This window comes from Cyrtonyx montezumae, unplaced genomic scaffold (assembly GCF_038088225.1).
Source record: "Cyrtonyx montezumae isolate F1298 unplaced genomic scaffold, pur_monq_1.0 scaffold_3, whole genome shotgun sequence".
Taxonomy (NCBI): Eukaryota; Metazoa; Chordata; class Aves; order Galliformes; family Odontophoridae; genus Cyrtonyx; species Cyrtonyx montezumae.
The window spans coordinates 95,253,241-95,397,419 of NW_027072034.1; the positions used below are offsets into that span (position 1 = coordinate 95,253,241).

At 40.9% G+C, this 144,179-nt stretch overlaps 1 protein-coding gene across 1 annotated transcript; it reads right to left on the reverse strand.

Moving 5' to 3' along the window:
* Positions 1–1,346: 1,346 nt before the first annotated feature.
* On the reverse strand, positions 1,347–75,605 carry RASSF8 (Ras association domain family member 8). Its single transcript, XM_065742479.1, has 6 exons — positions 75,337–75,605; positions 34,552–34,650; positions 14,422–14,617; positions 4,555–5,444; positions 3,450–3,594; positions 1,347–2,720 (listed from the first exon to the last, which is right to left on the reverse strand). The coding sequence occupies exons 3-6, from the start codon at positions 14,522–14,524 to the stop codon at positions 2,599–2,601; spliced, it is 1,260 nt and encodes a 419-aa protein (XP_065598551.1). The 5' UTR covers positions 14,525–14,617; positions 34,552–34,650; positions 75,337–75,605; the 3' UTR covers positions 1,347–2,598.
* Positions 75,606–144,179: the final 68,574 nt, after the last annotated feature.

Genomic DNA, 144,179 nt, shown 5'->3' on the forward strand with positions numbered 1-144,179 from the left:
AACTTGTTTTAGGATCCAAGGGCCCAGTTCAGCTCCAGCTGATATGTGTGGGAGATGGACCAGTCACTTGAAGTCTGACAAAATCATTAAGTGGTACGTATGCTCATCGGCCTTAAACTGCTTCATCTCAGTACAAGGCTAAGATTGCAACACCTTTTCCTTGTGTTTCCCCCTGTCTCCGTGCAGCATAATTTGGGCCAGACTTTACAAGGTGCTGAGTGCCTCAGTTCTCTGGTGTCAAGAGGAGGTGCCAAAGATGCAAGATATTCACTGGAGAGGGCCATTTTTTTCTGTAAATTGAACCCAGAATGTAAGGCATATACGCTCAAGTACCTTGGACAGATATTGTCCAGAAACTATGTATATTTTACATTTTTTTTAATATATATATATATACACATATTCTCTTTTTTAATACAAATGAAGTTATGGGCACAGTAAACATGAGCACAGAATTGTGATAAACTAGCAGTAAAATTGTGAGCACTGTGAAGGTTCCTTGGATAGGAACATCTCATTTTCCAGTTTACTCACAAGGAAAAAAGAAGACCTGATAATTTAAACAGTAAAAATTCAGAGTCTGTTTGGAAAGATCCTTTATATATTCACAGCCTTATCTGTTGCTGTTAGTCTAAGTACAGCAGCATTTTTAGAATATATGATGCCATTAATAAGTGGAAAATAAAAATGCATTGAACACTCAAGAGTCCTTCATCTTCTCCTATGTCTTATAAAGCTTCTGTTTGCCTGTATGACTAGGAAGCTCTTATTAAAAAAAAAAAAAAAAGAAACTGAAATGAACATTTATCTGCACATCAGTAAATCAACACAAGAGGACGCTAGGAATTAAAAATTTTCTATGGCTAAAAAGCTTGGAGTTTCCTAGCAGTGGTAAAATCCTGGCCCTACCAAAGACAATGGGAGTCATTCTGTCACTGACTGAACTCTATGGTTTCTCTTCGTTTCTGTGCTCTGGGGACTCTTAACTTAAATCTTAAATTCTGCTGTGACAGCACTGTGACACCCTCTAACGTCACGGTAACCTCAAAGCAGTTTGAGCTGCTGTTAGAACAGGAAATCCAAATGCAACTAGGTAAGGTCCTTCCATTCTCTGCCTCATCCACGAGGCTGTAGCCCACTATCGTATATCAGGTGTCCCACTGATGCCAGTAACTTACTCTGCAAACTTGGTGTGCACGCTGCCAATCCAATTTCAAGCCCCATACCCGACATGCTACCTGGCACTATCTTTCTGAGCAAAAGCCATTTTGTCTAAACCCAGCTTTGACTGCGTTAGAGTAACATTAAGATAAAACGTTATCTCTCTGTTGGTTTGTTAAAAAAAAAAAAAACAGCTAGCTACGAGATCTTTCAATTTTCTGTCTGTATACTTCACGTTCTGAAAGTGACTGAGCAACAGTACATTTTCAAAGGGGTTCAAGTCTGCCATTTTACACTGGGGACCTGGAATGAAATTGGCCTAGCTCCGCTCAGGTCAGTAGCTCTGCTATCGACTTCATGGGACTCTGCCAGGTTTCTTCCCTCCATAAAACTTGGGTAAACTCTGGAAGGCTGGGAGAGGAGGCTCATTGGTGTTGTTTTGTTTTTTCTCCTCCAACGGCATGATTTACTGCAAAACAAGGACACTGTAATGACTACTGGCAGAAACAAAGTACAAAGTCACACACAGTGAAAGCGTCTTACTCTCTTTTGGTAAGATATATGAAGACAGCTTCTTACATTGTTCTTTTCTCAAAAGGCATATACAATGTGGCAAAATATTTCAAATATACATTCTATATAATAAAATATTATCTAACTAGTGCATCCTCAATCATATGCTGGAAATATTCTTACCAAGCTAAGGTTTCAATTCCATAAGTCTTTTGAACACTAGGTGCTTCGCTCAAGGCAGACTCAACAGCAAGTAAATCCCACAAACTCACTTTTCAAGCCTTGAAAGGTAGCAACGGAGGGAGCGTGACATGCGGCCCACAACAGAAATGAACACAGTCAGTGGTGAGAAACCATTGAAGAGGTTCAGCACACAACACAACTCTCTGCACTGCAAGGTGCTGCACTTGATCGAACGGTGGATGTTTGTGCATGCAAATTAAAGTCACCTTGTCAGACTGATGTACAACCATACACGATTATTCACAAGTTAAAAAATAAAACATATAAAAGGTCAACATTCACACGTCCATTGATTAAAAGGAATAAATTAAACCTCAGATCAGTTGCATACATGGTTTCCTTCCCCATCAGTCTGTTATTTATGCCTATACATGGAATAATACTTTCCCAAATGCTTCTGAAGTCGCAAAAACCTTCATTTGGTTTTGCGCTCGAGGTGTGTGACAGCAACTTCACCATTGCCAATTATGAATCGAGACAGTTCCTCCGTCTCTTCAGCATCAGTGCACAAGCTATGGCTCCAAGTAGTGTGTTCAAGGAAGACGACACAAAAAATAGGGTGGCTTAACTGAAAAAAAAAAAGAAGAAAAAAAGCTTCTTCCGTTGATCATTGGCAGAATAAAAGAAAAGTGTGTCTTGTCCAGGGTACCTTGCTAGGTCCTCTCCTAGAGGTATATACTGTCATACATAAATGCCCTCCGGGTTAAAACCAGACGACAGGGGATTCTGCAGAATCCGAAGGTTACTGGGGAGCTGCCTCGATGATCCAGGGCGCTTCAATGACCCCGACTGAAATGTCAGCTCTGCACAGGAAAGAGGACAGTTAGAAAAGTCATCATCAAAGGTAATGTTGCAGAACACCTCCCTTCTTCCTGCCAGTCAGTGTGGCTTAGAAAATAAACCAGTACTACATACAACAAACAATTCAAATGCCTGAATTGGAAGTGATGAGATCTGAGGTGCACGCTTCCTACTCGTTTCAAAATAGAGAGCTGTATCTGCTCAGTGTAATTACTCCCCCACGAGGAACACACACATAGATACACGCAGTGCATTTATGCAGTAGTGTGCAGAAGGAGCTTGTACCTATATATAACTCAAAGCCTCCTGCCCACTTAAATGACAAACTTCATACTCTTCAAATAGCGATGTTTAAGGCCTGGTTACCCGATCTTCTCTTCCCACCTCCCTACCCTATGACTTTTGGTTTGAAAGTTTATGGCTGAAAAGAATGCTGTAACAAATGTGTCCTGCAAGCAGACCAAGAGGTAAAATATAACACAGCAGATGCTGAGCCACAGCAGCTAAGTTTCTGCCTGTGCCACACTGAGAGATAAGTTACCAGTGCACTGTTTAATTTATAGCTTGCTAACCTGTTGGGATTAAGAGACATATTTGACACCATGCTCTCAATATTTTGCTAGCTTCTTTGCAAGCACAGCATTCACTTGACGTGCAAATGCTGGTATTAACGCAGTGGGTACACGATGCTATCCCCTTCTCCCACCCACCCAAACCACTGAGTGCTGCACCTCTCTCAAGCTCCACAGGTGGGGCCTCCACCTCAACAGGGTCTGCTGGCAGCACTGTGACCTTCGTTCCTGTTTGCTGGATAAACTGTTGGAGGTTGACCTGCCGCAGCTCCTTAGTCAGTTGCTCTAGTTCTTGTTCCCTGTCCTGCAAAGAAAGAGAAAACATATGCTGAGCAGAAGCAAGCACAAAGCAGCACTTCAGGACCCTATTTGCAGCTGGGCAAAATGCTGCTCCTCATTTCAATGAGGGAGTGTCTTATTTTTAAAAGCAAATGCAAATGAAAGAGTTGAAAGGTATTTTAACTCTTGTAATTTAGAAAGCAGGTCATCACTCACTATCACTTATTAAGGGTTACTGGTGGTCTACTTTTATAGCTTTTTGAACAAGCAGTTTTCCTGCCTCTGCCAGAAGTGTCCAGCACCACTTGGACAGCTCATTTAGTTCTTCTGTTCCTAAAAAGAGTATTTCCTTCCTCTTCCTGTTCTTTGGATTTTCTACATAGAGCCTAAATTCTTGTGGAAAGAACTGTCCAATCTGCAAGTGTTTTGTATGCTGAGGTCTAATCCAGCTCATTCACCAACTTCACAAGTACAGAAGATTACCATTCAGGCTCTTGCTGCATGCTCTGTGACTCTGACATGATATGCAGTACCTACAGCTCCAATAGATGACAGAATGACAGCCTCAGAATATCATTTTTCTTTCCCTTCCTGTGGTACTCGACAGACAGGAGGGGCTTTGCCTATTTGGCCACACAAGCAATGGGCAAGCTACCCAGGCAGCATGACCACAGGTAGCTCCTTTTAGTGAGTGTCCCTACATTTTTATTTTGGTGAGACATGGAGGGTGAGTCAACCTTCCTCTCCTTAATTAAGAAATAGAGCCTGCATACAAATAGGGAGAGGTTGTGTGTGACAGGTGCAATTCTAATCACCTGTTCTTCAAGAGAAGTCTGAAGAGCAATCTGAAAGTGGGAGCAACGTTTTCTTTCCTTTGTTCAAGTTCACCACTGCAAGCTTCTTACGCTTTTTTGATCACCTCAAAAATTCGTGACAATTACATCTTTGGCTGCTCTTTAACTACGGATAAGAAGGTTGCTCTTACCTGTAACCGCTTGGTAGCTTGGCCCAAAGATCTTTCTACTGCTTTGATGCCATTTTCCAGCCTGAGACTCTGCTGGCCCTGAATATCGATTTCACCTTTCACCTTCTCGATCTTTTCTTTCACCTCTTCCTCATTGACTTTGGATTCCTGCACCTCCCGCTGCAACTTCTCCGCCTCGAGGCCGCTCTCCATGTTGTGGATCTGGGACATGTAGTCCTTCAGCTTGCCCTCGCACTCCAGGATGCGCTGCCTCATCTCCTGCAACTGCTCCTTCAGCTGTTTCTCATTTTCCTGCTCGATCTGCAGCTCATTTTCCCAGAACTCCTCCTCTTCGATCTCGACTTCGTTTCTCTTGATCTTCTGCTCCAGCTTGAGGATCTCCTCCTCCAGGCTGGCATTGTACTTCTGCTCCCAGTAGCGGATCTCAGCCTCGTTGGACTCCAGCTGCTTCTCAATGCACTGCAGCTTCTCCGTCTGGAGGTGAATCAGTTTCTTCAGCTCATCCGCCGTCGTTTTGCAGTTGTTGAGCACCTTCTGCTTGAACTCGGACTCCTTGCTTTTCCCGAAGATGTCCATCAGCCCTTTCGCCCCGCCGGTGAAGGTCAGGGACTTCCTCTTGGGCTCCCTCCTCTTCATGGCTTTGTCATTCTGGGGCCGCAGCTTGGCCAGCGGCGGCAGGCTCTGCCGGTACAACGTCCTCTCAGGGATGCGAGCCACGCTGTCCGAGGTGGGCCGCTCGCTCAGGGAGGGCCCGGTGCGGCGCAGGATGAGCTGCACGTCGCTGGCGTACTGTCCCCACTTGTTGAGCGACACGATGGGGTTCTCGTGCGGTGCCAGGTGCCGCTCGGTGTCCCGCCACTTCTCGATGAGCGTGTAGCGCCCGGTGCGCCCTGCGGGACAAAGCACAGAGCCGTCACCGAGCGCCAGGGGGCGCCGCCGGATAAGGGCGCCGGCCTCAAAGCTCCCGTCCTCAAGGGGAATCCACCTGACCCACCGCATCGCTCAGGAGATGTGGGAAAGTCAACTGCTTTCAAAGGGTGCGTTGTCCCAGTAGATTTCTCAGCAGTTCCGCAATTACTATTAACCTCAAAAACACCGTTATCTGTTTTAATGCTATACCTACGTCCGCTTCTGCGCCAGATCGCTATTTCAGCGGCAATTTACATCAGCAAAGAAACCCTTAAACTGACAGTCGTTTGTGAGGTGGGGGGACGGGCTGCTGGGCACCCGGGGACCAAAGCACCTGCACTCACTTCTCGCTTAGGAGTGAGGGCTTCGACTTTGCACAAAAATCTCACTGAGAGAAGTCAGCAAAACACAGCAAGCAGCATGGGAACTTCATCCAACCGCATAATGCCTTACAAACACACGATCCCAGGTAAGTACTGGGGAAAATGCAAGTCTTCCAGCCTAGTAAGGCATTCGACCAATGCTCAAAAACAGATTTAAAAGTTGACTATAATGGAGTACTTCAAAAACAAATTCACTATGCCAGGATACAAACTCAGAGATTTCTGCTGACCCACAGTACTGTTCATTGATCCGTGAAGATTTATAGTCTGCAGTAGGCATCGGTGTTGTTAGAGGAAGAATAAAGCCAGTGCTGCTCACCACAGCACGCTAACAATAAAATCAGGAGAAGAAAAACAAAGTAAAAGTGCACTACAGAAGCCAGGACAAAGGTTGTATTTTACCACTCTATTTTGTTAAGCTTAAAAGCTTTCAGCTTTCATCCTGTAATGATGGTAATGCTACTAACGCTGTTGTGTCAGAAGCAGCCAGGTTCAAAGAAGTCTTAAAATTGTAAACAGGAGTACCACTCATGGAGTGATCAGCATGCAAGCTCTATTCACTATGCTATTAAATGCACTACTTAAAAGAAACGTAACAGGAGGCAAAAAAGAAAAGGGGGAGGGGAATAAAACTAACAATCTCAACCAAAAATGAAATAAGGAATTAAGCAAAGCGCTTGCCAAGAACTTTCCAATTTAGATTAGGGCTCCAAATCAACATGCAGTCCTCAAATAATGAACTCAGTGCTCAAAGCCACATAAAGGAAAGCATTTTGTAGAAGTAATATTTACACAGTTCAGCAGCCACACCTGGAGCGCAGCACCAGTCTAAAACAAAGCTGTCCTCGGCCGAGATCATTACCTAGGATTACTGCATCCAGGCTATTTATGACACAGTTCAACAATACCTGGACACCCACAACTGTGATGTTAGCTCGCATTAGAGGGGATTCATTCACAAATTAAAGGGCAAGCGTGCTGATTCAAAACTAATGACAGAACATTTAAGAACACAGACACCCGTATAACAAACTGCTGTTTGAGATGTGCTACCATTAGCATGGAGAGAGCAGGCTGCCCTGATGGCTGGCAAGGAACAGCTCAGTGCCTGCACGCTGCTGCTCCTCATTTGTGGTCCAAAAGCCTTCTGAAATAACTTGTGTTTATCCAGCACCTTGCAGAACTCAGTCCTCATTCATACAGATCTTGTTTAAAAGCTGAACTTGTTTGTTTTATGTATGCGCCCCATATGAGCAATCTGTGACGTTCATTAAGCCATATGGTGTTTTTCCAAGCTGTGTATTTAATACATTTCATTTCATGCAGTTTACAAAATATTTTCAGGTACAGCTAGATGAGCAGTGGAACAGTCAATTCAATGAGCTGCCAAAGCAATAAGCATATGCCTTGCTAGTGGAACCTTTACTTCAGAAAACACTTTTTTCCCCCTTTTTTTTTTGAAGAACACACACCATTAAAATGTACCAGATTATTTAAAATCATTGTACCAAAGAGAATGGTACAGGAAATAATCCAGTCAGCTCAGTGCTGTATTCTGTGCTTTCCTCCATTTGCTGGCCAGCTTCTCACAAATGCTCTGAGCTGTTCCACTGAACCTGACATGCACCATATAGCATTAACACCCAAAAAAATAATCAAGAATTCATATCTGCTTTGCAAAATTCATGTCTTACAAGCTGTAACTTCAGTATGTCTATATTTACATACATACAGCAGCCTGCATCTGCACACAGGTTTAGTATCATGGATAACAGGTTGGGGTTTACACCTAAAGTGACTCAATCACACACTCTCATCACAGGTTAATACAGAAACGTCTTCAAAACAACCTTTTCATTTTGAAAGGGAGAAAGAGGTCAAAAGAGGAAACGCTGACTCCAGAACTCTGACAGCCTGCAGTGACCCTGTGCACAACGGCTTGAATGCATCTTCCCAACACTACTGGGCATCACTTGCTCAGTGAGACATCCAAGAGCTTCCTGCAGCCAGGATCCTGGCTCAGCCACTGCTCCTTTGCCATCAAACACCGAGGATCTGAATGCTCAACACATGCACTGCAGAAGTAGTCTTAAGTTTGGGATTGAGCTAATTTGGTAATTTAAACACAGATTCCATTAAAATGAACTGTGATTAAAGTACTGAAATACAGGAACTATGTAATTGAGCTTTATTTTTTTTTAGACTCTCAAGGGGTAGACATTTTAATTATGCTCCATAAAGATAGTAGAACATGTAACTATTATTCACCTAGGGCATCTCTATAGACATTGGTATTTTGCAGCTGAAAGAGTAAACGAGTGATCCTTCTGCAGCCAAAAATCAAAATGAAATGAAAAGGGAAGCAGCAGGAGCAATGTACCTCATGTGCCACTTCTGGCAGGACACTATCTTGAGTGGCCATCTATACTGCTTTTCTGGACAGAAATGATTCACCCCTTCTCTTTGTGACACAGAGCACGATGCTCCGCACGCAAAGCATTTCAGGGACAGGCACTATGCTGTTTCATACAGTCACAGAACCATTAGGCTTGGAAAATACCACTAAGATCGTGAAGTCCAGTCATCAGCACATAACCACCACACCCACTAAGCCATGTCCCACAGTGCCACATTTACACGCTTCTCAAACACCTTCACAGACAGTTACTTTACTACTTCCCTGGGCAGCCTGTTCCAAAGCATCACTGCTCTTTCTGAGAAGAAATTCTTCCCAATGTCCAACCCAGTTGTCTGCCAGCACAACTTCACACCATTATCTCTCATCCTATTACGAGTTACCAGGGAGAAGAGACTAGCCCCAACCTCACCACAGCCTCCTTTCAGGGAGGACAATTTTAATAAACCCAATATGATTTCAGCTCAGTATCTCTGAAATACGAAACTGACATTTCATTCATCACTGTACTTAACATCCATAGCAACTTTTTAGAAAAACTGTTCTTGCTGCCTCAGAACTCATACCCAAGAATGATTAAAATTGAGGTTACAGAGTTTGTGTTACTCACATTTCTTAACTCGTCCCCCGTTTTGCATTTATGGGTATCCATACCTTAGAAGTCATTTAAAATCAAAGCAGTAATCCAGTGCCAGAAAAACAAACTCACAGGAAGAGATAGGCTCAAATCTAATGGCTGCAAGGGCGGTCTGCCTGGTTCACTCAGGCCAGCTGTGTTGGCAATGTGTTTACATGTCCTTATCAGGCCTGACGCCACTGTTTTTTTTACTATTAACCTTCCTCTTCAAAGAGATACACCAGCTTTGATTGCAATCTGACAAAACAAAGCACTTGCAGTCAGTGCATCTTTTCAGCTGCCTTTCATCCAAGCACTCTGCAGTAATGCCCCCACGTTAGACCCATTGCCTAAATAGGTAAAGCAACACGGGCCAAGCTGGGGAAGCAGCCCAGCAGCAAGACCAGCAAGGCAGATAAAGCAGTGCAGGTCTCAGCCAGGCATGCCACTGCCACAGACAGACCCTGTCAGCAGAGGTGACAAAAAATCATCCCACTGAGCCACTCTGCCTTCAGGCACTGTTATTTTAACTAGAAAACCCTAACGTTCCTATGATTGAACCACAGGATCCCCACTGTACACAGCTACTTCCTATTACCCCTGTTGATGTTGCTACTTGAAACAATAGAGAATTAAATGCTGGGGTCAAAAATAACTCATGTTTATCCTCATGATTAGTTTGATATTTGAAAACTTCAGCTTCTACACAATAAATATTGTTCCCTTCTTCAAATCCTCCTCAGGCTCACTGTACAATTCAGCTCAGCCTCAGATTCTTTTCTCTCGCAGTGTACGACAGCCAGCACTGGCACTTGCTTTAGCAGAAGTTCTCTGCAGCTCTCACTGACAGTGCATCCCAATACTAAGCCAATCTTCCACATCCTTTTTGTTCCTCACACTCTCTCAGACTAAAACCCTGGGTGTTTTCTTGCCTTGAAGGGATGAATGTGGAAACATTATTTGGAAGAAGGGATGAATGTGAAAACAGACGACGCTGCGGCAGCGTGACTTTTCCAGACACAACTCTGGCTGAGCCCTACAATGCTATACCACACGGTTAAAACAGTATGAACTAATCTTCACTCTATTTTCAAAAACTCATGCCATTCATCTTTGAGGGAAAATACTCAATTGCACCAAAACCCAAAAAGTTGACAATGGCATTTGTTTGGTTTTGAGGAGACAGCTGTACTTCTTGTTCAGCACTGCTCTTATTCTCCTGATATTGTGCTACAGACAGAAAACCAAGACCCACAGAGCTACTTAAAGCAGTTCTACTATTTATTTTTTTAATTATTTTCCAAAAAGAAAAAATTATGAGGAGGACAGAAAACAAACTGCATTTCAGTTAGAAATCCAAGCTTCACCCCTCCCATCTTTCTAGGGACCAAATGTCATCTGGGCTACAGAAGACATACTTCATTCTCCCAAGGAGAAAGAAATCATAAGACACACAGCAAAAAAGCCTCACGGGTCTGGAACTGGAAGACCACTACTTCTGAAGAAAAAGAGCAAGTGTATTTGTGACTGCACTATTCATCATCTCACCACTTTGAGGCATTTTTTATTACTAAGATCTGAATGGAAAACAACTAGCAAAAGTTGCTGCTGTTAAACTGTATTTCTTTACATGACCAGCCAACACAGCTAGCTCACAATTTCAAAGAACGTACAGGAAAAACAGGCAGAGCTTGCTATCAAATGCACTTTTTAAAAATAGATGGCCATGGATACAACAAAAAAAGTACCTAGTTCATTTCTTCTGGCTAAAGTATGTTTTTAAACAAAAATCACAGCTCTCCATTTTGTGTGCTGTGGAACATATACTTCTATACTTTGGTGAGGGCTTTGTTTCTCATGAGGAAACGACCTTTTCTCCTGTTTTATAAGGTCAAATTTTCATCTCACTTCATAATGTGAAAGCAATTTAACGTTAAAAAAAAATACAGCGGTCCTGGATAGAAGTCATAAAAGGTAATATCAAGTGCTCTTCAAGATAGCAGTGGGAGGTGATCTCACTCTCTGGAAACCTGAAACTTTACAGTCCTACGTCTTGAACAGATTCCAGAGCTCCTCCCTTCAGCCACTTCTAGCTTTGAGACACAATCCATTATAAGTATCAAAAATTATATCTGATTGTTGTTACTCTCTTCCTCATTAAAATACATACAAAATATATACAACGTGCTTTTTTTGTTTGTTTTAAACCAGCTTTGCTGAGATCACCAAAAGAGACAATTTTCTATGATTTCTCTGTAAATTAAAACGAGATTTAACCTTTAGCTACAAGCAAAATGGAAACTGAAAAACTAATCTGATAAAAACAGGAGTTAGAATCATCACTGGAGTAGAATCATCTGCTGTTCTTCAAGGATAAAGAGAAGGGCAAAAGGGGAAGGAATAGTAACGTGAGAAGCAACAACGTGAGTGATGTCCATCAGCCTCAAAGAAGAGACATATAGGCACTTCCACCAAAAAAGTAAGTGATACACACCAATCTGTAAGGAGTAGGTCAAGGAGCATTACACAGGCAAGTTAAGTGACAGAACTCCTATCTGCTGCCAAAGGATCAGGCTACAGACTGGCTACGGGACAGGATCTCGTACAAGGGGGCACAGCCCAGCATGATTTGCTGTATTTGTTCTGCTAAAACATCCCATCTTTGCAGCACCTACCCACACCACCAAATTTTCTAAAAAGAGAGAGAAAGGTAAAGAGTTGGAAACCTTCATCACAGTAGGAGACCAGGAGAAATGGATCAGCATACGATCAGGTTGGTAGGTAGATCAAAAAAAGGAGATTCCTTAAAATACAAGGAACTCCACATAAGCATAAGAAAAAAAGCAATCAAACAAACAAAAACTCTCCTACTATGAGGGCAACCAAATCCTGGGACAGGCTGCCCAGAGAAGTTGTGGAGTTGTCATTTGCCATCCTTGGCAAAAAACAAAACCCAACTGTATAGGATCCTGGACTACTCGCTCTGGGTGACCTTGCTTTGGGTAGTGGGTAGGATCAGATCATCTACAGAGGTATCTTTCAAACACAAATCATTCTATGATAGATGTTTTTTTCAATTTCCCTCTTTTAAAAATACACTGTAAAGCTTTATTTTTCTTATTTCTAGAATGGAGGCAGATTTAGTTTGTCCACGAGAAGCAGATGTTTTCAAAGAGTACTGACAAGTTCCCCCGCCTTTTGCTTTATTCAGTGGATACAGTTGTAAAATAAACTAATTTGCAGATATTCCCAATCTGCGCTTCAACACAAATAATATATCTACTACAGTTCATATTCCAGGTTCAAGGAAGAAGGCTGTCCTGTTAGAGGGATGGGGGTTGTATTGTTTAATTAAGAACTCAGGAAAATATTTTAAGAAAATAAAACACAAGGAGCATCTGAAAAACTTTGCAGACAGACCAACAGACAGACAAAATAACACTGAGTCCTACTAAACTATGCGACTGATGAAGGAGCCAGACTGCAAAGTGGAAAATAAGATCAGAGCCAACCAAGGAGGAAGCCAACTGAGGCTGGCTACTTTCCACCATCGAACGTCAGGTGGGAGCTAACAGGATACATTTTAATAGCTTGCCATCTAAATCTGAGTGACAATTATTCCTGGTAAGCTGGTACATAAAGCCAAATCAAAGGAGCAGACATATGGTTGCTTTTCTGATGAATGGCCTGACAGGAGGGTTGGGAAAACCCTATCTGCCAAAGACACGGAGGTGTAATATATTGGTGTTTAATGTCCAAGCAGCCCTACTGAGAAGCTGGAGCACAGACATTCTAGGTGTTTTCTAGAGAGGATATTTGCCTCAGAAAAGAGTTTCCAAGTTGTATGACCTTGGATTATCTTAATTTGGCTCAGGCTGAAACTGAATTTCATCTGCACATGGGAACAGAGTTGCATGCCCCAAGTGACACGTTACAGAAAAGGAAGTTTGCTGAATTGACAAAAACTGTTTCCGAAACTGATGGAGTCTTTTCAGAACTCAGGCCAATAACTTAGGATAGAGAAGTAAAACAAAGAAATTACACAGGGAAAGCACGAGAGAGCCATCTAGAATTGGAGACTTGACATTTTTCATTCTGGACGAGGAAAAAAAAAGAAATGGGACGAAAGAGGTACCAAAAGCAAGGTAAAGAACAGAAAAGTCTGCCCCAAGTACTGTTTTCTTTTTTAAAAATAAATCATACTTCTTAATCATCAGTACAAAAGAATTATGCTAAAGTAACATCCTTAAAAAAAAAAAAAGCAGAAATGAAGACATGGAAAGAAGCGATTTGTAAACCTATTAGCATTAAATGAAAATTTGCAATACTAACAGTAAGCACTCTTAAAGCTAACATTGGATATATGATTTTAGAGACACACCACCTTTTAACACATCTTAACCTTTTAAAAGTATCTGATACACTCAGATATACATACGCTAGTATTGTGTTCAATTGCAGCAAGACGAAATACACAAATCTGAGTCTTCTACTGCATCAGATCAAAATATACAAAAACGATGATTAGAAGTACCCATCTGGGTAAGTAAACATCACAAATTCAGACAAATTGCCTTCGTGCTTATAGGTAGAATATCTAGTTGATATTCATAGCTCTAAGTTCTTATTCTTAGGTTATTATTTTGCAATTGAGTCAGACTGGTAATGCCATCTTGCAAAGATCTATGGAATACTAAAAAATGTGAAAGCTAGCCCTTAAATTACTGGTTTAATTTTAGGTAACATGTACATTTTAGTGAGTAACTTTAAATAGTACGTAAAGCTGATTATAAAATTTTAGCAAAGCACAAGATTGAGCGCAGGAAATATGGAAGGGATGAGGCTGAGGCTTATTCAACATGCTCTCAGCCACCAAGAAAGATCTGAGAAGACTGAAGACAGAACTAACAAAACTGTTCTTCCTTGCACTAGAGCTTGAAAGATGATTGTTTCGGTTTTGTATAAATGTTCAGTAAATAGCTAACACTGAACAGACTTCACCTTACCCTTTCATTACTAAGGAGTCACATGGAATGTAGGACAAAGAAGATGGAGCTGTTTGAAGGACCTATTTTACTGATCTATGCTATGCCTGATATAGCTACAGATCCCCTACAAAATGTGCAATTTCAATTAACATCACTAGCTTGCGAAAACCAACTAATTGTTCTGTACTGCTTTTTCTGCTTTGGTATTCAAAACAGACAGTTCAGCACTTTCCTTAGTCCAGGCTATAATTACAATGACAAACAGCAGCATATAGTAATTCACAGAACAAATCTGTGCTGTAATAAAGCGTATGGCTTTCAAGGCGTTTTTCTTGTTTTCTAACCTCTCTAGTGGGTTAAATATTATTATTAATAATTATGATAAAAACAAAATGCTGCCAGTTTACATTGCCTTCTAAGACACTATGAAATTATCCCATTGTGCTTTGCAATTTCATGCTCTCTTTGGACACAGTGCAACCCCACCACCCTCAGTTCAGCTTCATAAAAAGGCTTCACTCAAGCCTGAGACATCCAGATGACAGAGGTACTTACCAATAGCCTGGGCAAGGGCTATTACAACTTCCTGACATGTTGTGACTTCGGTGACTCCACAGACAATTCTCTGAACTCCATCCACCCATACTTTGAGCTCCATGGTTCACCAGATCATCCAAGAGCCATGAATGCAACTCAGTCAAGTCATGCTTGCAGCTACAGCAGTGATAAAGCAGTGGTCTTTTCTCAGGAGCTAGGAGAAAGAAAAAAGTGATGTTTATAGGGAGGCAATACCAATTTAAGAAGTGAATAAGTACAGGTTAGTATCTATTGGGTAAAAGAGGTACACAGTCTCTAGTCTCCTGTCTTTAACCTACTAACGGAGAACCAGCATCTTGTGCTTTGGTGATCTCTACCCACGATGTTCTTTGAGGCTTACCAGAAATTTAATTACAGTTTATTTCCTAATACTTTATTACAAAAAGAACACTAGGAGAATGAGCATCAAATGAACTACTCCAAAGTAAATCCATTACTGTTTCCAGTAAGCAATGCCCCCTTCCTTTCTATATTGCCTGGATGCCTCACAGGACCAGTTAGAGATGTTATCAGTGTCAGGGTGCAATTCTTAGCAGGTGGTGGCATAACAAAACACAGAGGAAACCTTTATAATTACAGCTGTCCTTGACAGTCCAACCTTGGTCTCCATACAGAAGTAGCTGAAGGCTCCTGGCACCAACACGGAGCACCAATACAGAAAAATCCAGGAAGAAAAGCAAGCAGAAAAGGACTGCTACTTTCTCTCTCCAGAGCAAGCAAGTACAGTGGGAAAAATACTGCCTAGGTGCTTCTGCTCCCACCAACCCTGTGCTGGTTCTGTTAAGATATGCCGTGGCTTAAATTTATCCTAGGTTTTCTTTTTGCATTTCTCCTGCATAACACGATCCACTAAACCATGGCTCACAAGACAGTTTCTGGCTAAATCCAAGGAGTTTCATAACTTTCAGAGTAACAACTCCAAGTACAATGGTCTACTAAAAATAAACAAAATCCTTCCAAATGAAAAATAAAAATTAAAAAGAAAACATCAGCACCAGCAACCCTATATTTATTTCTTTATTTAATAAGAAAACTAAAGAGAAAGCTGGGTTATTTAAGCAGGTCTAGAAAAAAATAAACCATGACAATGTAGTAAAGGATGCTCATGCAATCAGTTCATTCCATATGGATAAAATGAAATGACTAACAATAATACTTTTGAAGAGTTAGGTACCAGAGGAATGGACGACATAGAAATAGAAAACAAGAAATTGGAAAGTTGTTTGGAGGCCATTAATAAAGATGAGCACGCTTGGGTTACACAATGAAAATGGAATCTCATGATGCTGATGGATTGAACAGAGTTGCACTTGGAGGCAAACACTTAACCCAGGTCATTTTACAGTCTAATCAGAACTGCTTTCTCCCAGTGAAGTCAGCATCCCTTTCTGCATGAAAAAGATGCTCTGGTGCAGCCCCCCAGGCTATAACAGAAAGCTTATTTCCCTTCAGAAATAACAGAAAGCTTATTTTCCCTTCCTACAGCTGCCGGCTGTATTGATGTGCTGTCCAGAAGCCTTCCTGATCATCCTCTGACAAGCAGTGACATTCAGCAGCCACGCACCTCAAAGCATGACAAGTTTTAGTGCAGAAGCACTAAACTGTGCTGAAAAGTGGGTCCAGCAGCACACCAAAATCCCTGTCCAGAATTACTCATTCACAACAAAAGAAACAAACGTCCAAGTGTTTGGGACAGATTTCAAATGTGCTTGTACAATTCCTCAATGAAAATGTGATCACTTTCAAGAATAGCAGTGCATACAGAAGTTTATTCTGTTATCTTACTAAGCACCTGAAAAAATCCTAACGGGTCAAGAGTTTAAATAAACATTTTCCCATACAGAGTGGCATACTTCAAAGAAAACTACAATCCCCACAAGTGCTACCAGAGTCCACAGAAACACAGGAACTCTTCAGGCAGGTAAAGCCAATTAAATGCCCCAATAAATGTGTGGGAGAGAGTCTTTTATCTGCCTGCAATACAGCAGTGAATGAGAAAACACCTAGGAGGCCCCACCAGGAACCTCTGTTGTTTATTCCTGGTTAAGCTGTATTCACAAATAAACAGACCTCACATTCCAAGCCCAACTGTAAGGAACTTTATTAATTAACTTCGTATCTTGCTGAGAGTTGACCAGTTCAGATTTACTGGCACCAAACAAGCCATCTCCCCATGTGACAATGCACACGTCAGCAAAGAATCTGACAGCTCTAATTGTTTTTCTTACCGTCACCATGCAGAGCATTATCTCAATTTAGCAAGCCAGCAAGTGCATTCCCCCCCAGTCAGCACACAGAGTACAGCCTGGCATTCAGCGCAGATCAGTTCCACTCATCTGTTTTCCTAACATCCACCTTTACAAAAAAAATAAAAAAAAAAACCCGTTGTTTAATAATGAAATATTTGCTGATGCTTCCGATTTTGAAAACAATGTTCACCAAAGCAGCAAGTGGTCTGAACAAAGCATCTCTGAAACACTCCAAGCTTAGGGGAAACATTCCTGTTATTTTCCTAAAGGGCAAACTGTTTAAATGGACTAAATGGCAACGCTGAAACATTGAAAGCTGCCTGACGTGTCAGCTTCTGTTGGAAAGACAACTGGTGTGTAGGACTAAAGGGCTACATGCCCCACAGGTACTACTGGGATTCTCTCCCAGATCTCCCAGTCACTAAAACAGGAAACGTGCAGGCTTCAGAAACTTTAGGTTTGGATGCTAGAATCACACTGTCTCCTTCAAGTTTCTAAACAAAGCTCATTGACAGTACAGCAACAAACAAGCTAGGGTTAGTCTGGTTACCAGGACCATGCAGTAGAAGCTTATATAAGTCCAAAAAACAAAAGCTTTGGCTGTACATCCCTTTCTGGTTCCCCATTGTAACCCCATAAATCCTCTCTACTAACATCTGTTTTTCTATCATCCATATCTTGTTCTTTATTTGCGGACAGTTAACTCATGTACCATTAAAAGCTTCTTTGCTTTTCTGCTGAAGTCTCTTCTGACAGACCCAAAGAGATCGTCCTGAAGCTGATGTCCAAAATGTGTGTCATACTTCTGCAATAGAGAAGGCAAAATAATCTTCACCTCCAATAGCATACAAGCTTCTTGCTAAAGCCAAAGGAAAGGGTGGGGAAAAGAAACTCACTTGAGGTTTCACAATCCCCTAAGTTCAAAACAAGTTCATCTTACACATAATATCTTATTTTAGCAGTGATGGGGAATAGGAATGGAAAGCTAACTTACTGAGGAGGGGCACACAGCCAAAGCCTGTCCCTTGAGCACAGCTTTTGCCTCTCCCTCTGCCTTCTAGTCACCAGCATCACACTGACAGGTATTTTTGACTGGAACCAAGCATCTGAAACCAGACAGCTCCCAGTTGCAGCCCCCAGCCCTCTTCCCCACACTTTTTATTCTGTCACCTTGCCTGCAACCCCTTGACTATGTTGTTTGCTGTGCATTTAGCAAAGTTTCCTACATTCTTTCCCTTGCCCTATTTGGCTCAGATCTCGCTATTTCAGACGTTTGTCCGGTTTTTGAAGGGAAACAAAACTCCAGCATATACAAATACATACACCACACACACACACAACCTGGCTATGCCTTCACTCCTAGCTCACAAATGACAGAAGGCTGCTCCTTCAACTGAAGACAGACAAAACTGACAAACTGCAATCAGCTTTTTCTTCTCAAAAGGAGGTAGACCAAGCTTGCGAAATCTATCTGTCCTTGATGTAAGCGTCAAGTCATGAAGAACCCTGAGAGCGAAAATTAAGATGCTTTTTTCACCCCATTTCTGATCTTTATGAGGCTCACAACATCTGAAAGCAGTACACTCCTCAAAACAAAGCTAAAATTCTGCTTCAACTGGAATGAACTGCAGAATTTTGACCAAAGCACTTCAATAACATTCTGGTTCCCCCAGCAAACCATCAACACGCTATTCAGCATACCTTCATTCACAATTATCTACCATCAAAATTGTTTAGAGTTTGCTGCTTTTGCCTATGCTTCTTGTTCTGTGCATTATGGTCAAGTTGTGCTCCTTGCCTTCTCCTATTACGATCTCACCTGGGGCTCTGGTCAGACAGAGAGCTTGTTAGTTGGAAGCTGTTCATAGCAACAGTTAGTGCAAGCAAGGTTCAACCAAGAGGGAAAAAAATCAATTAAGTACAAGCAAGTCAGTTCAGATACTCCCACAAAAAGGTTTATTAACATCTATAAGAGCACAGCCTTATCCTGGGGTGACAGGGAGACATTTGGCAGATCTTCCCTCCCATACAAATTCGGGTATAGAACAACAAAGTACCATCTTCCAGCTGAATATGACTGCAAATAGAGTTGGCTACAGGAAACAAGCTAACTAGCATTTACTGAATAGTCTCTTCCCTGGGACTGACGAACAAGACTCATTGCTTCCCATCAATAAATTGGCAACCCCCCTCCCCCATGGCAGGTTCAGAACAAAATGCCAAGTGGACACAGCCAAGTTTTATTAGAAGGAACACGTTGTGGTTTTGAAATCAATGCACGACTTTCTTGAAAATGTTTATAGAGAAGCAGTATTCAATTCTTTCAGTAGGACTGAGCTATTCCCTCTTGCGGAGTGCTATTCTCTGGATACACCAGAAGAATGCTGAGAGATAATAAGCACTGTTCAAAACAAACAAACCAAAGGTCCCACAACCATGAAGATGACAACACTCAGCACAAGTTGAAGAGAGAGCATAAGCAGCAAGGAATGTGCCTCACACTATACTGTCAGAAAGATGGCTTAATACACAACTGTGCAGAACAGACCAGCCCTGAGATGCCCTAAGTGTAAACCAAGACACTGTACCTACATACGTACACAGTTTGTGACAGGACTAGACAGCACCAATATGTAACTTCATATAGACTTTGAACTACAAGAGACTGTTTCCAGCAACAGCAGCCACTGGAAATCTTGCCTCCAGATAACTTAGAACTACAAAAATCAGCTTCTCTGACAATTAGTTGACCAAAACTAGTTGACCAGCATCCAAGAACCCTCAACTGCCTGGACCAGCAGTTGTTGGTTGCTTTGCAGGTTCTCCTTGTGCACCACAGCTAACAGTACAATAAAACAACACAGAAAATGTGTTTTGAAGCAGAGGAAGTTACAGTTGATATTTTCCTTAATTACAGACCAACCCTCATGTCTCCCTCACAGCACAAGCACACACACATGAAACAAAACTGGAAGAGCCTCTTCTCTTTGTATTCTTGAGAACCAGCCAGAAAGAATTAAGATGTTCTAAAATAAAAAATAAAAAGGAGGGTGAGGGAATAGAAGTGGACAGTGATAAGTGGAAGTAAAGAATTCATCCACACATTTTGTCATCTCTTTCAAAGATAAAATTTTTAAGTGTCTAAATCATCAAAGGAATGAAATGGAATGTTGAAATGAAATAATTCCTTCACATTGAGAAATTTCAATTTACTTTCCAGTTTCAATCAACTTCAAGAAACACTCATTTTTAGGTTATCTTCTTCCCTTGCACTAGGAAATCCCAGATTACATGTCCCACATGTAATTTTTGTTTCCTTTTCAGCTACACACAAACATCTGCCTCACTATCTCAAAGGCCTCAGCACAGCTCCTCTTTCTTGTTTCTCCCTCCAGTCAATGAAAGAGAACGGAGCCTGAATCCAAGTTTTTACTCCCTACTGATTTTTAATGACTAAAGGCCACACCACTATAGCAAGATCGTTCTCAAATTCATTAACAGGCTTTCAATGTTCTTCTTCCAATATCCTCAGCTAGCTTCCTTAAACTGCCTCAAGACTACAAATAATGAACTGAAGAAGCCTGAGATACCATTTAGCAATGATTTAACTGCAGCACAAATCAAGACCCGCCAGTCTGGAAGCTATGGTACAGGAGATGAGGTAGCTTGAAAGCTTCATACACACAGATTGCATCTATAAATCATGTACACAGTTAACGCAGTTCTAGCCCAAGCAAGGAGTTTGACCCAACTGCATTTCTGGACATTTTCAGACCATCACAAAATGTCTGAAACAATATAAACCAGCAGGTGAGTTAATTAAACAGACAGCTTATTAAAGGTGGGTTTTTTTTGTTTTTTTTTTTTTTTGTTTTTTAGTTTGGCTACCATTAAGAACAAAACACTGAATTTTTAACAGCAAGTTTCACACACTCACACTTGAATTAATTCCACAGGAACAACACTGAAATTAATGCTGTCCTTTCTCTAACATTAGAGACAAAAAGAATCTGCACTCCACATAGACATGAGGTACAAGAACACACAGGCCCGATTTTGTTTGCAATTTCAAAGCAGAAGTCTAGAATCTGAGTTAAAAGTGTTATAGTTAGTCCATGAGCCAGCAAATCAAAATAATATCTGATGCAGTGCTTGCAGATCTTGAAATTGGTAGGATTTATTTTTATACAACTCAGTCACGTTCAAACAGGATTAATCATCAAATCACAACCCTGAATCTGTTTTGGTATTAGACTGAAGTATCATATGCAAGTGGTTTTGCAGGAAGCATGTATTTTCCTCACTCTACATTGCAACTACCTTCAAAATTACAGCATGAAATACCACAGACCTACTGGATGATGAAGGCCTGAATGGACGTATCCTGAGAAGCCTCTGTTTTAACCATAAGTTCTAGGAAGGGTGGCTCTTGGTAGCCTCATTGCAGGAGTTAAGACAGTTAGCAGCTGGGATGAATTTTTTTCTGTGGTAGAGGATATCCTTTTCCAGGTATGTTAGCAAAGGAGACTATACTGCATATACATTGTGACAAACAGCTCAGAATAGTCACAGGCATTAAATAAGTATCTTGTGATTCATCATCTCAAGTTCAGGTATACATTCACCACGCTTTCCTCCAAAGCTCTCTGTTTTTCATTAGCATCAATTATACAGCACATCTGACAAAATGGCAACCACAACTTTATTAATAGCAGCAGTTTTAAGTGGAAGTCACGTTTATCCAACTCTTCTATGGTCTAATTACTGTGTGGGAGTGAAAGCAAACAAAAGAAGCCATTTCATTACAGCACAGATATTTAAATGAAAGCTACAACGCATGCAGATCACTTCAAAGTTGGCTTATACCTCTGGGTGCCCCAGCTTCAAAGAACAGAAAATAGGTCATGCTCTCCAGTTGGTTTCAAGGAAAGACACAGTCCCACCCATCCACATTTCCCTCTGCTCCTTTACCGCTTGTCTGCAAACAAGCTGAGGGTTTGCTTCAAGATAATTGTGTACAACTGCTGATATTTACAACTGAAGGCAATGAGGTAATGTGCTCCATTTTGGCAAGAACTGGCATAACCCTTGGTTTTGTAAGGCTAAATCTGTTACTTTTCAGACTAGCGCACACAGTGTTTGTTGTGGTTTCTCATTTGACTACAGCTATGCTGTCAAACTGAGGCATTCCTTGGACTCCAAGTGTGAATTGAGAACAAATTTCATAAATATGAAAACAGAACAAAAACATCACTACACTTCCCCCATTTCAAAATTCATCAAAACTTCACACCGTCCTGGGTACTTTGGGAAAACTGCCTGCAAAATAAGCCATTTCTCCACTCCAGTGCTTGCACTGAAGAACAAAGGGAAAAGTATATTCTACAATTGAACTATCTATTGAAATGTGAAATTAGCTTAAGTTCCACAAGTCAATTGAAAATATAGTTTAAAAGCCATGGTACAATATGACTGTTGTAGAGAAACCTTGCCGTAATTAAATGAAATTCCTGAAAGAAAAAAGGTGTAGCCTTTTCAATTTAATCAACGTAACAGGTATAAAAAAGATGGTAATCTGAAGGCCTCATTGAGAGAGGTTATGTTATTGTTAACCATTACCTAAACATTTTTACATCATTCTCTTAGCAACCCTGAACCCTATCTCTGCAGGACAGAGATAGAACTTATTTCTACAAAGAGTCCTTATGTAGTTAGGACGATTAAGAGAAAGAGGGGGAGCTCATTTCTAAAACTTGGCCACGCTTACTTCTATGTTTCCCCAAACACAAAAACTTTTTTCATTTCTTCAATTCTCTGTTTATACGACTCAGCTTATCACTTCCCTATTTCTCCTCTTCAGACAATTTAGAGTTTGGGTAATTTGATTTATTAAACAAAATCTGAGGTAATCCTAGCATACCGCTATAGTTTATGGACTCAGATACCTCAACTGCATTGACTGAGATCCCCTAGTTTTGCTTTTGGTGCTGTTTTGGTGCTACAACAAGCTCCAAGCTATGTTTCCATTGCTTTGGCCAACTGGCCGTGCTGTTCCAAGATGGCTAGAGAACTGTAATATCACCTCAGACACAAGTACACTTACTTCTCTCTATTCAACTGATAATTTTATCAAAACTATTACAGGCTTCATACCTTCTAAACAGTTAAGTTTCCTTGAAGTTTCTCCAAAACCAACTTAAGAAGCCCAAAGCTCACTGGGAAGGGCCAGAAGCAGAGAGATGAGCAACAACACAATGTAGGCTTCTCTTTGAGAAGCGGTCTTACAGAGATCATATATGCCTTTCACAGGATCACTGATCACAGGATCAACAAACAAGCTGCTCAGGAAAACAAGATTTTAGGCAAAAAAAATCACAGCAACTAAAAAAAAGTTACAGACTGCAATAGCTAAAGGAAGATGGTTGAAAGGACAAATTCAACATAGCAAGAAAGTGGTATTTCCACGTTCCATTTCTTACCTTCCTTCCCTTTAGCAACAATTTGTAAATCAGCATCACCCTTCTCTCTCATTTCACTGCCACATTTTCAAACAGCGTCTATTTTGTGCCTTTCTAAGATACAGCCTCGCATTACAGAACATGCAGCTACGGGCTTTCTTCTTGTATTCTAATGACTGCATATTCCTCCTCACTGCATCATCAGCAAACTCACCCAGTCCATTCACTCGTTTGCCCAGGCAGTTTCTGAAGCCAGCGAACTTGGCAAAAGCAGGGAGTGTGAAGTAGCTCTCTTTCTCTAGTACTGTGATCTACTTTTTTTCATTCAGGAAACCCTGCCAAACTTAGCTCCACCCTTCTTGTTTCTCATGCATTTTTTTCAAGTGAACTATGAAGCAAAGTATGGCTCATTTGCAAGAGATGTCTTAAGCACTCACATAAAAGAAACTCAATCAAATGACTGGCTAAAACCTCATTATCCTCCTTCAAATTCTCCCTCATCCTACTTCTCCATAGTACCTGCTGAAACACAAAGAATCAGCAGGTGGCATGCTGTGACCCTACTACTTTTTTAAGAATAACTACTACTTTAAGTAGTTCATCAGAGTAATTCATGTTATTCTGCTCATCTTCATGGATTCTCAGTGTACCTACCTTGGGCAAGTTAAGAAAGTTAAGGCAGACAGTGATCTGCTTTAAGAGCCTTTCAGGACTATACCTGTCCCATTAGAAGGAATTTCAGTATAATTTCTCCTGTTATGGTGAATCTTTGCCATATGTTCAGAGTTTAATTACAAGATGCCTGGGATGCCAGGCCTTGGGACAGAAGAACATCCAGAATTCAACAAACAGTCCAAGTTAAACAAAAGAGCAGCTCAGCTGTTTTATAACACTGCAACCAAAGCTGAAGTTCTTGTAAACTCTCTGGTCTCCATAAGTCCAGTTTATAAAGTACAAAGTCTGGTTTGTTTGTATGTTTGCTTTAACAAACAAGAAAACAGATTCAAGCTATTTTTAGTTTCCACAGCTCTTTCTTACCAAAACCCAATGACTGCACCCATTCCTATACACCATTCTTTTCCGTAGAAGCACAGTGGACAGTCTGTATAGTCTGGAGAGCTATTTGCTGCTAGGGTTAGAGAGAGTTAAGGACTTGGAAATTTCTGGCAGATCTTACTAAAAAGAGCCTGGTGGCTGCTGGCATTTTAATATTTATTGATATGTAGCTATGGAAGTGTACAGTACCAGGTAATATTAAGAAGCCAAAATAGCTTATTAAGCGCAATTACTCAGCAAGCATTCTAAATGGACAGAACTCAATATTTCTGCTAACTGATAAGATAATACGCAAATAAAGACCTAGAATTATCCAAAATACACAGCATTAATGAGTTCAAACACTCAAAACATGGCATACAAATTAACAAAAATGGTATCAGTAAAAAGAGAATGAAATGAGAGGTGTGCTGGTTTTTTTTCTCTCAATTGTGCAAGTTGAAAAATCACATTAGGACATCAATGTCCAAATTACCAACGTGTCTCTGAGCATCTTTATCAAGAAGAAAAAATCCGTTCCTCTAAAGATGTTCAACTTCAGCAATCCTGGGGACCCACCATTCTGTGCTTGGACATTTTTACCACAGTTTTATATCAAGTCTTTCCATTTTTAACATGTGAAATAGAGAAAAGTAAAACCCAGTTTTGCATTATGTATATAATGCATACCAACTTAAAAAGCAGTGCAAGACCCTGGGACATCTACATTACTGAAAAGGTGTATGGTTTCAACAGGAACTATTCCAACATTCTTCATGTGGCACACCTTTGTGTGCTCTGTGTGTTCAAGGGGCTTCAATTTCCATGAAGTGCTGAGGCCTCAGCCTCTGCAATTCCCATCATTTCAAACACATTCATTTGAACTGCCCAAGGCTGATGTACTCCACTGACATGAAATTCTGACCCCATTTCCTAAGATCTCCATCCTTCTGTTTTCATTTCGCTTCAGGTTTTCACAACATTTTCAAAGCAGAGCAATACTTTTGTTAATTATTTTGGACAAGTAAACATCAAGCTTTCTAAGAACCTCCCTGCATTTTAGTCATCTAATAAGCCCTATTCCTACATTTTCTCATCTCAATTATAGAAACAACTTCCAGCCTCACCATACCTCTCACTACGTGACCACATATTGGCAATACAGAGAATAAGGTTCTAGAACCAACACACAATCTCCCTTTTCGTGCATCTTCTCTTTTACTGTAAAGCAAAGCAGCCACTGGCATAGCCTCACCCATGGAGGTGTTAAGGCCAGGTTGGATGGGGCCCTGGGCAGTCTGATCTAGTGCTTGATCTAGCAGCTGGCAACCCTGCCCGTGACGTGGGGTTGTTAGAGCTAGATGATCTCTGAGGTCTCTTCCAACCCAAGCCATTCTATGTTTCTATAATGGTCATTTGGTGGGGAAAAAAGTATGACAAAATGGGCAAAGTAACAAAACTCATAAGGGCAGTTCTCTGCACTTCACAGTCCTGCTTCTCAACATACCTATATCCACTCAAAACCAGAAGAACCTGACTGATCAAATCTTTATCAGTTTAGAGTGGAATGTTCTTGCACAAATAAAGGCACCCCATAACCAGCTCCTTGAAAAGACGCTGCCCTTCAGAACGTTGTTTCCTGCAGAGATGCAGTTGCATGTCTCTGAAGGGTGGGGACAGGGAGTGGAAGGATTACAGGGCAGATCCCAGACTGACCCTGAATCCCTAGAAGACATTTCCAATTCTGCAGTCTACCATCTGCATACTGATATTGGCAAAAAAAATATTTCCCGACCTAAAGATCACAGTAAAATCACCTTCTGTGCTTTTGTAACATAACTTAAAATTCAAGTGCAGTTCCCTCCCTGCCACACTGATCAGCCTTAACTTTGTCCTGGCACAATTGCTATCACTGCCTGAAATCCTGAGCACTTAAAATCTGTGCATATGCAATGAGCATAATCAATACTAGTACTACTCCAGATTTTTCTGTAAAGCGACATTTTGCTGCACATGGCTTACGAGAAGAAAAGTACCATCAACATTTTCAGTTCCTATTTCCATTCCCAGCCAAGTGCTTGGAGAGGAAGCAGTTGCTTTCACTGTAATATCCGCATCCTTTGTAGGTGGTCGAGTCTGTTGCCCCTTATGTCCTCCCAGGGGAATGAAGAAAAAAATCTGTGCATGGAAAGATATGAGTTTCCAGCCCTCTACGTGGGAGTAGTCCATGGAAGAGAAAGCCTTTAATTAAAAACAACTTTGAAGCCAAAGTCCTGCTTGTTCAATTATTTGCAGTCCTTGCGCTTACAAAAGCTCACTGGGATCCTAGATATGGTAAAAGTAGAAACATCTAGGCAGAACTAACAAAGCTTGAGAGCTTTCAATGTTAGTAATACCTAGAATTAGAGCAACATTAAAGCAGAAAAATCTACATCCAGAGACTACAACACTTCCAAGCTAATACTGAAATATGCATTTCCACAAGGTTAATGCACATTCAACTATGGCATAATGCTGAACTCCTGCAATCTTGTGCCTCTTACCAGTGAAATAAAAAAGCTAGAGAACAGTATCACTTTATCTGAATTCCATAGCAAGGCCTGGGGTCATACTGTTTCCATGTGCAAACACCATGTGGCATATCCTGTGCTTTGCTGACAAGAAGCAATCTAATACTATGCTTCTGAATCCTAAACAAACAATCCTGTAATCTACTGTCAGCTGCACAGTAACTGCTGCATTCTGTCAAAACATACTTCTAGGATATACACACTGAGAAAACCTGCAGGAAAAGATCAGATACCAGCCTTGCTGGAGTTCTGCTGCTTTCTTCCACTTGCCATCATCCCTCAAACATCGTGTTATACATGCAAAAGCACAAAGGGATAGGAGTTCATAACTCTGAAACGGAACAAAAATACATTGCTCCATGATCACTTTCAAAAATACTACTTAGAATAACAGCATCAGAACAGATATCTGAGTGGCACAGTTTAAGGCTTGAAAATCGACTGCAGCTGATAGTACTTCAACCACCAGAAGGAAAGCTTCATAAAGCAGTACTTGAGAAAGCAATGAACGACAAAAAAGGAAGCAGTTCCACCGGGCTATATTCTCCCGTGAGACAGACCAGGAGCAAGACTTTCTTACAGGCACTGCTACACTATTTCTGGCATCCAGGAACAGGTTACATTACACCCAACGCACCAGAGCTGTCTGCTAAGTGCGGCAAAAGGAGGAGGTAATTACTCTGAGACAGGCACTGATCGTCAGTGCCACACACCCAGGGATGGATGTGACTGCAAGCCTCTCCTGCATTTAGGTTCTTATATGGGGTTGGAAAGCTACTCTACTTTGAACACTGTCACAGCTCGAAGTCCTTCTCAAGGATCCCAGTATACTCTTAGAGACTCTAGATTTGAATACTGGACCCAAGGATGAAAAAGAATAGCTCAGTGCAGGTTCTATGCTTTCATTTGTTCAAACAGCCTCAAACATCATCTTTTACTTGAGTTAAGTAACTATAATGAAGGCAGGGCTCATTCCTGCTGCTGAGGTGTTATGAAGCCAAGGAAACTGTACACCTGAGATGGCAGAGGAAGCGAAACAGATTTTAATTTTATATGCCTGGTAAATTAAAAGCACCGTCATGGTATGAAACAATCTCCAGTTCTTAATACTGCTTACACAGTTTGAATTTTAAAAATCCTTTCAAAATTTCATACACTGCCTTGGCAACAAAGCTCACAAGTCATGAAGCTAATAACGTATGTATGCCAAAGCATAGGGAGAAGTGTACATTGGAGTCTCCAGTACATCACTAGGTGAAGAAAGCGCAACACAAGTCAGTCATTTCTTAAAACACTGTTAAGACCAACAGTGACTAAAACTGGGGCAGATGTATATCCCTGCATGAGCTACCCAGTAAAAGGAAAAAAAAAGAAAAAGAAAGCTTTAAGATAGCTTTTACAGAAAAGTGAAAAACAAATAACAAATCCATCCATTTACCATTCCCCGAAGCGCTAACCCAAGGGAGGAAAGGAAACCTAAAGACAGATGCATCAACACATTAAAACTGAAAAACCTATTCACTGGGAATATTTTATACATTCAGTATTTCAGTACACTTCAAGAACACCAGGTTCTGAAGAAACCATACTCCAAAGCAAAACAGTGCATCAACTTTGTTTTAGGACACACTTCTGAGAAGCATTGGATCATCTAGTCCAGTTCCAGAAGTTTCTCCATCCTAAATTGCTCTGATTTTTACTTGCCAGTCAATATGTAGGGCCAAGTTAATACAAACACATCCAAATGAACTGCGGAGTTGAACTGTCATTGTTTTTCACCTGAAGCAATTTTTAAGTCATGGATCAAGTAGGACTGAATCCTGACAGAAATTATCACCAGGAATGGTTATTAAATTCTGACATCCACACCCAAAGAGCGGGCAGGACAGATAAGCAATTGGTCCTGTTAGGACAACACAAAAGCCTTAAGATTTCTTGCTTCCACTGACACTTCTGATGTTGCAGGACAACAGTATAGCGTTGTTCAAGAGACCAGCTTTTCTTTTTATCCTCTTTAAAATGGCTTGCAGAGGTCAAGCTGCCCTTTATAAAACAGGACTTTCTTTGCCTTGAAGCCCAACTGCAGTTATCTAATCTATCATTAGTTTTAGCCTTGAAGTTGTCTCTGTCAGACCGAAGTGCCAAGGATGTTGCCTTGGCCCACACACAGTGGTAGAAAGTGCTCATTGTCTCAAAGGGTGGAGCCCACCACAGAACAGTTATTTCCACACTCCCTGAAAGACAAATGGATTCCCCCCACCCCTTTCGAAATAGGGCAACATGAAGAAACGTTTGTTAACATAGAACCGATGAGATCAACACAGAACTTCCTTAGCCTGGTTATGTGCTGTGGGTTAGTGCCAGCTTGCCTGCAATGGGAAGAGGCTGCAACTGCAGCAGGGAAGTTCACCTGAACCTCATGCACAGAGATCCTTAAGCTGGCCTCAGACCTGAGCACAGACAATAGCAAATCTATTGCAGTAGTCAGTCTACAGTCTCAACATTTAGCTAGTGTTGGCACTCAAAACACTACAGACTTCAAATCCCTCCGCATGAGACTCCTGAGAGAACACAAAGATCAGCTAACAGGCTGTAGTAACTGATTATGCACAGGTATTTGCTCATTGCAGCAAGAGAAAGCGAAGCACAAAGCGAAGCACTAAAGCACAATGTAAAGCTTAATTAAACATAGGAAATCCTAATTCAATTAAAATCCAGTTTGGCATAAATCACTGCCAGTGGAGTTTATCGTTTAAGCTGCTGAACAAGCACGGCCCTACTCTCACTTAATAGAGGAATCAGTCCAAGTAGGCCAAAAGTCAGCAAGTGCAGAGTGTGGGATGAAGTATTGGGAGACATGCACGTTTTGTTAAATAGCGAAATGAATGTCATGAAAGCCAAGAAGTGCTGCTATGGGAGCACTGCAGCACTCAGATCCTTGATTGAAATTGGAGAATTCTGCATCAAAACAGATGACCCAAGTGCAGCAACACACACACAGCTCAGCCTACAGCATATCTCTGTGGCTTTGTAGAGGAAGGTAGGCGGCAGTTTCAGAATATCTTAAAGAACTATCAATATTTTATTAGAAAAACAACAACAACAAAAAACAACCTTGTACACCCACAGTCAGGCTGGATGGGGCTCTGAGTAACCTGATCTAGCTGTAGGTATCCCTGTTCACTGCAGGGGAGTAGGATTAGATGACCTCTAAAGGCCCCTTCCAATGCAAATGACTCCATGATTCTCACTAACTTTCAATTTAATTTTGAAGAAGCTCTGTTTGTCTTTTTCTGTGCTTACTCAAACAAGGCAATAAGCAACAGCCTGCACACCAACACGAGATTCTTAGTGCATCAAGGGCTGCTTCCTGCCCCTCTGCTCATGCAGGATTGCATTTCTGTGCACAGTAACAACAATGGAAAGATGAATTTCTTCAAGCGATTCCTTGGATTATTTTCTCCTTTCATGAAACATTGCTTTCTAATGTTTACTGAATAATCTAACTAATTTTTCACTAATGAGCACAAAGATAAGGCCCCAAGCCTAGGAGGCTTAAACACATGCTTCGTTTGGAACACACCAGTAGATTCATAGGAAAATGAGAACATACATACAACGCCTCTTGAGATCAAGTATCTGAATGCAAACATCTTTCAAATACAATCTTTCTCTAAACTGGGACGGAGCTGAATAAAAACTACAAGCCTCTCAAAATATGTTCTGACATCGCATCAAATAATTATGCTAGAACTATGTAGTTTTACTTAATGAGCTACAGAAAGTGTACAAGCACACACACCTTACCCACACTGGTTTATGACACACTTACTAATAATCCAGATTGATGGGAAAGCCTGAGGATAAAACAAAAAGCTGGTAAGTTTAGTTTTCTTCAGAAAAGCTGTAAAAAAAAACCCCAACACAATATTTTTTTCTGTTTTGGACAAAAAAAAAAAAAAACAAAAAAACAAAAATAAAGTAAAAACCAACACAAAATAGCAACAACAAAAAACCTTTGCTGTCCAATTGGAACAGGACACTCCAACAACACAATTCCTCCCCACCGCAGAGCTGCATATCATCACAGAATATTTGCTTTCAGATTAATCCTGGTATCTTAACTTTTTGTTTGAAAGCACATGGTTTTTTTCTGTGTGTGCGAAGAAACAAAGCCATGATATAGAATTCAAAGAAATGCTTTGTCCAAAGCATAATACTGGCATTATAGATAACAGGTGACAGATTTGTTCAGCTCTGTAACGAGAGGTGTGGTTCTACAGCTTCCTGGAGAAGCGTTAAGACATCAATTAAATGTGTTCTCAGACTTAGGAAAGGTAAATCCAATGAAATATTAAATTAATTTTAAAAGTACAAAGCTAGACTTAGGAGTGAAGTGGAAAAGGCATCTGTGTTTCTCTTCCAATTCAGTGATGAACTATCTGATTCTCTTGAAGGTATTAGTGATATTTTTACAGATGTGACTAATGGATTAAATTTTCATTCCATTCAACAGCTATTTTTATTTCCTCAATATATTAATTATTGAAACCTGTTTCCTACACAAGTAAAATTCAAGGAAAACTTTGTTTCCTTAAAGCCTAGAATTCTTAATTTTAAACGTTCTGAAGCTATCCCTTGTAGGAAGTAATATGCAGAATTGCTGAATCTAATGGAAAAGGGGAAAGAAGACTGTAGCAGAATGACATACCTGCTTTTGGAGTACTCCCTTCTTGCAGAGAAATGACTAATTGTGCATTGCAATTAGTAAAAAATCAATACTATGTTTGCATTTGCTGGCTGGTAAAACTACATTTTCAGTAACTGCTATACAAACACATGAATTCTTCAGCTGTTGTTAGCTCCAAGTTTTAAAAATAATATGCACATATTTTTTTCCTCTCAAATGTATAATGACCACTTATGCAATGCTCATTGCATGAGGTCTATGTCTTGCTATTCTGAAGATCAGAATATTGCAGAATTCTCTAGAGACCAGTATGCCAATAAAAAAAATCAAACTATAATCTCAAAATGATTTTAAGAACTTTTAGAATTAAATGCATAATCCCATTAGTTGTCACTGTTCTACAGCAGTTTCACCAGCAAGACAACAGTGAGAGATGCAGACCTAGCCAAAGCTCATTCAATTCATGAACAGAAACATGAAATAGTTTGCCTGTAACACTAAGGGCTTGGGCTCAGCAACCTACATCCCAAATGATAAAGAATCAAACATTTTTGAAGCATGAAGAGTGGTTTTCTTGTCTCTGCATGTACATGGCATTTCCACACAGCACCCTCCCCATCATTTATCAATATTTCTGCCCTTAACTCCAGGTATACTCTTCCCACTTACTCTATTTCCTGTTTGCCCAGGGTTAGCAAGAAAATGAAGAATCCTAATGCTGAAAAAGCTGAGAAAAATTATATATTTAAATATAAAATCAGCACATTTCCTCAGAAACAGCCTACAGAAACGGAACAGCATTCAACTTGAAATGCATTTATGAGCTACAATAGTAAATTCATTTAAATCTGGGTACAAGATCTGAGTTTTATATAATGAGAAATTTACACTGAACAATGAGAACAAAAAAAAATCATTAAGTGAAACAGCAAAAAATCACACATGATAAAAATGTGAATGAGTCATAAAAATTAAGGAAACAGATGCACACACCATAATATCTTCAACTTCAGCTATGGTATCTCACCAGCCAGAACAAGTACAAGGTCATTATAAAGCTGCAACAGTTAGCAAGGGAACAAGAGGTACATTGTGTGGTGCTCAGCTCTGGAGTGGGGAGGAGGGGATACAGAGACAGAAGAGATGAAAAGCATTTTCTGTAATCCAAAGAATGCAGCAAAATTCAAGGATCCCAGTGATAACATTGTCATCTTTTTTTTTTTTTTTCCTATACGGATGCAATCCAAAGACAGGATGAAAGGCACATGTACAGTAAACTGAAGCATGTGAGAGAAGCAATGAAAATTTGAGATGCAACATTTTGTTTGAACTTATTTCTCCCCTCAACAAGAACTTCCCTGTAAGTCAGAGAAAAAGGAGGGGACTTCATCCAGACTTTTTGAGTTCAGACAGTAGAAGCATATCTTAAGTCAGGAGGGTCGACGACATCTGTGTACTTCTGCTCAATCCAAGCCACAAATCACATAGAAGTTACTCAGATTTGCATTTGGATACAAGTGAAGTCTGTATGTTTAAAGACTAAGAAAACATGATGTTGATGCTTGTTAAGGACAAGAAATTGAGCTGCCTTATGTGACATGCACAAAGAAACACTAAGTGAGAAAGCAACTCCTTTGGAAAAACACACCTTTCATCATCCTTATCATCCTCCTCTAAAAAACTTCCACCTCTTTTATGTTTTGAGATGAGGGAACAGACCACTGGGACTATCAAAAAAGAGCAAAATACGGATTTATATATGGGTATAGGGTTTTTCTTCTAACAATTTATTTTTTGACTGACATTGAACAAAAGTGGATTTCTTTTTAAGACAGAAATCTATTTGACTCCATGATTTCAGCAGAGAAGTGCTTTAATAAATTGCATACTAGCAGCTCTTCCTTTGTCTTACACCCTAAAACAGACAGCAAACTGAAGTAACATGAAAACAGCTAATTATTGTAGTGATGCTTATGAGGAAAAACTATTGGTTTACTCCAAAGAATTAAGCTACACAAGTAACTGTCCCCATGTGACAATGGACAAGCATCGTCTTGATGAAATTTTTTGTGTGTACATATCCCCTGTTGTGGTAGAATAAATTAATTCAGCCAGTATAGCTTGCGTGGCTCATTTCAAAGTGACAGATAAAGGAGTGACACTCTATAGTTACCTGGCGGCTAGCCAGGGACTTGCTTCACTGAAAAGAATTTACTCAGTAGCACTCACAACAAATGCACAGACAAATTTAACTATGTTCCTTTCACAGACTGCAGCACACACTGTAGTAGTGAGTTTCCCCATACTTGCTTCACTAACTTAATTTACACCATAAAACAGAGGACTCAAACCGACATAAATAATAATTGCCAGTGCATAATTCAACAGTATATATATGTACGGTGCTTAATTCAAAGTTTAGATGTTTCTCCTATGTCAAGAGTTAATCACATTGTCACGACAATCACTATATGGTACTGCCTTCTTTTCTTGTCATCTCTTCTGGACTTCTGGCAACATCACAGCTGCCAAATTGAGGATATCTCCTTACATCCAGCATTATGTTTTAAACACACACATCACCTGCACAAAGAGGCAGCTGCAGCCTGCTGTTCCCAAAACCCACACACAGCCAGAGCTGATTGCCTGAACAACAGGTCACCATTGAGCTGCTGCTGGCAGAGAGCTGTCCAAGAAGGTCTGACAACTAGGAGCCAGTGACAAGAGTCTCCTCTCATTCAGGGCACTCTCCTCAGAAGCAGCCTGGCCTCAGGTCTTCTCCATACACAGGTGGAGAGGAGATACATATGGGAATCACATCATCATATGAGTGGTAAACTCAGCAGGACCATGAAAGCCATGCTTCAGAACACAACTACTTTGAGAAAGTAAATGTTGCACAGAACAGGGGAGCTGGGATCTTGCTCAGATGTCTAACTTGAGGAATGAAGTCGTAAGTGGTGTCAGCATATCCACACACACTTAGGAAACTCTTTAAGCTTTAGGGTTCTTGGCATGCTTTATGTACAAATACATTCACAAAGGACAAATTTCAAGTAAGAGCTTTCCTTCTTATAACTTCTCACCTGCAAGTGAAGGTAGATGGAGATGTCCAGTTATGCAGCAGGCTTAGTGCAATCTGCTGCTCGAGGCATAAGGGCCAGCTCTGCTGACAAGGTCACTTGCTAGGAAAAAAAAATGTTATAGATTAGTAAAACTACCTCAAGAGTAAAACCATAGTTCCCCCCTCTTCCCTTTAATGCTTTTTAAAAAAAGTGCTTCCCTAGCGCAGGTAGACAGATTAGGAAACACAAAGAAGTATAACAGTCAGCTACATAAAACTAGAATTTCTTTCTCAAATAGTTTTAAAGGAACACAGAGTATTGTACTTATTTGCTACTTTTTTTTTTACCAGGTTTGACATCTTCCTGCTATAAATAACTACACGTGGTAAACAGCATTTCATCAGCTTTCCAGAATGTTATGAAATACTGAACACTGCACTAGGTAGTCATGAGCATCTGCCACTGCTAAATTGTAAATATAAGAGATTGTGAAATAATCTTCTTTCCTAATTTTCTTCTTAAGGAAAATAATCCTTAAACTGGAAGTCTTCCAGATATAAAAACCCCCGTGTGCATACAGACTGTACGAACTGCATACACTGCTTCCCTTGTAGTAGTAAATCTCAGTTAACGTACACATACATAAGGAATCAGACAAAGTAGGCAAAAGGTAACAAATCCTGAACAGCTGACTAAGACTAATATTAATCAGCTTGCAAGGGCTGCTTACTACAATTGTGTTTAACAGCATGATGGTGCCAGCCCTACAAACATTGCCTAATACTATGTCATAGCCAGGGAGAACGTGTGAAAGCAGTTCTTTCTTAACCTCTGTTAGAAGAGTTTCTGAATGACACTTCAATTGAACGTATCTGTTACATTGAGTGCTAATTAGAAACTACACTTTGACGGCAGCTTTGACATTAGCTCTAAAGCAGAGAAGCTTTCCTTGTATATTCTAGCTTGTCCCCTTCCACTGCGGTCAGTCACTAAATACTGTCAGTGAAAACTGCTTTTCCCTAAGTACTTGCCATAGATCCAATACCCAGCAACTCCAGCACAAGCATGTCATAAACAGCCAGAAAACAACAAGAAGCCTCATAAGGATCTAGAAAGGAAGGACTGGCATGTTGTAATACTAGATTGTAATACTAAACTACAAGCACTACCCACTGAAACCTTCCAGGAGTAATTACTGCTTTCATTATGGATGCTTAGGACCCACAGAGATTTAAGGCACACATATAGTCTATATGCCTCTCAGCAGAGAAGCTGTGCTTTCACACAAGGAAGAGCTTGGGTTAACATCCTTAGCACAGTTGCTAGCACTTACATTCTAGAATATTGCTTTGAGTATTCTGTCCAGGTTTTCTCACCAAGTAGTCATAACTAGAATCAAACTGTCACAGACAAGGTTGAACACCCGACCCATCACGTCAGGTTGAATCACAACTAAGTCTCACTTACTAAACCCCATATACACATTAGATTATTATAAACTGGACAGTAAGACGCAGACATACTTGCTTGAATTTTGCTGAGGAAGGGGAGAGTAAAGAAGGAAAGGAGTAGGAAGAAAATGAATAGCACCTCACCCCAAGCAGAGAGCCCAGCTTAGAGATGGTAAAGTTGTTCTCACCAATTCATACCGATCAACTGCCAAGATACCAGAAGCAAGCATTTCAGATGCTGTTCCTTGCAAAATACTCCAGCATATCTTAAACAAAAGAATAAGAGCAGTGGGCTTTTGCCCTGAGAGTTGAGCCACTGTGATGCAGATCTAGCAGCAGGGACCGATACTCTGCTCAAACAGAGATGTATTATCTTTAGCTCTACTGAAACACTAAAGCTCTTCTTAGACCACTTTACAAACTGAGTGCAAAGGAGAGAGGATAAGAGCCACATTGTGTCCTTAGGGACCCCTATTAAATCAGATTCTCAACATCAGCCACTTCCTTCTTGTTTTCCTCAAGCCATATGGCTTCCTGACAAAATCTCTGCAAACAATAAATCCATTAATCAAGCCACTGTTGGAGGAAAAGATTTTTTTATTCCCTTCATCAATCCAGACATCTTAGCAGAGGAGTTTTATGTATTTTAGTCAGGAAAAAATAAAAATAAAAAAGAGCCTATTGAAGTCCCAGGGAAAATATTAAAAGCATTCTTGCACTCACACTACAGACTTGTAGTTTGAAGCCTTAAACCAATTACTTACTGCAACAGAACCTGACATGTTAAAAGATGCAGGAAAAGAAAAGAAAAGGATGTACATCAGCTGAGCTAATAAGAAAAGCATCCAGTCTCGTTAAATACGAGTAGGAATCCAATATGAACTACTGCCTAGGTTCCCTAGCATACAGGATCAAAAAACAATATATATATTTTTTCAATCAGCAAAAGTAGACATTGAAAGTCATATTTTATTCCTAATATGCAATAAGTAGATATATGCATGCAAATACCAGAAGTAGCCCAAAGACATCTGACAGGATCATCTTTCAATGAGAGATGCCACAACACAGGCATCTGCAAGAGGTCAGCTTACTTATCAAGGTGAACCAAGATGACTAAGCCCAACAGGCTACATGAAACACCTCTTGACTGATAAAATCTCAGGGATGATAACATTATTCTCAGATCAAGAGAAAAAAAACATACTGCACATGCAAGGAGCTCAGTCGTAGGGAGAAAACATAAAAACAGTAACATTTCTAGCTCCTTTAGGTGAGAAAACTCTTGCAGGCTCATTGCTTCACCAGACTGAATAAACTTGAGACTCTGCTTAGTATGCAACTCTGAAGTTGCTGCAGGGTGAAATTCCATTTTACACACGTATATATATATATTTATTATTATTATTATTTTTATATACGTAAACACTGGTGGGCAAGTACAGGGGCTGCTCTCAAAGTAATGCCTCCTACTTTATGATGCTGGCCCAACAACATCAGAGGCAGATGTTGGTGGTATGGCAGTAGAGGCTGGGCCTTCCCAACAATATATTGGCATTCCCAACAATACAACCAGCAGAGGAGGTATCACGTGCCAAAGAGGCCCCACCATATAATGAACTACCAGACAATGAAAAGAGATATGCCCTGTTCACTGATGGATCCTGTCGCATTGTGGGTAAGCACCGCAGATGGAAATCTGCTGTGTGGAGCCCCACACGACGAGTTGCAGAGGCCACTGAAGGAGAAGGAGAATCAAGTCAATTTGCAGAGGTAAAGGCTGTCCAGCTGGCCTTAGATATTGCTGAACGAGAGAGGTGGCCAGTGCTTTATCTTTACACTGACTCATGGATGGTGGCAAATGCTTTATGGGGGTGATTACAGCAATGGGAACAAAATGGTTGGCAACGGAGGGGTAAACCTATTTGGGCTGCTGAACTGTGGAGAGACATTGTTGCCTGAATAAAGAATATGGTTGTAAAGGTGCGCCATGTAGATGTTCATGTTCCTAAGAGTCGGGCAACTGAGGAACAACAAAATAACCATCAGGTAGATCGAGCTGCCAAAGTTAAGGTGGCTCAAGCAGACTTGGACTGGCAACACAAGAGTAAATTATTTTTAGCTCGATGGGCCCATGAGACCTCTGGCCATCAAGGAAGAGATGCAACATATAAATGGGCTAGAGACCGAGGGGTGGACTTAACTATGGATGCTATTGCACAAGTTATCCATGACTGTGATACATGCGCCACAATTAAACAAGCCAAGAGGATGAAACCTCTTTGGGGGGAAGGGCGATGGCAAAAGTATAAATATGGGGAGGCGTGGCAGGTTGATTATATCACCTTGCCACGATCTTGCAGTGGTAAGCGTTATGTGCTCACCATGGTGGAAGCAACAACTGGGTGGCTTGAGACATATGCAGTACTCCATGCTACCGCCCGAAACACCATCTTAGGGCTCGAGAAACAAGTCCTATGGCGACATGGCACTCCAGAGAGAATTGAGTCCGATAATGGGACTCATTTCAAAAATTCTCTTGTAAATACTTGGGCCAAAGATCATGGCATTGAGTGGATTTATCATATCCCCTATCACGCACCAGCTTCTGGTAAAATTGAAAGGTACAATGGGTTGTTAAAAACCACGTTGAAAGCAATGGGTGGCAGAACATTTAAGCACTGGGAGAAGCATTTGGCAGAAGCCACCTGGTTGGTCAACACCAGAGGATCCATCAATTGCAATGGTCCTGCCCAATCCAGATCTCTACCTACTGTAGGAGGAGATAAGGTCCCTGTAGTACATGTAAAGAACATGTTGGGATAAGCGGTTTGGGTCCTTCCAGCTTCTGGAAAGAGCAAACCTCTCTGTGGAACTGTCTTTGCTCAAGGACCTGGGTCTACCTGGTGGGTGATGCAGAAGAATGGGGATGTTCAGTGTGTACCACAAGGGAATCTGATGTTGGGGGAGTGCAGTCAGTAATTCCATGTATATACATATATATGCTGTGTGTGTGTATTTAATGCATGTTAATCATTGTTCTTCTATACATGTATATCAAACATGATGTAGTGATGTGGAATAAGGGGTGGAATGTCATGGTTTTATGATTTTTGGTACTGGTATTCCACATCATAACATCATGTAGTGCATTTAGAGTTAAAGAGTTAATGCTCCAGCTCCATGGATCATCGATAGTTCCAGGTGTACCTGTCTCAGAAGAGAAGAAGAACTCCATTCCCCAGAGGACTTTGCGATGCTTTGCGTTCTTACGTGTTTACGCTCAGAGGGAAAGATAAAAACTGTCTGCGGTCATGGGACACTCTCTTTCCTTGGGGATCGACTCAGCAGTGGGTGCTCGCTGCCGTCCGCCTTCAGCATTAGCGTAAGGCCTTCGGTTTATCGGACACTCTCTCTTGCTCATTTTATTTGATTTATTAGCTTTAATTCCAGTTGTATTGTATTATATTATTTTGCTTTCTGATATCTCATTTAGTAAATCAGCTTTCCTCCACAGATCGTTGCCGCTGTTTTGTTCCTAGGCCCATCTCCCTTTTCCCTTTTCCCTTTCCCCCTTCCCCTTTCCTGGGGCGTGGGTCTGTGGGTCCCCCGCACCAACCGGGCCGAACCTGCCCGTAAACCGTTGACATCCTGTTACTTTCTGCTGCTACATGACGGATGACAGGAAAGGGACAGCATGACGAATTGGCATCTGACAGAGAAGGGATGAAGCAAACACAAGGAATTGGATGAACTTAATTCCTTTGTAGAAAAAAATGGTACTCATTAACACTCATTGATGCTTGCTGAACATTTGTGGAGACCAAACAATGGCTATAAGCACAGTGGGACACTATCAAACAGTGTTATTATGCCTTTTGTATCTGTTATAGCTTCCATGGAAATAACAGGAGGCATTTACCTTCAGAGTGACCTATGTGTATAATGAAAATATGTGGTAAAAGATTCCTTTTCTTCCTACTCAATGGGCTCGAAGAAGGTAATGTCAATGGTTTATGGGCTAGTTTGGCCCAGTTCCATGATGACTGGGGTGAGGAACCCACAGACCCATGCCCTGGGGAAGGGGGAAAGGGAAAAGGGAGATGGGCCTAGAAACAAAAAGCAGCAATGGACAGAGGAGAAAAGCTAATTTACTAAATAAGATAGCAGAATGCAAAATAACACAATATAATTGGAATTTAAGCTAATAAATCAAATAAAATGAGCAAGAGAGCATCCAATAAACTGAAGGCCTTACACTAAACACTGAAGGTGAGATGGCAGTGAGCACCTGCTGCTAGATCGATCCCCAAGGGGAAGAGAATGTACCTCATGACACACAAACAGTTTATATCTTTCCCTCTGAGTGGAAAACAGAAAAATGCAAAGCAATGCAAAGTCCTCTGAGGTACCTAGTTGTTCTTCTCTTCTGTTACATATGTACTCGAAGCTATCAACAATTCATGGAGTTGGAGCATTAACTCTAACTCTCACTGCACTACATGTTATGATGTGGAATACCAGTAACAAAAATCATAAAGCCATGACAGGTACGAAGCTAAGAATTCAAACGCACAGAATTGAGATAACAGAGGAAAAAAATACCTAATTTTCTTTACCCAGCAAGAAGAAAAAAGATCTAACAATGATGCAAGAAAATAGAAGCAAAGACATAAGTTAACTGAGTATATGACTGTGTGCATGAGCAAGGAGCTTGTGGAAGAAGAAAGTCTACAGAACGTGGAAAAGGAGTCTAGCTATGTGTGAGAAATATAAGAATGCTGTTAAGTCATGCGTTATGCAGGGACACAACAATAAAGGCTAAGGCACACTTGCAGTCAGATCTGGTGAGGGAGGTCAAGGACAACAGGAAAGACTTCTTTAAGCACGTCAATAGTAAAAGGAAGATTATAGAAAGCTGAATGAGGTGAGTGGCCAGGTAATGGAGGACACTGAAAAGGCAGAGTTAATAAATGCCTCCTTTCCTTCAGTCTTTATTTCTAAGACCGCGTCTTAACACCAGACCCTGGAAATAAAAGTAAGTCTGGGGAAAGGAAGATTTCCCACTGATCAAGGAGGATCTGGTCAGAGATCATTTAGGCAAACTCTATGCATACAAATCCATGGGCCCCAATGGGATGCATCCACAAGGACTGAGGTTGCTGGCAGAAGTGACTGCCTAGCCTTTATCATTTATTTGCGCCGGGGAAGATTTAGATTAGACCTGAGGAAACATTTTTTCTGTGAAAGAGTGGTCAGGCACTGGAATGGCCTGCCTAGGGAGGTGGTTGAGGCACCATCCCTAGCGCTGTTCAAGAAGCGTTTAGATGAGGTACTAAAGGATTTGATTTAGTAGTTGGGTAGGGATAGTGATAGGAGGATGGTTGGACTAGATGATCTTGTAGGTCCTTTCCAACCTTATGAACTTATGAACTTATCATCTTTAAGATGTCACAGGGAATAGGAGAGGTGCCTGAGGACTGGAAAACAGTTGATGTCATTCAGCCTTCGAAAAGTTACAAGGAGGCAGATCCAGGAAACTATAGGCCAGTCACCCTTACCTCCATGACTACGAAGGTGACAGAATACAGAATAACTTATTTAGGATATCATCCACACAAATGGAAGAGAAGGATATCAGATACTTTATCAAGGGGAAAATCATGCTTGACCAACCAAGTAGCCTTGTATGATGTCATGACAAGCTGGGTAGATGAGAAGAGAGCAGTGGATACTGTCTACCTTGACTTCAACAAGGCTTTTGACACCGACTCCCGTAACATCTTTGTAGGTAAGCTTAGAAAGCGTGGGACAGACAAATGCACAGTGAGGTGGATTGAGAACCAGCAGAGCTCAGATGATTGTGATCAGTGGTGCAGTGTAGTTAGAGGCCTATAGCTAGTGGTATTCCCCAAAGATTGGTATACTGGGTCTGGTCTTGTTCAACATCTTCATCAGCAATCTGAATGAAGAAATAAAGAGCACCCTGAGCAAGTTTCCCAATGAAACTGGTAGGAGTGGTTCACATAACAAAAGGCTGCGCTGCCACTCAGCAGGATCCGGATAGGCTGGAGAGTTGGATGGAGAGGAATCTAAAGAAGTTTAACAAGGGCAAGAAAAAGGTACAACATCACACCTTGGTACAGGCTGGGGGCTGACCTGCTGGAAAGGAGCTCTGAGGAGAAGGATCTGAGTGTCATCCGAGTGTCCTGGTGGACAACGGGTTGACCAGAAGCCTGCAGCATGCCTTTGTGGCTAAGAAGGTCAATGTAATTCCGGGGTTCATAAAAAAGAACATAGCCAACAGGTTGAGGGAAGTGACCCTCCCCCTCTATTCCACCCTGGTGAGGTCATATTTTAAATACTCTATCCACCACTGGGCTCCTCAGTTCGAGAGAACAGGGAACTTCTAGACAGAGTCCAGCAGAGGGCTACATAAACGATGAGGTGCCAAATCTACCTTATGGGGAAGGGCTGAGAGACCAGTGATCATCCAGCCTAAAAGAAGACTGAAGGGGAATTTTCTCAGTGCTTATAAACATCTATTGGACAGGAGTGAAGTGGATGGGGTCAGGCTCTTTCTAACGGTGCCCACTGACAGAACAAGGGCCAATGGGCACAAACTGGAACAGCAGAAGTTCTATCTGAACATGAGAAAAAACTTATTTACATTGAGAGCAGCAGAGGACTGAAGCACGCTGTCCACAGAGTCTGTGGAGTCTCCTTTGAAGATAGTTAGAAACCACCCAGATGCTTTCCTGTGTAACCTGCCATAGGAAAGGGGAGAGGGTTAGACCAGATGATCTCCAGAGGTCCATTCCAACCCCTGCAGTTCTGTGATTATCAAAAAAGAAGCACCAGCAAACTGAACAAGTGTTGGTCACCTCTTAGGAGAATATGAAACTGCAGAATGGCTGTTTTAATTATCTGTTCCCACTGATGTTTTTTTTCCATAACTTCCTGGACAAAACTTTTATTACTCAACAGCCTGCAGTGGGGAAGGAGTACTTGGTAAAAACAAGAAATTACTTCCATATTCAGGTGGCCTCTTCCATTTGCACATTTCTAAGGGAACTATGAAATGCCCACTCATGCGAACAGAAAATAGGATTGATATGGGAACAATCCTTTCTAACATTAAAACTTGTATTTCACCTCCATCCCCTAATAACTGTTCTTTAGTTTTATGAATGATAGACTCTGTATCCCAACTCATGTGAACCAAAAGAATCCCCTACTGAAAGTAAGTTTAGGACAAACAAAAAGCAGTTTATGACAGTGAAAAAGACCTTATGGAGAAACAGTATTAAAAAAAGGAATCAAGCTGACTTTCCAAAAGTCTCTTTACATTTAAATACAGGAAAGCAGTATCCTTGACTACAAGCTGGAAATCTTCAAAATGAAAGTTGTTTCTTTGTTGAAGTTGAGTAGCAATTAGCCATAAAGGAAAAGCATACGGAAACAGGAATCTCAAAACTGAATCATTATCAGCAAGTAGACATTTGTACTTTAAACAAAATCACAACATTTTGATTTGTTCTATGGGGTAATAGGAGAAAAATGAAGTTAACTTACATTTCTACTGAGGTAATGATGAGTCTGAAATGCTGCAGGCATCATGTGGAACCTACAGCTATAAATTATTAGCCTGAAGGTCATGATTTAGGATACACCACCGTATCCAAAGTAGGAATGGATCTGTAAATGTCTTGAGGCAGTGGGGCAAGGTAAGTTTGCTCTGGACAGAGTAGTGAGGAAGGTTGACCACATCTGGGTCATTTGGTCCCACTTATCTTCTCATCACTATTTATGAAAAATTACCCATCAGCAATTATATAATAACCTATATAAAAATAAATCTGAGGTTCCTGCATGGCTCCACTACATGAGCTATTATCTTCTCTCCTTCTGCGCAATTGAAACTGAAAGAATACTAGCATAATTGCACAAAAATTAGTAATTCTTTTACATGCCAGCATTTTTTTTCTTAAGACAGTACGCATTGCAACATTACACTTACAGATAGGAGGCATGCTTTTGATTATTACTTGAAGGACAAATTTACTTCGTACCCTAACATCCCCCCATCAGGTCTTGCAGCTCATCATCAGCCACAGCCTGCTCAGAAGATTATAAAAAACAATTCTAACACTTCACATGCTTGTTTTTCCCTTTAAAAGGAACTGTATGGTTTTATCCTTGACTATTAATGCTTTAAATGGCATCACAAATACTTGCCAAGCCTACATAGAGCTAAATATCTTGCAATGATTCTCAGGAAAGCACGTATAAAGAAAAAAGCTAAGGTAACACAGTCAAAATGTTTAACAGAATTGACATTGGGTCTGTGCATTTTCACATCCACTGACTTGTTTGGACTGCAGGTCACTAGGAAGCTGGTCAAGGTAGATCTTTTACTATTGATCCTACAGATAAGGCTTTCTTAGGAAAAAAACCACAGGTTGAAATATGTATGTCACTAAGACACTGCACGGATATTAAAAAAGGTTCTTCACCAGAGGGTGGTCAGGCACTGAAACAGACTCCCCATGGTAGTGGTCACAGTTGCAAGTTGCATGAGTTCAAGGCAGCACTTGCCAGTGCTCTCAGAGAGGGTCTGAATTTATTTTATTTATTTATTTTTTTGTGGGGGGGGGGGGGGGGGGGGTGTGGTTGGGGGTTCTCCATGGAGCCAGAAGTTGGGCATAACAATTCTTGTGGGTCATGTCCAACTCAGGATATTCTGTTCTTCACCACACAAATCTCTGAAAAAGTATACTTGGACAAGACATCCAAGTATTAAAGTGTTTAAGTTATGTAAAGATGGTAACACTATATAATGGTAACAGTATATAATTCATTTTTATTTCTTTTCTTAAGGATAAATCTGAGTGCAACTGAAAAAAAAGAACATGGAATGGAATTTCCATTTTACATGTATTAATGTAGTTAGGAACATGCTTACACGTAACAATAGCTGAAAAATAAAAAATTTCCCTTCCTTTGCCACTGAACATAAGTGTCATCCAGGACAACTGAAAAAGGACCAACACAGTACTTAAACATATACTCTGTGATCACAATATAGGGACAGTATCCAAAGTTATTTTATTATAAAATAATAAGTAAGAAGGATTGCTGTCATCTTTGCAGACCAGGGTCATTATTTTCTGCTTCCACAGCATCATTTTGTATTTGTCTTGTTTTTATAGGAGCAGTAAAGTCAAGTGGTTCCCAAAATCCACATCAGGAACAGAAGAAGATGGAAGATAGCACAACAGTCACTACAAATTATTTGTAAATTTCTACCAGTTTTGTTTAGATTTAACCAAAACCATCTCCAAAATCCATTTTCTCGTACTTTGTGTCTCCAACACTGGCAGGAATATTATACATCTCTACATTTTCAACTAAACTTTTTGATACAAAGAAGTTGTCACGCAAAAAAGTGATTCCCCACAGGGCTTAAAGGTCACCTTAAGCTAACTTTTAAATAGTTCTACCTGCTCCCAATAGTCCCTAGATTCCCAAATTTTTATAATTACATAGGAAAAAGTGAAACAGAAGATGGCGTAAGAAGCAGCAAAACTGACAGCAGATACAGAAACTCCTTGTTTTCTAAAGGCCCGTAGCAGTTTACTTTGTGATTTCCATCTTGAGTGCAATGCAGTTCAGTCTCCACAGGTGATTCAAATGCACATAGTTCCATTAACACCTTGAAGAAGTTAGCTCTGTAGCCAAAATTGTACCATTCTCCCTACCCTTTCCATCTCTTCTTATTCCACACGGCTGCCCTCAATTCATAGTGAACAGTCAGAAATCAAATCCAGATTTAAAAGAACCCAAACTTCACATACTAGCAATCCAGCATAATAGATGCACCAGTGAAACTACAGTGCAAGCTATTTCATACGGCTCATTAGCGCTAAAGTAGTACAAAGAATGAGTGAATTCCTCCCTGCAAACCGTCAACCCATGTCTACAAAGAAAGGATTACACACAGACGAAATTTCCAATCATAGAAGACACCAGAAAACCTGCCTTTTGTTGGCTCTTCTGCAGATAAGGCAAAGTTACAGTGCTGAAGGGCCAAAGCGACTTGGCATGCTTTCACAGAATGTTAGAGGTTTTTATTTCAAGTATTACAAAAAAACACCTCACTGATTCAGGTTTTATGCTGATGCTTAAAAGGAAGAAGGCAACGGTTTCTGTGAGAAAACTCGTGCCTGTAATAGCCAGCTTCTATTAAATGAACTTCAAATATCTATAAATGAAAGCATACACTGAATAATAAAAGGTGAAAGTACTGAAATATACAGCTGTTAAGCATTTCATGGCTATAAAAACAGTCACAGATGGCAGCTGCAGAGAGGAACACTGGGCCTGAAATCTTGCAGATTTGTTTGCAAGCACTTGTCCTTGTTGATAAGGTGCACCCTCCATCAGACCTTCAGCCAACTGCTCTCCCTCTCCTTCAAATATCTAAAGGAATGTTAGCAAGATTATAACAGTTTAATTGTCACTAATCAAATAAACATTAAATAGTAGCAGTAGCTGTTAATACCAGATTTTTGTTTGATTCTTTGGAGCATTAAGTTCTTCATTATGCAGTGAGTGGAAGCCATTGACTATAACTTTCCCTTACCTTGGGATTAGGGATGAGCTGATGGAAGAAACACAAAAGTTGACTTTTGCTGGTTTTGCTGCACTCCTCAGCAAGAAGTTTAATCGATCACTTGGAAGTAATCCTTCCAGCAGAATGAATTTCATGGATGTTTGGACCTTGCATAGGTGTTAAGTGTAAGACAGATGTGGGAGACGCAGAAGAATTTCTCTCTATATCACAAGCCATTACCTCCATCTCAAAGAGCAGTAAGCAAAGCTACAGCATCTGTCTCAGAGATTTACTTAAGAGAAATCCTGTAGAAAACAATTTAACTCCCATAGTTTCAGAAGTAATAATGATCTCCTGTTAGACATTGAAGTAGTTAATTATCATCTGGTAGAACCGGGACCAGCTACCAAGTAATGGCCAAGAGACAACTACACCACTGAAGACTTTGAAATTTGTTTATTTTGTATAAACAAATATATTGTATACTGACAGCAGCAGCCTCTACCATCATCAGAATTGCAGAATTCTCACTGTTGCAGAAGAAAAGGAACAGGGATCTAGTCCATCTTTTCACATCTCAAACGACTATGGTTGTTTTAAATGCAAATAATTCCAGCTATAAAAAAAGCGATGAAAACAAATTTTCTTAAATGCAATTCCTATCATTCAGTATTTTAATCCTCTGAAAAAGGTAAAAACAAGGTATGGGACAGGAGATGGAGAGCTGCCCTCACAATGACTGATCAAGCTTACCAAAGAAAATAAGCACAAAAAGGTATGTTACAATTAAGAAGGTAATGGGTTTAACACAAAGTACATTGTATACTCAAATTAAAATAAAGATAATACAGCTTAGACTAGTCAGTCTCTTCAAGAATCAAAACTCCGTAAGGAAAGACAGCCTTCTTCATAACTCCAAGGCCTTATCTTTATAAGCACTTCAAGCCAAGAACCATTTTTTGAGGGAAAGAGGAGAGGGATATATGGGAAGGTTCTAGTTGAGATATGAAGTCCTCACATTACCTCCAGAGTCAGGCCAAAATAGAAATTACCACCTAGATACAAATGCCCTTCCTTACAGTTGAACATCTTACTTTTGTAGAGGACAATCATTACTCAATTGTAAGTGCCCAGTGTAAGCCAAGACTAAGTGAAAGCTCTCCTTCAAAGTTCAAAAGCAGGATTCAGATCCTGTTGCAATTAGCAGAACAAGTTGAAATGACAGAAAAACAGTACTAAAGCCTACCACAACTTAAGCAGTTTTCAGAATTCTTCGGCTATTTTTCCCCTGATTTAGAGCACTAACCAGCAAATCCCCCAAACTCCCTTTGAAAATAAATGTAAAACAATGTACCACATAGGAGGTATACACACACTTCAACCGTCCATCAAACTTCTGGAGTTCAAAGGCAAAAAGCTGCAAAGGCTACCAGTGCGTGGTAAAGGTACAATGTTAATGCATGTAAGCACTAGCAGACATTTTTTTCCTTCACTGCAAGGATGTGCTTCAACGAACACGAGGCCTCAGTAGATGTTGGCTATTCCTCAGAGGGAAGACCACTAGAAGGAAGTGAAAAAACAAATCAGTTCCAAACACAGCTTTGTGCACCCCAGATATCTGTGCCAGCATCTGAAGATCCTCACCAGCTTCAAAGCACTGCTGCTTCGTCACTGCAAGCCTGAAGCTAAGAGCCCAAAGATGCTGTCCAAATCTGCAAAAGTGTGAATCAGTCTGTTTGATAAATCACAAGAAAATAGAGAAATAACAAGTGACTCAGCAAAACAAGGCTGTCTTTTTCAACTCAATGTAGACACTTTAATTTCTCTCCCCTCCTTTCCAAACCGAGAACGTTATTTCAATTCAAAACTGCAAAGTTATTTTTTTATTATTAAGGTATTAAAAATCTAATTCCTCCTCAGCCAGCATACAGCTGGAAGAAACAGATGGAATGAAAAATGAAGTTATTTCAGCATTTGGGGATGTTCTGAGTTAACACTGACTTGGATCCCATGCGGATTACACTCATTTTCATCAGCCCTGACTTGCAATTTTCAGGACTTCAGTTAAAGATGCAAAATGACTTAAGGCCTTACCACAGGTTCTTCCTTGAAGACAAATGCATTCCAAGTACATAGAAAATGTTCAAAAAGTCAACAGCAAAGAGTGCATGTTTTCAACATTCCCAAACAATGAAAGTCTGCAAAATGGCATATATCAAAGTTAGGCAAGAACAGGCTGAATAGGAGGATGTTTTGATCTCAGAATTACTTCAGAGGATAAGAGAACAGCTTCCTACTACAAAGAGTATAATCCCAACCACTTAAAAACACTGTCTTGCTGCTACATTCAAACAGCACCTATGTGAGTAGGTCACACTGCCATGACAGAAAGAACCAAATTGTTCAGTCGAGTTCCACGCTGACCAAACTTCTCACCACAGATCTGCTTTAGTGCTGCCAACTCTGCAAATTACTTGAAAAAAAGTATATTTTTCTCTTTTGTGCTTTGTACAATTTATAAAAGGATCTTAAGATACCAATTAGAAACAGATGAAACAACCTGAACAATGGGTGCCCCATACCTGAGCTATCCCATGAGAAGGTTGCTCCCCTGTGACAGCCAGCTTACATATTGCACTGTAATACTTCCGTCAGCTTTTGTTACTGCAGGACTTTTGAAACAGACCACTTCCACATACACAGCTTCCCTCCTATGCCTCATTCCCAAAACAAAACACTGATGCTTAGGCTCGCCTCTATTCAAGTTTATGGAGATCTCTGAACTGGAAAAAAAAGACAATTCTACTGCACGTGCTGCTTTACAAACCAACCATCCTATTCCACTACTAGGTAAACCTCACTGCAAGTTGTCTTAAGCCAGCAGATATCAGCAATGAAGAGCAACTATTTCCCATCTGATGGATTTATCAGTTTTTATTACTTTACATATAGCACCTTCCTACAATATGCTTACAAATGTTTTTAGCTTTCATTGCTAGTGTTAATGGTCCCCTGCTCCCCTGTGTAGCTCATCCCCATCTTCCTGCACTTTCTCTCCACTCTTTTAGAAATAAGGCTTTGATCATGTGTGTGCACCATCTCTATTACACAAACAATGCTGGTCTTACAACAAGAATTTAACTGAGATCAACAACTGTAATTCCTGGCAAAGTTAATTTGCAACAGATAATAGCAGTGGCACTTCAGCCATTTCAACTTTCCCCAGCCTTAAGTGTCCAAAACAAAATAAGGAAGGAGCTCTAAATACCTATTGCTTACATATTCAACTACTTCAGTATCCTGCCTTATCCAGTAGCCAGAGGAAGGCTCCCAGGTGCAAAGACACTGTAGCAGGAGTTCAGCAGCTTAGTCACAAGCAATTTTACAGTGGAAGTGCAGTATGAACTACATAAACACTAGACAAGATTTCTTTGGACATTTTCCATTAAAAAGGCAGATTAGGAGTTACAAGCTGACATTCAATAACTTAAATCATCTGAAAACTTCAGGTGTTTTAACTCACTATGTATTGACAAACACCAAAGGTAAGAAGGCAGAGCATTTATGAGCTTGGAGTTGGTAGTCTTAGCTCACCAGCTTAAAGCTCAGAGACACTTCTACTAAAGCATTTTAACCTGAATTGAGAGTAAGATGCTGCACAGTTACAACTAAGCAGATGCATGTTAGCTTGTTAGAATACTGTAATTCAGTGTCACAGTCCTTTCAGCCTCTTGAGTCTCCTTTGAAATGCTACAGAGATTGCAATACAACAAGTACTTCACACCTGTATTCCAAAATATCCTTCAATGAGATGTTATTTCACTACCTCTATGCCATTCTCCTATACTGTTGTTTCCCTTAGTCCAAGCAGGCTTTTGTACACCATTCAGATTCCCTTCCTCCAAGGTGAAAGCAGTTTCTAATACTGTAAAAGATACAAGAAGCAGTATTGATGACACTTCCAAAGAAATCCACAGTTGCCCTGCATTATGGACGTGCTTTGGTCTAACTAGAAATTCATTTCACATCCACACTTATTTTTATCATCATTTACACAGATAATTAATCATAACATTCTGCTGTACATTGACATTCTCCCCAATTTAAAATTAAGGATCTCCAGTAGCTGTAATGAAAAGTTAAGACAAAGGTTTTTACATTTTCTCAGACACTGGACGTCTAGTTTCTCCAGTTCCTTCTTCCCTTCTGCCTCCCACCAATTCCCACGGTGACATAAGAGAATTCCACCCTCAAAAAAAAAAAAAAAAAAGAGGCCAGCACAAAGCACTAATTATCCCTTTTATAGCACTCACTTCCAAATCAAGCAGGAAGCTCCAACTCCCACAAGGAACCTTAATAACACCCTTGTAAGTTTCAATATTTCACATACTAGGCCCTTATGGAGATGTGACACAGGAACCTATGGTTCTATGGGGAAGAACAAATTCAGATAACCAAAGGTCTGCATTTGTTTGTCTTTATTATGTGCTTTCTTGTTGCCCCATCAAGTGAAAATTGATACCACTTCTTTTTGAAATAAATGTTCTGTGAAAAAAACCCACAGCTACAGCTATGTTATTAATGTTAGCTATTATGTTAATAATTCTTATTTGACTTTGTTTTAAACCCTAACCACATTAGTACTACCACAAGCATCCAGTTTCTAAGATTAATTGAATACTAAATAGGAACACCATTATCAGGCTAGAAGGTGGGCCAGTACTCAGCCCATTAGTGACATCATAATTGTTTAAGTTAAAACTGACATTCACACATCTTTGCCAGCTATTCCTACTCATAATCATTGGGAGATTACAGAGTTCAAGCAACCTCTTCAGCTGAAAAGAAATACATAAAGAGCAATAAAAATTTTTGACTCCACTAAAAAAACCCATAAATCTACAGCTTAATAAATAATATAACACAGCTAGTATACATTACATCCAATTCAGCTTCAGTGTCTAAGAGCTCTTATTACAGATAACAGCAAAAAATATATATTGTTTTCTCGTCCAACTGAATACATCTAAGTAATCCTGCAATGTATAACAAAAGGTCGATTTCCACAATGGCACCAACTGCCTGTGTTAAAACTTCCCTAATTCTAGTATCAGAGTCCAAGTGAAACTACTGCTGATTAGATCAGTCTCAAGAGCCACCTTCTACGGATCAGCTACAAGGGCAGTGACACTACTTAATCCCTAAGCAGACATTCTGTGCTAAAGAAATCATGGGCAATACCATTGGGCAGACACTTAACTTGCCACCAACCTGTATCACTTGACATAATGGCCATTTTGCTACCAAAATCAAACAGTCTATGTTAGCACTAGCTTTCTTGGCCAGATTTATTTCTGGAAGACTAAGTATTTGTTCTTAGCATTGGTCTAGATCTGTGAGGCAGACATTACTACAAGACAAGTAAGATATAAAATTACATGTGAACTGCTATGGGATAATCACAGCAAAGCAAGTAATTCTTGTTGAATCCGTTTTCTAGTCTTTTTAAGTATCCATTTTATAAGTTTACATGAGAAATAGAATTTAAACTGGGGAGCAAAAAAACAATCAAAGTTAAAGAGCACCGGCTTTCCAACACGTGCCACATGGAAATTAAATGCTACTGCACTGCATAAAGTGCAGTCTCTTAGCAGCATTTTGATAAGCAAATTTAATAGCCAATAAACTATTTTTGCAAAACTGCACTTGAACAGCTGAGGTGTCTCCTCGCACAACTAACGCTGGTGGGAAGTGCAGACGATGGAAGCCAGCTCTTCAGACTGGTGCTCAGCAGGCAGCTGCAAGAGCCGTGTGCCAGCAGGCACTGCTTGTGACATGCAGTCCTGGCTAGAGCAGGAAAGTTAACTGAAACAGCAAAGCATTACAAAACCTGGAGCGGTTTTCCCAGTAGGAAAAAGAGCTGCTTCTGAAATCTAGGTCTTCAGCAAAAGGCATCAAGAGCCCGATATCCCTAAGCATTGAATGCATGCTCATACTTGCCATGCCTTATCTGCTGGAAAGCAAAAGGGACTGCGTGCAGCCAGCCCAGCCAATAGCACCATGAAACATAACATTTTTGGTTTAAACAGAAACATTTTCAGAGGAGCAAAGAAAGTTTATTAATTTCTCTAAAGGAGATAGGTGAAATGACAAAGACAATAAGCCACAAGAGTTATCTATACACGTGTAACTGAGAAAGAAACATCAAACATCACACCCTTATTCACTTCAATTTTTCTCAGGTATGTTTTAGTCATGCGATCCTTTGGTAGGGTTTGGTTTTTTTTTTTCATTTTATTAATCTTGTTTATTGGCTCAAATTATCTAACCTTCTTGGAAGAAACTCACCTAAGGCTAACCTGGAAAAAGCATAGGAAAGCACATAGCTTGCATCAGACTTAAATCTCTATATGAGAGTGATTATTACATCTTTAAATTTAAGGATCATGAAGCAATTATTTAGGACACAAAACATTTGTATGCTAATAGAGTCGGTTCAGTCACCTCCAGAATAACTCTCCATGATGGAGTAATAGCACTGGTAAGACATTTCACTTACATACATCCACACACACACGAAATAATGCATATATTCTTCATGCTCAATTCTTGGAATAAAAACTCACAAATGAAGTCTCTCAAGCAATCAAAGCTGCAGTGCTCATAAGTAACTGTTAATGCTACATAACTGTTAATAAATCAGTTTAAGTGCACTGAAATCAGAATCAGCATTCTCCTGTCAGTTTGCCTTTAACATATTAACAATTATTTCATTATTGTGCTAGTAGTGCCAGTGATAGCAAGCTCATAATGACCCAGCCAAAAATGTACTCTGTTTCAAAATTGATTTCTGCCCACCATTTACTGAAGGTAGCTCACATTACTTGACTTTAACACAACAAAAGTACGGCTGAGATCACTTGTCTATAAGAGCACATCATCCATTGGATGTTACTGCATAACTGAACTATACATCTCATTCGTAAGTATGCACAAGCACCCCACAACATTCAATACTGCAACATCTATATTCTACAAGAGTCCTTTATCACAGCAGCATTTGCACAGATTAAATATCAAGCGTAGACAGCAGCCTCACAGGAAAACCTCAAAGATTAGACATACCCACACTATCACTCCCACATGCAAATACTTGCTTTCATTCCATCATCAGGAATTGAGAGTTAATTCATCAAAATGAAGCCGTGTACTCAGAAGAGAAATCTCACAAGCATATTTTATATAACAAACCCAAAAATTAGAGTGAGCACAGAATACTGAAAGTTCCTCACACGTACAGATCAACATTTAATCTTATTTAAAAATGCAGCAATAATACATATCTACAAAGCATCACTGGAAAATAAACAGAATCCTGCAATGCTCTGGAGGAAGACCTGGAAACTGGAAAATACAAGGAAGTGTTGCTATTACTGGAGAGGTAAATATGAACCAAACTGGAAAATGCAACGTAAGTGTTTGTCATCAATATGCCTCAGTTCCACCATCTTCAAGTGCCTTGACACAGATCATTCTGGAATGCCTTTGCTGCAGTCAAAACGACTCATTGGATAAACTACAAATTAGGAGTACAGCATGGTTAAGATTAAAATTTGAAGACTATTTTACGTTTTGATCAGAGCCAAGAACTGGTCATTATCCTTTACTCAGGTTTAAAACCTTATTTTTGTTTTAGGATGTGAGGAGAGGTGAAACAGTTTATTTCCATTTGCAGCAGAAAGACATAATCCACACAGTTCACTGCCTACCTCAGATATAAACAAAATGAGTTTTCCCTGGGAAGTACAGAATCAATACTTGCTGGTCCTTGTTCTACCACAACATATAGAAGTGAATATTGAGCATCCCACAAGACCAGTTGCAATGCACACACAGAATAGAAAATCAAAGAAACACAATTTGGGGCATGCAGATTGACAATCTTAGCCAACCAACCATACATATTTACCTAAAATATATCTGCCAAATACATAGAAATAATACTTTGTCCACAAGGGATGGGTGGGAAACCCATCTGTTTATGGATCTTCATCATAAATCAATCACAATTACTATTCTAAGGGCTTCGGAATTGGCTTCTTACAAATCTTAGTAGAAAAACTGGTCAAAAGCTATTTCCACTTCATGGTTTTCTTACATCTAAAACATAAGACTTAGCTCTAAGTCACCGAAAGTTTTTTTTAAACCCAGGCATGAAGAAATTAGTGTTATTATCTACACCAGGGAAGGGAGCCTTACCTCTTCAAGAAGAGTTAGAAACAGTCTTCTGAAAGCAAACAGGGCCTCATGTCTGCCATTACTAACATCTTCATGCATCCAAGAGAAACAAGACACGAAAGAGCTTTTTAATTTCACCTGCTACCAGTGAAACTGATAGCATAGCATATGATGTCTCTATACAAAGCAGCATCAGTTCTAGTCAACAGTTCATTAAAGACAGGATGGCCAAATATGAAAAGCCCAGAGTAGCTTGAGTACTTTCCTTCGCATTCAGCTGCATAATAATATAAGACTGCAGGCTGCTGCTATTTGTTTCTGCACTTGTAGCTCTTGCCAAATACTAAATCTGGGGAAAATACATATATTCCCGGTACCAATTAGGTTATCTTCTAATGCAATTAAAAGCCATTTGACCAGCACTGAGTACATACTAGATAATGCATCAGACCACTCTTCACAGTAATGCAATTACAATACAACTCCTTAAGCCTTCTAAAAATAGGTAGTATAATGCAAGTAGTGTGACTATTGGTAAGCAAATTACATGCAACAATCTTAGCTCTTAGATTCTGAGTGGAAAAGACAGCTATTTGTAGGCATCAAGAAGTGACTAAGAGCATCAGAAACCTTATTAGGGTGCCCAGACATACTTCACAGGTGTGGGAAAAAGAAATGGGTCAGCATTTCTGTATTTCAGAAGTTGCTCACCTGCATCTTTTACAAACGCACCTGCTTTTTTTGAACACTGAAAACAAATGGTCTCATGTTCACACTGCCTGTTCCACTTGCACTGTGCAACTACTGCTTAATGGTCCATTTTCAGTGAGAAGAATGTAAGATTATTACTACTTGGGAGAGAAAGGAAATGTGACAAGGTTTTTCATCAGTTATGACACACTTGTATCACACAGCTTACATGCAATTGTGCTCTTCCATTGTTACTGAATTTATTTCTTTGTCCTTCAGTCTGTAATCTACTGGAAGTGAGAAAATTTAAGTCACAGGAGACATCACCCGCACAGAAGGTCATCTGTCCTAACAACTTGTGGCTGAATAATTAGGACTGAATTAACTGCCCACAGGACCCAAACAGTCCAAGAGTTAACAGAAGCAGAGATTTTGTTTTGTGCGTTTGTTTTAACACTACTGTTCTACAAAAGAAAGAATAAGCCACCACCACACTTCTGGCTATAAATCTCTGGTATAATGCTGTTTCTGCACACGCTCAATATACTTCTACCGTGTCAAGCTCTTGTACAATAAAGTGAATGGTACAAGTTACAGAAACACAGAAATGTTTCCACTGAGATAGTAATTCCAGTAATTTTAATACTGCCCAAAGCAGCTCTGAGTGGAACACTGACAAAGTACACTGGGAAAAAACTTGTTTAACCACTAAAAGCTTCTCCATCAGAAGAGCTACCTCCCCAAAATAGAGAACACATTGCCAAGGGACTGCAAGCTTCTCTATCAACTCGTCTTCAACACAGAATAGCATTATATACTCAGTGTTCTCCATGATTTCTCAATAATCTCCATCCCATATCAAACCCCAGAGAGCCATCATTTTCTTTAAGTTTCTCCCACAAAGTCAGACCTTCACCTGCTTTCCTATGGGGCTAACATAGTCATTCTGCTGGTTAAAAAACCCAACCCCACACAGACCAGGCCTTGAAGCACCACATTGCTGGCAAAAGCATAACCCGAACTCTGAAATATATCATACAGAGGCAGTACAGACCACTGTGTTGCTGCAGTTAAGTCCCAGACTCATCTAGACTGAAGGTTCATGACATCTTCAGGGATAAGCTGGTGTTGGAGCCAATACATCCCGTGCTCTGCACCAGCCCTGGAAAGACAATCATGCTACATCAGGCAGCTGATGGAAGAACTGAAGGGAATGCAAGCATACTTCAGATTTAAACTTTCTAGATACAAGAACTGATGGATTTGCTTCACAACCTGTAAAAACTATACCATAATGAAGGCCACTCCTCCTACCCCCCAATATCAGGAAAGAAAATATGACCTTAATTACATTATCACTATGTACATGACAATTCAAAAGTTAGCTAACCCAGCACAAACTCTGAACACTCAAATATCAGTCCTATAAGCAGTTAATGTTAAGCATCTTCCAGAAATGAAATGCATGAAAGAATTATCATTGTTATTTGTCTCCATAAAAAGGAAAAAAACCTACTTAATATACTAACACAGCTCTTGATTTTGAAAGGGTTAGCATAAGGGAACAATTTACTCTCCTCAAAGCCAGGAGGCAGCTGAAGTTGACAAATGAGAGCACTAGACTTCCTGTTTCCATGGAAATGGAGCTTGGATCAGTACAAACAGATTTCAAAACTTAAAATCAAACCATTCTCCACCTTACAGGCTCTGCTTCAACATTTGTTCTCCTGGTGAATTAATGAGAAAGAGACATGTGTCATACACATTAGCCATGAAGTAATGCACCCCACCTTAAGACCACTACTTTTCAGCTTTTGGTGGCCATCCCCTTACAAACCATGCACCCTAGCGGTCAACATCTTGGGAACTATGCTGATACATTATACAAATGTGACAATACTTCAAAAGAGCATTTCAGAGGGGCAGACAGGTCAATCATTACACAGTGTAAATAAGTACAAAACACCAACTTTATGGTCCTAATCCGAACCACTCTAAAATATGAAACAACATAACCACGAGAGAATCACTGAAAATTTCATTTTTATTGTTAAAATGCCCCACCAGAGAACCAAAGAACACAGCAACACAAGTGTGAGAGTTTTTAAGCTGTAAGAATCCTCTGTCTCCAGCAAGAACTAAGAAGGGGTTATTTTATCACCTCTAATTAAACGCTTCTGCAACAGCCACTGCCCATCACTGCAAGAGACAATTCTAACTTGTTGATTACAGCTGCAGGATGCTCACTGGCAGCTAAAGCAATTTACCAATGACACTTAGAGCTCCTGTTCCCCGTGTTTGGCAAGAGCACATGAAGAGTCACTTTTGCATGTGTGCAATATTGACATTGATTTTGCAACTGATGACAACACTCCATCTGCTCTCAGACACCCTGGTGCCTCTGCCAATTTCTTCCCTAACATATTGGTTTCTCTAAGCTTCCCCAAGGTTGCTCTAGCTCAGAATTCTGTTCTTTTACCAGGTTTGAAAGGGCTATTTCAAGCTGTAAATGAGAACTTGTGGTATGAACATCTAAACCTGTGTCATAATCATAGGGATCAGCAGACAAGTAGGTAGTTATTTCAAATGACACCTCCCTTTAAGATCACGTCCAGAAGTCTGAGGATATGGTTAATAACTTCAGAGACATTGATTCCTGAAATAAAAAAGGGTTTGAGGCCAATTAGGAGATGGATAATTAAAAAAGAACCAAATAACTAATTACTCTAAGAGAAGCCAAAAAATAGTCAACATCAAGACTTCTGCCAGCATTTAGAAAGGAGTTTCTAATTCCTCCTTCCACAGGAAATAGTGGGCTTCCCTATTAAAGCTTGAGATCTTATATTCTCACCCAGCAAGTTCAATTCTACAGCAAAACTTGCTGAGTAAATTGTACCGATTGAAGGACTCAGTTTTCACTAGTTTACTTGACACCTTAAATATACAGGATTAAACATTAAAAGAGTTAGAAGAAGTAAAAAAATTTCAAGCTTTCAAATCTTTAAAGGCATTTACCAACCCAGAAGCTTACACAAATAGCTATACTGCTTTGTTCAGCTTTTATACAATAATCAAGCTATCTTTATGTCACATAGATTTATAGTACCATAATTTGACAGAAATGTGACAGTTGATCTTATATCATACAACTGAAAAAAAAATCTCCAAAAATTAACGTACAAAACTTTACAAAGATTTAATACTCAGTCCACCACAGAAAAATGGATTGCAAATTCAGAGATTCCAGAGGATTGCTAAGTATATCTCCTAGAAGCTCAAGGAAGAACTATAAGTATTTAAAATCCCAAGGGTTGAGATAAGCAGTATCAGTCCACTCACCTCAGTGCTTCATTTGGAAATAGGCAAGGCAGGTTAGTGTGAAATGGTGTTCTCAAGAAATAATCCCAACAGGATGAATGTAGAAAATAAATGCTCTAATCCCGTTCCTATCTGTACAGATGTATGTGGATTCATTTACTATTGGGCTCTGCCCAGATATAACTAGCATTTGTGGTACGCAGGTTGGATTAGATAATCTAAAGACTTCTCTGGCTTAGTGATTGTCTCAGATTACTTATCCTATTTGTTGACAACAAGACCTATTTTGTATGAAAAGAATTTGCCCGTAAACATAATCATTTCTTCTAACAGTTCACTTTTCTCCTCTTCATTTCATTGACTATGTAAATAAGGAAAAAAGCAAATCATGGCAGATTAAAGACAAAAATCAGCTGCCAGCCTTACTCTACTCCTGAGTAGAGGAGTTTTATCCTTCTTATTTTTAAAATTCAGGACCACAGTGACAAGTTAGGAAAAGTAATTTGAAGCAAGCCTTTTTCTTCCCAGAACTCTACAATATATAGGCAACTGATTGTTTCAAGTTGTAGGTTCTGAGAGAATCAAAAAGCTGAAAACTCGCAACCACCCACAAGCTATTTGCTCTGAGGCGTTAAACTTAGATTTGCCTTTGTATGAGGAAAAAAAGGACCAATTCAGCAACTATATCAAATACAGCAGCTTGTTTTGGCAACCTCATTTTTTAGGAGATCAGATTTAGCTACTCAGCTTTAATACTCTTGTTTTTTTGAATTAGCCATCTGTTCTGCAACATCCAAAGACAGACAGACCTAGTAAAGTAGGATGTCAATCTCCAGGTCTTGAGGGCTAAAACACTTCTACATACACCAACAACAAGCAAACAGATCTCAATGCAACGTGCAACCTTACCAATAAGGATCTTACATCGTTGATTTTTGTATCTAGACCATGGCTCCATTTTATTCAATTAGCAAGAGAGACTCAAGCCAATACAGTATACATTTTAATCAATTAACCCCAAAAGAAAAAAAAACTTGAAAAGGATTTATGACAAAGAATTCCATTTACAGCAGCTGCAGCTCAGATTTTAATCTAGCCCCTTCTTAGAAGATTAAAAAAAAAAAGCATGCTGTTCCACTGGCTCATGCTTACTGTTACTGTAAAGGAAGTGACAAACTCTTAACTGAAAAAAAAAAAAAACACTTCAAATACAATCCTAGAATAATGCACAGCTGCTGTGATAGCATGGAAGCCTTCTTCTCCACTATAGCCCTTCAAATATAGAAGCACACAAATGCTGTTATGTCAGGCTACATCAAAAGACAGCAGGATTTATAGGTGTTGCTTGACTAGTGAACTTTAACAAACACTTGAATCGTGCGATCCCTTTAAAGGGAAGTACACCATCAAACAGCTATTTCTTTCAGACTACCAACAGGAGTGGCTAAGAGACTGCCAAAGTGGGCAGGATATAGAAACATTTGACAAGTTCAGAGTTCCCAGATTCTTAAATACTCTTCTTCATCTAAAACCTGGTATTTCAACACCATTACATTTCATGCACACTGCCTTCAAGATAAAAACACTATGATTTGCAACTGATGTCACTACAGTAGGCTCTCCAGGAACTAGCCTGCCCTTTCCACAGTATGATCAGAAACAAGGACTTACTGATCACTTGACCTCCAAGACCTTCTTACATGAGCCTATCCAACTCCTTGTACAACAGCTTTGGTGAAAAGCCTGCATATTATTCTAAAGCTGGTAGCACTGAAGTACTACCAGCGTACGTATTTCAATCACTGGAACAACACATTACGGTCACCAGGCATTCTGCAGCTAATTCTTCTATACCCATTTGTTTTCAACAGGAAAATCTCAATGAAATTCGGCAGTACACTGATATGGAACAGCTCACGTGTTATCTCATCCCTGCACACAATAACCTGTGCTCACTGCACACCCGCTTCCACAGAACTGGTTACTGTATTAGGGGAAAAAAACTTGGTAGTGACACAGTTGCACGGCAGTCCATCTCACCTGGCACTGATTACTGACTTTGGCAGGAGCATAACGTGTACATACTGAGAAGTTCCATGCTCAGATTTCAGCTGTTGGCCACTTCACTTTAGATGGTTGGTTAGTGAATAAAAAATCTAAACTATTGGTTTCTAACACAGGCTAGCAATCAGTTAAATAAATCTTATCTTTTTATTCTTTCTTGCTGCATGATTTGCAAATTCCTCAATAAACCATCTGACACTCTGCAGCGACTTCAAATCACCATCTTATTACAGTTTGTAAGACAGAAAAGTTACTACTGGCACTGAGAAACACTAACGCATATGACTAAAAAATCAGCAATAGGCATCCAAAATCTCACTTTGTCAGTCCCATATTTAGTATATGTTCAATGTTTCACTTACTGTCTTGATTAAGAAACTCAGTACTTTAAAATTCAAGTGCCTACACAATTAATCACTACCTGTTACACTTGTATTTGCAAGACTAAGAACTGATGCTTTAACTGCTGAGGACTTTTGAGTAAGACAGCATTTAGTGAACTTCTTTCGTATCCTTAGTCCTGATAACCTTTTTTTCGCCCCCCCTCTACTCCATCTACTACCTTCAACTTGTAAATTTACTTAATTTGTAAGCCAGCATAGTGAAATTGTGAATAATTAACTCCCCACCACCACCTGCCTCTCTAGAATTGTATTTACTGGGAAATGGTAATTTCCAGCCTTGCAAACAGGTGATAGAGGGGAATTGGCAGGCAGACTGTGTTCCTACTGCAGTGAGCCCCCTGTCCTCTCCTACCCCTAGCAATACTAGTGAAGAACTGAGGGGGGGGGGAAGTCGAGGGAGAGGTGAGCACGGGTGTGGAGGGAGGCCCACCTGTGAGGGTGCCTCAGGTGAAGCAGTTGCCCGCACACCTCAAAACTTCCTCCACCCAGAAGGACAGAAAGATGGTTGTCATAGGCGACTCCCTGCTGAGGGGAATGGAGGGTCCTATATGTCGGCCTGACCCTACCTGCAGGGAGGTGTGCTGCCTCCGTAGGGCACGGGTCAGGGACATTTCTAGGAGACTTCCCGGACTGATCCGCCCTTCTGATTACTACCCACTACTGATAGTTCAGGCTGGCAGTGACGAAGTCGCTGAGAAAAGCCTGAAGACTATCAAGGACGACTTCAGGAGACTGGGGCGGGTAGTTGAAGGAACAGGTGTGCAGGTGATTTTTTCTTCTATGCCTTCAGTGGCAGGGAAGGATACTGGCAAGATCCAAAAAGCCCACCTCTTAAATAAATGGCTTAAGAGTTGGTGCAAATATAGGAACTATAGAAACTTTTTTTTTTACCACGGGGCAATTTACTGGGCACCTGGCATGATGGCTGCAGGTGGAAGCAGCCTGTCTCTGAGGGGTAGGAGGATTCCAGCCGAGGAACTGGTGGGACTTACTGATAGATCTTTAAAATAGGTATGAAGGGGAAAGGGGAAAAATGAGGGCCACTGGGGCTGAGGGCGTAGTTTGAGGCTCAAAACGGAGCTTGATAGGTGGAGCTCATAGGCATGGAGATGCTGCTTCCCTTATGTGTCTGTACACTAATGTGCACAGTATGGGAAATAAACAGGAAGAGTTGGAGATCTGTGTGCGGTCGTAAGGCCATGATCTCACTGCAGTCACAGAGACGTGGTGGGACAGCTCTCATGACTGGAATGTTGCCATGGAGGGCTATGTGCTTTTTAGGAAAGATCGGCTGGCAAGGTGAGGTGGTGGAGTTGCTCTTTATGTGAGAGAGCAGTTAGAACATATTGAACTCCACTTGGGGGAGAGTGACAGAGCAGTGGAGAGCTTGTGGGTGAGAATCAAGGGGCAGGCTGGAAAGGGTGACGCGGTTGTGGGTGTGTACTACAGGCCCCCGATCAGGAAGAGGAAGTTGATGAGGCCTTCCATAAGCAATTAGAAGTAGCATCACATTCCCAAATACTGGTGCTTATGGAGAACTTCAATTATCCATATATTTGCTGCATGAGCAACATGGCCAAGCACACACAGTCCAGACGGTTCTTGCAATGTGTTTAAGACAACTCTGATGCAAGTGGTTGAGGAACTGACACTGGGAGGGGCGTTACTGGACCTTATTCTCACTAACAAGGAAGGACTTGTTAAGGAAGTAAAGGTTGGGGGCAGCTTGGGTTGTAGTGATCACGAAATGGTGGAGTTCAAGATCCTGAGTGGAAGGAGCAACGCAAAAAGTAGGATTGCTAGCCTAGACTTTAGGAGAGTCAACTTTGATCTCTTCCAGGACCTACTTGGAACTATCCCATGGGCTAGGGTGTTAGAAGGTAGGGGGGCCTGTCAGAGCTGGTCAGCATTTAAACAGCTCTTCTTCCAAGCTCAGGATCAGTGCGTCCCTGTGAGCAAGAAATTGGGAAGGGGTGGCAGGAAACCTGTGTGGATGAGCAAGGAGCTCATGCACAAACTCAAAGGGAAGAAGAAAGTCCATGAAATGTGGAAAAAGGGTCTGACCACTTGGGAAGAATATGGAAAGGTTGTCAGGGCCTGCAGAGATGCAACGAGGAAGGCTAAAGCACATCTGGAATTGAATCTGGCAAAAGTGATAAAGGATAATAAAAAAGGCTTTTCTAAGTATGTTAACAGTAAAAGATAGACTAGGGAGAACGTGGGCCCCTATGAGTGAGGGGGGTGTTCTGGTAACAGGGGATGCTGAGAAGGCACAGATACTGAACGTCTTCTTTACTTCCGTCTTCAGTGAAAAAGTTCTCCTTCAGGAATCCCAGACCCTGGAGGTTAGGGAGAGGGTCTGGGGAATGGGAGACTTTCCTTTAGTCAGGTTTATTACAGCCAGAGGCCAGTAAATAGAAGAAATCAACTTGAATTTTCACATGAATTACATGTAAATATGTTTACACTTTTTTCCTAAAGTGTGAATTGTCACAAATTGATTTCCCAAATTTGAGAGAGCACTCTAATCTGTTACCACAGAGAAAACCAAACACTCAAAAGCAAACACACAAGTTACTTGTGCCATATCTGCTTGTGGATAATAGCTTGAAGACTCACACCAAGTCACCATTCACCTTGTGCTCTTAACACCTACATTTCTGATACAGCAAATGTCAATAAGTCAATAAAGGCTGGTACTTAAGAGTATCTCACATGAAGGCCAACATCTCCATTCTCAAGTGAAGCTTGATTTTTTTTATTATAGAGAATAAGTTTACAAAGGAACACGTTTTTACATACATAAACAGACCCATGGTTTATGTACATGTGTTTAGTGCAGATAATTTCATATACATATCCTTGGTTTAAGGAACAAAGGAAACAGATGACCTGAGGTTTCTGGGTTTTTCAGTGTTCATAGAGCAAAACCAAGCAAACTAAAAAAAAAAAAAAAAAAAAAAGGAATAGCCAGCATAGTATCTACCTTCAAATGTTAAGCCATGACTACAAGATCGTATGTCCTTTTTCCAGTATGTTCTTCAGATCACACCAGAAAAGGAGACAGCCAACAGAAGCATGCAAGCAGTCAGTTAGAAGACAGGCTTCTTTCCTAAGGGCATCCTGCTGTACAGGGACTGCAAAGACATCCTTGTACTCCCATCAACAAATACTAAGAACAAGCTCCAGTAAGTGGACCCAGTTTAGGCAGAGAAAAATGTTTCATTCACTTCCCACAGATGATTCTTCCTCAAATATCTTCCAAGCAACTCATTCTGTGGAAGCTTATGAAGAGATTTCACCATCTACGTTTACAGCTCTCAAAGGTTTTTTTGCTCTGCAGCATCCAATTAACAAGACTGCTTTTTACACTGTGTATATATGCTAGAAACAACGTGGGAAGCTAACAATTCACTAATACCTGAAACCAATTAACAAACTGGTAATGTAAATACGCTCTTCCGGTTAGCAGTTTTGACATGCTGTGTCCATTTCTAGATAAGCTTTCAACACCTGTTCCTTAAAAGGCCATTCACAAAGTGCTGCCATAAAATATATCATAAGAACATTAAGAATCTCAAAGAGAAATTGCATGCTTAACTGCGGAGAAGCTGTAGTTCAGCTCCAGGTATGCAGCAATCCCAGTCAAGGTGCTAGTAAGTCACATTCGTAAGTTCATAAGTTCATAAGGTTGGAAAGGACCTACAAGATCATCTAGTCCAACCATCCTCCTATCGCTATCTCTACCCAACTACTAAATTAAATCCTTTAGCACCTCATCTAAACGCTTCTTGAACAGCGCTAGGGATGGTGTCTCAACCACCTCCCTAGGCAGGCCATTACATTAGCCTAATGTCTTTGACAGAAGCATCCTGATGTTATCCAACAGCCACAGCACACAGGCACTGACACTAAGCAACCACAGCTCAGCTCAATATCTGCATCTCATTCAACTATAACTTCACATCCACACCTTTACAACTACAGAAGAGCATCCTGAAGTTACGCACTTCAGAACGCTGACAGAAGTGTGTGGCTGTGCTGACCTACAGGTTAAGCACTGGTTAGCAGAACAAAACTTCATTACAGTGACATCTTGCTGGGACTGCCAACAGTTCCCCTTGTCTCAGGAACAGACATACATGTATTAGCTACATGTTTAAGGTCTAATTAGTCACCTAGTAGCTATACCAACCTTCATCCACATATTCATGAACTGAGAAGTAGCAAATTAGACATCCAAAGGCGGCTTGTCCTGTAATCTTGTACTAAGGTCTGCTTTATCAGTGGATCACCTCAGATAGCTCCCTCCTTGACAGTAAGATCTAATCACAGATACTCTAATCTTCCTATACCCCTTACAATTATAGCAGGTAAGAGAAAGTTTGGTAGTACTGCTGAAAATGGCAACACCAGACAAAATACATTCAAATAATGCCATTCCTTGTTTCTAAAAAGTGGTTTCTTTTTTTTAAACGAGATCTTAGTTTTAATATAGTTTGGCTTTGTTTTATAATTGTAGTGCTTGGAAACCAGTAATTTCTTGTAAGCACATGACCCGAAACAGAAGTTTTTTGGGGCTTGGGCCTCTGCAAGGTGTCAGTCTAAAACTGGAGAAACATGAACCATTCACAGAAGTGGCCCATGGTGAACAGTAACAACAGTTCTCAAGGACTGCGGAATTATGAGAAATATTGTATCTGAGGGCAACTGAGAAGCCATTATTCACCTCCCCCCCACACACACACACACACACACGCACACACACACTAGAGAAGTGCACAACCTTCTCTGGAACATAGGGAGGACACTTCAGCTATTACAGCTCTGCCTTCCCTAGTTTAATTTCACACTTCATTATAACAGAATTGTCTTCTGCTTACCACATGCTTACAGCCACATGAGAAAGAAGCTGACTTAAATAGCACACACCTTGAATACTATCCTCATCTGTATGACAAGATAAAAATTATGGAATTTAAATTGAAATTATCTTCCAAAGACAAATACAGTTTGCCTCAAGGTCATTCCAGACTACTCAAGTAAATCACAGAGTTTGCAGGAGCAGCCTGCATATACGAACACCTCCTAACTATTTCCAAAGAAACTACAACAGATACAACAGAACTGTTTGATAAATCCACACCTACTAGACACCCTTTTTCTATGTAGTCAACACCATTAGCTATGCATTTTCACACCAGAGATAAACAAGAACTGCATGCTGCACTTGTAAAAATCTCCATGGATGGCCGGAACACAGACTGCCTTTCATATCACTGTTTCAGCAGAGTTGACACACCACCCACCACCTGACAATTCTCATAATCCACTGTTGGTTTCCATAAACACTGACCAAGCATCAATTAATGTCAATGGATGCCATTTTTTTTTTCTACATGGAATACTTCAATGATACACATTTGCTTGACATGCACTTCCATGTCAGATGTCATTATATCAGACTGCCCCTCTGCTGCCACCTGTAACACAACAAGATGTAATGGGATATTGTTGGGAAGATTCAACCTCTAATGCCATACCACCAACATCCACCTCTGACACTGTGGGCTAAAGTAATAAAGCAGGAGGCATTACTTTCAGAGCATACAATTCTAATCATTTAGGGTTGTGAAGAAGTATCTAGAATGATAAGTGTATTAGGCACTATGAATGCTATATTTACACAAATCCAATCATCTTCTCTGCTACCCAAAGGATAAAAGCAAGTTTTCCAGAAAACTTGGATCTTTCAGAAAAGAATAATTTTTAGAAGTGACAATTTCTCAAGCAATTAGCAAGCCATAAGCATAAGAACATTTTCTTATACTTCTATTCATAGTACATTTTAATCTTATAAAACTATTGTTTGTTTTTCTAATGTATAAGTCCTAAACGTCCATACAAAACAATTCAAATTTACATGCTGTTACTGTAGAAGTGGTTTAAGCTCAGGGAGAGAGAATTAGGGCTCTTATAAAAAGTTATACAGGAATGTTATGATACAGAATCTAATCACTGAAGAGACTTACCCTTTTCACTGGGGACAGAATTTTTTGCTGTGACAAGTAATACACACAAAAGACATCTACCTGCCATAAGCATTTTAGTGTAAGTTTTAAGCTGAAAAAAACTTAAGGAATTCGGCTTTACTTGATTACTGTATACATCTGTCATGGTTAATGTTTTCAACCAGCTCACTACAGGAAAAGTAATCAAAGGTGAAGAGTGGAAGGAGAAAGCAGCAGAGATGAAACAAAGCATCTTGTCAAGAAAGATAGAAACGTGGTTAGAGGTCAGTGAAAGATAAGGAGAGGGAGGGGAGGAATTCTGGAAAATTCCTAGCTAGGGTTTCCTATAAGGATAAGGCGCAGCACTGCCCAAAACAAGCACTACCTTCTGAGGGGCAAGGGAAATGCATACTGACAGGACGTCAGCATCACAAGAGGACAGGTGCTCAGCGTAACTTAGACTCAGCTCCAGGACAAGGGAACAGCAAAGCAAGCATCCCCCACCAGGCCCCATGCAACTAGGTAGCGGGGACTTAAGAGGTATGCCTCCATCTGCAGTTGTGAGACTTGAAGAAAAGAGAATTCTGGTATCTTGCCTTCTGCTAGAAAAGCAAATGCTATACCACAACCAAAGAAACACCTGGAAAGCCAGTGGTTCACTAACAAGTATTTAGGAAAACCTCACGGCAGAAAAGAAAGAAACAGCAGTGCTTTCAGACACACAGCATGAGGACTAATTAGAAACATTAAGAGAACAAAGTGCAGCAGAAGACTAGCAACATAGGGTTTAGGAAGGCACATTTTTGAAAGCCACACTGCAAATCCCATTCACACAAGGAGCAGAGAATTTGGGCCACAAAACTGTCCGCAGCAGCTGACGCAGGAAGGTGGCTATGATGGAGAGTGAACTGGACATAGAGCAGGGAGACAGCAGGCGGCACTGTGCCTTCAGCCCCGCTCCTGCTGGGCCACAAGGATGGATCACACCAGGGCTTAGAACCCACATGTTCCCACCCCAATGGAAGCAGAGCTCATTTCTCACTGTGTACCTGCACAAGTCAGGATCCCGTGCCAGGCCCTGATAAACCACTGTTGATCATTTGTTCTGCAACACACTGGAACAGAAGGCTGCCAAGCCCTGAGAAACCAAGCACCCAGAAACGCCTGTCTTGCTGAATGTTTAAGTAAACTAAAAACACCGCTTGAATACCTTATAAAGTGTGGTTATTAGCTGAGAGCCCTGTGACCTTATCTAGGAAGAATGAGCTTCTTCCCTTAGCTTCTGATAAAGAACATGACCCCTCCTGCACACAGCTTCACTTACTGACAGCAGACACAACCAAGCCTTCCTTCTCTTACAGCACATTCCAGCTCTTCAAGGTATGCTTATCTTCCAGCCTCGCCTGAAGAGACAGCAAGCTTCACTGCTTCAGAAAAAAAGCAAGAGGTAAGGTGGCCAGTTTTTTTCCCCCCACTAGTAAGTCACAGGCTTAGGGAAGAATACAATCTTCATTCTTGAGTTACAAGGATGGACTGAATTTTCTTGTACCAGATGACCCTTGAAGATGTCCATCCTACTTGTATTATATGGCCTCTAAAGGAAATTCCCCCAGAATCTCATATAGCATAGTTTAATCCCACGGACTGCTGCTGTCTTTTACATTAGGTTGGTTGTTTTCTGGTCTGTTCCCAGGAAACAAGGAAAGGTCACATACCATAGATAAACCTTCCACGTATCAGTTCTTTTTGTTGCCTTCTTAAGTTTTCCAAACTTGGAATAAAAAAAAAAGGCTTCGCTTATTAATGCTGTACCTCATTTTAAAGCTAAGGCTAAATTCATAAGCTAAGAGTGAACAAGTAAACTGGTAAGCAAATACAGGAACTACAGAGCAACAACACTGGTAATAAGAAAAAAATTACTCCTGTATTCAGATCGTTTAGTAAGTTCTTGTTAATTCAGTCATTTTCTGACAGATCTCATCCACTGGAACAAGTTCCAGTGAAAGATTTTACTAAGCTATTTCCCAGCTCCTTCGGAATCAATGTTGCCTTGTATGATAAATAGCCTTTGTTATCTGTTTGGAGTATCAGGTTACCAATTCCAATCCCATTAAGAGCATGAAAGGACTGTGTTGTATTCAGTGACGTTCATTACTCCTGCTGCTCATCTGTGCCAATTCCACTACTTGAAATACATAGCATAAAACGTCCAGCTATTCATTACAGGTTTCTGTCCTCATTCCCAATGAGACCAGTGCAAAGGCTTTGGCTGATGTGGCCAAAGCAAGCATGCACACCACACAGAGGGAGAAATCCTGATGAGTGAGGATGTGTCTAAAAGAGCCACACAATCACTTCTTGATGGGCAAGGACAAGGGCATTCCACTACTGCCATATGTTTTTCTTTGCATGCCAGTTACTAATTAGCCTTTCTGCCTAGAGTATCATTAGCCATTCCATTTCAAAGGCACATTTGAGCAATTGGTACATTGGCTCCCAATATCATCTTTTATGTATTAGTAGCTCTGGCATATTCCTATTTTATTCCCCATAAAGATTTTAACATGCACAAACATCCGAGTTTGTTATTTTCCCTTTCTTTCACATACCAGAGAAAAGCAGGATAAGCAAGACAAGCGCCTCTAAAGGATCGCACAAGTCTTCAAGATGCACTGACTTAGAGAACAGGCAAATTTAGTGTAAAACAGATGTGAGGTACTACAAGTATTCTCCCCTCTATTTTCATTGATAATAGCTTTCCTTAATTCCATCCCCACCCCTCCCCAAACACACCACCACACTAATCAAGTGTTAGCTAGTACTCATCTACTAGATAACAACTATACATTCAGTAACTGCCAAATTACACACAGCTTTTCTATAGCTTTAACGTTAACCAGGAAATAGGAACTGAAATATCTATCTACTTTTCAGAAAGCAACAAAGAACACTTCGCTCTCAAACTCAGTTTATTTAGGAGGTGGTCCCAATCAGCATAGGCACAGCAGGAATGAGGGGGAGAAGGAAAAGCTGGTGCCATTTGTTGAAGATTGCCAAACAGGCTAGTGACAAGAACAACAGACAGACCCTCCGACTCCCAAAGACATACTGTTTCCCCACTTAAGCATAGGATGCATAACATCTGGCTGCCCAGTGGAGGGGAGTTAGAGCCTTTCCTTATCCACACTTACAGAACTGCTGACTGATACAATGCAAAGTTTCAAAAGGCTGCTCCAGAAACTCCAAGCCTCCTTTGAACAACGGCTTGAAAATGTTGTTGAACACTTCAGGAGTCCAAAAGTCTCTTAGCCAAAAACTTTCCATCCACCTGAAACAAAAGGAAGTCACAGATCCCAAGACTAACAGGAAATTTGCAATAAGGAAAGCACCAACATCACCTCACCATTTTAAAACAGGATGACCCAGAGATGCAGCAAAGTGCATGCTTGAAATACATCAGGTACTGTTGCAGTAAGGGGAAGGATACACAAGGTTACACCTAGTACAGACTTCAAAGGCAGTAAATGAATTCAAACTGCAACCTCAGCCCTGGAGCAAGGGCAAAAGCTGGATGGAAGTCAGTTACATTACATATGTCTAAAACTTTCCTCCCCTTTCCTCTCGAAGAGGTAGTAAGGCATTAAAACCTGACATCTCAAAGCACCAAAAAAATCATGACTGATGACCCTGGGAGAAAGAACTTTTCTCTCAAAAGCAGAAGTATTACAACACAATACAAAGGAGCAACAGCAGAGGACAACATTTTTGAGCTTACCTTCAGAGCTGTGCCATTTGCTTGCTAATGGAAAACAACTACTAAAGCCCCTCCCTTTTTTTTTTTCAAAATACAAGCATCCTCTCAGCACATCTGTATGATCACTTTCCACTTGTAATGAAGGAAAATCTTCTTAACTGAAATACGTATTACTGTGTCAACAGTACTAGCCCCAGTCCTCAAAATGAATGCCAGACTCACAAAGAAAAATGTCAAGGATATTTAGAAGTTGGTGATGGTTACAAACAGCCTCTCTGGTAAGATTCCCCTGAGTTCCAGTATGTAGGACTACTGAAAACACACAGGGAGTGATTTTAAGAACGGTTAGCAACTACAAGCTGAGGTTCATCTTGCACAGTGGACTCCAACATGGGAATAAGTAAAATCAATGACAATACTTGGCTTTAGAAGCATACTACTCTATCATAATACACATGCATGCGTACACAATTCGACTTTTTATTATCACTACTTTCTATCATTGGGAAGCACTCCATAGTTCAACCTAACTCAACCTAACAGAGTACAATATAATTAACTCCAATATTAAGACAGGTGACTTCACCAGTAATGATTTTCAACTGAAACTAATTCAGCAATATATACTGCTAGCTCTGCAAACACCAGCATATTCTGTTAAATATCCCATGTATTTCAAGAATAAAGAACTTGCTAATAATACATATTTACTCATTTAAATTATAGACCTGGTTTATTACATTCAAAAGGAAACCGCAGAGATGACCTTCCGTCCTCATTACTATTCTTGTGCTAAAGATAGCATACAGAGTAAAAATAAATAAATCCCAACAGCATTAGGAGTTAGACAATGTCATGTTGAAAGATACCCTAAACGATGAGCCTTCTCCACTCCTGCCAGCCAGGATGGCAGGGGTCTCCGAGGGGCATTTAAGTGCTCTCTAGGTGATCTCTCCTTCGCAGGCTCCATTCCCAGCTGCAATCACTTGCTAGCCTTCACTGGATGCCTGAACGCTCTGGAATAGCTCCACAAAGTATTTAAACGGATGGATGGTACAGGTCACTGGAACAAAACTTTTTTTTTTTCTCTGGCCATAGCTCTCTTTCAGCACATTCTTTTGAAGTCTGTGCCACTAAGGAATCAACAACAGCTGAGAAACATGTGTTATCATACAACACTGAGCACAGCAGCAATATTGCACAGCAAGACACTTTTGTTCAATAATCCTGGACTACTGGAAAGCATTACAATGCCCTTTGTTGTCCATAAACCCTCTCTTCAAGCACGGCAGGAAAGAAAACAGTCCTCCCCCACTTTAAGTAGTAATGCCAAGTAAAAAGGTAAATGAAACAGATTTATTACGGGCCTCCTTTCCAAAAGCTTACAGCACAAATTTCCTCAAGTCCTCTCAGATACAGTCTCCCATCTCCATATTTATGTTACCACAAAGACAACTCAGAGCTTACCGAGACTGAGCAAAAGTAACAGCAAGAGGGGCCATGGCTGCTGTGACAAGGCACTGTAAGCCATAGCTCAAAACAATCTTCCTTTCCAAGGCAGCATAAGGGCTCCAATTTCAACTTGATGGGTAAGGAATCAGGGAAAGCAGAAGTACTGCTCAACTTGGCACACACAGGCCATTCTCTCCCCACCTCGTGTTGTGTCAATACAGAGAAAGGTGCCGTAAACATCACAACCATGGCAGGAGAAAGCATTGTGAATATAGAAAACTGTTGCACAGAATGCTGTAATTGGACAGCAAAGCTATTCTTGTTGGAGCTGAGAAATCAGTATATGCTTTGAAGGAGGTTATGAAGGAGAAAGGAGCAAGGAGCTTGTATGTGCATAGGCAAGAAAATAGCAACTTGTACCTACAGCTGCTTAACAGCAAGCTTCTACAGAAAAGTCTCTCAATCATAGCAGAGAACCACTTCCAACAGGATCAAGCCCATTATTTACAAAGGCTACAGACCTCAAACGGTGCATGAAGTCGAGCACTGAGATCACAGTATGTCACGTCAGACTGTAAGGTCCTGCCCTGAGAGTTATAAAATCCAACATGTCAAAAAAGGCCCAGAAAACCATGCAGCATTTACATCTAATTTCAAGATAGAGACCTTAAAGACTTAAGAATCCAGGCGAAGACCTAAAATTAGAAAGCAAACAAAAAAAAAAAAACCACATGCTAAGCCAATCACTTAATTACAGAGCTCAAGAAACAGACAAGAGCTGCATGCATCCCACTGAGGGGGGTCCCAGGCCCATTCTCCACCCTGCAGTGAAAGCTCACGGGACTTCTTTTTGGAGACACAGAGCAGTAATGAGCAAATTCACACCCCAACAAGGTACCACAGACAAAGCATGCAATATTCTCAAAGTATACAAGGGATAAAAAGAACTAGAGTCTCAAAACTGTGACAGCAATGCAAACTCTGGTGCACTGTCAATCAAAATAAATACTGATTATCAAGAGTTCTGCTTTACAGCTTCCCAAGAACAAATATTAGCACAAGAATAACCACCACCTGACCAGCATTCCAAATCACAACTCAACAGAGCAATGTGTTTGCACAAAATTATCCCTAAAAACCACGTGTAAGAATACTTCAGTTATTCTGAAAGTCTTTACATCCTATGAGGCACAGCTAAGAAGACAGCTTCAGTAAAGGTCACACTACCGTTCTATGGCAGAGGTAGGAACAGGACCCATGGTCCTTGGCTCTCACCACAGCTTTAAAAGATTCTGACTTCTTGCTAACCATACTTAGAGAAAACAGATGGAGGTAAATTAACCGTTTCCAAAGTTTCTCACTCCAGCAAGAAGAAATTAAGCAACTGCAGTCAGGTTCCATTAGGCTCGTGGGGGCAGGAAGGACAGAAGTTACATGAGTGAAAGAAGCAAACCTGAGCCTCACTGCTGTCCTAAAGGGCACGCAGCTGAACACCACAGTGACAAGCAGTCATTTCCGCTCCCCTGAGCCAAATAAGTCATTGGATACAAGAAGAATTGCTAACACAAAAATAAATGCTTCTGGTTCAATCCCCAGCCTATTTTATTATTAGCTTTAAACAACGTTCAGTAAGAAATCAGTTTCTCCTTTCTTTAAAGGAAGAGAGAGGCAAAAAGGGCTTCAGATGCACTTGAACCACATAACCCTCAAGTCTTAAGCAACAGAACCTATCAAGAGATAACAACACAGCCGTGAGCCACAGCTCACCATTCAGACCTAAGGAGCTGAGCTCATCTTCCCAAACTACACATCATCCTCTACTAAGCCAACAGTCACTGTCCACTTCCACAGCACCTAACACAACCACACTACCACCCACCCCGTTACTTGTGAGCACCAAACCCCCGCAAGCAGGTGTCTTGCTAGGGACAACCTTCCCAAGGCGCGCTACAGCACCTACACAGCTCTGCACAGTCCCAACTAAGGTGTTAACCTGTCAAGCTCTGACACATCCAGTTTCCGGATGAGAGGGGTGACAGGTGTAATCCCAGAACGGACGTTGCAACCCACCTCCTTCCCACTGCTCTCATCTCCCACACCAAGGAAGCCCACCAGCAGTTGTGAGCCCAACGCTCTGCCGGCATCAGGCCACCCCAGCCCAGCCTGGATCACCACCACAGCCACGTTTCAGGGCTGAGCAGACCACGGAGCGGGATCCATCTTCTGCCCCGCAAAGTTCTGCCCCAGCTTTTCCCAGCGTCTCCCCGCTCTCACCCACCGCAAAAGAAACACAACCTCATGTGTTCCCGCTGGCGCAGCGGTTTTTCTTTTAACCTTTCGCTCACTACGAGGAGAAAGAGGGAGAGGTCGGGACAGGAATAAGCGATTAATCACAAAACGAATCGTCACCGCCTGGAGAGGAAGGGAGAAAGAGCCCGAAACCAAACAGTCCACGTCGCAAAAACTCGGTCGGGAAAGCAAGACCCTCTTTCTGGGGACAGCGCGGGGAAAGACGAGAGCTCTAACACCAGCAGGGGGGAGAGGAAAGTCGCTGCCGAAGTCTCAAGGACGCAGAAAACAGTCCGTACTTCTCAGCGCGGCGCTCGAAGGAAAGCAGAGCCCCAGCGCCGGAGCAGGGAGCGGACGGAGGGAGCGCGACGGGAAGGAGGCACGGCACAGCGCGAAGAGCAGCCAAAGCGGGGGAAAAGCGAAGGGAGCGGGTAACCACAGCGAGAAAGTTGGCGGCAGAAGGGCGGCGGGCGGAGGACCCGCCGAGCTCCGGCACGCAGAGCGACGGGACCGCACTTACCGCTCCGGCGGCCGTCCCGCGGCGGCTGCGGGCAGCGCCAGCGGCCCCGGCTCCGCCTCGCGTCCGTGCCTCGCGGGTGGCGGCGCGGCCCGGGGCGCAGCGCCCGGGGGCTCTACTCGGCTCTGCCCTCCGGGCGCCGCCGCCGCCCCGCTCCGCCCCTCCCTCGGGCCCGCCGAGCGCGTAAGGTGGGCGCGCGACTGTGCCCCGCGCCGAGCGGCGACCGCCCCCGCCTCCTTCCTGCCTCTGCCTCGCTCCCCTTCACCGGGAGAGACATGTAACGGAACTGGGACGCCAGCACGGCATTGTGGGAGCTCTTAAAGCCGCAGCCGCCCGCTGCCCCCCGCCGCCGACGCTCCCGGCCCGGGGGCGGGCAGGCAGCCGCAGCCTGGCGGGGAGAGAGAGGCGCTGCAGCCCCGCCGAGCGGCGCGGCCCGGCACGCACAGCGCCAGCGCCCGGCGGGGCAGGCAGGGCTGAGCCCACGGCTGAGGCGGGGACGCGGCCGTGCCGATCTCTCCCTCTCTTATTTCTCTTTAATCGCTGCGATTTTCTTATTGTTTCTGGAAGGAGCAGGAATGCCTTTGTTGCTTATTTTTAACTGAAAGCCGGCGGGCAGTGTTTGCTATTGTTTTTGCCTCGGGCTTTTGATGATGGAAAATTCCCCGAAAAAAAAAAAAGCAACCAAAAAAAACCCAAACAACCCAGGGCAGCAAAGGATCTTATGCAGGAGGCTATTTTTGGCACCAAGCTTTGAGCAAGAACTTTTAATCAGTTGTGTGTTTGTACAGCTTGGAATAGGAAGATGACTGTTACTAAAGCGAAAAGGAACGAAATGATTCACGGGCGTTTTCTGCTGTCTGTGCACACTTGCACAGGGACTGGCACCGGCTCCCCAGCAGCTTTGCCCACAGCCAGGCCTTTGCCCTACAGCCTCTGTGCACATCACACTGATGGTTTGCGGTACGATCTCCCAGAGAAAACTTTTTCAGCTGTTTCAATTACCGACGCCTTAGGTGGTTGTCCACCAGTGAGTCTGGATCTTGGGTTGTAATCGTAGCTTAATAGTACTGAGCATGCCTGGGAAGACCAAAAGTTCCGCTGAGGCAGTTTTTGGGGGACAGAAGGATGTAACTTCTAGCCCTGACCTGCCTCTGGGCCTTCGTGTGCTATTTTATACAGGAGGAGCTGCCAAGTAATCTGTGTGGAAGGCTGTAGGCACATGTAATGAGGTATGAGTAACAAGAAATAGCAGAAATAAGGTGAATCAGTACAGGAGTGGGTGGTCTACATGGTCAGCTGTGTACACGCCTTGAATCATAGAATATCCTGAGTTTGAAGGGACCCACAGAGGTCACTGAGTCCAACAGTACTTGACACAGGACTACCAAAAAATCAAACCCTGTGTCTGAGACCAGTGCCCAAACACTCCTTGAACTCCAGCACTTAGAGCCGTGCCCACTGCCCTGTGGTGCAGACCCCATCCCTAACCCCCAGCTGCCCCTCCTCTGACACAGCTCCATGCCGTTCCCTCGGGCCCTGTCTCTGCCTCCCAAAAGAAGAAGGCAGCACCACAAATATGTCAACCTCATGAAACTGGAAAAATGCAGTGCGGGAGGGATACCTCCAGTAATGGCGTTGGTGACTGGTTTTCATGCACTCTACAAGATGAGATTCGTTTTCACCAAGCATTTCAGACCATGACTTTCAAGGGTATTAATATTGTTGCCAGACAATTTACCTGGGGGGGTGGGGGAGAAGGAGGAAGGTCCTTCTCCCCCACCTTCTCCCCCACCAATCCTCCTGCATTTTCCAGATAGACTGCTTGTTCCAAACTTTTGGCTAAATATTCCTGTAAAGCTCCTGAGAAGTACTGTGCTCATAATACTGCCACTTCTTTTTTTTTTTTTTTTTTTTCTTTAAGCAAGTAAACACAATAGAAGCTGTAAAACTCCTGTAAGATCCTTCTTCAAAATCCAGCCTACTCAGGAGCTCATATTAAGGAAGGATAGTGGTCTGAGAAACCGATCGTTGTTGGAAGGGAAAAAAGCCTTTTTCAAGAAGTTAATGGTTTACTGAAAACAAGTACTTGGTAAGTCATTGGGATTGTATTGTTTACCACTCCAGGTGCTCACAGAACATCAAACACCCAATTTTATATTGAAAGGGAGCTTTCTGATTAACTTATCAGCCTTTCGAACAGTTTTCTTACATTTACTATCTAATTTCCTGTCAGAAAGTTTTAATTTAGGGGAAAAAATCACCCTGCGAGTGAGGAGAAATTCATGGCCATAATTAAGAGGCTTTTTGTGAAGATGTTCAGAGCACATATAAAAAGATATAAAATGTTTATGCTCTGTGTTGGCTGGGTGTTTCACTTGCTGGTTGTGACAGTTTTTGTAGCTAGAAAGAGCGCTGACATTTCAAATATTCTAATGTCTTCATTTCCCTCTCTCCCTCGTGTAATTTAGGTTTTAAAGGCACTAAAGATAACAAATTTCTGCTTCTTCAAAATAGTGTGCATGAAATTTTCAGGGCACTTTTTGCACAGGTTGCTAAACCAGCATGTCCAGGGAGGACATCAAATACGATTTCATGAGTGATTTTTCACGTTAAAAACTGAACTCTTTGGAAAGGTGAGATGGTGTAAAAATAGAGAAAATTGACTGTATTGTTGGGATTGTGTAAACATGTAGTATTTGATTAAGGCTGACTCCAATAGTGAAGATGACAATGACCATTAAAAAAAAAACAAATAGGGGATGGTGAGGGGAGAGTGGGAATTGGCCTCAAATCCAGACATAAAACAAGGCTGGATTGTATAAATTCCTCCACTATGTAGCATAGCAGCCTAGCTGCTCTCTGAGCCATATCAAAAGAACAAGAGCCTGTTTCCCTAGAAATTGTGTGAGGAAAGTATGGTAGGCTCTTAATTCAGTAAAACATTCAGGGACATCTTTAGATTTTTGTGGAAATGCCGTGGACTTAACCAGAGATATTTCTTTTTATGATCTGGATCACTGCTAGGTGTATTTGGAGACAGGTTCCTCATAAAGATCCTACTACCTGTTTACCAAGAAGTAATTAAAATATCCCTGCAAGTAGTAAAAGGTACTCTTGGTACTGGCACTGAGTGTCACACACCAAGCTCCTTGTACCACACAGGCATACACACACAGAGTCTTGCACATATGTTCTTAATGACGACAAAAGGGAGAAAATAGGCCCACATGCTTTTTGGTTATGTAAGCTTTCCAAGAATTACGTCTTTTTGACCAAAACCAGGAAGAGAATGTTCCTGAGGTTCCTTAATTTCCTCCTCTCCTTGATCTGATCTTCTGTTACCACTGCCCTTTCCACTGTCATTTCACCTTGAGAAATCCAGTTTCTCAGTGGGCTCTTTAAATTTAATCCAGACCATAAAATCAAGCTCACTCAGAACACAAACAGCTCTGTGTGACCAGCTATAAGCAATCAGCACAGTTTTCAGTACCGTGTATTTGCAGTAAACTCCTCATAGTCAGAGTAAAACAACTCAATCTGCAAATGCTTTCTTGAGAAGAATAAAGTAGGTCTGCATTCAGCAAACTATTTAACTGTGTCCATATATTTAAGGATGTGAATGCTCTCAATGGGACTGCTTGCATGATCAAAGCTATGCATGCGCTTAAGTATTTTGTTGAATTGATTCCATAGCAAATAAAACTAAAATGATACTCACCAAGCAGAATAACAAGCTGATTTGGGGGAGTGGGGTTAATTTATGTCCTGCAGTATATTTGCTTTGCTTTAAAAGGAACATTTCAAGAGGCTATTTTTTATTTTTTATTTTTAAGATAAATCTGCTGTCTGAAATTGAGGGGAAGCAAACAGTCATCAAATCAGAATTTAGGTTAAGTGCATTCTTCAAGCTCTTTCCTCTTACTTCTGTTATTCTCTTCAGTTAGTACTTATTTCTTGGAGCCTGAAGAGCAATAATTCCTTGTTGCTCCTCCAGGCTTTCTGGATCTTGTTATTGGCTGTTTGTAGAGTATCAGTGACATACTGTGTTAGATATAAATTAAAAAGCTTGAAATCTGTAGACTGATTTTCAGAATATCAGAAGACTGATATTCCAATGTGCAAAATATATTCAGTTTTCACTTTATGTGGTAGATTTTGGATGCTCCTAGAGGCTTGCAGGTTTCAAGACTCAATTCTATGTAATAAATCTAATTAGTTCAAACAAAAAAAGAAAACCCAGACCAGATTCTTCTCTCCTGACCTGGTCACATGTGTTAACTCACATTAATTGGGTAAATTAATGTGAGTTAACAATCAATTGCCTTGAGTAAATAAGTAGAGCAATCTTATATTCTTGTTTATTTATCAGTAGAGGCAGTAACTCTCTAGTAACTCTCTAGAATTTCTCCCAAGTAATGGTTCAGCTATGCACAGTACAAGTACATTTGGGGATAGTCTTACAAAGATGATATTCAGTGAAAGAATATGGAGTACTTTAGGAGTGAATAACAATAAATTGCATCCTATGGTAAAATATGGAAGCAACGTTTTACAGAGGGATGTTAAAAAAGGAAAAGCATGCTTGAAGGGGAACGATTCACACAGAAAAGTCATTAAGGATGAGGGTTTGGAGCAGCAGTGAAAATGTTCAGCCTTCATCATAAGCGCAGGTGCCTCTTGCTTCCTCCAACTTGGAAAAGACAAGGAAAACCTTGGTGCAATTCCTTCCAGTTTCCCTGCAGTCACTCTGTGTTTGCAATTGATGTCTCTTCTAGGGAAGTGCAAGAGCATCACAGAGCTTTCGTCACTCTCAAAAGTTACAGGTCCGTCAAGCAAGATATTCACAGTGGACCTCACCCCTGTGTGTTAATTGTATAAGAACTGGATGAATACCTGTGAATCAGGTTGTACAGTTTTTCCTGGCCTGCTTAGATCAATCTGGTGTGGTCAGCAGCAAACCATAAATTTTAGACCATTTTTCTTAAAGTTCTGTCTGTGGTAGATTACCACACAAGAATCTCAGCTTTCTTTAGGAAAAAAAAAAAAAAAAAGTTTGGAGTTGTCATGGTTACAAAGAGACCCAAGAAAGGCCTGAACCTTGACAGCTCCAAAACCAAAATGCAAATAAGAAATCTTAATGTCATGTGATATAGAGGGAGAAGTAATCCATATTAGCCTTTAGATACTTAATTTTAATTCAAATCACAACTAAATGCTTTGACTATTAAGTTTTATGCTAGTACTTTGTATCATCTTTTTTCCAGATCCTGGAAAGAAAGTGTCAGTATAAATCTCAGGCACTGTAGAAGGCTGAAAATGAATTACCGTAGCTGTGATAACGTATGGGCAGATATCAGCTAAAACAAATAAACATCCCTGTGTGAACTCCCATCAGTCTTCCCTAGAGAAGCTAAATGGTGGCAGTAACACAACTCAAAGGACTGAGGAAACATCTGAAGATCAAGATACCTGAAACTGTTCTTCAGTTGAAAATCTGGTTTAGGATAGGAAAACTCTCACTTGAAAGAAAAAAGAAAAAAAAAAAAGACAAGGAAAACAATTGTTGTTTTCAAGTAGGAGTGAATGGCAAGAAAAAGATTTTAATTTGGAAATACACAGTTCCAGTAGCTATGATATTTAACATAGGAGTTTATTTGCCTGATGCCTACAACTCTGTGCCGTTTTCTATCAGGAAGATTCAGCCATGAATATTGTTTTATAAAATGCAGAAACATTGTGAAATCTTTGTGATTCCAGTGGTGTTTTCATGCTTCGATTTGTTGGCTTTTTTTTTTCTCTCTGAAATAGCGATATGGTTTTTGCCTTAGCAGAAGCTCCTCTCTCTAGGTGTGATGCAAAGCTTTAAGACATTAGGAAATCCCTGCATGAAGATCACAAACCAGCAATATTTGAAGAGCCAATCATAGTACTGTTGCACGTGATTTATTATGATTATCATTTCCAGTGCAATATATTGTTTTCATAAGCAATTTTTTTAATCGCTTTCTGTTTATAAATCAGTTCCTTGTTCATCTGTAAAACTAACAGAAGTACACAAAAATTCATACCAACTATTTTATTACCCACATATTTCTGTCATCCCTTTAATATTTTGCCCTTGTCAATGACTTCTAAAAACTCAATTTTTCCTACTATACAGTAATTCATCTTCATTAAAAATGGTGGAATGGCGGGAAGTACCTGATCCTTGAAGCATCAGAATCAAGTCTAGTATATTTTAAAATACAAAGAGTGTAGAATTTCAAAAGCGCTTCAATATTTCCAGAGCTTAAGTCCCATTCTCATAAGTAAGCTAGGGCCAGATTTCCAAAGCTTTTGAAAAATGCAATTAGATGCCTAGAGGGGGTCTCAAGAACAAATCAAAATGGAGAAGGAAAACAAAAAACAAAAACAGAACAAATTATTGTTGCTGAGGTTTCCATGTGAAGAAGTTTGCATGGGAAGAAAAAAATGTACAATTTTTTTAGTTGGGTATGACTCTGCTCTTCTTGCCTGCGTGACTGAAGCACGGTCAAGACCTACCCAAGCCGTTACAGAATAGCTGTCACAGCTAACAGTGGTCAGCTCTGGGCTGATCAGTGCAAGCCGTTTCACCTTTCTGGGAAATAAGCTGAACACAATGTATCCCTTTCTATACTAGGGAAGTATTTTAGTGCAGTTATTTGAAACTGAAACTCTGTTTCCGAATAGGAAGCCCATTGTGGTCTAGCCAGTTCCTCTATTGTGGCTCCATGAAGCCACATCGTTTCCTAACTGCGAAGGACTTGTGAGCTGCACAGACCAAATTAGAAGGGGATTGCTGCTACTTACGTTATGGAGTAGTTATCTAAGATGCCCAGCCTGCTGTCTCTTTGCAGTAAGAGTGCAGTAAGTACCTGTATCACAGAAAGGTAGGGCTCTGTCTTTACAGTCTGTGCAGATCTTCTGGGGAATTTCCTGCAGTAAAGAAAAACAGTCTTGGCAGGAGGGAACTCTGTCCTGATATAGTCTGCTGGTGATTTAATATGAGGGCACGGGTCATCTTCTCCTGGCAATAACACTTCAAATATCTCAGGTTGATATTTTTTCCCCAAGAGAAAATATTATGCTCCTGTATGAAAATGTAGCTATAGAAACTCTGGTGATAATGTTAATGCATATAATTATAACCCCTGGAGAAGGGTAATTTTAATTCTGTGTCCAGGGCCGTATTCTCAGAAGGTGTATGTCAGGAAGAAGATCCAGTCTCTAATATTCTGCCGTGAGTAAAAACATGAGCACTGCTTCTGTTTTTTTTGTTTGTTTGTTTGTTTGTTTTAATTATATATTTTTTTTTCTACTGTTCCATATAGCGCTAAGCACAACTCTCCAGTGGACAGAATGATGAATATTCCAGTGTCCTGAACATGATGGATTTTAATTTCTTATTGAAGGAAGCAGAGGAATAATAATAATAATAATAATAATAATAATAATAGCTTCAGAGAGAATGGGTCTGGGTTGTTTTTTTTTTTTTTTTTTTTTTTTTTAAGTACTTACATTACCCTGGCAGTTCGTTAATTAACTGAATTTCCTTGAAATTTGATTCTTGATGTATCTTCTTTATCATATCTTTTATGTCAGACAACCCAACAGTGTTGTTCAAGAGAGAATGAAAGGTGTGTAAAAGAAGAGAAAGAGCTGAAATGCTAAACGGAAGGAAGAAAATTAGTATTAAGCACAGGTGATCAAAAAAGGACAATGAATTAATGCCGTTTTCCTGAATAATTTATCTATTAAAGGAATCTGTTATGTGACATGGTAGAAAGTCTGGGTGGAAATTTCTGTCACAAACACATCGTGTCATTTATGCAGTGAAATTTTCAACTGAAATATAAACACAGGAGATGTAAGCAACGCAAGTACAGCCCTCTGAAATTGACTGGATCAGTACTGCATGTATTCTCCTTTCCTGTAAAATCACAGCTCAGAACTGCTTTCAAGTATCTGGTGAGTAAATAAAAGTGAACTGTGTGCCAAGCAGGAAAGCAGTAAACACACAATACGTTGATTTAGGCCAATTTTTATTCTTTCAAGCAATTGCAATTAACCTCTAAGTTCCGTTTTTATGACCTGTTCCTAACTTCTGCTGTTTGTTTGCTTTTTTATGTCATGCTTAAATATAGAGATGGAATGATCTTTTGTGCTTGGTGGCTTTGAATTTGTTTTGTACAATTGTAGTTACAGGTGGGAGAGTTATAATGACTGTAATTCTAAGAAAAGTGGAAAAATAGAAGGCCTTGAGTAAGACTGACTTAACTTTTAGGTATAGTAGCAGAAAAGGATCTCAACTAATTCGCTGTTCTTTCAGCCAAAGAAAGGAAAGAAAGAGTCAATCTGTTTTAAGATGGTCATTCTATTTGTCTGTGCTGTTCAAACACTGCTCCTGGAGTAGTGAAGTCCTTTGCACTTAGATACTGAAGTTCATCCAAGTATCTCTCTCCGATGCTATACAGATCTCCTAAGATTTGATAGAGGCTCTTACGCACATTCAGGTGGGAAATGGTTTCCCAAATGGTCCATGGAGTATTTTAGAAATGTCAATCAATTTCTTCCAGAGCCTATTGAAAGTATAACATTTGAATAGCAAGGAATAGTAGGGTGTGCATACCACTCCTCCAAAGAGGGTGAGAGAAATGCAGATAAGAACTCCTCATCTTCTTTGTTCCAGAAGAAGGATTTCACCTTAGTGTGTTTTTTGCCTCTATCCCTGTCTGCAGAAGTGCAGCTAATTTCCTCACCTTAACCTGCCTTCACTTCCTTGCCAAGCAATCTAGCTGGTACACCTCAGTGAGTGGGACATGTGGGTGAGCAGGGATTATCCTCTTTCTGAGCTTTGAGAAAGGACTGTTCACCTTTCCTCTGAACCCTCCATTATCTTGGAATCTTTGGAGTTCTCTGATTTTAAACATACTACACTTGAAGAACACTCCTGACAGAAGTTATGTCAAAATATACATTTTCAGATTCACTAATAGTCATTTGCTAACATTTCCCCCCACCAGTGTTCTCTGTTAATCAATAACTTCTTTGCTGTCTCTGTTTACGGGAGGTCTCCTCCATCTCAGCTTCCCTTCCACAGTCTGATGTTGAAACTGGAAGCACTTTGGGCACTAAGGAATAGTCTTTGTTGGCTGTAAAAGCAAACAAGAATAATAGGTCCTTGTTACTTCCATCACACATAACCAGACAATTTGACTGTAAAGAAATTTGTTTAGACACAGTTTTGTTTCTTAGTAGCGAGAGGTTTACAATGATGATCTTGTTAGTTATTTGCCTGTTATGTCCTGCTGTGAAACTGTTCTTGTTTTATGAAGGCTTTTTTTCTCCATCCCAAGGCAATCTTCCTGAAACAATATCCCCAAGCCTGTTCCACACCAGAATTTTTGGGAAAAATTGGCAAAGTCATACACCTATTTATTGCTTAGCGCTGTGTGAATATTTTGTCTTTCACAAGCAGTGCCAAAGAGATTCATCCTGAAAACAACAAAGATCTGAATACTTTTGGGACAAATTATGGGTAGTTTTCTCTCTTCCAGTATTCAGTGTTTGTAAACTTCAAAGGAGTAATAACCTCAAAAGAAATTAGAAAATATTGCTTTGAAAAATCAATGCTTTATTTCAGAAATGCCACAATGAAACATCTGCAATGGTTTGGGTTGGCTTTTGTTTATTTTTATATTTTTATTTTATTTTCATTCTTTTTTTTTTTTTTTGCACAATTTTTACTCAGAAGCCCCCGTGTTCTTGGGACTCACTTGACATCTCTTCCTTGAAAAAGAGGAGTGTGTAAAGAGCTCTCAGAAGAGCCTTGCTTCAAGGTGCAGTAATGTGTTCCTCACTGACAAAGAGGTCAGAGAGGCCAGGTTGCATATTTGAGCAACTATTCCTTTTTAATTTGTTTTCTCATGTTCAGGATTTGCTTTCCAAGTGGGTGAAAGAGTGCTGATATTGATCGTCCCCAGGGAGCTGCCTGCAGGATTGAGGGGCCTTAGGGCAGGGCTGGTGGTCCTGTGAGGCCTTGATAGGCATCCCCAGGCTTCCCTCTGTGTCATGGCCCTTGGAACAACTGTGGACAGCACACCCAGGGCACACACCAGGATGAACAACTTTGACTGGCACAGCCTGGGGAGTCCCAAAACAGAAGAGAAGCCAAGGAGCTATGGTGGAAGCGTGTGGGAGATAAGCCAGGGGGCTGGAGGTAGCATGCAGTTCTATGAATCCTGTGTGGATAAGTGAGGCTTGATGGTCATACTCATCTGAGGGCTAAGATGGTGTACGTTTACCACATGTGGCCTTCAGGAAACAAAGGGGCAAATTTCACCTTCCGTGCTCTTTCTTTATGGATTGACTGTATTTTCAGAGTACACAGTGGGATGTTTCATTATTTGGTGGGTAGATAGTGGGGTGTCAAGGAGATGTTTTTCACTCAGTACCATGAAAACTGAAAATTCCTAGCGCGTAAGAAAAATCCTGCGCTTTCTGCTGAGTGAATTTATATCTTTCCAACTTCCTAATTCATATAGACATAGAAATCTCCCAGACCAGCATTAGTTTTCAAAACCTTGCTGAGAAAACATATCTTTTCCTCTGATAGTGGCAAAGTCTGCTGGTATAACCGCTACCCTTCATATCTGCCTTGTGCCTGCACCCTTTGCAACCCTACCTCCACACAGCTTGGGGAAATCCCCCTGTGTAATGAATATGACACAGGAAACTAGTATGAGTGTCAGACAGCTCTGGGCAAATGATTTCTGACTACAGTCCCCAAGGAAACCTCTACACATCTGTAATATATTTATGGCTCTGCTTACTCATGATTTCTCCTCCCTGTGGTCCTTTTTAATGAAGGGTATGAAAAATTGAACTCCTTCATAGATTCCAGTAAACCAAACAGACCTCCTAACAAATGAACAGTATGTTTCTCGAACGCCATTATAACAGTACCTGTTAGTGGCTGACAAATTTACTTCGATGTATGTAATGGAATCTGTTACAAGTTTTTCTGCAACCCATAACACACTAAGGCCAAACTCTGCCAGAAGCGGGGACTCATGTGAGTCCCACGTTTTGACCAAAGGTATTTTTAAGGCCCTTAAGTGGGGAGCACTGTTTGTGTAGCAGTAAGAATAACTAAGTGAATGTCCAGTGCTTAGCTCCAAAACTGCATTTTTTAAAATGTGTAACAGCAAAATAGCCCAGAGAGAGCATGTGAGCCCAAACACCCTTTGTGGTGTATGAAGTGATGAAAAGGGAAGGTTGGAACTCTTGTTCTGTATATTGCACCTTTAAAAAAAGGAAATCTTCCGCAAGCTGGAGGCAGATCATTCAGTCATTTCAAGGAGGATATTACTGTTACACACGCTGCAATTTACGTAAGATATATCTCGGGTTAAATTCTTTAAAAAGGATACCATCAATTTTAAACATTACATTTTCCTGGGTCATTAAGGTTAGGTACATACTGATTTATTAACAGGTAATGTATTATATCTTGGAAGAGATAATATCTGCCAGAAATTCCAGGGAGGCTTTGGAGGTCTTGCTGTGATGAGTCAAGCCGATAACAGCATACAGTAAGACAGCTGCATTATCAGAGCTGTCTGTGCAAAAAGGAAAGGGGTGCAGTGCAGCAGCAGTAATCATTTGGGAAGGCAGCATGGAAAGATGCAGCAGTGAAGACTACTCAGAAAAACGGAGCAGATCAAACCTTATTTACTGGCTAGCATTGCAACACCGAGGTGCCTGCTACCTTCACTAAGCATGTGTGAGATACTGTTCATACGCGTGCAAATAGAAAGCTCCTACACAGAAGAGCTTTCACAATGTGCAAAAAGCTGATGCGGATGCCCCAGCAAGTAACTAGCAGAGCAGAGTCTTGAGAAAGGCTTGCGAAGCAAATAACCCTTTCCTAAGTTATCTCTCAGTAGATCTTTGCAGTTGAAATTACGCCGTGGGAATACTAGCTTGCCCAGATCACAGTAACTCATTCCAGAGGTGAAGGCAGTGTGACAGTGTCCCCAGTCTGTGTGACACCAGCATAGGGAAAAACACAAGCAGCAGTTTCAGCAGTCAAACCTGAAGGCTACATACACTGCAGCAGCAAGGAGATGAGCCACTGAGCCTAATAACTTGGCTGGGGAGTGAGCTGCTTCAGTGTAATGAGCCTTGGAGGAGCAACACTCTGGCAAGCAGCCACGTCAGCAAAGCAGCATGGTGCCAGAGGCAGGATGGGGGAAGGATGCTCTAGCTTAAATGATTGCCTGGGGTCATCCCCGCAGGGCCACTGCTTCAGCCAGGAGACTCTAGGTAGGAATGTCAGAAAGGAAAGATGGCCCCAGCCCCATTGCTGTAAGGGTTGGACTGCAGTTATCCCACAGCTTTTAGAGCTTCTAAGTAGAAAGGAGGTAGAATAATAAATACCTGTCCAAATCAATGCTGAATTGAAGAGGTTGCTGCACAAGGTGTGAAAGGCCTGAATAGAGACAATGATGATAGAAAATCTATGGCTAAGAGCAAGGAGGAAAGAGCAATGTCTTGGTAATAGCAGGCAGCAGTGTGACATGCTCTGGAAGCTGGCTGGGGCTTGCTCCTGGCTGCTGTGCCAGCCAGGCTGTGGTTTCCCTTCCGGACAAGTAATCTGTACAGTGACTTCTCTTATGTGAATGCCAAACTAGGTGAGAGGGAAAGGGTGTATGAAGAAAACTTGCTTTATGTTGAAATTAGTTAGTTACTGTAGTTCTAAGCCAGACCTAAGAATATTCAAATAACACCTGCGAAGTTCAGCGCTGAGTGTCCAACCTGCTACCCACCATTTGAAGACCACAAATCATCTCCAGATATTTAGCTTCTAACAGGCATCACCAGCACAAACCTTTTCACAAAACTTTCTCCTCTCTTTATCCGCTGTGGGGGTTTGGGAAGCTCTGATGTTATCTGCCTCTCCTGAACCCACAGGGAACCATCACTGCATGCAGAATGACTTGAAGTGGGAAAGGTATTTTTCTGCAAAATAGACTCTAGGCTCCATCAGTCTGTACCACGAGTAACAACCTTTGCAACACAACCTGACTGCAGGAGGAGCAGCGAGGCATGATTCGGGCAGCTAGCCAGCAGCATCCTAGGGACAGACCTTGACTCAGAGCTTGAGAAACACTGCCCTTCCTATGGGTGATTCCTTGAAAGGATTGATTTGGCCTTAGGCATAGGAGTTGAAGAGAGACATCAAGAAATCATTTGTAGTTGGAAGCATTGCTTGCTTTCCTTTTGCACAATATAGTATTTTTGGTTTTTATTTGATTGTTCTTTAACTATAAGCCTAATTGCTTCACATGCTCATCTCCTGATATTTGGTAACTTTTAATGCGAGAAGATGAGAAAAATTAATTCCCATAGTTTTATACTTGTAAAACTATTTCAGAATAACTGCATGGTTTTTAGTATTATTGTCCAGAAATCTTGACTTTTGGAGCTAAATTCTCTTTTCCTTTTTTATAAAAAATATGTCTTCATTATGAAGTTTTGATCTGAGAACAGAATCTGAATTGGGCTCTGGTTTGAGAAGGATTTGTGGCTGAAGCAAACAAGTTCAACTTCACCCTTTCTCTAATTTTCCCATCCGTGAATTATTGTTTTTCTTCCAGCAGAGTTTTATAAACATCCAAGCAAAAAAGGTCTTGGAGAAGTATACTGTTATACAACTGCTAATCATTACTACTCTTCTATTGTATTTCATGACGTAAGAAAGTTCTCACCAGATGCCTTAAAATCTGAGGAAATGTCTGCAAGGCATCTTTGTGGTAACACATGGGTGCAGATTCCATTCATCATTTACTTGACAGTTTAACTAACTACTCCCAAGCCAAAATGATCTCTAAAATCCTTTTTCAGAAACATTAGCTGAGGAACGGGAGCAAGCCACTAAAAGCTCAGGCAGCCTCTATAACTGAAAATGCCAAAACTCATAGAATATTAGTACGGGGTCTGCAGAAGGTAATAAAAAAATGCTAGCTTGCTATGCATAGGTTTAATTTCTACATGCAGGGATTTACACCTCCACTGGAAAAAAAAAAAAAAGAAAAAATAGACCAAACAAAACTCAACAAGCTCTGCACATTATTCACAGTTGAAACCACTCATCCAGAAATTCTGGTTTGAACTTTCCAAACTACCCATGGGATTTAGAACAAATCCCAGTTAACCTCAGTAGAACTGGGGCCCTCACATCGCTTAAATAGTTGAAAGTTCAACTCAGAATCTCCTGAAACACATTTTTCAACCTTTTACAATTTGCAGCACCTTAAAACATTTTAGCGGAAGTGTCAGTTCCTGCATAGTGATTTAATGCTACAGAAAATAGGTTTGCTTTTCTTAGTTACCCTCTGCAGACCCTTTAAATATACAATGAACACACAGAGTGCAGGTTTAAAACTGTAACTTTGGTGTAACATGCAATATTTATTGCTTTTTAGAGTTCTTTGTGCTAGCGTCATTCAAACACTACACAATAGGCAGCGTCTAGTCTTTGCATTCATAAAAAGCTGAAAACAACTTCAAGTGTTCAGTATTTAAATGCTGTATTTGAAAGCCAATTTCATGATTATTAAGCTCTAGATTACACTTTTTGAATGTTTCATATTGGTAAAAATGCATTCCTGTCTTTTTGCTGATACTGCACACCATATGTTTGTTCTCTATGCACCATAAACCCAGTATTACGAGAAAAAAAAAACAAAAAACTATAGAATTATAAATTTATAAAATTATTAAGGTAGGATCATCTACTCCAACCATCAGTGCAGCCCTACCATGCCCACTAAACCTCGTCTCCCAGTGTCACATCTACACGTTTCTTGAAGGCCCCTGGGACAGTGACTCCACCACTTCTCTGGGCTCGACTATTCTTTCTGAAATAATTTTTTCCTAATATCCAACTTGAACCTCCCCTGGCACAACTTAAGGCCATTACATCCCATCCTATTTCCATCTTGCTACAACCTCCTTTCAGGTAGATATTGAGAGCAATAAGGTCTTCCCTGTGCCTCATATTGAAATACATTTGATTCTCCCTGACCTTGCTTTCTGCTGGGTACCTTAGAAAACCCGTGAAGCAGACTGTCCAGGACCATCAAAATATAATGTTATAAAACTAGGTAGTGACACATGCAAACTTCAGGTGCAGAACTGTGCTTGTTTTGGGACATACAGTGTTCTAGCAACATTTAACTTATCTTTACTTTCCGTGGAAACCCGTAAGAATGACAAGCTGAGGATACCAATAGAGAGCCAGCAAAAGGCAATTAAACACAATTGTAAGGGTTGTATTTCTCTTGGAACCAGAAAGAAAAATGTCCATAAGCAATTTTCTTTGTAAAAACTATAAAATTTTTACCTTCATATATTGTTCGTCTTCATAATAAACTTCTGGAGTCACGAATCAACCATTCAGAGGAGCTTTCTGGAGAAAAGACAAATGCATCCAGGCTTTAAATTATGTGGTGAAACACTACTCTGCATATTATAGCTACAGCATGATATATTAGCTAATAAAACACAACACACACACACAAAAAGGCTTTGAATAGCACACTGAGCAGTCAAAAGGCTGCTCAGAAATATGGGAAGGAAGGATTTTGGGACATAGTTGATGAAGGGATGTGGTCCAGGGTAAAGGCTGAAAGTATAGGCCTTGTTGAGGCCCAGGAAGTCTGGCAGGGGAATGGTGAAAGGTGGAAATGGGTGCTTGAAATGATTGCAGAAGAAATCATCTTTGTAGGAACATAAAGAGCAGCAGAATGAAAATGATCCTACTGATGCACAGAGACAAAAAATCAAAACAAAACAAAATCTTCAAATTGCAATATGTCTCATAACTGGATCTGAAAATCACAAGTAAATATCTATCTCTGCAGCACAGATAACATGACCACAACTGGGCTACTGTTGCCATCCCTACACACTATAGTAACAAGGGATACCTAGACAATAATGTAATTTTGGGGACCTGAGAAAGCAACAAGGCCTTCTCTGAAATGGGATGGCACTTTGGGGCTCAGAAAACATGGTTTAGGTGTTTGATTTAAACTCTGGTACAGCCTGGCGAGTACTCAAAAGAACTGAAAGTTCTTCTGTGTATTGGGACAGCTCTGTCCCTCAGCCCCAAACTCACCAAGATTGGTAATGCCTGAACTGAAGAGCCTGACTCCGCTGTTCTTCTAAAAGTTCAGATTGCTCTGTTTCTTGGTGTTTTAGTTCCTCTAAATGAAATCTTCACTAAACATTAAGGTGACTGCAGTAACCCAGATTTCGTGGGCAGAAGGGCAATCCCATTGTTAATTGGATTAATCCTATTGTAGTCTGGAAAAACAGATTACTCCAAGGCTAAATATCTGAGGCTATGAATATCACAAAAACAGAGTTTAAATTCTGAATCTTTGATTAAACTTAGCTTAAAATGAGGAGTAATCAAAAGTCTCTACTTCTTGAAGACTACTTGTTAGCCTACATCAAGTTGATGTAGCATCCTCAGATCACAACTATGCTTAGATTTACACCAATTAGGTCAGTTTTGGAAATGACTGAATTTATCTAAATTTGGCCAGCTTTCAAAATGACTGAATTTATCTAATCTGCAGCAATGATGAAGTACTTCCTTACGGTGAGGGTGACGGAGCACTGGCACAGGCTGCCCATGTGATCTCTGCCCATGATCATGCCCATCGATGATCTCTTGAGCTCCTTTCCAACCCCTATGATTCTGCGATTCTATGATTCTACTCATAGCCACAATGTGGCAATGTAAGCAGAGCTGCTGGAAAAGGTCACCTGAGCACTTGTTTCATCTGTGCACTTGTTTCAGTGGGTAGTCCCAAGGCTTAGTTCAAAGAGCCTTTCATGATTGGTAAGTTAAGGGAAATCTTGAGAACTTCCAGCTAACGTGCCAGTTTTGGAGTCAAATTTGCTTTTAAACATTTGGGCATTGGTTGTATGGCTGTGTGTTGTAACAGTGTGACTAAACATACGCAATTAAACAAATTACAAGACCATTTTCTAATCTGAAAAGACAAATTCCTCAGTGCCAGAAAAGGCCTTAGCTACAGGGCCACGGAAACCTTTATCTGGTCTCACATTCATGGCAACTCTGTACTCATATTTGCTTCTATAATTTGTCCTTCTTTCTGTAGAAGATCAATGGCCTCATTATACAAACCTGTCCAAACTGGTCCCTCTTCTCTGTATACTAAGAGTCACAAAAACATTAAAAAATAGTTCCCATGCTACTACTGTAGCGAATATTGTGATGCACATGAAGAACATGAAACAGGAGAGAGGGAAAACTGAAGCTTTCTGAATTTCAAGTACATATTTTTATATTGTATTAGCATTTGCCCTTTTTTTTTTCTCTGTACCCTGTAACATGTGGCTGTCCAGAGTGATCTACTCAAGCATTTCTGACATTTTGGCAAATGGAGTGCCAAGAGTGACTTAGAGCATGCTGCTAGGGAGGCACGACACACACTTTGGGTGTGGGTTTTGCAGGCATTTGCTGACAGCAAGAAAATGATGGAGTGTGATTTGCAGGCTCCATGCTTTAGTGGACACAGTCTTCTGCCTATCTCTTTGAAGCCTGGTATTTCCTGCTCTTCCTTTTCTTTCGCAGGATATTACTCAGCAAAGTGCTAACTAAGTATTCACCCACCATCCTGGATGGGTTTTGTAACCTGTGCTTAGATCCCAGCAGCCCCAGCTACACTTAGTGATTAGGTTTCTCTAATTTGACAGACAGCCACAGCTCCCATACCTGGAGTCCCTGTAATGCCCAGCTCACCAGTCCAATTTTGTAAGCCTTGGATCTCTGTTCTCTACCTTGAGTGCTGTTCCACAGTATAATCTCCTTGTCTTGTCCCCATCTTGTTCCTCACACCACCATACAGTTCTGGTAGTTTCCTTCTTCATGTTGTTTGTACAGGATGAGGGGAAATTCTGGGAGAACAGAAGGGAAGAAGGGCTTGCTCTTTCCCTTGGTGCCCTAATCCACACCATCCCCCTTTCCCTCACTGCTATATCACTTAGACCTACCACTAGTCACTGGCAGAAAGCTCATCCAGTCACTTTCTGTGGGATTAGTGGGCTGAATTGAGGAGACCATGCAGGGGCATGATGAGTGTCAAAACTGACTTGTGGAGAGGTCTGAGACAACATGGCTGGGAGGTGGATCAAGGCCAGTTGTCCTCCCTACTTTGTTAGCCCAAAAGCTAATAAGTGTTCAGAGATATGGTCACAGGTCTTGTCAGATGGTGCCACTTGTACATTTTCAAAGCCTTCTAATGCAGTCAAACTGAGCAGGCTCTCACAAAAGCAAATTCTGTGTTCCTTCTCAAAGGGCAGGAACATAAAAGCCTCTCTAAGAAACATTACCAGAATATTTTGGCAAGGCAAAACATTTGTCTGGCCCTGACTTTAGAGATAATAGAAATTTCTGACAGAATTCGTTATGGGATACAGGTTTATGTAGATATTCAGCATGGAAATCATGGCTAAAATTGCTCACATTTGGTAAATGTGCTTAACAATAGAGCTGCCAGTCCCACCTACAAGAAGCAGTTTGCACCTCCTTGGCAGAGGGATCTGAGATTGAATGGGAATAAGCAAAGGTGGGAAAATGATATTTTACACTGTTTTCCAATGAGTCATCCATAGGTTTTTGAAAACTGTAAAAAATAGCATTTTTTTTTAGAACATGATATGCTTTTCTTCAAAAAGTAGCACTGTAATGAAGGATGAGTGGAAACGCATGTGCTTTTCATCTGCACAGAATACAAAGAGACTATGTAATGTAAAGCAGACCTTAACAGAGACAAATAAGCATGTTAAAGAAAAATGCTGGTAAAATAAATCTGGAGAAAAATGCTTCAAGTGCACATTGAAATCCTTTCATACCATCTGAAATGCATGAACTAGGCAGAGAAAACTACGCTGTAAAGTCACCAAAGTCACGGAAGGGCTGACAGACAGACTCACACACCCAGCACTGATAAGAAGTTCTGTGCAAATCTCTTTCATACTGTTTTGCTTTTCCTCTGATAAATATTTAAGAAGAGATTTGTCTTACCAGAATGACTGTAGTGTGAGAAAGTGAAAAGAGCAGGGACTTTATATTCCTGCATTGGAGCTTTACTAACTTTTGTTTTACTTTTTTGTTGTTGTTGTTGTTAAATAGCATGTGTGACGAGCAGCAGCTACAAAGTCACATCTACAGTCTTTATACTGCTGTGGTTCCAAGCCACTCACACCTGCAAGTTTGAAGGAACAGGGCAGGTACCTCTGTGGTGTTTCAGTCTGTTTTTCTCTTGCTGCCTGTCCTGGAAACAGGACAGCCCAGGCCCCACCCTGCCGGTGGAAAGTTCATGGAAACCATCAATCAGCACCAGTTGCCTTTAGCAACCAACAACAAATCTGCCCACAGAGACTGAGAGTACGAGGTTATTACTGCATCGATGTTCAGCTGAGGGATCCTGGAATCAGGAAGACTCCACCTGTAGGAACTTCCAGAGAGCACGTAAGACTTGTCTGCAGGGAAACTAAGAGAGCAATGAATGCCAGGGTGTGAGAGAAACCTCCTCCAGCTTGCTTGCACTCAGTCACTGCTGCTTCCACCAGGAAGAGACTCTAAGTCAATTGGAAAACAGATCCATGGGGATCCTCTTCTGAGGCATCTGTCTCACTAGAGGGGGACAGGCACTTTAGCTAAAGGTGCCACAGAACAGCTTCTTGTGCAGCCCTCAGCAAGGTTTCTTCTGGTTGGAGTGGAACCATCATAGCCTGCCTTTAAAGAGCCTGAATTAATTGGCGTATTTTAATTTATTTGCCTATTATTATTGCTGATTTGTTACCTAAAACCATAATCACTCTGAAAGGGATATATATATATATGTGTATATATGATGTATATATATATACACATATAAATACAAGTTATTAGTATGCGTGTGTGTTTGATTTATGTATAGTCATATTGAAAAACTATGTGACTCTCAATACCTGTGTCAGGTGGTCCTTGAAGTATGTGCAATACTCTCCAGTCACACTGAGGAACGTCTTCCCCTTCACACTGCACTGAAGTGAGACAGCACAGGCTGCAAGGCTACAGAGCCCATCAATGCACACAGAATTACATTCATCTGGGAGCCTTTATCTGTGGACCCATTACCTGCCTCCCACTGAGAGGCTCTAGAAGAAGTGCAGCAGCCTCTGTGGCTGCTGTCGGCAGAGGGATTATGGATTCTGACCCTCTCAACCCCAAATGTTTTCCTACACCAGTGCCATGTGAGTCTCAGCAGCTGCCCCTGAGCAGCTTTGCCTTTGGGACCAAGAGGCAGAGAAGGGAAAACATGGACACACACTTCAAAGCCAGCTCAGGTTTCAAGGGGCAAGAATCTTGAAGAGGAAGATTTCTGCTCATTCCTTTTGTCCCCTGAGCATCAAATGTGGGGAAAGAGGCTGTTGCGGTGGCGGAGGGGGGCAGAACTGTTGTTACACGGCTTCTGGCATCTCTGTTCAGTCCTGCTCATCCTGCCTTTAGGGAAGTTCAGCAATTTCAACACTGTTTTGGGGATTTTCCAGAGGTTACGATCCACCAGTTAGTCATTCAGCCTGTTCTCCTTGTGCTCTATTGAAAGAATCATGGCATTTTCAGAGAAGTCAGAGGTCATCGCTGGCTTGGTTTGACATTTACACTTGTTTTTATCAAGAGATAGAGCAATGGCATTCACTGCTGGTGCACGCAAAAACAGTTGGAATTTCTTTCCCCTCAAGGGTTTAGAGCTCATTCTCACACTTGTTCACAATCCAAAAATAATTCTCTCATTAGTTCGTTAGAAAAATCACATCACAGTACACTGCACCTTGTTATTGACATTCTTAGCAATATATACACCACTGCACAAAACTGCCTGACTGCTTCTGCCAGGAAGGAGAATGCCGGAGGAGACATTCATTCCATCAACAGGGGGAATTAATTTTTAACCTTTTTTCCCCTTTTTTACCTCTTTGAAAGATACAGGAGTGACTGTAGCCAGAAGAACTGAGCAGATCCTGTTATGTGAGGATCTGGCTAACCATTTGGTAGGTCTGTGCACCAATATCTCTCCTGAACATAGCAGGTGCTGAAGGGACGAAGGTGGAAGCAGAAAAGCCTAAAAGAAAAATACCCAGTTTTACTTTCTTTGGGCTTCCCGATGATAAGATAGAGAATTTTTTGTTGCTATTTAATTTCACTAATAAGTTTATACAGCAGGTTACCCGGCAGATGGAGGGAGAAATGTTAAATAATGTTTAATTATTAATTAAAACTAGGTGAACATTATGAAGTCTCCATCAAGATCAGAATCTCACTGTGCTGAGCTAGGTGAGAAGTCATTTCCTGCCTTGAAAAGCTTAAAACCCAGAGAGACCCGTGAATCATTGAAGCTGGGCACAGCCTTCTTTATACTGAGAAACCAGAGCTTCGGAAGCCCTGTGTCCTTCTCCACAAGGCTGACCCTCCTCCCAGAGATTGTTTTAATAACAGGACAGACTTAGCTTATTCACACTACCATTCACATGATCTACTCCTTGGCAAGTGCTTTCTTTAACGTGCCAATTAAAATAATTCAGTTGCCCTTGTCCCCCTCACTTTATTTAGAGAACTAAAAGTACCTCAGCATACATGCAGTAATAACAGATGAGGGTATGAAGATACAACCAATCTTAATTTGTATTATGATGGGTACATAAAAAAGCTACTTTTCCATAATCTGCTTATTCCTTTCTAATCCTTATACAGGAACTCTGCAAATCTCTCTGGAGCATAAAGATAGAAAAGAATCAAAGAGAGAGGGGAAGAGGGAGGTATATTTAATAATTGAGGAAAATCTCACTTGAGAAGGGCTAATCTATGAGTGCATGAAGCACTATATGGTTCTGTATGAAGGCTCCAAGTATGGCTGGGATGGAGAAAAACAGTTGTGCCTAGCAGATCTAGTTCATACATCTAGCAGCTAGACCTGGATCAATAGGTACTGGGACTCCAGGGAAACCCTGAACCTATAGCTTGGAGACTTGAGGCAAAAGGTGCGTAAGGAATAAGGCAGAGCTAAAGTTGCTCTAACTCTTCTACACAATTCAACAACTATCAAATTCCCACTTGGTTTCTTTGTAATTAAGAACTTCTCTGTTTCTAGTGGAAGCAAACAAAATTTTGCTTCATGTGGGGAAACCTTGTCCCTGTGGTATAACCTATCTGTAGGGATAAAACCCTCGGTACGTCTTGGATACTTGGAAAATTCAGTTAGCTCTACTTTTACCACATATTTGAGCCAAGAGGGAAGAGGACCCCACAGATGTCTGTGAATTGAAGCTGTCATCTTTTGGACAGCCCCATTTTAGTACTAGTTTCTCCCACATTTCTACATGCCAGACAGGGACTCCCAGGTAGGTTTCGTTAGCCCCCTGAGTGCTGATGTGCTAGATAAATATCCTATGTACAAAAAAAAAAAAAAAAAAAAAAAAAAAAAAAGCTGTACTTAAAAAGAACTGTAGATACTTACCTGTGTCTTGCATTCAACTAGGTTTAAATGTACTTTGAAATAGCTTTATTTTGGGGTTCCTGTATGATTTTCTGTTATTTTTGGAATAAATATGCATTAACAGACATTTATGCTGGTCTGCACACTTGCAGAGAGTCCAGTGCATTAAGGGGATCCCAAATGCACTGCTCATGCATTGCATAGGGAATCTATGTGTGCAGTAATTGCGATGCAGTCAGCATGTGTAGGATCTGCTAGGGTTACATTGTAGGCTGTATAAGTATGTGCACTGTGGCTATCCATGTAACATAGTTTGCTAGACTGTCTGGACAGAAGTGCTATTCTGGCTCAGTTGCCAGAGACATACAAAGATCTTATGTCTGAAGCTCCCTTGTAAACTCCAAGATATATATATATATATTCTTTCTAGGAATCTGGCCACATCCATAAAATTCAGGTATATATATGGTAGTTCTACTCAAATTCTTTGTTCTCATGGTGGGAAACCAATACAAATAAAAAGGAATCAGGTTAACATGTGTCTGTGTGCATAGACATGCACAATACAATTAAAAGCTCAGCTCCATTCTTAGCTCACTGCTTTTGCTCTGGGTAGTAGTAAATCCTCACCCAGCAGGGTTGCAAGAATGAAAACCAGCCACAAGAGACAAAGAGGCACAGAAGTGATTGAAACCAGCCTAGGCAGAAGCAAGTTCTGGGAAGCATGATGCTCCTGGGCAGGCTCAGGGCCAGCATGGCCCCTGCTGCCCTGACTGATCCTGTAGCAGATCCCTGAGGGAAGTGCTGGTGTTGCTCTTGCTTCCCCCTGCTTGCAAGAGTTTGCAAATAAAGGCCATTCAATGAAGGTGGCCTCTTTTTTATTTAATTACTGTTTTTTTCTGTGGTCTCTCTGAAAGAAGAACACGATTTCTTAATCTTCATAATTCCGAAATATTTTAATATTTGTTCTTCAGGCTGTGAAATGACCATAAATAGTTTTATGCAAGAATTTGCTGCTTGGACTGTGGTATTTATTAGAGACAAGTCAGATAAAATACCTTAGGGTAAACTGCGGCCCTTTGGTCTCTGTTCATAGCAGAAAGGAGACTGGGAGGTCCTGGGGGAAATCTCCCACCAGAAAGCACATCTTGAGCTTTCCACACTGCTTCTTCATCACATCATCAGCAAGAGAGGGAATGGGCTCTCTAAATCATGGAAGCCTGTACCCTAGGAAAGCTGATAGCAGCCAGATGGACGTGCCAGAAATCAAAACTGCTTCTTGGATGCTCAGAGAGATCTGCAGGAGCCTCTCTACTCTGAGCAGTGGAAAAAGGGGTCAGTACTTTCCTTGCACTTTCTCACAGTGCTGGCCACTGTTCCTAGATTGAGGAGCAGAGTGCAGAGTACTGCCCTTCTTATACTGTGCAGCTGCATAGCCCAGTACAGTACTACCAGGGGCAGGGGACAAAGACTGATGTCTGAAATAAGTTCATGAGCTGTGGCAGGGTGGCAGAGCACCAGGGGAGGCTGGGCATGGATGGTCAGGGTTGGTGGTGCCCTTGATGTAGGGAAGGCCCAAATCTTTAGATCTGCATTCATTGTAGATGAACTTATATACCAACACAGAGTTTCTCTGGTGGATAATTATGGACAAGCATCAGTGATTTAGGGCATGCGTGCTGACGGAACTCAGCAAACTCTGAATAAATGCATAAAGAAATCACGGTCACTGCTTCAAGTGTCTCTATTTACAGACATCTAAAAATAGCAGTGACTAAAACAAGGTACTTCGAGTTAACGCAGTGTCCTGAGTTCTCATGCACACATCATGGTTAAAACAGCTCTCAGCTCTTAAAGTCAGTGCTTAGAGTCTTCTTTAGAACATTTTAAAGTTAATATCATTCTTTATCCTCAAAGTAGGCCCACTTAACTGTGAGTCAATTTTGCTGTGCAGTCATTTTGACACCTACATTCAGTTAACACTTCTTTATCCAGCCCCACCAGTGAGTGGGAACGCTCCTTGATTAGTGGCATGACTGCCTGAGTGTTAAGGTGGCCTAAGTGTCACCATCTTTAACATCAACATGCACAATCCCAGTATCAATCAAACTATCTCTGAGTGGAGTTTCCCATATACTTTATTAGTTTAAAATATTACAGTAAACATAGCTCCCCTGTATAGAATGGTTCTTGGGGAGGCAGAGCAGTTCATCAGAGTGACATTCTTTTTACTTGGAGAAAATATGTAATAGTGATTACCAGTCGAATTGTCTATTGTTTATTTAAAATAGATCTTTTTCTGCCTTTCTGTCCTATCCAAAAACTTTCTAAAATTCTTGCACTACAAAAGGGGGACTGACGTGTGATCCCGAATGTTCCTATTTTTATTTTTTTAGCTATACTTGCCAATGTTTGAAGTGCGTTGACATGAACCAGAAACAGCTGGAGCTTCAGTCAGCAAAATGGGAAACATAGGTGGTGCACAGTCATTGAATTAAGAAGCTTCACTGCTGCCCAGAATCACTGATTGGATATTATCTAATGGCAGAAGAAGAGACATTGTTAACATCTGATGGTTTCAATTTCAAGTATTTTTAGGAGATGCATCAATCGAAGCAGTGATTAGACAAAAGTGGACCAAAACCATCAGCTGATTGCTTTTAAATATTACAATCTCATTTAAAAATGAATGAAAAAAGTCCTTAACTTTACTCAGCTGTAATTTCAGTCTGCTCAAATATTATGAACTTGCTCTGTTTTGCAAACATCAAAAGGAACAGATTTATGTAAAATGACCATCACACTTTTCTCCTCCACATGATCAATTCCTGTAGCTGACTTCTACTGGGAAAGAGAAATAGCTTTTATTTCTGTTGTGTACCCAGACACAATTTAAAGCAATTATCTGCATTTAGGATACTTCAGATTATTGTCTATTCTTCTGACAGTTCAAGGAAAGTGGCCCAAGGTTTGTTTTGAAAGAGGTATTATGAATACATCCAAAGCAGTGTACACAGCTGGCTTCAAGTGCTTCATTTCCAATGTCTTTGTTTTGGTAGGAAATGATAATTGAGTCTGATGCTTGTACACATTCATCAAAATCGGTATTTTCTGGACTGCCTATTCAAGCAGTGCCTCTGACACTCTTTCTGGTTAGCATCCCCAAGGCTTAAAGCAGATGATCATTTGGTGGGCTCTCATTTCCACTGTTATTTGGAAAGTTCATTTGGAAATAATGGCTTAAAAGTAAAATCAAATAAAAGCAGAGGCAACATTATCAGAATGATTTACCGTAGGCAAATCCAAATGAAATCCCTGTAGGAAAGATTATCTAACCTCCACATCCATTGTGACTATGAAATAAAAGTTACAAAATACAAGTGTTAGTTTTCTGGAGTTCCTTGAGTTGTCTCTCCTCAAGACAATAAATAAGTTTTCAGTGCTTCTGAATGTCTGAACATGTAGACTCTAAGTCCTTAATGTTGTGTAGTTATACCCATTGCTACGATTTCTTCAGTATGACTACAGTGTTGGAGTAGGAAAGCAGATTAAAACATAACTATGTCTGTCTGCTTTTCATGGTGTATTAAGACATTAAGTCTTGTGTTTCTCTTTCTTTTCAGAGCCATCACTGTGCCCAATACTGAAGCTAGCAGTGACTGTATTTAAACAAAGATTTAATAAACAGAGGTCTATCATGGTTTTCTTAACCATCATGGACAAGAGGTTTCAGGCCTCCATTTTATTTAATGTATGAGTCAGTGGCTCAAACAAAATAGTGATTTAACCTTGACACAGATCAGTTTGATTTTGACTGTGTAAGTGGAAGCAAACTGCTTCAGCATGGGACTTTAATGTGCTCTCAACACAGTTTGACTTTTACTCCACCTGTGTGACCAGCATGACCTGTGAATGTCAGGATGCTGTCAGCCGGAATACAACTTGAGCATAGCTGTAATATCAAGAGAGACTTGTTCTGTAATGGTATTTGGCTCTTTTGTAATGCCTTTCAGCCAAACAGTTTTTCTGTGATGAGTAAGATTCATAAGAACTAGCTAAAGATTTACTTGATTACTGTTGTCATTTTTTTCACAGAACTAAAATAAGGTTAGAGGAAAGAAAAAGATGTTTTCCCCCCTTTGGACTTCATTGAAAAGCTCTGAATTTTCATTGCCAGAAATGAAAAGAAAAAACGGAAAAAAAAAAAGGTGTGTATGATTTCTATTACAAACAGCCACATTTTAGTACAAAAATAGAAATTTTCTTTCAAACAGTATCCATTCTACCTAAAGTTTCTTTTTGGCCTCATAAGCTTTCAGTCAGCTCTAATTCTTCTCCTCGTCATATACTTCCGAGTCTCAGCCAAATGAAGTGATTTGCCCTGGGTGCCCCAGTAGCCTGGTAGTAGATCCCGAAGAGTCCACTTCCTTGACATCCACTCTCATGCTGGAGCTTTTTCTCCATTCACACCCCTCCACAAGAAGAAAGACATTCATCAGTGCTCCCAAAACATCTCTAATATTGGGATCTTTATTCTCAGAATAGAAAACTGGCCTGACAGTATATCTGCTGATAAATGCTGACATTTATTTGGAGTTAAATAACCTCTGGAAAGATTCTGTTGCAGACAGACTTGCAACTGTAAGGAATATTATTAAGCATTGTATCTTTCTCTGGCTACTGATTACTGAGCACTTCCTTTATGAATCACAGAAAGAAATGATAAAAAGGAGAGAAAATGTAAATGATGGCACTGAAGCCAACACATTTCCCTGCCAGATAAAGTGTCACGTAGCAATCAGAGTAAATCTTAGCTGCACTAACAGCACTGGACATTTAAAGCAGTGATTGGGCTTCATTTGAATACATCATTCTTCAGGATCAATGTAAACATTATCTATATATTGTATATATTTCTGCTCCGAGGGCATCAGAAAGGATATATTTTCACACTATCTGCTGCTTCTTTGCCTACTGCTCTAGATTTTCCACAAAACTATACTTTGTTCTTTGAGATTATTTATTACTGTGGTTTCCTCAGTCTCATTTGAATCAAGTTTAAATAATTGGATTTCCAGTGTTTTCTTCCTATTATGTTCAAGAAGCTTTTATAGGATATGGGGCCTGTTAAAGCCAGAGAAGAATGCATTTTGAATGTGATAATCTCCAACTTAGCTAATAGTGCTAATTAACTAGGATTATATTTTTTTGATTGTCAATGGCTAGTGAATGAATCCCAGGAAAGATGAGTGCTTCAACAAAATGAACAGTAGTTCTTAATGCATACCTTTTTAGTGTTTCTTGTCAACAAGCTGCATCAGCTCCTTACTGTATATAGTACTTGAGGGTAATACGTATTTTTAATGCTTCAGGAATTTTTTGTTTCAGGAATATTGACTAAATACTTCTCTTTCTCTTTCACTGTACATTTTTTTTCTCCAGATTACAAAGCTTGTTGCTTCCATGTCTTCATGGTTTACTGAAGAACTAAGCCAAGTAAAGCTTCAAGCATCTGCATCATGTTCAAATGTCATGGGTGAATTTAATTAACAATTACAAGGATGAGTTTAATTTGGCATCAGTTGGATTGGTGGGAAACCAGGTACAATAGCAGAAAATGTACTGCAAGGATCAGCATGAGTCTATGGGCTTGTTCTCTTTTCCCTTAGAAAATGTCTTTGAAGGTATTCCCAAACTTTATCACCTTTCTGTGCTTTCTGGGCCTGTTTTAACTGTTTGGAGAAAGGAAGAAAGAAATGTAGCAACCTAGTAATCATGGAGGTGTATTGAGAGACTGTAATCCAGACCCTGTCTGTAATCTATCTGTAATTCATCTTCCCTGCACTCCTTGGCAATATGCTATTGAAGTATCACACTCAATGTACACAGTGTGCATAATAACAAATAATGAGGTCTCATGTGGAATTCATAAACTATCACAGAGATGCCTCCAGGTTGTTTCAGTATCAAGACAAATTATATTAGCTAATGTTATATAGTGTGATAGTACATCACAGGCCTTCCCCATCAACCATATTGCCTAGCTCTACTTAGTTTTCTTTAAAAATAGATGCTATGGATTTATATTCCCATAGCATAACAGATGCTTCTTCTTGGACCTTGTAAATGCAAGAGCAGGAAATGAACTGTTGTGTAAGAGATATGGAATCATAGAATTGTTTGAGCTGGAAAGGACCCTCGAAGCTCATTTAGTCCAATTTCCTTGCAATTTCCTTCAGGGACACGTACAGCTAGAATAAGTTTCTCAGAGCCCCAACCAGCCTGACCATGTATGTCTCCAGTGATAGCAAAACATTCACCTCTCTGGGCAACCTGTTCCAGTGCCTCATCCACCTTACTGTAAAAATCTTTTTCCTGATATCCGGTCTAAATCTCCTCTCTTTTAGTTTGAAACCATTTCCCCTCTTCCTCTCATAGACCCTGATAGAGAGTCTGTCCCCTTCTTTGTTATAGCCCCCCTTTAGATACCGAAAGGCTGCCATCAGGTCTCCCCAGAGGCTTTTCTTCTCCAGGCTCAACTTCAACAATATTTTTCCTCTCACTGTGGCTCTCCCTGTCCCATTGGGTAGATCTTAAGACTTTGTTTGGACATCTCTACAGTGCCTTTTCCCCAGGATCTGTGAACTAGACATTAGGGAACCCCAGGGTAGCTCAGAAGATCATAAGAACTCATGCAACCTCTCAACACTGAGCATCAGTGCTCACTGGTTCAGCGAGGAGGGACTGGGCAAGGGAAGATCATATCGTCCATGACCACCAAGCATGACCCACTGTATTCTGTAATTAGGTGTGGTGGTAGGCACACTCTGCTAACTACACTGATACATGGAAATGGCAAGAAAGTGAAATTTGAGAAAAGCTGAGGTACAAATGGATTTATACTATCTCACTAACCAGCTAGTCCAAATACAGTACACTTCAAAAACACCTTTAATTTGTACAAGGTCTACCACTGTGAGAAGTCCTTTTAGATGAGAATGCCAGGAGAGCCTTTGGGGTTTTCTTTAATGTTTTTTTTTCCCTTTTTCATTCTTGCCTTCTTTATTATTTTCCTTTTTCATTTTCTCTCTGTTTAATGATGATAGATTATGTAGTCAATCTGATCACCTCTTTTGGAAGGCATTTATAATGATCAGTGTCAATATTTATGAGGAAATAAAGCACTCTAAAAATTATTCATAGTCTCTAAGACTATTTTTCACTTAGCATTAATGCACTGAGTGTGGGCTTCTTGATACAGTCAGATAAGCTAGCCAAGAATAAGCTCAGGCCCCAGTGTACAGCTAAGGATGTTTAATGTATCTTGACAGACATTAAGTAGTTGGTAAAGGACTGGCAATGAATTCATTATTCTCCTTATGAATCAATCCCTATTTATAGCAAACTATCAAAAATTTCATGTTATAATATGGAGATTGAAATGGTTATATATAATAGTCCTTTCACCAGAAGCAGCCATGAAAGAACCGGTGAGACTAGAACAAATTACAGTTAATGACAGACTCACTCTCAGAGAATTAAATACTTTAATTGGTCAATCAGGTTGGGCATTTGAGAAAGAAAGAGTTGTAATTATGTGAAAACCTGCCTACTGTATTTTGGCAGCTTTATGGGCCTCTGGCAATTTTTCATCAGGATTTAGATTTGTCATCATGTTCTTATGCTCACAGATACACCTAGCCAAGAATAAGAGCTACTTCTTGACCTCCCACCTCCTAGGTTTGGGGGTTCCTTGAAATGAAATAAGATCAAGATTTTGGTATTGATATATTGTTGTCTTTGATTGCAGTTCCATCATGACATCTATATATCAGCTGCACTGTCTTTTGAAGGCTTAAATGAGATGTGATACACAGACCTTCACTCTCTTGTCAAGTAAATGAGGCAGCAATCTCAGTTCTTTGTGTATCACCCACGCTGAAGCCCTGCAGCCAGGGTAGCAACACTGAGTAACGCTGTTGGAAGACACAGTTTGTCCCATATATGTTTTTGTTTGCTTGTTTGTTTGTTTGTTTGTTGCATCTAATTCACAGTAGCTGAAGGAATGTACACTAACTAAAAACCCATCACTTACAGTACCTGCTTTCCTGTGAAAAATGCTTCTTCACTCTACCTCAGTTGCTTTCCAGTTAAACACCAGATCAATTCCATATATTGTCTACCTTGCATGCTTAGTTTGTCGTTCATTTAAGGAAGAGTTTATCTCCTAATGTGTGTTTTACCAGGCTGCTTACTGCACTGCTGTGGTTCACTGTAGAAGCTTTGAGATGCTAATATAACATTGTGGCTGCTTTTAACATTCCGTGTAACAGCATCTGTAACAAAGCACCATCTTGTTGGTTTTTGGGTGTCCCACGTGAATGAGTGAGTTGAAACAGCTGTTCTACATCAGAAAAAGTTCTGCCTTCTCTCCTTTACAGTCTCATATTAGAAGTGAGATAGGTTTTTGTTGAAAGTGAAACAAGACTCTTCCCCACAGCAGAGAGCTGTTCTTGCTTGATGATTGCGAGGAACATGACATGCCTTAGGTATGGCTATTGACTGCATGAAATTATTGCTCTGCATTAGCAAAAGTTCATAGTGAAGGCTTTGTGCTTATTCAATAAGCTTAATAAACGAGGTTATAAAATGAGGTTTTGAAGTGCTAGTGAGAGCAAGCCTTTCCCCAATGTGAAAAGAAAGAGCTTGTTTCAGGAACACTATGAAAGTGCCTGTGAGCTGGGCTGAGCAGTCTATCATGTTGAACTGGGATGTTAGACTGGTCTGCAGTCTTACATCGTGAGGGATATGACTGTTGTGGGCCAAGCATATGAAGGATGCAGCAATATTCTGCAAGAGAAGTTAAAACTTTACTATTTGAATAGTTTAAAAGCCAGAAGAGAAAGGGGAGCTAGATGTTACATCACACCAGTCTGAGACTTGCTGTTGCAGGGCCAGGTCTGACACGCTGTGAAGGTCGTGGCTGATACCTCTGCTGCTGAGCTTCACCACATTACTCCCTAGGATGGATGAATGCTCACATATCCTAGATTTTCCCAGGTAGATGAATCTCTGCCTAGTGCTCACCAGTGAGAAGATCAGATAGGTGCCATTGCTGACAGATAGCAGCTACCTGCACCTTGGGAGCTTCTGGAGAAGAGCAGCAGCAGCAAAATGAGAAAAGCGATTAGCAGAGACAGTAAAACCCCAGAGGAATCATGTACCATAACTGGTTTTGTTCTCTGCTGCTTTAAAGGAGGAAAAGTCCCTTTTCCTAAGGAAAGCCATTTTGTTTCTTTACCCCCAAAGGAAAACTCACTTTTCGTAGGTAAGCAGAGCAATAGTGTGGATCTGGTGTTTTATGGGTAAAAAAATATAGGTATTTTGCCATCAGTGCCCCTTCCATGGGCCCTCCCCAGAGTAGGCTCTTCCTGCCCTTCTCTGCCCCTTTCCAGGCCCGCGGCTCCTGAGATGAAGGGTAGCCCAGAGCACAGTGGGCTCAGCTGGGCCCATCTGTGGGGCAGGGTGCCAGGCTAGTGTTCTGTTTGTGGGACAGGAGTGAGTTCTGACCAGAGGGCACAGGGCCGGGCAGGGCCTGGTCTGCAGTGTTGCTGACAAGATGACTCCCGTTAGAGCTGAGGTGAGAGCGCTGGGTAAAATGCAGCTCTCAGTCTCTTTTTTTTGCATTGTCCCTACATGTACCTCTGAGTCTGAGGAAAACAATCAGCCCATTATTAAATAAAGCTGTTTTTGTGTATATACAGAGCAGAAGAGCTCAGTGCTGGGCATCTGACTAGGAATGAAGCAGCACAGCATGTGCAGCTCCTCTCCATACAGGAGGAGGGAAATTTCCTCACCAGGAAAGAGCTTACACAGCTAAAAACACACATCATGGTGTCTTGGAGAAGGTAAGGAACAAAACGGGGATTTCAGGAAATGGTACAGTGTTTTCTCACAACTGATTATTTCTGTGTCGTCTCTGGTCTAGTACTAATAGACAACGTGCCACAAAGTGCTGGATGCACAGCTTTCTCTTGCATGTGCTTGACACTTCCCAGGTTTAATACAGCTTTTGTCATGAATTACTGCTCACTCCCATCAGAGTTAGGTTGGTCAGCATTCAGCAACACAGTGGTGTACTCCAGGTCTTCAGCTGCATCCCTGGATGTGAATGAGGGTGGTTCCTACACCACTTGGGCACACACAGACAGTTTTCTGCAGCTGTCCTTGTGGGAGAAACAGAACATGCTTTGGAGCTGGCCAGTGTCTCAGTCATTGGCTCTTCAGCACTGAAGTGATAGAAGACTCACTGGCTAGGCATAGAGCCCTATTCTGTCCTTGCTCTAGACTCAGCTATGCTGCTCCTTGCAATTAAAATCAGCTTTCTGGCTGGCTAGCTACCAACAGAAGCCTAGAGCAACCACAGCCTAAGTCTGCTGCACTGCACTGGTATATAGGGGCAAAATTATTTTCATTGCTATACCAACAATGTCTATGTCAGTGTGAGCGTTTGACCTTCAGAGAGACCTCATCCTTTTTTGGCAACAGTAGAGTCAGCTCCAGCACTACAGGTACATGTGACTTCTGCTGATTTCTGTATGGGCAGATGGAGACTGTAAAGAGAAGTCTCTGAAAGCTGGACTTGCTTTTCCTTTAGTCTCTGAGAGAGTGAAAGCATGGCTACATCCCCTGAAGAGGGAATTCCTCTTACTCTTCCCAGACAGCAGTTAGAGCTACCTCATATACTTGGAGCTCTCTTTTGTTGGAAACTGCAGCCCACACCAGCCCAGTGCTGCAAGCAGGCGGTGGGCAGAAGGATTGTGGTACTGCCCCAAGCAGTCTGCTTCTCCATGTAAGTATCTGCATTGCCGGGGCCTTTAACTCACATCAGCAGTTCTTTAGAGAGCTCAAGTTTACCTAGGCATAAGAGTTAAAATTCACTGCAGATTATTCATTGAATGCATTACAAATATTATTAAATTGTTACTGCTTTTGAAATGCAGATACTGGCCAGGGCTTTTCTCTGTTTTGCTTTGCTAAGGCCCACAAGACAGGGGAGCTGACTCATGGTAGGGTTATCAGGGGTCTCAAAGCTTTTAGTGTTTTGGCATTTACTACCCATAAATACACTTCTCATATTTGGATGGTGAATTGGCACTGCACCAGGGGATCCCATGTTTATTCAAAATATCCTAGCCTTCCTCATGCTCATGACAAATCCATACTCAAGGCTTCTTGCCAGCTTGAAAGTCTGGATCCTGATCAGCAAACTTTGATGAGAATCAATTCAATATAATTTGCTATATTAGCAGTCAATCTGAGAATGAGCCCAGGGAGATGAAAAGCCAGCACAGCTTCTGTTAACAGTCAGACAAAACTGCTGCCTGTATATGTGCATTTGCATGAACAATAGCCTTTTGATGCACTGGGCCTTCACCTTCTGTCCTTCCTCTATAAAGAGAGACATACAACCTGGCAATTCTGACCTTTCGGCTTTGCCTATTAGGGAGATGTTTAATTACACTACCTTAGGAGGTGTTTGATAAGTTTGTATTTTTCCTTTAAAACATGAGTAAATCTGTGAGCTTTAAAAGCTATAATTTGTTTAACTGGCTGTTGTCTTCAGAAAGTACAGGGAAATATGCAAAAAGATGCTGCTGTCATGCAATCCTTGTACCACGTTAGAAAATGAAAGAGTAACCAAGCAATTTGTTTTTAGAGGTACCATGTGTTTTGAACTTGCTATCCTTTCTGTTCCTGTCTGTTCTCATCCCTTTTCCCTGTTTGTTCACTATTCTTCCTGCCCGATAGGGAGCAGTTTCCCCCAGATATCCTGTGCCACTCAGTGGCCCCGATAGAGAAATGTTTATTGCCCTCTTTTTCTGGGAAAAATGTGACAGGCAGGAAATTTAGTAGATGATGTTTCCTGTCAGGAAGTCAATGCAGGGCATAGGAATATCTTCTGCTGTCCATAGAAACTCACCCATCAACACAATTAACAATGAAATGTCTTTGGTATGGATTATTACAATTGTTATTCATAGCTTAATCTCATATTTGCATTGTTATCTAAGAATGAAATTGTCACATCTCTGTCCCATGCAAAATTTGTGGTTGCTGTGCAAGCTGGAAAGTCAATTTAAATTGAAGACCTCAGTTAATAATGTGCAAGATAACCAGTTTCACTCTGTTATTCTCAAAGATATTAAGGAAAGTGTAAAGGAAATACAAACACTGTGTGATGTGATTATCATCAGATAAAAGCACTTAGGACCAACGTGTCTTTGTTATCTACATGGTAATTATTACTACATTTCCTTGGTTTAATTACATTTACACCTGTAAGATTACAAGACAATTAAGCTTGAGTTAATACTGAGAACTGGAAATGGCATGGTTTGTTAACAACAGACAAAAAGATAAAAATTGGCAAACATGACATCGTTATTTGTGCAACATCTGAAAGTGTATATTACTACTTTAAAGATCCAAGACTGCTGTGTGGGATGCAAGCACGAAGCCTAGCCAGTTTAGCACCTGATAACAGGAAAGCAAAGCACCAAGGAAAGCACTGCATTGTAAAGCAACCTGGCAGCTCTCCAGGGCGAGAAGCAAAATCTGAAAGACTAAATTTTAGAGATGTAGCAATTTACCACGCATCTTCTTCTTTTATGACTTCTTGTCTTTTTCATGCTGGAATACCAGGAAGCATTTTTACCTGTTTGCATATGTCATATAAATGGCTCGTGTTCTGTATGTTTTGTGACTGAAGCAGGCTAGACTTTCATGACCTTAGTAGTTACCATGTTAAACAGGGAGGAAATGCCAGTCAGCTTGTTTTATTTGTTGGCCTTTGGGAGAAGATAGAGCATTCTGATGGCTAGGGCACAGAGCAAAATGTTCTGATCTTGGAGGTACTGCTCTTTGACTTCTGGAGTCAGATACTTTCTCCTCACTAAGAGTGTGCTTATCAAATTGTCTCTCCAAACTCAGCTAAGCCTTCTAGGCACTGGAAAAACCTATAAAGGTTATCAACGACACAGAGGAAACCATCTGCAGTCAGTGATGGCAATGATATTATCCATTAATTGGCAGTAGCAGTGAACTGTGTACTTTAGGTCTGCATCATTCAGGCCTTGAATGGTAGATTTTGCTCTGGAGTCAAGAATTTAGGAATTTAGCCTGAGTTAAGGATTTAGGCATTCAGGATTCATCTTTCAAGCTCCTTAGTTCCTTGCTAAGTCAACACCTTCCATGTGGTATAGAATGTCGTCCTCATGATGGTGGCCATCAACTGATCTGGAGCAGCAGCCTTGAGTTGGAGTTGCCTTGTTGCTCTTGTGCATTTCTACGTAGATATAAAATTCTCCCAGCTCGGCTTTTTATTTCTTCTATGCTTACTTATTTAAAGAAAAAAAAAAAGAGCAAAATCCTCATGGAGCTCATGAACCTCCTTGCCAGAAGGCCATCAAGAGTTGCCTGCAGGTATCACTGTGTTGCTGAATGTCTTGGGACTTCAAGAAGCTGAGCGGGGTGTTGAAGTATCCAGAGTGTCAGCATAACCCCAGGCATTTCTACACATCCTCCACTCTCTGTAGACAGCAGAAGTGAATTCATCCTGGCTTTTGTGTATAATAACAGCATTCTGACTGTGTGCTGGCACTGGAGCAGGTTTAAATATTTTCACAATGACAGTGCTTCATTGGATTCCAAAGACATTTAAATAATGTAAATATATTTAAGCTTTGTGACAAGCCAACTAGTAGATAAGCAGTATTACTCCTACCAAGAGACAGTAAGAATGAGGTACCAGGAAAAAGAATAATTTAGTTTGGTACAAATACTGTACTGTGCATAACAGAAATGTAGAATCATGAATTCTTTGCTGCAACCTCTAGAGATGACCTCCCCTTCTGCGAAGTGCTATTCCTTTACACTGCTGGTGAAAAACCTACTGCACAACTTTGTAATAAAATGAACAAGCAATAACATGAAAACTTGTCCAGAAAGATAGCAAGGCAGTGAGCTGAACAACACCAGGGAGCAACCCAGTAGGGCAAGCAGGGTGACCCCAGAGCCACACTTTCCCACCCACAGCGCATAGATCCATGGGATTTGAGCTGAGTGAGCAGAGTAGGGGCAGTGATAACAGCAGGTCCTATTTACTGACTGCTAAACCTCAGGGAAAAGCAAGGTTAACAAATCAGGTCCAATGTCAATCCAAGCACCAATTCACGAACAAGACTAGAAACAAGCTGTCCTTTAACATAGCTCAGTGGAAAAATGATGATGACAATGATTATGATTATTATTACTGAGAAGAGACTTTTTTCCAAACATGTTTGAGGAAATCAGATGCCTTCTGAGAAAGATGTTTCTTTATTTGAAAACACTTTTTTCCTTCCAAAAAGAAGCATGATAGGAATGTAAATAAGCCCTACCTAGTGAACTTTATTTGCCTCTGTAGTGCCTTCAGCATCTTAATCACTCATTTGGTTGGATATTCTGTATAGCAATGGGCTACATCATATGGCACAGTTGTCTTTTTGCAGTGTGTATTCAGTTATGCCAGAGAAACTGGGAAAGATCTTGGGCCAAATTACGTGATCCCCAGGCTAATGTTTTACATAGCTATATTTCTCTCTCTCTCTCTTTTTTTTTTTTTTTTAGTTTCCACTCATTAAAATTAAAAATAAGCAGCAGTTTTAAATCTTCTTCAGTGACAGTGCATGACTTATTTACACTCTGTCTCTCTATTACTTCCAGAAGAAAGAGGTTGAACCCCATAGGGGAAAGCTTTACCTTTCTACTGAGTTAGGGTTGAATGTGTATTTCTTACCTACATGAAGCTTGCACTGGTATTTACTCTGGGCTACCATCCTGCAGCAAGCAGTTTCCTTGCCAGAGGTTGACCCAAGAAATCAAAAGTCTGACACAGAAAGTCACTTCAGCAAAACTTGCCCCCAGAGCTCACACCAAAGAGAGGAGGAAAACAATGGCTTATGATCTATTCAGAGAGAAGTGGTGACTAAGAGGGTCCAAACTTAAATAATTATTTTCCTCTCTGCCAAGTAAGCATTTCCAAGAGTTGTTAGGAAACAAATAAGGGAGGATCCAAGTTAGTCTTTTTGTGCCCACTTTTCTTTGTGTCTTTTAATGGACAAAAAGCTTCTGACAATATAAATAAAATCAATGCATTTTAAAAGAACACCAACAAAAGTGCTGCTTTTCTTTAACACCTCTAAGTTACCAGAACTAGCCTATGGGCTGGCAGACTTTTACTGGGTATGCTGGCTCCCTGAAAGTTTACACAAATCTCTTCTGGAAAGCGTTGCTGAGCCAAATCTTGCCTTCTCCAAAACTGGCAGTTGCAAAAGGCATGAAGAGAAACACGGATGCAGGAAGGTGGGCACAGAACCTACCCTCCCTGATGAGTCTACAACCTTTGCCATGATGACTACAAATCAGCATGCCCCAATTACGGGATCTGAGGTACCAAGCAACATGGGTCAGACAAAATTTGCATGGCTTCTCTACCCCTGCCTCCCTGTGCTAGTGGTTTGTGTTTCACAACACTACTAATGGAACTCCATTCATTGTAAAAACAAAATCAAAAAACCCAAACCAGTGTATTTTTCCTTATCCCCAAAACATTAGGCACAAGAAAGAACTATTCCAGCAGCTGAAATTAGAGGACCAGGTACTGCAATTCCAACCCTGTCTGGAAGAATTGTCCAAGACAATATTGTGTACAGGTGAGAAGAATAACCTTGGCCTTAAAAATGCATCTTCAATTCTTCCAGATTATGCTGCTATTCCCACGGATCTGACTTGCTTTCCAAAGCAGATTAGCACAATCTGGATTATAACTCAACCAAACTGCAGCAATGATGCTGGATACTGGACCGCATGTTCTTGAATGCAATGCAAAAGCCTTGGCACAGGGCAGAATCTTGCACTAACACTGGACATCTCCATTTTTGTGATCTGGATTACCAGAACTCAACAAACTACTATTGGTGCTCACTGGCCCTTCTAAAACCCTTGTACCTCACTGTTATATCAGTCACAATCGTTGATGCGTTTCTTTTTCCTCCTCCATAGCTAGGAAAAAGGAACAGAACTGCATGTGGTGTGAAGCTAGCTCACCTCTTTTGAAGTCTCCTTGCTGAGTATTAAATAGATTCTAAGTTTGAAGTTACTCTTGTGAGATAAAGTAGTAATTTTTTTTTGTAAATATGAATTTGGTCTTACTTCATACTTCACGTAGTCACTTGCAAAGGTGTGTTTGTCCAGTGAACAGAAATAGACCACTGCCTCATGTCAGACTGCTCCCTTTCATTTCTTAATTATGTTCATGGGTGATTTGCCATGTGTTCTCTACAGGAGTTATAAATCTCCGAGAAGAGAGAGCTCAGGACTTCTCAGTGTCATAAGTAGGATTCCACTTTGCTTGGGCTGCAGGTGCTCCTGTTCCACAAAGGAGGGGAATGTGTCAGGGATGAGTGTGGTGTTATTGTGTAGATAGGGGTCCTTTTCTCCAGGGACAATACTCTGGCTTGTTTTCTGGAGTTGCTAAGTGCAAGGAAAGCTATGGCTCCACTGGTTGCTAGCTGCCATAGGTGACCAGGTCTGCCTCAGTATGAGTTTAAGCGAGCTTTTAATTCTGCAGATTGCCATGTGGAAGGAAGAAACTGAAAATTCTGATACTTTAGCTTTTCTGCCATGCTAACATGCTAATTTAAATGGCATAACTTCTTCTCAGGAGCAGACTGCTTGTGGCTACACCTACAGTGAAAAAAAAACACAAAACAAAACAAAAATGCACAGACCCACAGGAATTGACTTGTAGAACCAAGTAACTGTTGCTTAGGTCCTGGTGTCTGCAACGAATGTATTCTGGGCTGTTCTCGGCCTCATCCCCAAGGAGTACATCCATTTGCAAATGGAGCTATTGCTCTGTTTAGTTTGATTTTAAATAAGTTTGCTCTGTGGGCTCTCAGCCTCTCTGTGTTATGAACCAAAGCACAACGAGTGGGAGTGATGGAAGGGATGCTTTTTGGAGCATGGCTGCTGTTCTAACAGCATCTAATAAAAGTCCACCTTGATGGTCAGCACACAGTGTTACTTCCCTCGGGCATGCCTGCTGACAGCAAGGGAAATAGCGCTGGACTATGCAAGAGTTGAGCTTTCCAAATGTGAAAAATCCCTTTTTAAACTCATTGATTTGAAATGCCTGCATGCCTCTGCATCATCTACAGCGGGTTCAAAATGCACCGGCTGTCAAGGGAGGAGCGGGTATTGATCCCGAGGAGAATGATGAAAAAGTGAATCATTTGAGTAACCTGAAATGCAAGCAGCGAGTCAGAGCTAGCATGGTGACTTCCCTCATTTCGCTACGAAGGTGATGTGATGCTTAGTTCTTTAATGTTTGCTAAGTGTTTTAAAACTGCAAAGAAGCTGTTTGAGAGATGTAGAGATTACTAATGGCTTTATGCAGCAAGTTTTCAATGCTAGATCATTATTTAAACGTAGACTACTCTGCTATAAACCGTGTGCCAGAGCTGTTCATTTAAAAGGTCTATTTTTATGCTAAATCTCATTCCCGGTGAACATCTCGGGAGCACTTCCCACCTCCCCAAGACCGAGGGGTGTTTAAGTTCTCTTTACTTCTGGAGCTGTCTTGTAAGCCAGCAATACTTCTTCCCTGTGGAGATGATGGTTTCGGTTGCAGTCAGTTTACTACAACTGAGGTGCAAAAACTGGTGGGGGCACAATGAAAGGAGTGGAAACCAGTAGAGATTGCTTAGGATGGGTGTGGTTGTGGGTTTTTTACTTTGTTTTGCTTTAAAGAAAACATACCCAAGAATGAAAGTCTAAGGTCAAATGGAAATGAAAAGAGGTCCTTGAAATGTCAGTAATTCAAGCTGCAGACACCATGTTAAAAATAGTATTCTTTAAACTAGATTAATTGTGATCGGTATTGCCAGCTTCAGGCTTTCCAGGTTCCCTCCTAAACCTTAGGGTTAATTTTCCTGTCTGACCTGCTTTTGTTTTCTGACAAAACCACTAAAATAACAGTTTGACAATAGAAATCTTTCCTGTGCATGAATTTAAAAAGAACAAAGCAAAAATTAGCATTTGTATTACAGAGGTGCTCGAGAGAATGGAGCCAAAGTCACAAGACAAGAGCTCTTCCTGGGGTTAGGTAGTCACCTTGCTGATCCGTAGTGGCACTCCTGACACTGACAAAAAAGGGAAAGGTGGGAAAAGCCAAATAGATGAGGCCATGAGGTCTCACGAGTAGGTAAGTATTGGCGCTAAGGATAAGCAGGCCGATAGGTTGTGAATGCTTCACTTTGGGAAGAAATTCTTTGTGGGAACATTGCAATAGGTCAAATGGTCATCACTGAGATTGTTTTTGGGTTTTTTTTTTGGGGGGTGGGGGTGGGAGGGTAGGATCTTTTTATGCACTAAAGCACTTGAAATGACCCCTGGTGAGATGAGAGGTAGACTGACTGGTGAAGGAAGTTGTTACTTTCTGGTGTTGTCTGGAAAGGAGTTTTTGCTGGGTATGCATATCGCCAAAGAGCTATTGCGCAGTAAGTCTTCAACCTTACTGCAGAGGCATAGGGTATGTGCTACTGCCAAAAGCAGAGCAGTTGACTTTAATGATCTGAATGGAAACAGCAAAGGCAACGATTAGCTCTTACTATTTTTAATACCTTGAGGAAATGCCAGTGATACTAAAGGTTTGTGGAATTAAGAAGGCAGCAGAAGACTGCTGGAGTCTTCCTTCAGACAGTGTTGTGGTTAGTAACTTTAAATAGTCCTGCGTACTTTCTGGGAAATCAGTGCTAGTCCAAATGTAATGTGTGTTCATTCTTTTTCATATCCTCTGCAGTAAAATTCAGTGCTTCTCAGTAGCTGATTTGATCCAACTACATTCAGGAATAAAAATAACAAGAAGAGCATGACTTGTCTTAACTAACGCTGTGTTGTGAGCAGACAGATAAAATGTGACTGGTCTCTTGCAATGCAGTGTATATGGCTGTCTGCTTCCAGATGAAAGTGCAATACAGGAAAGTGTGGTTTGACTTTTTTTGGCCCGTCCCTTCTTCTCTTGTCATAGTCAGCTCTTACCCAGGTCCATGTGTATGTGACTATTGACAATGACACAAATAGAGGGCTTCCTGCGTCACCAGTACAGGCACATTGCTGCGTGATGTCCTTTGTGTGCCCATTTCTCCTTCCTCCCTCCCTCTTGGCCGTTTTTTCTGTGATACAACAGGAAGGCAGAAGCAAAGCTTATGTCCCTGGAGCCTCTGTGTGGAGAGAGGTTAGCTGAGAACAGATAGGGTTTGCTGCTTACGTCCTGTCCAGATGTTTTGGCCTTTCTCAGGGGGTGTATTTGAGATGGGGAGGCTGAGCACTGCCTGAGGGAGATTATGAAGCTTGGATGAGTATGAGATGATTTCATAATGCAGGTCAGCCCAGGTGAGTTGCTGGGAATTGGCTTTAGTTGAGCCAGAACTAGGCCTGTGTCTGTGGTAAAGCTGTTCGCTATGGACTGTTCTGCTGGAAGGTTGTTGTGGAAAGTTGTCACCACCACCCTTGAGTAGCTGCTACCAGTGAGGCACAAGGTAAGCACAGCATTGCCTGGTGTGGGGCACTCCAGATCTAAGGTGCTTGCTCTGCGTAGAGCGTGACAAAGCCCTTGAAAGAGTAGAAAATAACAAAAAAATAAAAAGAAAGAAAAAAATAAAAGTTGATCAGTGATAGAATCAAAATCACTAAGGGAATGTATTTCGGGACAGACTGTGACTTGGCTGCCCCTCCATGAGTGTGGATTGCACTTAACCTCAGGTGGCAGGGAGGCACGCAGAGCTGTCACCCCTTGCAGGAGCCAGGGCCGATGCACAGCCTGGTACTTAGAGCCCTTCCTCTCCTGCTGCCCACCTTGCCTCCTGCTCACCCACGAGGCAGAAATAGCAGCCTTACGTGCCAGGACTGCAGCTTCTATAGCAGTTGTTAGCGGCAAGACCAGTGCACCACAAGCAAAGGAAATAGCAGAGCACGGCTGTTCCAGACACCCACGCCTTGTGCTGCCCAAGGCAGCTGCCAGCTTTCCCTCTGCCTGGGGCAGCCCTGAGGAGGATCAGAATCCCCTGGGTGGCTGCCAGCGGGAGGTTTTGGCACCTGCACCAGGTGTCCTGGCCAGCATGCAGCTGGCTGAGGAATGTTTTGTAGGGGGTGATTGGGGCAGGGTGCAGTTTGCTTATTTTGTCTCTTTATGAGTTAGTTTTCTTGGCTGGTCCTGTGCCTATGCAAACACTTCCTCGCTGTGTTTCCGCGCCTCTATTGTTTCCCCTGGTGAATTGAAGTTGCTGTTACTGAATGATGATGATGATTTTTTATTTTCATCCTCTTCATTTTCAAGCATGAAGAGAGGTGATTAATGTGTGGGAGGAGGAGTGGAGTGTGGAGAAGTGCTGAAGGCAAGAAGTGTTTCCTGTGGCATGAAGGGGAAGATTTCTGCTGATCTTGCTGAAGTCCTGTGCTGCTGGTTGGGACTCTCCTTGTACCAAGGAGGAATGCACGCAGGGCAAAGCACATCAGGCTTCTTGTTGGATGAGGATGGTCAGACTGGAAGTTGGATTTATTTTTCTCCTTCTTACTGCTGGATTTTGTTTTTCCTTCTGCATTCTGCCCTGCTGTCCACAGCAGTTTGTAATAGTTTGATAAGGAACATAGGCCTATTAGAGGTTCCTCCCTAAAACACAGGTTTAGCAATTGGTTAACTGGCTTCTTGCAACAGATACATGGCTACAGAGCCTCAGTGAATCTCTTTCTTGGCCATTTTTTTCTTTTTTTTTCCAGCTTGTCCCTTCAGACAGCCTCTATTAATCTCTTATCTCATAAAATACTAGATACTGGCAATCCCAGCAGATGAGAGCAGGGCTTCTGCAGTCAGAAGCTCTTTTTGTCAAGTCAGAAGAAATCCTTCCGAACCAAGAGACATGGACCCAGTTTTGAAGTCTGAAATTCAGAAAATCTGAGAAGCCGACAACGCAAGAGTGAAATGAATCTAAGAGCAGACTGTGGTAGCACACCATTAAAATTTAAGCATATAATGTACAACATTTTCCTTCTTTCATTTGTCTACTTTACAAGAACTAACACACAGCATTTTCAAGGGGGCTTTTCTCCCTCTAGGCCATTAACTGCAGTAACAACTTAATAAGAAAGTTAGATTTTTCTCCCAGATGGGAGAAAAAGAGGTCCTAAAGAAGAGGGAGAGGAAAATGAAAAAGCTGAACATTTTGTTTAAACAACTTAACAATACAATGCCAGAGGAAATGAATCAGATGAGTGATTTCTGTGAGTGTGTGTGTTTTGCTCTAAGAAAACAAAGAGGTTTAAATCCTGGCGTCCTAAGAGTCAATAAGGCCTGTATTTAACTTAGAAAGGCAATATAGAGGCCTGGATCAGTTGCTAATGGTGGAGAAGGGTATTTCCAGAAGAATTAATGTTAGTTAGATTCCTATCTAGTGTAACATCCTCAGAGGCCCTTTACAGGACTATTTTCTGAACTAAAAAACAAACAACCTTTTTCCTTACTGCACCCTTAGGGAAAAAAAGCAGTTTTAATGTCCTCTTCTAGAGAAAACGAGATCATCTGCACCCGATGCAATAGGGTGTCATCTTGTTGCTGGCATTTGGCACAGATGCCTAATTCCTTCCTGCTGTGTGGTCAGACCAGCTCAGAAAAGTCTTAATGCTGCCCAAAGTATGCCACACAGAGAAGCTTGGAAGGGCCATCTGGCAGGCACAGACTTCAGAGGACTGTAAATAAAGCCCTGCTTTTCCTGAACTTGCCCTTTGTGATGAGATATAAGAAGGTTTCCTTCCTCTCATTTCCTATATTAGCGAGATCTTCAGCTCTTCATCTGAAGAAGACAGAATAGGAGGATGTGCTCCCTGTCTTGTACCCAGGGCAGCTGTTTGTGTATGTGGAGTCTGTAGATTATTAATATCCCTTTGTGGGCAGATTGTTCATGTGGTTTTGTTTGCATGCACTTCCAAGCTATCCTGGCTTTCTTCTTAAGGACAGTTTCCTGGAATAAGCCCTCTGTGGGCTTTGCATGATTGGTGATTGCTATCCTTAGTCTAAGACCGTTAGCTAGGAGAGAATTTAATCTTGGTTTTTCACGACATGACTGGCAGCTGTTTCACACCTCTGGTGATTTTTCATAGCACCTTAAGCGTATGGTGTTTCTGAAATGGAAATCTTGCTGTTCGCCCTCTCTATTAGTGCATATGAATAACTGACTCTCAAGGTACTTTTGAAATATCAGCTCTTTTTTTTGTCTACTCTAAAACTCTACCGTTCCCTTAGTACAGAGTACTTTCAAGAAGGCATTCTGTCTCTCAAACTGTTCAGTTCGTTCATCCATAAGTAGAGATATCAGTCAGTGGGTGAACTTCTGGTCTGAGCTTTCATAAGCTCTGTCCTTCCTGCCTCTCTGCATGCAGGATTTCCTGATTTTAAGTCTTTGAAAGCAAGGCTTGAATATTCTGAACCAACTCTTATTACAGTACTATGAGTAGCTGTGGCCAGGCAGGGTGAGCTGTCTGCAGTGTAAATCCAGGGGAGTGATGTCTGTCTCTGGATGTTTAATATGATCTTGTTCAGATCAGAATACAAATTCTTGCATTTTTTGTCTCAGCCTCATGTCACAGAGCAGCCTGACAAAGACTGCCCCACACAGGAAGGTGGCTGGGACACATGGTGACTTCAGCACAGTCCAGGGCACAGTCCTGCAGTATCTGGTGATAATGCTGGTCCCAAGCTTCAGTGTCACTGATGTTCCCAAACAAGGTGAGCTGATGAACCAGGTGTGGGATATATCCAGGAGAGTAAACTCTGATGCTTCAGGAGACCAGATTGGAGCTGGGGCTATCTAGAATGTAGGTACAAGAATCACCTAGCCAATGGAGTTGGAAATGAGACTGGAAATAAGGCCTCCTATAATGTAGGTCTGGGGCTTTGGGGGAAGCCCAGTTAGTAGGCACAGTCATGCTGGCACCACAGCTCCAGCAAGGACTGTGCTGCCAACAGCAGGGGGTGTGTGGGGGTCACAACAAGGACAGCAACGGCTGTTAAGGCCACAGAATTGTTAATGTATGGCAGAGTTCTGGGAGCTCTTTAAAAAAAAAAAAAAAAGTAACCAGTTAACAACCTGTCATGAAGGCATACTTTGTAGTTCCCCGTTTTTTAAGAGAATGGAATTAGTTTTCCCAGATTAACAGCCTGCTTCCTGAAAATCGACACAAAACAAGTCAAAAATTAAAAAAATAAAATAAAATAATATGACAATGACATGTGAGGGGTAGGGGAGGAAGAATGCAAAACAGAAGGCCAATCTGAATTGTTGGCTGATGTTTTTATATGAGGGCAAAAAACATCCCATGAAAGTGTATCCGAAGTCTTGTAGCCCAATGAATCTTGCTCTTCTAAAATACACAGCTGAAAAACTCTGAGAAGTCTGAGAAGTTCCAAGAATGTTACATTATTTGACACCTTGTGACCCCTTGTTCTTGTCATGATCATGTCTTTTCTTTCAATCCCTTATCCTAGCAGTCAATTAGCAAAGCATCAATTCTGTTATCAAATCAGTAATGTTTCTGAAGGCTAATAGATGTCCATTCCTTTGAAAGGTCGCTTCTTCTCAGTAGGACATCAGTAAGGAAATTGAAGTGAGAGTATCTGACAAATAGCAATGTGAAGTCTATTGAAATGCTGCCAAGAGGAATCTGTATATTCTTCCATTCTAGTGTAGTAAAAATACAAGCAACCTAAGTAGGACCTTCACCTTTTAAAGGAGCAGATCTGATTAGGACTTTCTGTTTATGAAGGTGCACACTACTGCCTAGAATTGAACAGCCTTACCAGGCATTTGTCAGGTAGGCCTGAGAGGACGAGATTGCTAACATCAAAGCCCTTGCTGTAACCTATTCCACAACTGAGCATTAGGGATGTCAAGATATATGAAAGAGGTATTATTTTAAAAATACTTATTACAAAGGGAATATGAATCAAAGCTAAGGGTACTTCCCACTGCCAATGTTGTTATTCCATTTGTGATCAGAAATGCTGAAACTGTAATACTGAGGTTGCCCAGACATGTTTCTAGTTCAACCAGAGTTAGGAAATGCTGCAACTCTCCTTGTTTTTTGTTAGTTTGCTTTTTCTTCTGAAACTTCTAGCCCCAATCTGTAGATAAAAGAAGTCTGTATGATTTTTTTTTTTTTTACAAGCTGTAGTGCTTCAGTCTTGGAGAATCCATGGGCTCCATCTGAGAGGCCATGAAATACAATTATCAACAAAACTGAATGCCTTAAACAGACTTGCACTCACCCTGAAGGAAGTGCAGGAATCCACAAGTGCACAGAAGTCTCATTATTTATTTAAATAACTCTGGGCTTTCCTACAGGGAGCACACCGTGGCTCAAGTTTATCTTCCCAGCTATATGTTATGTATGGAAACCAGAGGTAGAACTTTCTCTTGTTTTACCATGCAACCATGAGTTAATTCTCTGACTAATAACTGTAGGCTTTCCCTTGGGCACTGATTTTGTTCCCCAACTCTGGCTGAGTTTAATATTTCTGCTGTTCCATAAAGACATATTAGAAAGTAGCCAGTAAGTTCAAAAGCTACTGAAGGGTGTGTGTGTGCATACCCATCCATATACGCATGCATCTGTTAATAAGTTCCTTACGTTAAGTTGAGTAGTTAAGTTCCTTAACAACTCAAGAAAATGAAACCTTTTTTTAAACAGCTTAGGAAGCAGATATTGAATGACAAATTTCACAGCCTGTGATGCCTACCCCCCAGATTGCCCTATATTAACAAACTACATGCCATAAATGAATAATGGTATCCGACCTTTTCACAGGTGAATAAATCCTTGTGGTTTGAAGGATTGTTTGTTAGAGGATAGATGGATGGGAGGGAACAGATCAGAACCCTTCTTTTGCTAATAGCACTGAACTTGTTATTTACCATGTTAGCTCGTAATTCGTGTGCTTTTTCAAAGCTTTTGTCCAGTTGTTTTTTGGACAGTGTATTATTGCCACATGTCTCAATGCCATGCAAAACTGAGTACTGCAATATAACCTTAATTGCAGCCTCTGATATAATGCCCAAACTTGCCATCATGTGGTGTAATGCTGTTTGTAAACTACTTTTTTGGGTTCCTTTGTTTCAGAGGATATACTCTCATGATTACCAATATGAATGACCTAAATGGCAAAAAAAAACCCAATCTGTCAATAAATTACTATTCAAAATATATACTTTCATGGAAGAGTTTATTGAAAGCTCTTGTTTTGTTTCCAGCATGTGATCAGAATGGATACCAAAACCTCAAAAGCTGTTGTCCTCTGGCCAGCTCTCTACAACTGTTAATTACTGCTTTGATCCATCTGCTTGCTAGCTATAGGTGTGCCCTAAGTATGAAGCATGGCCAAGGACTGTCTTTTACTTCTGTACACTGCAGCTATGTATAATTAAGTGGTCTGTCTAGTGCAGCATTTAGTTTGCACAAGCTTTAGTGCAGTTTCTCTTCAATCTGCAATCACTTGAATGGCAATTTCAAAAGTGTGACAAGAACCAAGGTGAAGTTAATATGATCTGCTGTCATGTGCATTCTTGTGAGATGAACTGCACACTAGAGTACTTAATTCTCTCTTAAACACGATGGGGGAGCCCAGGGTGAGATGCTCTTGCATGGGTAAAATGAATTCTGCTCTGGGGGATAGTCTGTAAGACTTATTCTCCCAGGTTGGTTGGCTTCCTCCAATAAAACCCACTTTGCTGTTTTATTCAGGGGAATCAGGCTTGGCTCTCTTTGCAGGGGCTCTAATCTCATGCGTCAGTAGGGAAATTTGAGGAGGCAAATGATCACAGTTCATCAAGAACTCTTCTTTTCCATCATGTTTCTGATCAGCGGGTGTGCTCCTCCTGATGAGCTGCAAATGTGTACTTAATATTATATTAGCTATTAACTCCCAAAGTCAACAGTTTCCCTAGTAAGATCAGAACACTTCAAACATTAGTCTGTAGTTTTTTTTAATAAAAAAGTATTATTTTTTAGTGTAAAAGAACCCTTATTTAAATATTTACAGATACTTTTATGATGCTGTATTGCTTTCCTAAAACCTAAAATGGATCAACTGTGGTGAATACATATGTATGTCATCAATCTCTTCCCCCTCCCCCAAGTTTTTCAAACAGGATGAAGTATTTGTATCCAGAGGAGCTCCAAACTTGTTATGCTCTGTTATAAAAATGAATTGGAGCCCAAAGACTTAAAGCAAACATGTGAATTCTGTTGGTGTGCAGTTGTCTCTTGGTGTGGCAGTGAAAGAGGTTCTGTTGACTGTTCTCTTTCATGCCTGTGGAACAAGGAGGAGGGACTCCGCCATGCCTTCAGTAGCTTTGTCTGCTCATTTGCTAGGGAGGAAAAAATAAAAATATCCTTTCGTGTGTCATTCTCCTTGCTCTAAGCATCATTGTTCATACATTCATGTTGCAGTAGCAAATCTGCTAAGGCTGTTGACCATTAGTTTTATAACATCCAAATTCTCGTTCCTTTGGATTTACACTCTTGTAATTATGAATTTCAGCAGGCTTGATGCAGTTTAACTCTCAAACAGAGTTAATGACACAGACATCTTTGTGGTAGTAATGAAAACTCTTATGTAGAAATGACAGCACCCTTGCCTGATCCAAACCCTATTTAAACACGTAGGAATTTTCCTACTGACCTTACTGTAGAGTAAGTTAGGCACCCAAGTAGATAGCAGCTCCCCCACAGCAGCAATCAGCTGTTTTAATGCTGCAGGAGGGATCAGTTACAAGCAAATGGTGTTTCACCATATTTCAGGCCAGCAGCTAATTCTTGTATTCCTGCAGGAACAGTATGCGCTTACTGAATGTGTGTCATGAGCAACTGCAAAGATGGCAAATCATCAAATGAATGTTTGGTGCCTAAATGGAAAGCTAATAGTGAGCATGAGGGGAAATTAATATGTTCCTATATACTGGGAATGCACAACTATTCAGCGAGCAGTTTCTGTTTCGTTTTGAGCATCTCAGAGCACTGCAGCATGCTGTTTGGCTTGATCTTGGTGTGTAACATAACTAATATGTTGTGATGTTTCACGCAGACACATAGAGGTCAAACAAAATAGTCAAGGCCTTGGGTACTTTAATAGATGTGTGAGGGAGAGGGGGTGGTGGTGCTGGAACAGCACCAGTGAGGTGGTGGAGTCCCTGGAGGTGTTCAAGAAAGGTTTAAGTGTTGTACTGAGGGACATGGGGAAATATTGGTGATAGGTGGACAGTTGGACTGGATGATATCAGAAGTCTTTTCCAACCTTGGTGATTCTATGATTCTATGAAGTGGGGTGGCCTTGGCAGCAGTATTAGACCTAAGCTCACGCATCCCAGATGGTGGATCTTAATCTCTGCTGGATTGTGTAATGATTCAAAGAGGTCCCAGGGTGTCTGTTTGCAGATAAAGCACCATCTGCAGTGGGTTTCTGTAGTCTTCTGGTCCTATGTGACATGTCACTGACCTTTTCTTCCAGTGCAATAGTTTGTCTTACTTTTGACCTCAGCTGTGTGCTGTTTGTCACAGTTTTGGAAGCAGTGAACAGTGAGCATAAAGGTGAGAGTCAGCAGCTGGAATAATGCATGTTTGTGGGGTGAGAGAAGGGAAAGAAAACTTCAGCCAACTTTGTGCTGCTAAAGTCTGGGGCTCCTCTTCTACAAGTCTGCTAGAAGTTTTTTTCTCATAGTAAAAGGAGTGAGAACAGGCATTAATTACTGACTGCAAATTTTTAAATTAGCCTGAGAATTGCTAACTACCTTTAATTGGTAGTATCTCAGCACCCATGGAGTTGGGGAGTGAGAAGACCAGGAGCAATGGCCAACAATACTTGTGCACTTAACCCAGCAGGCAGGAACAGGATTTGATTTTGAAAACAGACTCGATGAGGAACTAATAGTTCATGGAAAGATTACTTAGCTAGATAAAATGGGAAATAATAAACCATGTCAAGTAGTGTAAGAAGATAAGAATGCTTCCCAGGACACTTGTGTGTTTGAGTGAAAGAAAATCACTGAATGATTCAGTCTCTCCCAAGAGAAGTGGAAACTTTCTAAGAACTTGTTTATGTAATTATGTGTGTGGAATAGTGCAGGCATACTGTGTGTTAAGGCCTTTAAATTAAAATATTATTTAATGCAGATTTTTTAAGGATGTTATCGATAGATTACTAACCTGCTAAACTTTCTAATAGTTACTTATTGATGTTTCAGTTAATTCAGTAGTTAAGAATAGTGAAGACACTAAGAAGTACATTTTGAAAACCAATAATATAGGTTGAAAGTGGAAATGATTCTGACTGCAGTAACAAGGCTACTCTGAAAGTAATACCTCCTATTTTATTACGTTTGCCCACAACGTCAGAGGCGGATGTTGGTGGTACAGCAGTAGAGGTTGAACCTTGCCACCAATATTCCATTACATTTTGTTGCTGTGTGACAGATGGCAGCAGGGGGGCAGTGTAACAGAATGGCATCTGACATGGAAGTGTGTATGAAGCAAAGATGTGTCACTGAATTCTTCCATGCAGAAAAATGGCACCCATTGACATTCATCAGTGCTTGCTGAACAATTATGGAGTTCAGCAGTGGCTGTGAGCATGGTGAGATGGTGGATGGTGTACTTAAGCAGTGGCAACAGCCACAGGGGTCACCTCCACTAATGCAGATTTTAAGAGTGCAGAACACAGCTCTTGTTCAGTGCTGGCAAAAATGCACAGCTAATGGTGGTGACTATGTTGAAGAACAGTGTTTTGTAGCTGAGAATTTGCTCTTCAATTAGTGCGATTGTGCTCCTTGTATCAGTCCTATTTTCCATGGAAATAAATAAGGAGGCATTACTTTTAAAGCAATCTACATACCTTATACTGAAGTTACTCTATTTGCTTATATATTTCTGTAATGTAAAGGTAGTCAGGCTGATAGTACAGATTCAGTCTGTACTATTTGGAGGGAAGAAGTGTGCTGGGTGGTCTGTTTACACTATAGAGTGCTGTGCCAAATTGTGTGTTGTGATGGTGCCACAGAGGAACAGCCCTTGAGTAACACTTCCTTCAAGTGGAAGGGAGAGCTACTGGATCAAAGTGATGCTTTGCTTCACTTTAGTAGCATTTTCTGGCACAACTGTAATGTATTTTCAAAGCTACAAGCTGGCAAACAGACCTATCTATGATCAGATAGTAAATACCATATGGCCATTGAGGCCTGCTTTGAGAACTTCCTTCTGCAAGCAGATTTTAACTCACCTCCAAGGAAATCTCCCAAAATAGGTAGGAGTAAAAGGAGTGACAGGAGAAGGTGAACCTAAATGCCACACTTGCACTGTTTGCTGGTGTGATTGCTTATGCAACTCAGTGCAGCCCCGAGGCTGCTTTTCCTCGAGACAAGGATTGTCAGATCGGTTTTCAGCCCACACTGGAAGTGCTGTTGGTCGGGACCACCCCCTCAGAGCCCTCAGTGACCTCCTCATGTCATGCTCCCAGTTTCTGCAGTAAACCTGTGAGTTCAGTGCTGATGAAAGGTGGTCTGCTGACAGCTCTGGAAACGTATGTGAAATGCATAGTTAGGCAGAAGTACCAGAGGCCTACTGGCTTTTCCTGCACTACCGACCTGCGGGTGGCCTCACACAGGACCAGGCTGATGGTGACTCCTGTTTAATCCTTGGCCTTGCTGGGGCCACTGGCAAACCACTAATTAGTACCACCTGTAGAGGCTTCCTCTGATGTGTATCAACGAGTCTGACTTCCAGCCCTGTTGCAGCTAACTGGTGAGCAGGCCTTGCTGTTGCTGCTGAGCTGTGTCAGTGCTTCAGAGTGGAAGTTCTCACTGCGAGACCCCCGAACAATCAGGCTCCCTGGGGGGAAAAGTGGTCTGCAGCCAGAGAACCAAGTCACTGAAACAAAAAGGAAAGAATATTTTGAATTCTCTGCAGCTCTCTGAAGAGACGTGCATAGAAAAGAGAAGCCCTACTGCTGCAAATTCTGCGCTGACACAGCTATGATGCTGTCTCCAGGCCATTTCTCTCAGGTCTTGAAATCACAGAATCATAGAATCACCAAGGTTGGAAAAGATCTCCAAAATCATCCAGTCCAACCATCCACCTATCACCAGTATTTCCCACTAAACCATGTCCCTCAGTACAACATCTAAAACTTTTTGTACACATCAAGGGTTGGTGACTCCACCACCCCCCTGGGCAGCCCGTTCCAGAGCATGACCACACTTTGAGAGAAGTACTATTTCCTAACGTCCAGCCTGAATCTCCCCTGGCACAACTTAAGGCCATTCAAGTCCTATTGCTAGTTACATGGAAGAAAAGGCCAACCACAGCCTCCCTTCAGATAGCTGTAGAGAGCAATAAGGTGTCTCCTCTGAGGATCCTCTTCTCAAAAGATGCTCTGTGCTTGGGGCAGCAGTGACAGAAAAGGGTTGGTGGGAGAGATGTACGTGAAGTGTTTAAGTGTCTAAAGTAAGGAAAGTATTTGAACTATACAAGGGATAAGGGAATGGGAGAGCAGTAAAATGTAAAACACTGCAGTTGAAGAAATTCATCCTTAAATTGTTTTAACAGCCTTGTGGCCTCCTTTTACTCTAAAAGTGCAAAGTATTCATGAGTCCAGCAGCAGTAATCCGGGATTTTTCCCAAGTGGTTTCCCAGCTAGATTGTCTTTGTTTTCCATCCTAGTAGTGTTCCCATATATTGCTGTTTCCATAAGCGATGTGGTTCCCAAAGCACATCAATTTCTGTATCCTGTATTAGCACCTGGAAATGCACAAGACCAGCTTTAAGTATATGTATTTTTGCACTGGGTGTGATTGTTGGGTTTAAGACCTGCACTGATACTCTGATACTGTGGGGGCAAGTGAGACTTTCTGCTGTCTAAATGGGAGCTATGAGAATGCCAGATGCCTATGGGAGATGGTGAGAAAGGGTAGAAATTCAGAATAAAAATATCTAATTGGAGCTTTGGAATAAGCATAAATTGTATGTGGTATAGAAGTAGGGAGAGAAGAAATTAAATGGATATTTGACTTTCATATTTTATGGAAGACTTAAGTGTGAGATGAAAAGGCTTTAACACTTCAGTTGAGCAGTTCTATTTTCTGTAGTCAATTTGTTCTATATTCAACAATACTCTTTCTTTGCATCCACATAACTCAACAGAGGTCAATGAAGAAAGAAGTGCAGAAATAATTGAGAAGCACTCCACTGAGGAATAAGAAGGGAGATTTTTTTTCTTTTTTTTTTCTCTCTGAAGCGAAGATAGAGCTAAGTAATTATTTGTTAGAGCTTGGAATCAACATAGGAACATTAAGGAAATAAATCACGTTTTCTTTTGAATCTTCTTGCCACTATCTCTAGGCAGTAACAAGAAAAAGTAGCAAAGTCATGTTCTCATTCTGCCATCCAGGCATGTGGCTAAAGGCTGAATTCTGGCAGCAGCTCACAACCTTTCCTTTTCTACTTTATTTCTACCTGTTAGTGACAAGAATCTAAAAATGCAGTGTTGCTTGTATTTATTACCTGCTGATTATTCTAGTTAAGTTTACCTCTATCATATTCACTGAAGTACCTTCCACTGCCACTTCAGGAGTGGTGAAGGTAAGATGAGGTGCCATTCTTGTTCTTTGCTTGAACAAGTAAGCACACACACAGGAGGTCTTTTTATTGGAAAAATACTTTTGCTGAAATATAAGTGTTAAATGGTGTTTTATAAGATTTCTGATTATGGAGAGAGAGACAGAGAGAAAGGGAGGGAGAGTACATAGGCTATAAACTTCTCAACAGATGCTAAAGAAATGCTTAATGATTCAGATGAAATGACATGTCAGAACCTTCTTGTGGTGTTGCTGAGTAGCAGCTGCTTAGTAAAGGCTAAAGCAAGAGAGCTTGCTGTTCTTTGCCCAGAATACTTTTTCTTCCTAGCAAGCTGTTGCTTCAGGGCTTCCTGAGGCAGTTTATATCTGGGTCACTGTGTTCAATAACTACTGATAGGCTGACCATTTCTCAACTTGTCAAAATTTTCTCACTCTGGAAATGAACAAATGTGGGGCTTCTTATTATGCTTGTAGGAGAGATGCTTCTATTCCTACAGGAATCCCACAGCATTCAAGCCTTTTCAAGCTGCAGGTAAGCTCGTCTGCCAAGACACCCAGCTATGTCCAAGGAGTATTCTCATTACTTGTTTTAGATTGGAGTGGGTGGGAGCTCCTTGAACGCAAACAGTGAATAAATGAATTGTATATATCAAGGAGAAACAGACTGCCAGCTCCTCACACTGAAGAAGTCTTGCCTTGCATTTGTACTAACAGGAATGAGGCTGAGGGAAGGTGTTGGTGTATCTTTTTCATTTGGAAAAAAATTCACCCTGCCAATGTGTGTGCATGCCTATAGCACATTCTTCCCTGCTATGACCACTTCCAGGACTTCCAGGAGATGTTCTGCCTGTTCACATTGTAGGTGGCAAGGTGGTCTTGATCTCTTGGAGGGGCTCAGGTCTCTCTGCACACTACTGCCTTACACAGCATGTGTGCTTCTATATGGACTGACTTTCACAGGGAATATTTTCTTTACACTGAAAGGGACAAAAATACTGTGTAAGTAGAACTGTATATTTAGTTGTTGATCTCCTATGGTTGGGTAGAAGGCAGTTGTTCATGTGTATATGAGAAATCGTGTTGCTTCTTAAACAACTACTTTATTGGCAGGTTCCAAGGGAAAGTTGCTGTGTTTCCCTCCTCACCTGCCCTTATATCTGCTCTATATGTGATCTGCTTTGTTTTTTTCTACACTTTTACTGAATGTTTCTGTGCCAGTCCTGGATTTAAAGCCCAAATGCAATTTTATATAAAACCAGATCTAATGTAAAGGATATAAAGCAACATTAGGCAAATAGCAGAGCAAGCCCATAGCATAACAGAGATGCTGTTGACATGACTTATGCCAGTAACATGGAGAAGGATGCAGTGCAGCAACCTCAGCTGCTAGAAGCTGTGCTGCTAACGAGGAGCATGTGAGAGACAGGCTGGGTAGCTGCTGGCGCCTGCTCTCTCTCAGTGCCTGGCCCCTTGTTCAGAGCTTGTGAGTCACTTCCTCTCTTCCCTAAAGAGAAACTCTTCAGAAAATGGCATACCAGGGTGCTGTGTTTATTGACTTTCAGAATTAAATTGTTCCATGTACCAGCAGAGAGATTTTCCCCTAACTGCTGACTCCATAGATTCTCCCTGGGTGTTGAAAGTCATATAGTTTTTCCTGATTTAGGTCTTATTGAGGATTTAAAAGCCTCAGGCCAGGTTTTACTTCTGGAGGTGCTGTGAATGCCTCTAGAGCATGGCTGCTGAGCCCCTTTCTGCTATCTCCCTGAGCCCCTTTCTGCTGTGGTGCAAGTGGACTACTCTGTGTCAGCTCCCCGTTGACATACACTGATAAAGACAAAGGAAGTTTGTAGCTGCCTCTTCCCAAATAATGGAGTTTGACTTACCATTTTGGAGGAGGGGATCAGCCACAGTGATGGGCACATGGCTGGGGAAGGCTACATTACTCTCTTCGGCTTTTCAGTATGTTCTGCCCATGCTCACTGAACCACGGACTTACTTGGGAGACAGTTTGTGGATCTGAAAGGCCATGTGCCAAACATTGCCATGGGACTCCTGGCATCAGTTAGTCATCCCAAAATCACGGTAGGTTATTTGAAGGGCTGGTTATCTTAGTATTTTTATTATTATTATTTATTGTTTTTTTTAGGGGAGGCTGTGTGCTGGGGAAGGCCTCCAGGACTTATGCTCTGCAAGGGTCACTGCAAAGCACTTCATGCTTTTTGTACATCACCAGTTGTGGAGCTGTGTGTTGCTTCCATAGCAACCAGCTGATATTATCAACTTGATATCAACATGAGATTGACTTAACTTTAAGAACAAGCAGATGTAGAAACAGCTGTGGAGTCTGTAACCCAAGACTGGGTCAGGAGCTCTGCCATCCCTAACCCACTTCCCATGCTGTGATGGGACTGGACTGAACTGTAGCAGTATGGTTCTCACTGTAGCTAGTAGCTTAGCCACAGATCTTACTGATACACAAAGTGCCAGTCTGTTAGAGTTGACTGCTGTACTTCTCTCATGCTTGTTTCAAATACTGTCTGACAGGAGCTTTTCATGTAATAACCACCAAGAGAGTATTGAAAACATCCCTCTGTGTGTGTGGAAAATAGAGAATCTGAAAGTGTTTCCCTGGGAAAATATAATTTCTATGTGCTTTTCAGTACTCTGCAGCTAAATAACTTCTTGGTCTGATTAACCAGCGTATTAGAGCTCTTCTTTAGCACACTCAAAATACAAAATGGTTTTTTAGTAGATCAGGTAATCACTGGAGAGTATCTACTGGAGTTGGTGCATCTTATTCCTGATAAAGTTAGTATGGTAGCTCTCATGCCATTTACTTTTTAGGCTGTAATTGGGGGTGCACCCAGTGACAGATCTAGCATCAGCTATCTGCTTCTCAAGATCTTCAGCACCTTCCATTTTGTTCTGGGCCTGTCAGCTGCCCTGACTTTTATCAGGGACTAAAATAGACCTCTTTAATAAAAATAAAAAAAACCCACTTCCTTATATATCACTCACATCTTTTGAATTTGTCTTCTGTTGAATATTCCATGGCTGAATTAAAGAATTGAGATTTTTTTTTTCCATTACATCTATGAGCTTCCCTTTAAGGTGATGATTATTAGCCATTAAAAGTGAACTATTGCCTCAGGTTTTAATGCAATTTAGTTTAACAAATTTTTCACTATCCTTCAACTCTCAAAGCATGTAGGTATATACATACATTATTCATTTTATCAATGACTATAGTAAGTCTGAGTGCAACTCCCGTGAGCAGGTTTAAATTTGACTTTCAGAGCTGAGCATGGGCAATAATGTATGGAAACAGAACACAGGTGTTCTAGGTTATTTTCATCCATTCTAACATTTCTACTTGTAGCTATAAGTTACTGTGAGTAACATTTCTCATACACAATGATTTTACATTGTGCAAAGCAACCAAAGGTAACATATAACAGGTTGTGGCACGGCTGAGACATTATAATGTTGGGAAACTGGAGTCTTAAAATCAATGGCTCCGTGCATCTTACATGTTGTAAACGATCCTCCCACTGGAGAGGGGGAGGCATTTTTTTAAGCAGCAGTAGAAAACAGCCCTGATTTTATAAATCAGCACTTTTGCCCCAGACTACAAAAGATACAACAATAAATTCTGGAGGCTATCTCTTAGAACATTGTTAGTGTCTAGAATCAGTCAGTAACAGCATTCTTTTGCTCGTAAAGTTCAGTAAATGATTTCTTTCAGACAGAAAGAATCTTAAATTTTGACCAGGATGCATGACTGCAAAAAGACTTCAGTAAATTAAAATCTCAGGATAAGCAATGTTTTATTTTTGGAGAAAGTGGAGAAAATTTTCTGTAAATGCTTTCCTTTGTTCCTTAACTTTGAGCTTTGCAGTACTTCATTAGATGTGACACAGAAGATTCATCGTACCTTTAATTTTCCCCATATTTTTAAATCGAAGGATGAATGTGGTGTGCAAACCATCACTACTGTGGCCAACCTCTCTGGAAGAGTTAAGACTATGTGCCCACTGTTCAAACTGCTAAACCAAGGTGCAGTCACTTGCAGTCTATAGTTGTCACTAGTTGGTAGTGAGATGTGCAACCAGGAGTGGCTTGAATTGGCAAGCTCAGTGGGTGTGAGGGCTTTGAATCAGGCTGTCTGCTTGCTGCTGTCATTCACAGGCCACTTCACTCCTACTAGTGTATACTATGCTTGATTTAATGTCAACCTTATTTGATATTTTCTTGTGTGTACACTTTGTGGGCCTGACCAAATTCTGTTCTGACTGGATGCTAAATCCGTTACAATATTTTAATTCACTGTAAGGCTCATGCTTTGCTTTAATACAAGTGTAGATCATACTGGACCAACAGTTCCTTGGTATTCAGTGTTTTCAGTGTGCTTGTCAAAAGACTAGGTCTATTTTGTTCTTCTGAAAACATTGGCTCTAATTTAGCTTTCTTTCCTGTACACTGAATGGGAAGTTAGGGTCAAGAGTTCAAAACATGGCATCAACGTGTATTCTCTTGTTACCGTATTTGGAGATAACCAGGAGCGTGTGTTGCTCATAACATATCAAAGAGCACATTCAAAGCTGATCATTCTGCTCTCTGCCTGTGCGTCTTTGGAAGTAGGTCAGCACATTACATATTGTCCCTTTTGCATCCTTTTTTACCATCCTCTGTTTCCTTCTGGGTTGAGTGGAGCAAAACATTCTTGGTAGAATTGGGCCCAGTATTATTCATACTCAAAAGAACAGTAGAGTGGAATTAGACATAATTAGATCCTGACTCTTTCTGGAGCTGTTGAACTGCTGTTCCTCAAGCATGTAAGAGGCATTCTGGCTCCAGGTGTAGCTGTATGTCCATGGTGGTGCATCTTTTTTTCCCATTGTTAAACCTGCAGGTTGGAGAAAAACCCAAATTTTTAGAGTTCACAATGGCAATTGTCTGAAACCAGATCTGAGCACTATTAAACCTGTAGAATTCCCTACCTGAGGTTTACTGCCACCTGGTTTTGTCAGTGGGTGCTTTGGTTTTTGAGGTTTTTGGTTTTCATATTTTCATATGAAGACAAAAACATTTTTGGTATTCTAAACAATGCTAACACTTACTCCACTGTTTATCAGAATAGTGTCCAGTCAAAATAAACACAGGGACTAGCTATGTTATCTTAAAGCAAGTCAGAAGAATAGAATCATTTAATGTCTTTGGTTGCAAAGAATCTCAAATATCATCTAGTTCCAACTCCTCTGTCATGGGCAGGGCTGCTAACTTCTAGATCTAGCAGGTTTCCCAGGGCCCCATCTAACCTGGCCTTGAGAACTTCCAGGGATATGGCATCCACAACCTCTCCGGGCAGTTTGTGCCAGCACTTCACCACACTCTCTGTGAAAAGCTTTCCCCTGACATCCAATCTAAGTATCCCCTTTTTTAGTCTAAAGTCAGTCCCCCTCGTCCCATCACTATTTACCCATTATTTCTTTCCTCTTTATAATCTTCCTTCAAATACTGGAAGACCATAATTTTCTTTGATTTTGTCCTTAAACTAGAATAAATCCTTGAGTCTGGCAGATGTAGTTGTTTTATTTTTTTTTTGTTTACAGAAGAAATAACGAAGGCCATCGTAATTAATACTTGATGTTGCTTTCCTAGTTGTACAGCTCATTAATCTGCTGAAATCCTGTGTTGATGGGAAAACACTGAAAGAAGAAATGAAATCAAAATAAACATTACATAGTTAAAAGCCTTCTGCATTTTAAGGGAAACATAGTTCTAATACTGTGTATCTAGATAGATTAGGAGAATCAAATTGTTGGAAGAAAGTGTTGCTGGTAAAGTACACTGTGATCTTAAGGTGAATCCAAACAAATGTACATGCATGTCGATTACTCCCTAGATGCTTTCCAGGCTTGCTTTTAATGAGTGCTTTGTGTCCCACGGTTACTACTAATAGAGAGGAATTTGGAGCTGCTACTTCTCTCCCACTATGCTATGCATTTGTCATTTGCCAGCTGAGATGTGGCTATTCATGTCATCATTGTTGGTGTTTTATTTCCACTTTGATAATTATACAGCTAATGTCCCTCATGTATGTATGTTTGTTATTTATTGCAGTTTCAGAAGCTGCAAAGGAGATTACACGCTGACCAAGTCATGCTGGAACAAGTACAACAGGAGAACCAGTCCCTGAATCAGCAAGTTGCCCATCTGACGGCTGCATTTATGGCACTGCAGAAAATGATGAGATCAATATAACAATAATAGAGGCTGTTTGAACATTTGAGGCTTGGAACCAGTTAAAACCACTGATTTTATAAAGTTGAGGTTTTGTATGGGCAAGTTTTCTTCTGCATGCTTCAGAACATAATTTATTGTGTGACTAATGTAATGCTATTTACTTGAACACATTGTGAAAAGAGAGCCTGGAGTTCTGTCAGATGTATTTTTGGAAAAGTTCCAAATGCAACATTGCTATAACTGTCTTGTAGAGATATACCTAGAATAATTCAGAGAAAAGTTGGAAAACTACAGTGGGTGGGTTTTTTCCCTCCTAAAAGGAGTCGAAGCCCGATATGGTTTCATCCTTTAAAGATTATTGTGCAGTTATTTAAAACAGTGGAGGCACTTGATCTTTCCATGGCAGGAGAAGGGGAAAGACTTTTGCTGCAGGCAGTAAGATATCTTCTGCTCTTTCTGACTGCTGTTTCAATGAATTGCATTCTGGTAGATTTCACACGGTAATAATAGAGTACATTTGTTTGGCGCCATGTATGTCTATGCAAACACTGTGGCTGAATTCTCAGCAAGTGCTTATGGGTGCTAAGAGTTTTCATTACCTCTTGACATAAACATGAGTTACAAAATATGTCAAGTCTTGTTACGTTGCATTAAGGGGCAGCAGTTCTCTTCCCTCCTCCCTTCCCAAAACAAGAGACTGCTTTCAGTCAGGTTATTGCATGGGTAGCATGTTCTCAGAATGAATTCCTTTATCAATAGAATGGTTAATGAGGATGAAATGTCATCTGGGAAAAGAAATACAGATAAAGAAATGAAAAGAAGAAGAGGAAGTGGTGTAATCCCTCCTTTTATCCAAGAGATCTGCATCATTCACCTAGCATACAGCATGTTTGAATAAAATTACCTTATTCTTAGTGAGGGGGATTTAAACCATATCTTCCATCCCCAAGAATATTCTGTGTGCCAAACTGCTCTGGGGCCATTGTTCATCTGTCTGAATTTAAGATTCCTAGAGATGTCTTTGTCCTCTCGTTATTTGTACAAAGGTAAGATGTGACAAATCACTTCTAGGATAGAAGATAAGACTCCTAAGATAAGAGGAATCATTCTCTGGATGAGCTTCCCTTTTGACTTCACAGGCTCTTAAATGACTCGTGCAGGAGGCCTCAAGATAAGTGAGGAAGCATTTATTTCCTGTCTTCCCAGTCTAGTGAGGATTGCTTCTAGCAGAGGTAATGAAGGATGTTGTCCTGACTTAGGCACCTAGTTCTGATACCTAAAGTTAGATTGTGAAAAAAACGTGTTTTTATTTTGTTTTCCTTAAAAGTGGGTTAAAACACTAATTTAAAAGATACCTTTTATCTCCATCTGGGCAAGATCAAAGACATCCTGAAATTACATTGATATCTGTGGAACAAATGAAGTGCTGTTTGTCTCTTTGGAAGTAATAACGCAGCTGAGAGTTTATGATCCTATCGGACCAAAGCTTTCTCTCTTTGCTACCAGTTATGCTTAGGGTATTGAATCCCAGATGAGTATTGCTAGGCTGCACGTAACAGACTTCTGTAAAGAAGAAACAAAGGGACTAATGTTTAAATGTATCTGTTTTGGACCAAGATGCATCTGGAAAACTAGAGCAATTTAATCCTACAAATGGTGAAAGGATTGATGGAATCTTCTTAAACTTACTGGACCTGTATTTGTTAATAAATAACTCACCCTTGAAAAACTTTTTAAACTTCTTTTGGTGCAAGAAAGATATATATATATTTAAAGTGACAACCTGGGTCTAAATATGAAGCTTGTTAAATCTAAGTTTTTAAAATGTATCTGTTTCCAAGATTAGTCCTGCAGTAGTACTTTTTACAGATATCTTTGCTCATTCTCTGCTAGAATATCTCCTGTTCTCCCAGATTTCTTCTGTAGGCTGAACAGTACTAGGCAGAGGAGCTGGCCAGTGCTTGGTGCAGAAGGTCATTGCTTTGCTCACTGTCTACTGATGTACTCCTCACCTCTGTGAGCTGACCTTAGACCCTGTCACAGAACTCAGACCTACACCTGCAGCCTGATGCAGGAGAGAGGGCTTCTCACCTGTGCTGAAGCTGCCTCCATGCTGCACGCAGTGCACTACGTAATCTGTCCTTTCTGGTATCAGTTTAGTTAAAATACATCAGACTGGCCACGCAACATCTTTCTTTTTCCTGCTGAAGCCTTTGACAGAGGGGCTGTGGTCTGTACACAGCTCTCCTAAGCACTGATTGTGTTGCTGAGGACCAAGCCTTCTGCCAGGCTGTGCAGTGCCTATGAAGAACAGATGCAGAAGCAATTTCATGCAGAAGGACATTAAAACTTCTCTTTCAAAGATCTCAAAAAGGCATTTAAAAATTCTTCCATGTTAAACACTGCAATGTTAGCAGAAACATCCCCTCTGGCTGAGAGTTTGTGGTAGAATGACAACTCTCCTGTTGTCACCTTCTCTTCAAAGAAGAACATATAGGGAGTAGTGTTCTTGCTGATTGGGTTTGCAAATCCCTCTTCCCCATGGCATTGTAACAAAGTGAGGAAGAAGGCACTGAGACATCCATCTCAGCCTTGATCCTGCCTGGGTGGGTTTAATGGGTTCTGGGATTTATCCAGAGGGAGCAGGTTCCTGGTGAGCATTTGTTAACACTGAAACATGACTGTTGGTGAACAACTGCAAAAAGGACTCCTCAGAGTGTGTGGAGAAAAGCTTCAGGGATGCTGACTCGAATAAAGTCTAAGGCAAAATAAATGAGACTTGTAGGAAGCTTGATTAAACTGTTGTTAAGTTTCTGTGCTAGCAAGAGGGATTTTTCTATATTGAGAAGAGCGAACTCAAAAAGATGAAGGTAGGATTTTTCCAGGCTCTCTCAGAGGCTGAATTTGAGTCTTATGACTTCATCTTAGTATGTGATTCCATGGATGGTCTAACATCATGGTTCAGGTTCCTTTAAAATGTTTTAATCTCTAAAATAATTAGTCATCTTTATTATTTTTCAATTTCAAATATGATATTTTAATATGTATATAGCTGAATCAGAGTAAATATTTAGAATAGAGTTACCCAACAATCCAGTAATGAGTTGAGTCAAAGGAATGTACCTTTTAAGCTGACAGAAGTTAGTTTTGAGATATGATGAATACTCTATTGCAGGTGGAGGATTGCACTAGGTCAGGGCATAGCAGTGTAGTAAAGTAACCTGTGTTGGCAAAGGTGTTGGTGCATTCTTCTCACAATGAATGTGATACCAGAGTATCCTAGACCACTTAGGTCCATTTTCTGCTGAAAACACCTCAATTTATGTCAAGAAAGCCCTTTAGTTTTCCAGAATGGATTTCCTCGCTTCCTCAGAGCATTCCCTCTGGAAAAAACTGATACAGTACAAACTTCATACAATCCTGGCAAGGGCACAGGGCTTTCTAAAATAGCATGTACTCTGCATGGATTAAAGTATTGAAATAATTGTTGAGTGTGTTGCAGTTAGGAAAAGATTTTTATTAGAGCTCAGTCTCCTCATTTGGGAAAGGAACATGAGATCTCAGTGAGACTCCTTATAGGGTTTTGTCTTGCGTAAGTCCAGGAAACACTTGAACAATCTTCTTCAGGGTATTCACTTGAATGAAATAGTGTTTAACCCTTCCCTCACCCTTCCTTTTTTTTTTTTTTCATGATGGCTTTGGAGCACTGTTTCTCTTGTGGCTGAGGTAGTTTCCTTTGCCAAATGTTAATCTAGTATGGGTGCTGCTGTTAAAAATGTCTTGGTTCATTTGAAGCATCTTTAAGGTTTATTTGCACTTCAATTTTTGTTTTGGGGTTTAAAGCTGAAGTCCTTGAGGCTATCAGAAAACTTGAGGTAGTGACACTTGGTAGTACCATTTTGACCATGCTTCTATTGTTATCTAATAGACCTTGTGCGTGTGCAAGAGATGAATGCTCTTCCCCATTCCTTAGCAAGGACTAAATCCAGGGAAATGGAGGAAGATTTCACAAATGTTTTGTGCACTGACATAGCTTCGTGTATGTAAGGAGCTGATGCCTGACACGAACCTTTGGAAATTATCTATTCATGCTTTTCTTCTACTTTTCTTCTGTGGTGTGTTTCTGGATAGGCATTTGTCTACTTGTAAGGCATGTCAGCAAAGTACCTGATATAGTCACCCCCCAGATGTTACTTTTCAGGTGAATAGAAGTGCCAGAGCAAGGCAGTGTTCACAGCAGTAGACGGCAAAGGCGAAACACCTTTTGAGAAGTTCCTCTGCAATGTTGCCCAAGGCTTTCTCGAGGGAAAGAAATAAGTATCTGAATAAACCCCTTCCTGCATTAAGGACAGTCCTGGAAACCTCAGTCAGACAAGCTGTTTCCAACTGGCTAAATCAGTGGTTGGGTTAAGTTGGTTTGTGAGCAGTGGGACACAGTGAAATGCACAGATCAGCCAGCAAGTGAGAGAGGACTGCAGTTACTACTAACATTCCTTTGTGATGATAGCCTAGATGCAATTAAGTTAGTAAAAGGTGATCTGCAAATATTTTGTTAGATTTAATGCACTGTAACATAGCTGTCACCACTTTGCACTCTTTGGCTTGGCAAGGTGAGCTTCTACTCTTGTCTCGTCTGACTTTTGTAAATGATTGTCTCCCAAAATTAATAGCAGTATGTCATATCAGCTTCTTAATTAATGTGAAGATTAATTCTAAGATTTACCTGTCTTACCAAGCACTTGCAAGCATACCGCTGCTTTCTTACATCCCAGGGCAAGGATTTTACATATTCATAAGGACAAAGCAGAAACATATCCCAGATGTGGATGCCCTTGTGCATCTCAACTGGACTATATCCTGTTTCTGCCACACTACACAGAACATCATTTAAGGTTGGTCTTTAAGAACTAGATACGCAGTGCTGAGAAAACCTCCAACGTCAAATCAAGTTGCTGGCAGAACAAGTGAAATGCAGAGTACATCTCTTACGTGTCATGCAATGACATACAATCATCTTTAGATCTACACAAGAGGATGTATGTCACAGATCTAATGACTGCATTTCGTTGTGGATTCCAGGAATCTACCTTAGTTTCTACCTGAGATGTGGTGCCAGTTTCACAAGTAATGCCTACTGCTTAGTAAATCTTATTTTCTATAGAACTGTGGTTATAGAGTTGAATTCTTCAGCTGCAGTCACAGTGAGCTGTCGAACTAAGACATACCTGCAGTGAAATACTGTGAAGTGCTACATTGTGCAGGGTAGACTTCAAACTACTGTCCGAATCTCGTTGAAACACAATACCTCCATCTTATCCATGCCTTCTTCTGGTGAGGGGACTAATTCTACCCTGTGAAAAATCAACAGCACACTCTCTCTGTTGCCCATATGCACTTCTGGCAGACAAATACTTGGATGGAAAATCAGAGCTGCTATAAATGAACAAACTCATGTGGGGTGAAATTAAACTACAAGTCACAGAAACCCTTCTTTTTTGTGTGTCTCAGCATAGGCTGTGCATGAAGCCTTGACATCCTTCATCTGTTACAGCACTGAGCTGAGGTGATTTGCTGCAGGTCAGGACTGCTAGGCCCCTCTGCTACTCTCTTCTTTTCTGCTGACTGGAAAGATGGGAGAGCAGTTCAGGATAGCTTAGCTACACTCCAAATATTTTTCAGGATAAAAAGTAAAATTCCATGCTAGCTACATACAAGGAGAAGAAACACCTCTGTGGAAATTAATGTTAAAAAGAGTCAAGACAAATCACTTGGATACAAGTGAGACAATAGGGAAAAGCCAGTGGTTTTCATTCGTCTTTTTAAGCAGTCATAGGAATAAAGCAAGAAGCCAATAGCTGCTTCCATGCTCTGCTGCCCTCTTGCAAGGTAATACCACATGCACTGCCATTCTTGCACTCTCCAAGCAGTGTCTCAGTGACTTGCTTGGAGCTGTAGAGCTTAATTCTCAGAAGAACATCTACTCCATGGGTGTTTTTGTTTGGCTCTGGCATCCAGGATATGTGACAGCTATTGTTGAGGCTGTGACTTTTTTTGTGTGTGCGCCAGTGTCACTAAAGTATACTCCTGCCTGCAGACTAGATTTGGATTTCATAACCTCTTCAGAAGCATCTCAGCCATAAATGTTGCATTGACCGTGTTTGCTTATGTGGGATGAGGTCTACAGTGACAAACTTCTGCAGAAATCACTGTGGAGTAATCGGAGAGCGTGAGAGAATGTGCAGGCTCACAGAGCTTTCTGTTCACTTTGCATATTGTAAGAAAAGGTGAAAAGAGTGATGAGAGCTGCTAGGAATTTTTTAATAAAGTTTTTTTGGCAAAACGCAAGGTTCTGTCAAGAAATACTTCTTTTCACAGTATGTTATTTTTCTGTTGCTAACAGCATTGCAACTTCCAAAATGAGTTTCCTAAAGGTGGAGAGCTTTTAACTCACAGAAAAGCTTTCTGATGAACTGGAAGCTTGTGCATGCGTGTACATGTGCATGAAACTTGCATCTCCCAACCAGCTTTAATTAATGCAGTGTTGGTCTCTTCTGTTCCACTGTGTGGAATCCATACCAACGCTGGTGCTTTTTTCTATAAAGGAAACTGTAGTTCCAAGGAGAGGACAGGAAGAACTATGGGTTAAGCTTCCAGGATCCTGGTCACTGTTCCTTCTAATTAAAAGCCAGACTTCGATAGCAAATTGATTTTCTGTGGTGTGACATTATCACCCAGTGGCCCTCATTACTGAAAGAGATTAAATTAGTTGAGAGTACATGAGGTCAGTCAAAAAGTAATACTTGAGATCCTGTTGTATTTATTAATATGACTTTTGAATTAAGTGATTTACATTCATAAAAAACAGGATGCCAGACTCTTCCAGTCAGAGATATTTTTTTAGAAGGAAAGCATTCACCTACCAAAATCCTTTCACTAGGGCTTGGCTTTAATTCCTGAGTGTTCTAGCCACTATGGAACACATTTTTCTCCTTTTTTTTTATCCTTAAGAGGAAGGTGTCTGTCTGAACTAAATAGGCTACTGCAAGGCTTGCATGATAGTTACAGAATTAAACTCTCTCCAGTGTGCATGTACTCAATGAAGCTATTCTGTCTTTGGGGTAAGTTATTGCTCACTTTAAAGGGTGCATATTCATTTGTGTGCATATGCATGGGGGTGGGGGAGAAGAACGGGCAGGTGAAAGATGTAATTATTCAACAGAAGCATTAGTCTTGCATTATAAATATGGATCACAACTTAAGGAGCCTGAGGACATAATATATTCATCTTCTGCTTGAATATCTAATTTTAATCAAAGACTTGCCCAAAAGCCCTTGCAAAAGATAAGCACTGACATTTAGAGTACTTATGACGTATGCCTTGTCTATGTGCAGATACAGTGGGCAAAAGGACCCAAAAAAAGAGGATGCTGAATTGAAACAAATCCAAGTCAGCCTTTTTCCAAATAGGGAAACTTTATTTTCATGCATTAGAAAATGCCTATAGGTAAGGGAAGGATACATTTAACATAAATGTCAAATCATTCAGTTGAAAGGATAATTTCTTGAAGCATGAGTGTAGGCACTGGGGTGCGGGTTGACAGGAGGCGTAGACGCTGCTCACAATCCTGGCACTGGCTTTAGGCAAACTATCTAATCTCTTCCTGCCCAGCTCCTGTTTGGTTTGTGCCTGTTCACCCTGGTGAGCTTTCCTGAAGAGCAGGAGCACAGTTGTGTAACTGCAGATGGGGGCCACATGACAGCTGTGTCCAGACTGCTGCCTTTGCCTTGGCAGAGAAGTGTATGAAGTTCAGCAGATGTGCACCTCATCCTATGCACGCTCACTGTGTTCCTTATATTTTGATTATTGTTTGAAATTGTTCAGAGCAAACTTCTTTTCTGAAGAAGCTAGTAAAAACTATGGCACAAATGCTTGGTGCTGTTACTCAGGCAGAAGACTGAAACTGTCAAGGAACAATTAGACATTTCCCTGAGGGAGCAGGCATACTATTAGAGGATGAAATTTGATGAGACACATAACCTTTACTTTTTCCCAAGAAAAGACTTCTTTCCTTCTTCCTACTAGCTATGGGTTGAGAATGTAAAACTTTATGTCAGAGCATGCAAGACATTTGCTGAAGATTGTTTAGTGCTAGAAGAAGAAGAGTGTAAGGCTGTGTTTGGATAACCAAGTGCACAGAAGTACCTTCCCAAAGGGAAGGTT

Bases quoted from the DNA above. Each gene is read 5' to 3' on its own strand.
- RASSF8 (XM_065742479.1), bottom strand. From the start codon at position 14,524: ATGGAGCTCAAAGTATGGGTGGATGGAGTTCAGAGAATTGTCTGTGGA. The intron at 3,595-4,554 runs GTAAGAGCAACC...CTTTCTTTGCAG, and splicing joins AAGCTACCAAGCGGTTACAG to GACAGGGAACAAGAACTAGA. The intron at 2,721-3,449 runs GTGCAGCACTCA...TTTCCTGTGCAG, and splicing joins ACCTGTGGAGCTTGAGAGAG to AGCTGACATTTCAGTCGGGG.